Source organism: Haemorhous mexicanus, chromosome 7 (genome assembly GCF_027477595.1).
Source record: "Haemorhous mexicanus isolate bHaeMex1 chromosome 7, bHaeMex1.pri, whole genome shotgun sequence".
Taxonomy (NCBI): Eukaryota; Metazoa; Chordata; class Aves; order Passeriformes; family Fringillidae; genus Haemorhous; species Haemorhous mexicanus.
The window spans coordinates 10,344,015-10,445,690 of NC_082347.1; the positions used below are offsets into that span (position 1 = coordinate 10,344,015).

General features: G+C 45.7%; 2 protein-coding genes across 7 annotated transcripts; one reads left to right on the plus strand and one right to left on the minus strand.

The window, feature by feature from the left end:
• Positions 1 to 6,636: 6,636 nt before the first annotated feature.
• Positions 6,637 to 15,063, minus strand: LOC132329716 (lipase member K-like). Its single transcript, XM_059851062.1, has 10 exons — positions 14,893 to 15,063; positions 13,696 to 13,811; positions 13,039 to 13,156; positions 12,242 to 12,440; positions 11,906 to 12,015; positions 11,627 to 11,763; positions 11,067 to 11,204; positions 10,877 to 10,948; positions 9,912 to 9,980; positions 6,637 to 7,000 (listed from the first exon to the last, which is right to left on the minus strand). Exons 2-10 carry the CDS (start codon positions 13,798 to 13,800, stop codon positions 6,767 to 6,769), a joined length of 1,182 nt encoding a protein of 393 aa, XP_059707045.1. The 5' UTR covers positions 13,801 to 13,811; positions 14,893 to 15,063; the 3' UTR covers positions 6,637 to 6,766.
• Positions 15,064 to 19,630: 4,567 nt separating this feature from the next.
• RNLS (renalase, FAD dependent amine oxidase) lies at positions 19,631 to 73,918 on the plus strand. Of its 6 annotated transcripts, none has more exons than XM_059851063.1 (7): positions 19,631 to 19,780; positions 19,891 to 19,987; positions 20,716 to 20,858; positions 21,410 to 21,568; positions 61,447 to 61,620; positions 66,329 to 66,504; positions 69,873 to 73,918. In XM_059851063.1, exons 1-7 carry the CDS (start codon positions 19,669 to 19,671, stop codon positions 70,068 to 70,070), a joined length of 1,059 nt encoding a protein of 352 aa, XP_059707046.1. In that variant the 5' UTR covers positions 19,631 to 19,668; the 3' UTR covers positions 70,071 to 73,918. The 6 variants fall into 6 exon arrangements, with proteins under 6 accessions (XP_059707046.1, XP_059707047.1, XP_059707050.1 ...); XM_059851064.1 differs by lacking the exon at positions 69,873 to 73,918 and adding an exon at positions 67,163 to 67,287; XM_059851067.1 differs by lacking the exon at positions 66,329 to 66,504.
• The last annotated feature ends 27,758 nt before the right edge of the window (positions 73,919 to 101,676 follow it).

The window sequence follows — 101,676 nt, forward strand, 5'->3', positions numbered from 1 at the left end:
GAGGCCACACCTGGCCCAGGGGGCTCTGAGCTGGGCACAGCTGGCAAAGGGCAGAGGAGCAGGAGGTTCTCCTCACCAGATCCTCCCCACTGCGCAGAGTGAAGTTCCAACCTGGTGATGAAATGGGCGAGGAGAGGCTGAGCCCTTTCTCACCTCACAAAGCCACCCAGCCATCCCTCTCCATCACATGGTTTCTTGCCAAGCTTTTCTTGCTCGTCCTGTTTAGCTCCTTACTGTTGAAATGCAAAAGAAAGTCATGACTAGGGGAGTAGATTTCAGCCACTCTGTTTACCCAGGAGAGGATAACTCGTTACTGACTCTCTGGAATCAAAGCTACAATTTTTTTTTCCCCTACACTTGTGCTGCATTAAACGGGGCAGGAATTGGTGGTGCCATGACTGAGTTTCAGGTTCTGGGGACATCTGGCAAAGCTGAGAGTCTCACTTTCTGGGTTCCACCTTATCAGCTGGGCTACTCAGAGAAAACCCCTGCAACCCCCAAAGCCATTCATCTGCCAGCTTGTAGGAGCAGAGCAGCCTAGCACCTGGATGGATGAGTCCTCTGCAGGTGCCTCTCACCGTGCCAGGGATGGGAATGGCAGAGTATTGCCAGAAGTTGGCACCAGAAATTTCATCTGCACCAACAGGGCATCCTTGGTGTGGCCCAGCAACCAGGACTGAGCTTTTCTACCTTGTCAGCAGCTCCAGGACTCTGGAGAAAAACCTCGGTGTGAAAACCTGACCAGGTGGGTGATGAGAAACAGCAACTCAAGGTTTTCCAAGGAGCAGACACCAGCATCTCCTCACCTCCCTGGGGACTGCCCAGCCAGCAGAGCCACCCATCAGCTGTGGTGGGCGTGTGTAGGAATGTGGGTTTTGTTGGTGGAGTGACAAAACTCTCTTTTGTCTCTTCAAAAAGGAAAAAAGCCCAGAAGTTTCTCTTTTCAATTAGGTGAAAAAGCCACCTCACAAGCTCAGGGGACTTCACCTCAAATTTAAGGATAGCTAATTGGACAGAAGCTAAACAGTCTTGTTTGGGCAATTAACTAGAAAAAGAAGTGAACAAAGAAACTAATTGTTTTTGTGAGGTGTTTTATTAGGAGCAAGAACCTCTGGCACCCGGCTCGGTTTTTCTCTGCTTGTTATCTTGCCTTTTATTAAACCTTTTTGTTTCCAACACTGCAACAGAAGCCATCCTGCTGATTTTTATGCCTCCAAGGGTAGCTGAGCTATCTTAGGTGTGTTATAGACCTCTGAGAGCTTGTGAGACCTGGCTCAAAGAGGCTGCTATAACCAGCATGTTCATTATAGCAGCCCCATCTCTTTATTACATGGGATTCACTTATTCCATTTACTGCATATTATTTATGACAGACCCACCTCTGTGTTGGATGTGCTGGCCAGCAGCTGTGTGTGGAGTTGTGCAGGATTCTGCCTGCAAGTCCCTGCACGTGGCAGAAGACACCCACAGCAGGAGGTTTGAGGACCTCCAATCCAAAGAAAATAAAAACGCTGACGGTCTGGGCGGATTAATTTGGGATTAATTTGCAACCTCTGCATCCCCCGCCTTTTAACAGGGAGATAAATATGTTTAAAGGATAAAGCACTGCTCTCTAACCCAAACTGACGTCAGCTGAGCAGCTTGTTGGGCTGCAAAGCTGGGCTCAGGGCATCCATCCTCCTAAGGAGGCTTCTGGTTGTGCCACATCAGGGTCTCTGCAGGGATATTCCAACCCCTGACCTGCATCTGGAGAGGGAAAGGAGAAGGGTGGGAGCCAATCTGTCCATCGATTGCCTAAGAACAGGTTGGCAGAAGTGAGGGGTTGGCACACGGAGGCTGCTGCCAGCGATTTGCAACACAATGCTGAGGCTGGTGAGGGTGGGTCACACCTGCCTTTGGGGCTGCACCTTCAAACAACACCTCCCAAACAACGCCTCCCAGCACCTGCTCCAGGTGAAAGAAAGCCAGGCTCCTGTTATTCCACCCACAAAACTGTGAGACCTGGAGTCCTGGCCAGGGTTTTCTATTTCTTCCCAACCCTTTCACAAATGAATCAGCCTGCTCACGGGATCAAGAGGAGCTCAGCAGCCAAGGGCCAGCAGGTCACTGGTGTCACTGGTGCCACATCAAACCTGGCTCGCTGTCCCAGGAGCCCACGAGCCTGGTGGCACAAGGCTGTTTGTTTGTTTGTTTGTTTAGCTTTTAATTTGGGGACGTGTTTGCCTGACAGCCAAGGGACAAACGTGCTGGCTCTGCAGGCATGGCACAGCCCCAGTCACCCTTTCCCACCAGGACAGCAGGGAATGACGGGGGACATGGAATGACTGACAAGGGACAATGGAATGACAGGGGTGGTGATGGCCTCAAGGCAGTGCCAATGTCCCACTGTCCCAGGAGCAGTGGTGGGGAGAGGTCCTGGTCCCCTCCAGCTGGGATGGGACCATCGGGGCACTGCTGGAAAACAGCACACAGGAAAACCCTGACTGGAAATTTGGGATTTTAGGTGTGTCCCAGCTGCATGGGTGCCCACTTGGAGCAGGGACAGGGAATGCTGTGTCACCCCTCTGTACCCTCCTGAGCCCAGGGGACAATCTGGGGGTTCTTCACTCATTTATTTCTGCCCCTTCTGGGTCCTGCCATGTGCCACGAGTCTCATCTGCAAATGTCTCCCGCTGCTGGCAGCTGATTTATTTTCATTTCAGGCAGGATTTGGGTCACAGCTTTGTTTCAGGGTTTTGAAAGGGAAAGAAAATATTTAGGCACAGGGAAAAAAAGACAAAGCAATCAGGGAAAAGTCCTTTTGTCCCCACGGCAAAACACCAAGTGAAGATGCATTTAATTTTTTTTTTTTTTTATGGCTTTGGGCAAATTGTTCCTGCAGAACTGGCAAGAGACTTTAAAAAAAAAAAAAAGGAGATGTGTTTAAACAGGATTAACTTAAGCAAGAATTTGTGCTACAGAAAGATGCTTAGAGAATCTCCTAAAGGCAGAAAAGCAAACAATATCCAAATCCAATAATCTGATAAAATTTACGAGCAATTTTCTCAGCAGAGAGAAGAGTATTTACTGGAAATGGATGGACTTGAGCAAACTGAATAAACAGATTAGGTGAAGAGCATTACCTAAAAAGACAATTTTACAGCAAGCTTCTTGGAATGAGGCAGAAGCTACAGACTTTGGGAAAAGAAAGGGGTGAAAAAGCAAATGCAAGCTTCTTTTCATAAATAAATGCCAGTAAACTTTCATTTTGCTTTGCCCTTCAGGGGAGGAAGGGCTCAGGAGAGGATGATGAGGGAAGCAGCAGGGGCACAAACACGTCCTGGCTCAGAGTCAGCCTGGGAAGGCTCCCCCAAAGGGCCCTGCAGGGGCCAGCAAGGCCAGCACGAGGACACCCAGCAGCAGGGAGGAAGAAGCTCTGTCCTTCACTTCTGCCGAGCAAATTATAGCCAGGAATTCTGTTCTGTAGTAATGCACAAACAATAGAAATAATAGAATATAATAATAGATATAACTTCTACTCTATTCTATTCTATTTTATTAATATAATATAATATAATATAATATAATATAATATAATATAATATAATATAATATAATATAACATAACATAACATAATGTAATTTATATATTACAATTTAATGTATCATATAATATATCAAACAATATTAGAATATATAATATATATTAATATAATGTACATAATATAGTATATATAATATTATAATCAATAGTAATAATATTATTATATATTATAATATAATATATAGTATATTATATATACTATATATTATAATATAATATATAGTATATTATATATACTATTTTATTATTGTACATAATATACTATTTGTGTATATTATGAAGGAAAAAAATACTATTTGTGTATATTAAGAAGGAAAAAAAAGAAGGAATAAAAGAAGGAAAAAGAAGGAAAAAGAAGGAAAAAGGAAGAAGGAAAAAACTATATTATATTAAGATAATATCTATTAATAGGTATTATTATATACATTATATAGAATAAGCATAATTACAATTCTATATAATACATATATAATTATATAATATATATGAATATATGTAGTATACATTATATAATATTATGTATTATTATAATACATATTGTCATAAGATATATTATTATATAATATATCTTATCTATAATACAATGCATTATTATATGTATTATATAATATATATCATATTATATTATAATGATGAATATAATGTTATATTATATTATATTATATTATATTATATTATATTATATTATATTATATTATATTACATTACATTATATTATATTAATTTTATATTAATTTTATTAGATATGATATGATATGATATGATATTAATTTTACTATTTATATGACATTATATTATATTATATTATATTATATTATATTATATTATATGACATTATATTATATTATATTATATTATATTATATTATATTATATTATATTATATTATATTATATTATATTATATTATATGACATTATATTATATTATATTATATTATATTATATTATATTATATTATATTATATTATATTATATTATATTATATTATATTATATTATATTATATTATATTATATTATATTATATTATATTATATTATATTATATTATATTATATTATATGACATTATATTATATTATATTATATTATATTATATTATATTATATTATATTACCCACTGCAACAGCTGGAATGGCTGCTCTGCCCCTGGTTTATTTTCTGGCCTCCCCCAAGCTGATCTACTCTGCTTTTCAGGACAATGCAGACCTTCCAGGGAGTTTTAAAGGAAGCCTGACAGACTGAAATTCTGACCATACTCCAGTGCATGATTTTGAGCAGTTTCTCCATGAAATATTGCTTTGCCTCACAGCTGGATTGTCCCTCCCTGAGAGAAGCTGATTCTTCTTTATTGAGAGCCTCTGATGAGCCTCAGGATTTTGGCTGACAGAAACACACAAATTTTTTATTGCTGTAAAATAGCTGCCCTTCCTTCAGGCTAGAGAAAATAACCATCAGCATATCACAGCCCCTCGGAGATCTCTGCTCAGTCTTGTTGCCCAAACCTCTCAGATAAACCCTAAGAGCAGCACTTTGTGCATGCCCCAAGCCCCTTTTTATTTGGGTTTTGCACATTCTGCACCAGAATCACACTCTGAGCTGTCTGACTGGTAATTTCTCCTCACCTCTCAGTCACTGAAAGGAAAAAAAATAATGCCCAAACCCAGGCACATGAAAAATGTGATTAATTACAATTTTTATTGAATTCAAACCCACTAGGACTGGAAAGAAACTATTTACAAGGGATGGAGGGACAGGACTCAGGGAATGGCTTCCCACTGCCAGAGGGCAGGGATGGATGGGATATTGGGCAGGAATTGTTCCCTGGCAGGGTGGGCAGGCCCTGGCACAGGGTGCCCAGAGCAGCTGGGGCTGCCCCTGGATCCCTGGCAGTGCCCAAGGCCAGTTTGGAATTTGGGGCTTGAAGCAGCCTGGGACAGTGGGAGGTGGAAGGGCTTTAAGGTCCTTCCCACCCAAACCATTCTGGGATCCTAATTCTGGTGTTTTTTTTCACCACAGATCTGTTGGATCTCTTTGTGATCCACCTTGATGGTTTTAGGGGCAACAGTGGCAGACCTGATACAGCAGCAATGAGCTTTGTGCCACTGAAGGCACCAAAAAAAACTCCCTGAAAAACAAAAACAACCCCAAACAAAACCAAACCAAACAAAAAAACCCCCAAAAACCAAAAGAAAAGGAAGGAAAAGAAGGAAAAAGAAGGAAAAAGAAGGAAAAAGAAGGAAAAAGAAGGGAAAAAAAAAGAAGGAAGGAAAAAAGAAGGAAGAAAAAGAAAGGAAAGAAAAAGAAGGAAAAAAAAGAAGGAAAAAAAGAAGGGAGAAAAAGAAGGGAAAAAAGAAGGGAAAAAAGAAGGAAGAAAAAGAAGGAAAAAAAGAAGGAAAAAAAAGGAAGAAAAAGAAGGAAGAAAAAGAAGGAAAAAAAAGAAGGAAAAAACAAGGAAAAAAGAAGGGGGAAAAAGAGGGGAAAAAAGGAAGGAAGAAAAAGAAGGAAAAAGAAAGGAGGAAAAAAGAAGGGAAAAAAAAGAAGAAAAAAAGAAGGAGGAAAAAGAAGGGGGGAAAAAAGAAGGGAAAAAAAGGAGGAAAAAGAAGGAAAAAGAAGGAAAAAAGAAGGAAAAAAAGAAGGAAAAAAAAGAAGGGAAAAAGAAGGAAAAAAAGAAGGAAAGAAGGATAAAAATAAGGGAAAAAGAAGGAAGAAAAAGAAGGAAAAAGAAAGAGGGAAAAAAAGAAGGGAAAAAGAAGAAAAAAAGAAGGAGGAAAAAGAAGGGAAAAAAGGAGGGAAAAGAAGGGGAAAAAAGGAAGAAAAAGAAGGAAAAAAAGAAGGGATAAAAGAAAGAAAAAGAAGAAAAAAAAAAGAAGGAAAAATAAATAAGAATATGAAGGAAAAAAGAAAGAAGGGGAAAAAAGTTAGAAAAAAAGGAAGAAATAAAAGAAGGAAAAAAGAAGGAAAAAGAAGGAAAAAGAAGGAAAAAGAAGGAAAGGCAAAGCAGTGCCAGCCAGGAATGGCATGAAGGCTCCTCTCCCCACCCTGTCACTGCTCCAGTTAAAAGCAGAACATTTTAATCAACTACATTCAGGTGGTCCAAACAGGGAGAAATTTCAAAATCCTCTAGGGACAGCACTGAAAAAAAAAAAAAACCAAAAACCAATCATATCCAGCAGAACCAGCATCTTTAGGGATGCTTCTTCATGATGTCCAGGATTTCCCTGTACAGGACCTCGGTGGCATCGAGGCCCAGCACGAAATCCATGTGGTTCCAGTGGGGGATGAGCTTGTGGTGCACCAGGTTCTTGACCTGGGGCAGGAGGAGGGCGGTGTCCCGGGGGTCGGCCAGGCAGTCCCGGCCGGCATTCCAGATGGCCGTGGGCACCTCCATGTGCTGCACGTCGTAGAATGGAGCCCCGGTCTGAGGAGAGGGAAAGGGGATTCACAAGGGGCAGAGGGAAAAGGGGATTCAAAAGGGGCAGAGGGAAAAGGGAATTCACAAAGTGGAGAGGGAAAAGGGAATTCACAAGGAGAGGGAAAGGGGATTCAAAAGGGGCAGAGGGAAAAGGAGATTCAAAAGGGGCAGAGGGAAAAGGGGATTCACAAGGGGCAGAGGGAAAAGGGGATTCACAGGGAGATAAAAGGGGATTCAAAAGGGGCAGAGGGGAAAGGGAATTCACAGAGAGGAGAAGGAAAAGGGGATTCAAAAGGGGCAGAGGGAAAAGGGGTTTCACAGAGAGAGAAAAGGGGATTCACAAGGGGCAGAGGGAAAAGGGATTCACAGAGAGGGAAAAGGGGATTCACAAAGAGCAGGTGGAAAAGGAGATTCAAAAGGGGCAGAGGGAAAAGGGGAGTCACAAGGAGGAGAGGGAAAAGGGGATTCAAAAGGGGCAGAGGGAAAAGGGGATTTAAAAGGGGCAGAGGGAAAAGGGAATTCACAAAGTGGAGAGGGAAAAGGGGATTCACAAGGAGAGGGAAAGGGGATTCAAAAGGAGCAGAGGGAAAAGGGGATTCACAAGGGGCAGAGGGAAAGGGGATTCACAGAGAGGGGAAAGGGGATTCACAAAGTGGAGATGGAAAAGGAGATTCAAAAGGGGCAGAGGGAAAAGGGGATTCAAAAGGGGCAGAGGGAAAAGGGGAGTCACAAAGTGGAGATGGAAAAGGGGCTTCACAAGGGGCAGAGGGAAAAGGAGATTCACAGAGAGGAGAGGGAAAAGGGGATTCACAGAGAGGAGAGGGAAAAGGGGATTCAAAAGGGGCAGAGGGAAAAGGGGATTCACAAGGAGCAGATGGAAAAGGGAATTCACAAGGTGGAGAGGGAAAAGGGGATTCACAAAGTGGAGAGGGAAAAGGGGATTCAAAAGGGGCAGAGGGAAAAGGGGATTGACAAAGTGGAGAGGGAAAAGGGGATTCACAAAGTGGAGAGGGAAAAGGGGTTTCAAAAGTGGCAGAGGGAAAAGGGAATTCACAAAGTGGAGAGGGAAAGGGGGTTTCAAAAAGGGCTGAGGGAAAAGGGAATTCACAAAGAGCAGGTGGAAAAGGGGATTCACAAGGAGGAGAGGAGAGAAAAGGGGCTTCAAAAAGTGGAAATGGAAAGGGGGCTTCTTAAAGAGCAGGTGGAATTCCCAAGGAAAAGATGGAAAAGGGGCTTCCCAAAGTGGAGAGGGAAAAGGGGATTCACACAGAGGAGAGAGAAAAGGGGATTCAAAAGGAGCAGAGGGAAAAGGGGCTTCACAAAGTGGAGATGGAAAAGGGGTTTCAAAAAGGGCAGAGGGAAAAGGGAATTCACAAAGTGGAGAGGGAAAATGGGATTCACAAGGAGGAGAGGAGAGAAAAGGGGCTTCAAAAAGTGTAGATGGAAAGGGGGCTTCTTAAAGAGCAGGTGGAAAAGGGAATTCCCAAGGAAAAGATGGAAAAGGGGCTTCCCAAAGTGGAGAGGGGAAAAAGGGCTTCACAAAAGATGGAAAAGGGGCTTGATAAACAGGAGAGGGAAAAGGGGCTTCACAAAGTGGAGATGGTAAAGGGGCTTAGGAAAGAGCAGACAGAAAAGGGGCTTCACAAGGAGGAGAGGGAAAAGGGGTTGCAAAAGGAGGGGATGGAGAAGGGGCTTCACAAAGATGAGAGGGGGAAAAGGGGCTCCACAAAAAGGAGAGGGAAAAGGGGCTTCAAAAAGTGGAGAGGGAAAAGGGGTTTCACAAGGAGAAGATGGATGGAAGATGAAAGAGTGGCTACACAAGGAGGAGAGGGAAAAGGGGCTTCACAAAGAGCAGATGGAAAAGTGGCTTCACAAGGAAAAGATGGAGAAGGGGCTTCACAAGGAGGAGAGGGATGGAAAGGGGGCTTCAGAAAGAGGAGATGGAAAAGGGGCTTCACCAAGTGGAGATGGAAAAGAGGTTTCATAAAGAGAAAAGGGAGAAGGGGCTTCAGAAAGTGGAGATGGAAAAGGGGCTTCACGAGGAGAAGATAGATGGAGAAATGGCTTCATGAGGAGATGGAAAAGGGGCTTTGCAAAGAGGAGATGTTGCTAGACTGCATCAAACTGTGCACTGTTGCTACTCTTTGGGAATGGGGGGAAATGAAAACTGGAACTCCTTCCTTCTAGAAAGGAGAGAGGAACTTCAGTAGAGATGCAGCATAGTCTTACATGCTACTATTTAGCCAGTTAATTTAATTAATCAACTGATTTAGTTAATTTAATTAAAATTAATTAGAGAATTCGTTCTGCCAGGCTAGAAATTCTAGTTCTGATCCTACAGATGGTTTGGATAAGGAGGCAGAACTTTGGCTGCCCTGATTTAGTGCTGTTGGATCTCCCTGACCTCCACACGTCCCTCCCAGCCAGCCCTGCTGGGCTTTGTGGTGACACTTCACCAGCACTTCCTTCAGTGACAGCAGTGAGGTGTCTGGAAGCAAGTTTCTGAAATGAAAACGTTTCTGGAGAGTTTGTTTCAGCTCCACACCCAGGAGGTGATTTGTCAGCAGCATCTCTCGTTACCTGCAGTGGAATTAATCCAGTTAAGAAGCACGCTGCTTTCTGAATGATTCATTTTGTTTAAGGAAGAAAGAAGCTTTTTTTTTTTTTTTCCCCCTGTATTTCAGAGAAGAAATTTTTCCTAATATTCAGCCTGGTGTAACTTGAGACCATTTCCCCTTATCCTATGGAAAGTGGAGAGAGTTTAAAGTGTTTTACTCCCTCTAAAAGGTATTTGCAAAATAGAGTTGAGAATGGAAAATACTGTTGTTCCAAGCAGAGATCCTGAGTTCCAGTTGGAGAAGGGAGGGATACATTAAGGGAAGAGAACAGGGACAGGGAAGCACTGGAAGCACCTCACCTGTCTGTAGTGAAGGCTGTTGTACATGTGCCCCCCATCAAAAGCTCTCAGTGCCCCACCGTGGACTCCCTGCAGCAAAGTCAGACATGCTGAGTGAAATCACAGCTCTCTGGGGGTGCACTCAACCCTCAAAAGTTAATTTTCACCACTGGACTGGCAGTGTCTCACAGGTCTGGCCCAGCACGAGTGATTATTGCTGTGATTTTGGACAAAAGAGCAAATGGATTATGCTTCTAATGTTTATGGGTAACACCAGGATGGGAAGAAATGAAAACAGTCTGGAAAATGAGTTTAGAATGCTAAATATCCCTCTTGGGCTGGAGAGTTGGCCTGGAATGGCACAATCAAAGATAGAAGGAGCCTCTGGACATCTCTTGTCTAACTGGAACAGGACTGCCAGCACTACAAGGTCAAGGTGGCTCCATCCCTCCACTGGGCAGCAGCACTTCAGAAAATGGGGTGTGTGTTCTTCCTACAAACCCCACAAAGTCCTTCTGGGCTCCCTGAGCAGGAATTCCACACCGGGAAGAAGCTGTGCCCTGAGCACAGCCTGTGGCACGCACCCCAGAGAAGGTAAACAGGCAATCTACCAAAAAATGCAAATTTTTAGCGTGGGGAAGAGAAAAGGAGCTCAGCAGAACACAGCTGCAGCGTCAAAGGGCTCTGGTGGTGACTGCTCTCATGCCCACGAGGGGAAGAAGGAGAAACTTGGGCTGCAGGGCTGGAGCTGGTTTGAAATAAGAGCCCTGGAATGTGCCTGCAGGGCCCTCAGCTCCACGTGTTCCTCCTGACAGATCCACTCCTCCGGGGCTGCTCGGCTCCAAAATCCGGTTTTACCGAGGGGTGGGAACACAACCCACCAAAGAGCTGGCCAAGGTGTGTCCTGCAGCAGGCAGCACAGCAGGCTGCCCACGAGGGACCAGGGACGCTCTGTGGGGCAGGGGAGGGAGGCTGGGGAGGTGTACCTGCAGCCAGTGGATGATGTTCTGGACCGAGGAGCCCGCCGGGGTGTGTCCCATGTACACGTCGAATCGGCTCTGCAGGGACACGAGCACAGCTGGCACTGCACAGCAGCACTCACCTGGCCCTGCAGAGCTGGGCATGGCCAAGGCTTTGGCCTTCAGAAGGACCCCCTGCAGATCCATCCCCACCTACCATGTTTGTGTTCTTCCAGTTGAACCCGAAAATGGTGGCCAGGATGTGCTTGCAGACCTTGGAGCAGATGCAGAACCTGGAGAGGACCACCTCCCCCAGGGCAGTGTGTGGGAGGAACTCCCTGGTGCCAAACAGCTCCTGGAAAATCCCAAATCTGCTCACCCAAGAGGAAGTCTGGTCATGCTTTTCCCCAAAGCACTACTTTACAAGTACAATTTTATCCCCCATTAAGGCTGCCCAGAGTGAAGCCTCCCTGGCACCCTGTTAAATGCTCCTTGTTTCTTATGGGCATGATCTCTTACACTCATTAATACTCTTGTGTTAAATGCTAGGGCTCAATTCACAGCCTCTGCATCAGTCTTATGCACCAGAATAATTCTGCCAGAACATTTTAGGGAGTGAATTCAGGAGAGGACTGAAAGGTTCTGCAGTGAGATGTGTTTTCCTTCACAATAAAACAGAGTGCAGAGCTCCCCTCTCTGTAAATGACTTGAAATACTCCACAGATCATTTCACAAATGAAAAACAGTTTGGCTGTGCAGAACGTAGTGCAGACCAACCTTAAGCCCAGAGTCAGAAAAGACTGAGAGTTTTCTAAATGGGCTCTGAGAAAATATCACCGTGGTCACAGGTGAAAGAGCAAAGAACACCTTGATCTTCCGAGCCAGCTCAGGCATAGTGGAAAAGGCTATAAAACCTGGGGGGGAAAAAAGTAGGAAAAAAAAAAAAGGTTTAGTCTTTTAAGGTGCTCATGCACATAGTTTAATTTCAGTGAGTGATTTTACAAATCTGAGAGGGGATGCAGGCTTCTGGTGCTGCCATCAGCAGGACCCACTCACCTATGGTGGTGCCTTGGGAATGGCCAATGTAATAGAGCTGTTTCTGCCCTGTTTTCTGCTCAATAAAGCTGATCATGGCTGGCAGGTCGTACTTAGCCATCTCATCGAAGCTGCAGAAGGAAGAGGAGCCATCCTGCTGAGAGGGGGCAGCACCTGCACCTGCACAGCCACAAAACCAGCAGGGAGGGCAGGGCCCACAAACTTCTTCATCCCACTGAGTTTTCACTCAAAATAAGTTGGATGAGCTTCACTCCAGCCTGGTTCACTCATCCCCCAGCTGGGGCAGCGTGACCCTGACAGAATCCAGCAGTTTCTGAGACCCTCAAAGCCATTTACCTGAAAGCCCAGAACTCATCCTGTGTGGTGGTCAGGACCTGGTGTCTCCTGGACCAGGTGTTCCCTCTGCTGTTCCCTATCCAGACATCGTAGCCAGCATCTGCCAGGATGAAGCCCAGGCTGCTGTTGGCCAAGTTGGTGAGCCATGTGCTGCCTTCTGCCAGGAGACCATGCTGCAGAAGTGCCACGGGTCTCACACCTGCAAGACAGGCAGCCTGGTGACTCTCCTCATTTTTGATGCTGTTTGAGGCCTTTTGAAACTGTTTGTGAAGTGTTATCCCCATGGCAGCCAAAATCCGTGGAGGTTTGCATTGGTGTTCCTCTAGATTTCATTTAAAAATGCACCATTATCTTGGACTTTATCCCCAGAATCTCTGGGGGTGTTGGCAGAACTTGGGCTGCCCAGGGAGCTCTGTAGGCAAGCGTGGAGGAGCCTGGGGATGTGAGAGGAAAAATGCAATTTTCATGGCTCTAACCCCTCCTCAAGAACAAGAGCACCAAACCAGTCTGGTGATCCATCAGCAGGCAGCAGGAGCACATTTTGGGAGCCAGGCTCTGGAGAGAGCCCAAGGTGTGCCACCAGGGATTGCAGCCTGCCACTGAGTGCTCAGGGCTCCATGAGGGGTGAGGAAACACCCCTGGCAAGGGATCAGCCTTCCTGACAGATTCTGATCCATCAACACTGATGCTACAGATGCCAAGCCACAGGGAGCACTGAAAACCCTCTTGCACAAACCCCTGGCAGCCCAGTGAATGCTCAAGGTGTGTGTGTGTGTCCTGTGTGGCATCAGTTTTACCTTGGCACCCAGAATTTCCTCTGCCATGAGGAATCCTGTTCAGCTGGAGGATGTAGCCATCTTCTGTCACCACGTCATACTCCTCGCTGGGGTACCCCCAGAAGGAGACCATTTCACTCTGCAGCAAGAAGAAAGCAGCAAGGTAGGAAAAAATCATAGAGAAGGGCTCCATGAAATCAAGCCTGGAATCAGTGGCTGGCCTGATCCAAGCCTGCATTTTGCAAGTTCCCCTATAAAAGGAATCCTGGTGTGAGCAGTTCATTAACATGACATGCTAGGAAAAAAACCAAATTGCACCTGTAAAAGCTGTTTTAACACTGTTAGATAGTTTTCATTTTTCTATCTCTCACAAACAACTTTTCCTGCACACACACACTGAGAGTTTGAGTGACCAATCAATGCAGAATAACAACTTGTTAATTACCAATAAAGTAATTGGCAAGAAAGCTCCTGACCAATTGGAAGTCTGTAAAACTGTATAAAAAGGAGTTATATGAATAAAGAAGGGCCTTTTATCCACCACGGAGAAAATGGATTTATTCCCATAAATAATAATGTTTTCAAGGAAACCCCTGAATGTGATATTTCACTGCAATTATTTCATGGTGGCTGTTTCCTGGACACTTCCCACCTCCTCTCCAGTGCCATCATACTTACAATGTTCATCATTGCCTCTGGGTTCTTGGGAAATTGGGAATTCAAGAAGCATTCCCCAGATGCCATCCCGTGGAGCACGGACAGCAGAGCTAGAGCCAGCCACATCCTCGCCGTGCCTGGAACAACACACCCACAGAGCCAGTGCCAGGGAGGGCAGGGCAGGGAGAGGGGAGGGCAGGGAAACACCCCAGCTGGGGCTCAGCCTCTGCCTGGTGGCCTGGATGGCCACTTAAAGGCATTAATGGACGTGGGGTGGCTGAGGGAGCACATCTGGCAGGGATATTTCCAGGGAGGTGGGGCAGACTTTCAGGAATTCCTGTAAGAGGGGAAGCACCAACCCTTGTGGTGCTGTGCAGACCACTGGGAACTGCGAGAGGTTAAAATCACAGAATTATTTGGGCTCATTCCAGCCCCCTGAGGTTGCTCAGGCGTCCCTGAACCATTCCAACACACAGAGGATGTGGGATGTTTTCTGTCCTGTCAGTGACCATGCGGTGTCCCTGCTCCAGTCTCCCTCCCAGGAAAGGGACAGCTCTGTCCCACCACCCTGCTGCTTGCATCACCTGCTGGCACCACTGCCCAAACCTCCCCAGGAGGGAGAGGGAGGGTGGATAAGATCCAGCGCTGCCTTCCCCCCTTAAATAGAAATAAAACCATGAGAAGAAAACCTCTAACTGCTTGCCTTTCTCCTTGAGCATGGTGTAAAAGGCAAGAACTGATTACATTTAATTCAGAGAAGGACATTTTGAAGATATGCAAAATGGGGAGAGATGTATCTTCCAGCAGATCTAGACATCCCCGAGTGCTACTGGGTTGAGCACAGCTTTAAAAACCCCTCTCAGTGTGCTGGAGACTGCAGCTGCCACAGGAGGTGGGGAACAGCAGGCTTTGCACACAGGGATGGGCAGGAGGCACCACAGACAGGCACTGGAAGGTCTGGCCAGGATTGCTCCTTCCAACAACCATAACATTGGACAAAACAAGAAAAACTGGGCTGGAGCAGCCTCTGGAACTGAGCCAGTAAATCAGATTTTGTTGCCCTGTTCTGAGGCAAGCGTGGGCTGGAGAAGTGCCGTGAGTGGTAAGTGCCACTCACAGGCAAGTTTAGGAGGCTTTTCCCTGTCCAGGGGACCTTTCCTGTCCTTTTCCCTGTCCACTCACCTGTCCAGCCTCTAGCCATGCTTTCCCCACACTCACCTGTCCAGAAGTGAAGGCAGCCAGCCCAGCTGAGAGGTGGCCCAGCTCCTGCAGGAGGTGACAGGGACCCTGCAGAGGATGGGCAGTGCAGGAAGAGATGCCCTGGAGGAGATGGAGATGTGGCAGTGCCAGAGGATGGGTTCTCAGCCCTGGCTGGTGCACGGAGCAGTGCTCTGGAGACAGCCCTATTTGAACTGGCTGCAGGGTGGGGTGGCAAGTGTAAACACCCTGGGATACAGGACATATACATCATTAGGTAACAGCCCAGTTTAGAAAGTGCAATTGCCCAGAATTTGTTTGTGGAGGCCAGTTAAATATTGTTTAGGCAGAGTCAAATGACTGTGGATGTCTTGGAGGTGATTTCCATTGATAAAGTGGCTTAATTGGTGTTGCTGAAGAAAGTTTCCAGATTCCCATTTCAGTGGTGGTTTAATTTATTTGTTACAAGAGACATAATTAGGTTATGGCAAGGGAAGATCAAAATCTAAAACAGATTTCTCGTTGCTGTGGTGTAGAAATGACGATGCTTCTTGTTACCCAAAGGTGCCACATGTGAGATGGAGATTAAATCCCAGGCAACAGGCTGAAAACATCTGTACTGGGTCAGGCTGGGATGGAGTTCCCTTTCCTCATAGCACCAGGATGGGACCCAGCCAAGTTGCCATAGCAACACTCCCTACCTTGTCTATCCCTCGACCCAGTTTTTCACTTTTGCTCTTCCAGTTCCCTCCACCTGCCCCACTTTGGGCTGGGGGATGGAGCTGTGCCAGCCCACCACAACATCCCTGCTCTTCACACCCTCTCAGGGAGGTATGAGGAGCACCTGAGTGCCTTGTCCTGCCAACAGGGAGAGTTGTCCCCCTCCATCCCCCGTGCCAGGGCTGAGGCTGCCTCCTGCCCTTCTTTCCTAGATTGTTTTGCTGTGGGAATCACGGTGAAAGGTCAGTAGGGAAAGGTGTCCTCTGTCTGTCAGCCTGGAACGGGCCTGAGAGGTGTCCAACTAGATTTGTCAGTTTGTCCCACTTCTATAAACACACTCTAGAGAAGGGGTTTGTAATTCAGAGGTTTGGAGGGGAAGGGTGACTTTGTTTTTGGGGTGCTGGAGCTGAGTAAGACACCTCTGGCTTTCACCTTCTGAGGAAACACAACATGGAAATCTGCACTCCAGGGAAAGGGCAGAGCAGCTCTGGCCACACTCATCTGGAGGCACTGGAAGGGGCAACACGAAGGCTGCACCCAAAAGAGTCCTGCAGCACTTGGAGAGCAGGACATGGCCACAGGTCTTAGGAGATGCTCCAGCCTCCCGAGGGACATGTGCAGCTCCTGCTGAAGCACCACCACTGCAGAGACTGAATGGGATTGATGCCTCAGGGTTTAGCTTCTGTATTTTTCACATTCTCTGCTGCTTTAAGTGTGCAGGTCTGAGCTTCACATTAGGGGATGGTGAGCTCTCTGCACAGAGCAGGGAGAAAAAACAATTCCTGCTCCAGCTGGGGACCAAGGACAAATGATCCAAATCTCAGGTCCAAGAGCATAAACAAGAGTGGAATAAAGAGAGATAAACAAGCAGGGTGGGACTGCATGACCTAAAGCTGGAATTGGACAATGAACCCCAAGGTGCAAATGGAGCAGAACTGATCAAAGTGAGAGACCCCATGACCAGGTGTCCATTTTGTGCCCATTTTGGTTCACCTTGGGTGCAGCCCTGGCTGGGCTCTTGTGCTGCCCAAGGTGGATCCATGGAGGCCTTTCAATAAATCCCTGCTTTAGTTCTGTCTGGTCTCTATTCCAGGTCAGCCTTCTCAAGGCATCAGGATCAAGGAGAGTCCCTTGAACTTCACTGCATGGCCAGACCCAGCAAACCCAGCTCCATCCACCTCCTGCTGCAGGGTCACTGACAGCTCCTCAGCCCCTTTGCAGGTCACCATCATCACATCTCTCTCACCAGGCATTCCAGAGGGGACATAGCACCCAGATGTCACCTCCCTTGGCAGGGCTGACACCAGCCAGGTGGCCCAGGCCGGGCTTCTCCATCCTTGCAGGGAGAGCACATTGTTGGCTGGTGCCCAGGGTGCTGCCTGCCACCCTTCCCAGGCCCTTTCCAGTAAGGCTGTTGTGCCACAGCTCCTAATCTGTGTCCCCATGCCCTGCCCTCAACCAGGGCCACCTGCCACCAGCACATGCTTGAGGTGGGTGTTTAGCCCAAGAGCAGGAACGTGTCACACATCCAAGGGTTCTCACCCAGCTCCTGCAGCCCTCTCTTGCACCACTCCTGCTTTCCTTGCTGGCAGTCCCCACGTGCTCATCAGGTGAGCACGGAGCTTTTTCCATTGCAGTGGGAACTTCAGCACTGCCCATCATGCTCAAGTAGAATCATCAAGTTTTCTGTGAAGTTACTGCCAGGGATTCTGTCCTGATTCTTGGTGTTGCCCTTTTTTAGTGTAATAATGTCTTAATGCTGTTCTGCATCTAGTAGGTGCCAGAAAGCATTCAAAGGAGATGATGGGGAAGGGTCTGGGGGGGGTCACACAGTCCTCAGCAGAACCTGGAGGGAGGGATCCACAGCAGGCAGGGAACAGGACAAGGTGCCAGCTCTGCAGGAGGTGCTGAGGAGGGGACACAACCTCCTGAGGCTTCTTCTGGGGGCAACACTGCAGAGAAGAGAAAACCTCCCACAAATGGGAATCCACAGCTGTGACCTCTCACTGGCTGGATGCTCAGTTATACAGTCACTTTTATTTCATTTTTCTTCTAAAAAGTGCCAGACTGAGCACATGCCTCCTCTGTGGTCACCTGGGGAGGGGAGACAGGGGCTCCCACCTCTCTCCAGGAAGAGCCTATTAAGCAACACTGTTGCCCTGATTTTTAAAGATTTTTAAAGCCTTCTGATGTTTACATTTTTGTAATGAACTTTCTTACACACTTTATGTAAATAACTTATTGTTTTGAATTCTTTTATGGAAGAGAAAAAATTTAATAAACTGTTGGTTTGTCCAGTGTCATTGGAGAGGTGGCAACTGTCACCCTCCAACCCACTGTCACTTTTAGAAATCTACAAATGTTAGAGTCAGAAGTTAAAAAGTCTCTTTTACCTTTGTGAAAAATGCATATTTTATGGTTGGTTTTTCAAAAATATTAAAATTAATATTGTATGTGTTGTGTTAGAAAGTGATGCTGTATTAATTCTCTTAAGTAGGGTGTTAAATATAGTTTTAGGTTATAACAAAATGTTAAAATAGAAACGATGCTATGGAAGATTCTTTTTTAAAGAAAGGACTTGCAGTGAGATAGCAGCCACAGGACACCCAAATCTTTCAAAGAAAGAGAATTTATTGCTCCATTATCAGAAGAAATGAACTTCTTCCTGCCTTGAAGGTGCTGTCAGGATTCAGAGGAAGAAGCTGGCACTGCCCAGACAGAATCCTGGGTTTGAATGGAATTGATGCATCATGGATGAGGTGTATGAATATGCAACAGGCTGTGGCTTTTAAGGGTTAATCCTCTGTTAACGTGGGGCCTTTTTCGGGCTTATTTTGCCCAGAAAAGGTACCCGGACTGTCCCTAACTCTTTGTTTCTATTGTCTCATATTGTCCTAATTCGAATTGTCCAAATCATTATTACTTTAATGATATTGCTATGTTTATAACCATTTTATTACTATGAAATTTAAAAAATTTTAAACACAACCGATTGGCGTTTTTCACGCCTCGAAAAGAGCAGCGTGTCCGCTGTGTGGTGTTATTCCGTGTCCTGTAGCGACACGGCGCCTGCCCTGAGGTCAGCTCGGAGCTCCCTTGGAGCATCACCAACACCTGCCCGTGCCTCGGGCACAAGCAGCTCTCTGTTGACAAGCACCTGTGCCAAAGTGTCGCCTTCTGGTGTCCCCCATTCCACAACGATCCTATCACAAGTTTTCTGGAACATCTCCTCCCACCCGCGCAGCTGGGGAAGGGGAGCAACACGGATCCTCTGGCAGCTGCCCACTCTCAGGGCTCTGGGGACGGGAGGATGTTTTCCTGGGGCAGGCATTGCACGCAGTGTCACCACGCAGTGTCACCACGCAGTGTCACCACGCAGTGTCACCACCACCCCCCAGCACTGTTGGCTCCGGGCACAGCATCCCGCTTCCCTCAGAGCCAGCAGTGGCTCCGTGCAAAACAGCGGGCAGGTGTTGGGGACGATCCAGCAGCGCCTTCTGGAAGGTGTCACATCCCCCCAGATCCTGCTGGGTGGCACCTCCAGGTGGGCAGGGTTTGTCACACACAGGTGTGTGTGACACGGGGGTGTGTATAGGTGCGTGTGACACACAGGTGTGTGTGACACGGGGGTGTGTGACAGGGGTGTGTGTGACACAGGGGGTGTCTGTGCGTGCATAGGTGTGTGTGACACACATATGTGTGTGACACGGGGCTGTGTGTTTGTGTGTAGGTGTGCACTAGGCAGGCATGAACATGCAAGGGGGGCGTGTGCGTGTACAGGTGTGCACATACAGGTGCGTGCCCAGCACAGCTGTGCCCGTACAGAGGCGTCAGTCCAGATGTGCGCCCAGCTGCAAGCGCGCGCGCGCACACGCACCCATCTGCGGGCTATGGGCGTGGCCTTTCCCCGCCCCGCCCACGGGCGTGGCTCGCTCCCGGGGGCGCGCACGGCGCTGGAGGCCCCGCCCACCGCTGGGCGTGTCCTGGGGCGTGTCTATGTCTGTGTCCGGGGCGTGTCCGTGTCGCTGTCGGTGTCCGGGGCGTGTCGCTGTCGGTGTCCGGTGCCGGTGCCGGGCCATGGCGCGGGTGCTGGTGGTGGGCGCGGGGCTGACGGGCGCGGCGGGCGCGGCGCTGCTGCGCGGGGCCCCGCGGGGACAAGTGGCCGTGTGGGACAAGGCGAGGGGCGCAGGTGGGTCCGGCGGGGCGGCGGGGGTGTCATGTGTGGTGTCATGTGTGGCGTGGTGTGTGTCGCGGCGTGTCGCGGCGTGTCGCGGCCGTCTGTGACCCGCTGTCGCGCAGGGGGCCGCATGAGCACGACCCGCGCCGACCGCGGCAGCGCCGACCTGGGCGCGCAGTTCGTCACCTGCGAGCCGGAGCTGGCGGGGCCGCGGCTCAGGTGAGACCCGCCCTATCCATCCCATCCCGCCCCCATCCCGCCCCATCCATCCCTCCTCATCCCGCCCCCATCCCGCCCCATCCATCCATCCCCATCCCGCTCTATCCCGCCCCCATCCCGCCCCCAACGCTTCATTCCGCCCCCATCCCGCCCATCCCGCGGGGTCGCGGGGCTTGGTGGCCCGTGGGGACACGCAGGGACCTCGCTGCTGGTGTCCAGGTGCTTTAAGCCCTGCCACACCCAGACCCCCGCAGCCGCTTGCTCGCTGCCCTGCCTGCGGAATTTCGGGCGGGAGCGGAGGGGTGGAAGCCGGGAAGCTTTGCGTGGGTTGGGATGAAAGGTGCAGGGGTAGCTCGGTGTACCCTGGGGAAGGGAACAAAAGTGGGAAATGCCAAATTTGGCCTGGAAAGCAGCGAGGAGGCAGGTGCGTTTCAGGCGCCTGGATATATTGCTGCGCTCCGCAGGGGCTGTGGAGTTCTGGTGCTGTTCAGAGCTTTAGGGAACCGCTGTGTATCCCTCTGCCTCCGGGTCGAGCTGCTGGTAGTTCACAGGTAGCCTTACTCCAGGCCCAATACAATTAGCAGGGTGGTTTGTTCTTTTCTTGCTGCCTTGGTGCCTAACCTGCCCTGAAATGCAGCCTGGTAAAATTCGGGCCGCTCTTCACTTGGATTGTGGAGCGAGTTTCCGTGCGTTCATCTGTGTTTGCCGTGGATTTCTTCCTTTTCTAGCTTCTACGAGGAGCTTGTCACTCACGGCATCCTGAAGCCACTGACGGCTCCCGTGGAAGGAATGGTGGTGAGAGAAGGCTCCTGTAATTTCGTGGCACCCCAGGGCATCTCCTCGGTGGTCAAGTACTATTTGGAGCAGTCAGGTAACGCCTTTGTGTGAAGGGAAAGGTTTTAATGGCCGTGTTTTTGGCGGTGCCTTTCGAATTTACATCCCTGATGAGGATGTTTATGTTCCTTGGTGGTTTATGGATGCCTGGAAGTCGCTGGGGTGGATGAACGTGTCTGTGGGCTCGGTGAATTTCCAAGTCCTGCAGGTATAAAAGTCTTTCTACAAACAGAACATCTGCTGTGTAACTGGGGGCAGAGCTACACGCTGTGTTTTGGGGAAGGGATGTGAGCCTGCCGGGTGGGGAGTCCTTTGGAAAATGAGTTTAAACTTAGGTGTCATGTGCCACAACCACATGTGCAGTTCAGTGACTTATTTATGTTCAGAAAAGTTTGAGCCGTGAGATTGGCCAAGCTTTGGCCCTTCAGTGCATTTATTTTAATATATATTTTTTTTAATCAGCTGGTTTTTTATACCCTAATCTTGTAAATGACCCTTGTCCCCCTTGCAATAAGTCTCTCTCTGTGCATTTTCCCTGTGGAATTCCCTGCTGTCAGGTATTTAGCTGCTGCTTTTCCCCCCACCCAGGTGCAGACGTGTCCTATGAGCAGCAGGTCACTGACATTTCCCTGCGGGATGGCAGGTGGGAAGTCTCCAGGAAAGCTGGGCCCCCGGAGCACTTCGATGTGGTAATTCTCACCATGCCTGTCCCACAGATTCTCCAGCTGCAGGGTGACATTGTGAGCAGTAAGTTCAGCCCTCAGGATGGCAGGTGTCGGATTTAAAATAGCATTTGAGCATCTTGTGAAGCAAAAAAAATAACACTCAGCAGTCTGAGCTGCTTCATTATTCCATCAGGACAGGCTGGAGAATAAGAGGTGGTAATTTCGAGGCCATACCTGTAACACTTTGACAGCATAAAATATCTAAATGGGTGAGTCAGTTTTGAATCTGATCTTTAATTTTATTGCTGATTTCCAAAGCAGGGCTTGCCTTTGTGCAGCTTGCAGATAGTTACTGAATTGCACAAGATTTCTTGAGCATTTCTGTGAAGTGTCTTCATTGCAACCTCTGATTTTAGGCTTGGTGCCTGAGTAGGTAAATATTCTGTAAGAACAGGATTTCCCTGCTAGTTGCTTTTTATAAGGCCTCCCATTTACCCTGGAAAATAATGGTGGGTCTGGCCCGGGTGAGGTGGTCTGGTTAATAGTGAAAGAAATAAAAATAAAACAAGAAATAGCATAAAAAAATAGAAATAAAAAGTGCAAGAGAACAAAAGCAGAGGGAGTGTTTTTTTCAGAGCCTCCCTGAGTTTCTGCTGTCTGCCCAGACTGCATCTCAGGGCCTTGCCCAGCTGGCACTGATATCTTTGCAAATCGTTTCTCTCGGGGTAATTAAATAGTTTCTTGTCCAGAAAGCAGGCAGCTCCCCTTCAGAAGGTGTCATTAAGGTGAACAGCTCGTTTCACTTGCTCTTGGGAGAGCTGGAGCTGCCAGATGCTTCCCACAGCATCCTCTCTTCATATTCTCTGTAAGTGCAGGGCTGACTTTGATCTGAGGGAATCCAGCAAGTTTGGTCTTCTCCTCCCCTTCTTCCTGTTTCTCTTGCCCTGTCTGGGTGAGACCAGCTTCCAGATGTCCATCCAGCTGAGTTTTTTTTTCTTCCCCAATGTTTCTTTCATCTTTCAATGTCTAATTTCATTGATCAGCCAACCTAAAGTTCATTAGTAAAAGCAAATCTCTTTTTCCATTCATCAATCAGTGGAACCCTTCCCCATTGCTTCTCTTGTCTCCCAGTGCTGGTTTGATCCACCAGCAGACCCACAGCTGGTTTGGAAAGACAAATCCCTCATTCCTCTCAAAGGGAAGGGGACAGGATTTGAGCCACTTGGGTATAATTGGGCTCCCAGCTGAAATCCAGATGAGTTTTTAAATGGCATTATTGTGGTGGGGCATTGCTGGCACTAATGTGTGGGCAAAGGCTGCAGGAGAGGAGAAGGAGCAAAGGAGCAGCTGGGTGGGGCAGGGGATGCTTAGATCCATCAGTGAGGGTTGGAATTAACCTTGGACATTGGAGCCTGAATTGGAGATTCAAATGACTTGCCAGAGGTGGGAATTTCCCCCTCTGGAATTCACCATGTTTGAGGGAGGAGGTCTTTTACCCCCCACCCCCATGTGGTTTTTTTTTGAAAACAATTTTCACTTATTTACACCATGTTTGGAAAAATCAATATTTGGAAACAACCTCTCAAATTTCACGTTGCTGTTTGAATACTTAAACTCAGCAGACTAAACTAGACTGGATAGTTTTTGTGTCCTTTAACCTCTTAGATGAGCCTGAGCATGATGTGCTTGTGAGGCTGTGTGTGTTTAGGAGGAGACAGAATCAAGTGGCCTTTGGCAACCTAAAATTACCATTTTATGTGGGCTGTGTGAGAAATTAATGCTCCTTGGGAGGGAAAAGCCAAGTCTTAGGTTAATGGAGAAGTTAGTGTGTAATTTATAAAAAATAGATATAAAATAAATATGCAATATTCAGTGTGTGCATATATATATATATAAAATTCACCTTAATTTTCAACCTCTATTCATTCCTCCTACAATTACCACACCCAAACAGATGCTAATTATGCAGTTACATATTTAGTTGCATATTTAGCAGCAGCAGAGCCAGCATGACTTCCAGCATGACTTCCAGCAGCTGCTGGACAAAGGGTTAACTCCTTGCAGCATGTTTGGAACAACAATAGGTGGCAGCAATCAAATGGTGTTTGAGACATTCAGCTTGAATAACCAAATTAAATCCACTGCACTGATTTGGGCTCTATGTGTTCTGGTAGTAAAGAGTGGGGTTGTGCAGCAGAAAAAAGGGAAATGAATAAATGTGTCTGAGGTTTGTAATGCCAGTTCAAGGAAAGGAATAAATTTACTTAAAAGTAGGATCTTGGCAGATGAAAGGACGAGGTTTTGCAAATTGTTCATTGCCCAACAGTATTTCAGAGGTGCTGGAACTGTTGCACTGGCTGCTGATGTTAGAAAAGTCCTGGATTTATAGCCCAGTTTCCAGATGATCACTGAGCAGTGCAGTTCTTTCTGTGCGTTTTCAGATCAGTTGGAGAAGCCTTCTTATCAGTTCTGGTTTTTGGTTTAAGGCATTTGGCAACGTGGCAATTTAGGGTAGCGGCGATTCGCAGTAGATTTTATTTTATTTTTATTTTTATTTTATTTTATTTTATTTTTATTTTATTTTATTTTTATTTTATTTTATTTTTATTTATTTTATTTTATTTTTTTGTTTTTATTTTATTTTATTTTTTATTTTATTGAAATTTTTTATTTTTATTTTATTTTAGTTTTTATTTTATTTTAGTTTTTATTTTATTTTATTTTATTTTTATTTTATTTTTATTTTATTTTATTTATTTTATTTTAATTTAATTTTATTTTATTTTTTTTAATTTTTATTTTATTTTATTTTATTTATTTAATATAATTTAATTTATTTTATTTTATTTTATTTTATTTTTTATTTTATTTTTATTTATTTTTTGTTTTTATTTTATTTTATTTTTTTATTTAAATTTAATTTTCTTTTATTTTTATATTATTTATTTTTATTTTTATTTTATTTTATTTATTTAATTTAATTTATTTTATTTTATTTTATTTTTAATTTTATTTTATTTTTAATTTTAATTTATTTTATTTTAATTTATTTTATTTTTATTTTATTTTATTTTATTTTAATTTTATTTTAATTTAATTTAATTTTAATTTTAATTTTATTTTTATTTTTATGTTATTTGTGTGTTCACAATGTTTTCATTATGTTGCTTCCCTTGGAATTTCAAATTACAGTTCTGCACGTTTAAGCTGCTAATAAAACAGAATGGCTTGGCTTTTGTTTCTGAGCCTGACCTATTTTTTTTTTTCCCCCTTTTCCATCTGTGTGAATGCCCCACATGTTTTAAATAATACAAGCTGATGAGGAGATGCAAGTGAAACAGGGAAGGCTTGCGTGGTGTGAGTTGTTGTTTGCGTGGGAAGGCTTTGTGGTGTGAGTCAGGGAAGCACCAAACCCTGACCATTTTTCACCAGTCCCAAGTCCTCGCCGAGTGAGCGGGTTTATTTCTGGAGAGCACGGCGAGGAATTCGGAATTCTGTGCTTCCAGTTCCAAGCAGCAATCCCAGCAGGGCTTATCCAGCTTGGAGCTCTCATTACCTAACAGATCTGAAATGTCCACTGTAAACATGTACACTCGTTTGTTCGCTGCTTATCAGGGAGCTGAGGCCTCAGTGTGGAAATATTTGGGCTTTTTTGGAAACATACTGGGAGGAGTTCTTGGTTCTGCTCCTGAGAGGAGATCTCACCACTCCAGCAGGGAGATGGAGACTTCTGTCATGCCATCCCTGAATGGTTTTGGTTGGGAGGGACCTTAAATCCCATCCATTCCCACCCCTGCCATGGCAGGGACACCTTCCACTGTCCCAGGCTGCTCCAAGCCCTGTCCAACCTGGCCTTGGGCACTGCCAGGGATCCAGGGGCAGCCCCAGCTGCTCTGGGCACCCACAGGGAACAATTCCTTACTCCCAATATTCCCTCTAACCCTACTTTCTCCCACTTTGAAGCCATTCCCCCTTGTCCAGTCTCCATCCACCCCTCTGCTCATCTCCTTGTTTTCCTCTTTTGGGAGGTGCAGGGTTTGGATTTGCTCTCGGGCTGGTCTGGCAGGTGTGAGGGAGGCAGGAAGGAGAAGGTGGCACTGCACATCTGGGCAGCTGCCACCAGAAGCTCTGTGTCACAGCCTCCCAAGCAGGGCACAGCTCCTCTGTGCTCCCTGCAGCTCGGGTGTAGCCTCTCTGGGGGAGTACTTCTAAAAATACAGGCTGCCAGAGCTGGAACTGCACATCAGGAGGGGAAAAAAAAATCAAAAATCAAAGTAGGCCGTGTGTGTTTGGCTTAGTCTGTTTTTAGGTGGGTTTTTTTTAATCTACTGTGCTTGTAATGGGTTTATTCTGCAGTTCTTGAGCAGATTGGAGACCTGGTCTGCTTCTAGGTGCTTTTTAAAATATACAGTGATTATAATGGGGTTATCCTGCAGTTCTTGAGCACATTGGAGACCTGGTCTGCTTCTAGGTGCTTTTTAAAATATACAGTGATTATAATGGGGTTATCCTGCAGTTCTTGAGCAGATTGGAGACCTGGTCTGCTTCTAGGTGCTTTTTAAAATATACAGTGATTATAATGGGGTTATCCTGCAGTTCTTGAGCAGATTGGAAACCTGTCAGACACGCTGATGCCAGTGACCCTCTCCCTGTGGGGAGTGTGGGGATGAGCCCCCACGTGTGTGAGCAGAGAGGAGGTCTGGAAAGGAGAGTAAGGTGAGTCCTGCTCTGTCCCAGCACCACCTTGCAGTGCCTGGGGACGTGGCAGAAGCATTTCCTCCAGCTGCAGCAGCACAGCTGGCTCTGGCACCTCAGGCACGCTCCCCCCACCCCTCTCTCCCCCCCAAAAAAGTTATTTTCAGCAGCCTCAGTGGTGTGATCCTCAGTTGACCATGTGGCCCACAGACTTGCTGGCACATCCTGCTCTTCCAGCAAGGGCAGGGAGCAGCTCAGGGGCTGGGAGAGTGCTTGAGCCCTCTGGATGCTGGTGATGCTGTGGTTGGAGTCCTGAGCTCAGGTTTTCTGTGCAGTCCCAGGAGGGATTGCAGAGCACCTGCACATTAAACTGGCAGCAGATTGTGCTGATTTAGCTGGGCTGGTTTGGGGAAAAAAGGGTTTCAAGTCTGCCTGATGTGGCTGTTTGTAATTCCTTAAACCTGGACGTGCTTCTCCTGCCACTGCAGCCTGGGCTGGCTTGGCAGGGTCCATCAGCAGCAGGGCACTGGGACACAGACTTTATCTGATGCTTTTTTAGCTCTCCTGTGTCATTTCAGTCCCCAAAATAGAGCATGGGACCACAGGCATGTGGGATCAGCTGGATGTGCACACGGCTGATCCTTGTGCCCAGAGTGGGGTTTTTATTTTCTGGATAATAAAGGTGATGGTATTTGAGCACAGGACATACTTGGAGCAGAACAAATAAATGCTCTGAAGTTTGTTTATCCCAACAATAAACACAGATACCTCTCAGTTTTTCCCCAGTCTTTGGTTCTCTCCAGGGGTTGGGTTCAGAGGGAGAAATCTTTCCAAAGCTGCTTTTTGCCATGAGCATAAAAGGCAAGGGGGGGGAAAAAAAGGTTCCTTGCCAAAAAATGAGACCAAACTGAGCAATTCTGAAACTTCTCTATTTGTGTCTTGTGGGACATGTGTTTAATGAGCTGCTGGTTTCTGTCTTGTAGGAGGCTGGGATGTGCTGTAAGATCTCATTCTTCAGCAAGTCCATTTAGGGCATTTTTACCAGCCTTGAATTTTCAGATCCTGAATCTAAAATGGTTTTGATGGTTGGTTTTGGGATATATGATAATCTTTTGTGTCGCCTCTCCTTTTGAATAAAATCCATTTTTTAAAATTTTTTGTTAAAGTTTTTCACTTGAGTTTTTTTTTTTTTTTTTTGTTTTTTGTTTTTTTGTTTTTTTGTTTTTTTGGAAAAATATATTTGGGAAAGCTCTCCCTCCTTTGCTGGTACCAAACCTTCTGGGCACACTTGAGAGACAGAAACGTGGAAAGGTGACCACAGGCTGATTTGAACTTTACAGCCCTCTTTTTGATGTGAAATCTGCCACTCAGGCTGTGGCTTTTACAGAGCTGAAAACCCTTGAAAACCCTGGTGCAGGTTTGCAAGCAGCCCTTCCATTTAATTGCTTGCTTTGGGATTCATTTATTTTTTAGTGCTGCAATGGAGTAGGCAGACAAAAGCCTTCACTGGACAATGTTTTTTAAATGTATTCTCATAGCTGAGGCAGTGCCTCTGGTGTGGATGGGGTTTTGTGGGTTTCTAGAGGATTTTTTAAGAGTTGGATTTTTTAAACTGGCCACTCCCACCACTGTAATTGAGCCCATTCTTTACAAAGATTATCTTTACCTCCCACGGACCTGTCTGTGAACTTCTCAGTAATTTTTTCAGTCCACATCTGGATTAGAGCAGAGGAAAAATACTGATTTTAAACCTAATGAGGTTTTGGCTGCTTTGAGTCAAACCTAAATTCTGTGTGGAGCCTGCTGTCCAAGCTTTCCCCACTCGGCTTTGTAATTCCCAGGAATGTTGGTGTGCTCTTGGATTAAAGAAGCCTTAGGAGCAACTCACCCTCAGACACCTCAAAAATGATTTCCTGAGCCATCAGGTGAGGTGTGACAGATGGTTTTGGATTTACCTGTGCTGCCTTGGAAGCCTGAGTTCACCACTGATGGCCTTGCTGTTCCTTGGGGGTTTAATTCCCTCCTCCACCCACCTTGCCAGGGATGCTTGGCACAGACAAATTTCCTGAAAAATCCCTTTGCCAGGATTTTTCTCCTGAGAAGCCTCAGAAAAGAAATGCAAACAATAATTATCTGATTGCTTGGAATGTGGTTTGGAGGTTGCTCACCAACAGGTGCATCTTTCTGTTTTTCCATGTGAATTGTTTTTGCTTAATGACCAATCCCAGTCAGTCACAAGATTTTATTATTCATTCTTTTCTAGCCTTCTGATGAAATCCTTCCTTTCTATTCTTTTACCATAGTTTTAACATATAATTTTCTTTTAATATAATATATACCATAAAATGATAAGCCAGCCCTCTGGAACATGGAGTCAGGATGCTCATCTCATCCTGGGCACCCTCAAACACCTCCACAGATGCTCAAAGCACTGTAAGTGTTTAAAAAAGGAGAAACAGGCTGTTCAAGGGCTGGTGTAATTTAGGAAATGGGAGAGGCTGGATGAGGAATGAAGGTGTGAGTGGTCACCTTCATTGACTCAGCTGATGAAGCACCTCCTGTCGTAGCAGTGGACTCTGCTGCCACAGATTATTTCTGTTTTAAAGAACCATGCTGAAATGGGTTACAGCCACCTCTTCACTTGATTTATCCCACAGAGCCAGGGACATGCAGGTCAGGCTTTCCAGAGTCAGCCCTGACACAGCAGGAGCCTCCAGTTCTGTTCCCAAAATATTAACTCTGAAAAAATATTAACTCTGAAATGACCCCTTGGTTTCAAGTGGCTGAACTACAGCTGGGATTTGTGCCCAACTCCATGGAAAAGAGGCAATCTTTTCCCCTAAGACAGAATTTAGCCAAAGCTGACTTTTCTAGATGGAAGGAAACACCACATAATTCTCAGTGAAACAAGGAAATTCACCTCAAAATTGGGGTTTATGTGCAGACAATCATAGGAAGGGTTGGGAGGGACCTTCAGTCTCATCCCATTCCATGGGCAGGGACTCCTTCCTCTGTCCCAGGTTTCTCCCAGCCCATCCAGCCTGGCCTTGGATACCCATTGTGAGAATCAAATAATGGCATTTTTTCTGCCTTGTTACCTTTTTACAAGATGCTGCTCCTTTGCAGACATTTTGTGAGGCATCAGAGAGTAAAGGACACCTTTAGATGTCAGTGTGAGTCTGCTTGCCTCGTGCTGCTGCTGCAGGATCCTGGCCATGTCAGCATCTGCACTCTTGGAAAGAGCTGAAAAATATAATATAATATAATATAATATAATATAATATAATATAATATAATATAATATAATATAATATAATATAATATAATATAATATAATATAATATAATATAATATAATATAATATAATATAATATAATATAATATAATATAATGTAATATAATAATATATAATAATATATATAATATAATATAATATAATATAATATAATATAATATAATATAATATAATATAATATAATATAATATAATATTTTCCCTTATACATTATATATAATTATTAATTATATAATATATACTATAATTATATACAATATAATATATATTGTAATATATTTAATACAATATATAAATATAATAAGTATAATCTATAATAAATATAAAAATATAAATGGAAATAAATAGAAATATAGAAATTGATATAAATTAATTTTATATATATATTATTATGTAATTACATACTATATTATGTAATATACATATAAACTATATATTATTTAATTATATATGATATATTTTATATATTTTAATATATATTATATTATATTTTATGTACATATTATATATTATATCTTATTACATTAATATATTTAATATAGAAATACATACATACATACATACACATACATATATATATAGATATATGTGTGTGTGTGTGTGTGTGTATATATATATATATATATATATATATATATATATATATATATATAAAAAAAACTAATAAATGTCATATCTGTGGTGCTATCAGAATGCTTCCAGCAAGGCATCCCAGTCTCAATTTTTATTCTGCTTAAAATCCTGGGTGAGCCCATGGTTATGGCAGGCTTTTTAAACTTATATAATAATGCACATGGAAATAAATAGAAATATATAAATTCATATAATATATAATTCTTACATAATTATATATTATGTAATATACATATAATAATATATATTATATGATTATTCGTTATATAATATATAGGATGTATCTATTATCTATTATTATTTTAGTATAATTTTAGTATAATTAATGTATTGTATTATATGTAATATATAGTATTATATAGTTATTATATAATATAGTTATAGTATATTATATAGTTATATTATTTTATATGTAATTATTACATAATTATAATTATGTAATATACATATAATAATATTATTATATAATTATATATGATATAATATTTTGTCCAGGATGTATCTATTTCCAGGTGGTTTGCTGGCCTGCTCTGGGGTTTACATCAGTGCTGATTTTAAGGGGTTTGTCTTTGTGTTTTTTAAGCCTGCATCAATCTTCTGCCAGTGGAGCTGTGCTGCTCTGTGTGTGTGTTTACAGGCAATGAGAGACATTCTTACTTGGTGTATTTTAAATTAGAATTTGTTCTTTTCTGTTTCTTTTTCTGTCACGTTTCCTTCAGCCATCAATCCTATCTCCCCACTTTTTTTTTTTTGGTGTGTGTTATCTCTTATATATATCTTATATTTTATTGTAAAGTCAAATATCAAATAACAGTTTGTGGGGGTTTAAGGTTCAGTTTTAACTTTTTTCATCTTAATGGGATTTGCAAGGCAGATAAGTCTAGACAGTGTTTTATGAGAGTATTTCTGCTTTGTTTTGTTGTTTTTTGGTTTTTTTTTTTCCCTTTGTCACATTTATCTGTTAGAGTCAATAGCCACCACCAATAAAGGCATAATCAATTTTCCAAGAAACAGCTCCCTGCAGCAGGAGGAGGGCAGAGTTTGGCTCCAGAATACAACATTTGGTAGGATGCACTAATAGCAGGGATTTTTTATTCCATCTGGTGCCTTTTTTCAGCCTCTGGTAGGTTGCAGCTGATCTGTCAATAACTTTCAAGGAATCACATTTTTATTTTCCCCCCACTCCCCTCCACTGTGTGTCACATTTTGAGCATTGGGATTTGTCAGCCGTGCCTTCCCTTCTCACAGGCTAAAAAAAGGAGAGTGGAGATCCAGGCTTTTGAAGCTGTGCACTTGATTTCTGTGTCTCTGAATTTATGGAAGCTGGCAAAATCCTGGCAGAGGAGGGGCCAGCTGCAGTCAGGTACAGCTTGTTTGATTTATCTGTGCTTGCCCAACATGTGCCTGGCTGCGTGTCTGAATCCTCTGGAGAGTCCTGTCAGGACTCACAGTGAGAGAATGTGTGATAAAACAGGAGAAATAAACCAGACAGGACACCCAGAGCATGTGATCCCCTCGAAGCCACGTGAAGCTGGTGATGGGTGAAGCATTACAAATGCACACAGCTTCAATTTAATTTACTTTTATTATTTTAGCCATCTCTGGTGGTGGCTGTGTCTAAGGTAGGTCTGAAAACCAAGTGAGGGAGCTGCTTGAAAAACAAGCAGAAATTCCTGTTACTGATGGAAATTCAGTAATTTAACAACATTTAGCTGTCAGAGCTCTGCAGTGGGGCTGTGCTTTGCTCAGCAGAGCAGCCTCAGCTTGGGGGGAAGTTTGTCTTCCCTTGGTCAGTGTCTGAGCCTGGGGTTCAGTGCTGATCACACAGCTGAGGGTTTGGGGAGGACTCCTGCATAACCTGGCCCTTCACACTGGCTGGCTTGCTTTCCCAATATTCCTTTTTATTTTTTCTCCCCCATCATTCCACACCTGCAGCATTGGAAGGTGCTGCTTTTGGGTTTGCCCTTTTTCTTCAGAGCAACCTGACCAGCAGCTGAGATGCCAAAGGATGGGAGATAAAAAAAAAAAAAAAAGGTAACACACAGTGGGCTTTAAATGTGTCCAAAATACCCAGGAAAAAGCTGCTCATTGCATAACCCAAAATGGGAAATTAAATATTATACAGAGAAAAAAAAAATAAAGTTCTGGCAGTTCCCCTTTGGTGTGTTGTTGAAAGTCCTGGTAGGAGGGAGGAATGAGGGGGTTCATCTTTGCTCCCCACGTTCCTGGGGCAGCCTCCCTGTGTCCCTAAGGCAGGGGTTTGGATAGAAAATGAGGAATGGAAAAGGAGAACATGGGGTCAGGGATTTCCAGGCACAATTTGCAAAATGTTACAGAGAATTGACAGAATGGCTTGGTAAATTTCATAGCTGAGAGCCACACAGGGCATCACTGAAGTGCTAAATGGGAGGACAAACCACAGAACTTTCTAACCAGCTCTAGAATAAATATGTTATTAAGGTTTTTTTTTTTGCTAGAACAGTGGATTTGTGATTCTTTGATTGTTTGCTTCCTCCCCATCATCACCATGAGATGAAATGGAAAACATCTCAGGTACCAACTCCCAACTGTTTCCAGGGGGAACACAAGAGGAGAAGCCAAATCACAGAACTCTTCTTAAAATGAAGTCTCCTGTGCATTCTCCCTGCAGAATGACTAAAGCAATGAGTGTGTTTTTTATCAGTTTCTCATCAAACCTTTCTGTCCATGCATTTGGCATTCCCCCAGCCCTGCACTGGGGCCGACCTGAGCAGGCAGCAAAAGGGGAGAGAGATGAAATTCTCCCTCTGAGAGCATATGGTTTTATTTAGAATGTGTTTCACAGCTGTGACGTGCAGAGACAGGGTTTACTGGTGCTCCACACTCCCACTCACCCACTCTGCAAGGAAAACTGCACTCAGGATTTTAATAAAAACAGGAAGAGTGCATGGATGGAGGTGGAGATTTATTCCAGCAAAGTGAGGATAAGCGTGGCTTGACTAAACCAAAGAAAATTGACTTTTCTTTTCTTGTTTTCTTTTAAATTTGTATTTTTATTAAAATAACTTGTATTTTTAATTCTAATTTACATTAGCTTTGATGTTTTTACAGCCCCTGAGCATGCTGCTTTGCAGGGTAGCAGGTGATTTCTGGGTGTAGAATAATGCTGTGCTCTCATCAGAAAATCCACTGGGGATAGCATGGGAATGCTTGGAGAGGAAGAGTGACAGAAATTAGTCCCAGCTCAGACATTGCAGTGTGTGCATGGACAGAAAAATCTGCCCTTGAATGAAGCTGTAGCTGTCTTGTTTTTTCTGCCAAAGTGCTGATAAGCTGGGTCTGATCACATCCAAGTGCTGCATCTCTTGGTACTGCTAAAAACATCTTTTTTTTTTTTAAATTGATGGTTTAAAAGCAGTTTGTTCATGTTCCCCTTTCAGCCTCCTTTAACATTCATGCATGTGACAGCACTGGTGTAAAAAGGGAAGTACAAGCATGTCAAATATAGATGTTGATCTTAAACCTGGTGGCTTTTATGTGGTGACAATTTCAGCACTGGGTCGTGGTGCAGGCACAGGGTTTGTCCTGTACCTGTGTCCTCCCAGAGTATTCCAGTTGATAAATCCAGCTCTTTCCAGAGTCATCCCATGCAAAAGTGAATTTTCTCATCTAGTTTTTCTGGAAATTTCTTTTATTTTTCCCCCACTGGGTGCAGGAAGAGCAGAGCCTTACCCTGGTCTGTGCAGCTGATGTGGAGCAGGGTGGTGATCTGCAGCTGAGGAAATCCCCCAGGGAAGCCACTGGAGCTGCAGTCACATTCCAGACAGGGAATTTTTGCCACTTCCTGTGCAGTGTGGACTCTGTTTCTGCATGAGGACAAAAGCCTTGGCTCTGCTGAGTCACACTCCAGAAGGACAGACAGCCACACGAGAGCTTCCACTTCCACTTTTCACTCAGGGCTTCTCCTCCGTGCTCCTTCTGCCTTTTTTTGGTGTGTTTTTTGGGAAAATCTGTACTTGGAGAGGGTTTTTCCCCTCCCCATCAACGTTATTAGTGAGGTTTAATTAGAATTATTGCTCAAAATACTGATGGAAGCTCTCTGAATAAGGGTTAGGTTGGACTGCAATAAAAAAAAGCAAAGTTTTGTTCCTGTGGGAAGGTATTTTGAGCCTCTTTTTTACCTCTCTGTCACTTAGAGCACTTCCTCCACCAGAAGAGTGCACTGCAAAGTTTAGCTGCACTTTGGGTATTTGTTTTACTCAAAAAAATGAATTTTAAATGGAGTGCCCTCAGTTGTTTGAGATGAAATTGGCAGTCAGCAGCTGTGAATTCCTGGGTTTGGGTTCTTATCTTGTGAGAAATTTGGTAAATAGAAGAAGAGGAAATAAAATATGGAATCCCTGAATTCAGGAATAGAAGGAAGAGGTGAGAAGCAGTCAGCAGCAAAAAAGGCTGGGTATTAAAGCTGATGGAAAATTAGAGCAGCTGAAGAAACCCAGAAGGATTTGCCAGTGTGTGCTGGATATTTTCATGAATATGCAGCAATGCCTTCTCAGAGCCCTGATGAAGTGGGGGTGAAAGAATCCTGGAAAAGTGTATTGAAAAAAAAAAAAAATCTAAATTTACTTTTAAAACTGTGCTGCAAAGACCCTGGATCTGGCAGTTTGTGCAGCTCATTCTGCTGACAGTGAATTGCCAAATTTGCACTCACCCTTTTATCATAACTCGAATTTTGCCTCAGTTGTTTCTTCCCCCATGATGAGGTTTGAAGGGTGCAATTGCCTCTTCATCCTAGAAAGCCAAAAGAATGAGGGAAATGAGTTCTGCAGAGCTGCTGGGAATGGTAAGGGCATAAATAAATCCAGCTGAAGGTGGGGACAAGAAAAAAAAAAAAGTTGATTTTTTGTTTTTTTTCCCTGTAGGAAAACAAATAGCTAAATTAAAGTCCAGAGGCTGTGGCCTCCAAAACCTGCATGTCACCTGTGTCACAGCAGGATTTCAGCCAGCTGGGAGGAAAAAGAAGAAAGAAAAAGAAAAAGTGGTGGATGCCTGAGTAGTAAAAGGGTGTTGGAAGATGATGCATATATCAGCTTTGCAGAAGAGAAGGATAAACCATCTCTTTTTCCCTTTTATTTTCCCTTTTATATATTTATTTTTCCCTTTTATTTGCCCCCATAGCTGTTAGTTGATTAACTCAATCAGGTTACAGAGGGAGCTCTCAGTCAGTCCTTGGTTTGCCAATTACAGCTTCACTCCTGATCAGGGCAGGGCAGGTTGGGGAGCCTCAAAATGTTTCTGTTGTCTCAGTGCAGGATCTGCTGAACTAACAGAGGGGATGGCTCTAAAATAAAATGGTGATTTCCCCACCTTAGGAAAACAAATAGCTAAATTGAAATCTAGAGGCTGTGGCCTCCAAAACCTGCATGTCACCTGGATTTCAGCCAGTTGGGAGGAAAAAGAAGAAAGAAAAAGAAAAAGTGGTGGATGCCTGAGTAGTCAAAAGGTTTTAGCAAAGAGGAAGATGATGCCTGTATCAGCTTTGCAGAAGGGAAGGATAATTACTGTTAACCATCTCTTTTCATATTTATTTTTCCCTTTTATTTGCCCCCATAGCTGTTAGTTGATTAACTCAATCAGGTTACAGAGGGAGCTCTCAGTCAGTCCTTGGTTTGCCAATTACAGCTTCACTCCTGATCAGGGCAGGGCAGGTTGGGGAGCCTCAAAATGTTTCTGTTGTCTCAGTGTAGGATCTGCTGAACTAACAGAGGGGATGGCTCCAAAAAAAAATGGTGATTTCCCCACCTTAGGAAAACAAATAGCTAAATTGAAATCTAGAGGCTGTTTCCTCCAAAACCTGCATGTCACCTGGATTTCAGTCAGTTGGGAGGAAAAAGAAGAAAGAAAAAGAAAAAGTGGTGGATGCCTGAGTAGTCAAAAGGTGTTAGCAAAGAGGAAGATGATGCCTGTATCAGCTTTGCAGAAGAGAAGGATAATTACTGTCAACCATCTCTTTTCCCTTTTATATATTTATTTTTCCCTTTTATTTGCCCCCATAGCTGTTAGTTGATTAACACAATCAGGTTGCAGAGGGAGCTCTCAGTCAGTCCTTGGTTTGCCAATTACAGCTTCACTCCTGATCAGGGCAGGGCAGGTTGGGGAGCCTCAAAATGTTTCTGTTGTCTCAGTGCAGGATCTGCTGAACTAACAGAGGGGATGGCTCCAAAAAAAAATGGTGATTTCCCCCCCTTAGGAAAACAAGTAGCTAAATTAAAGTCTAGAGGCTGTGGCCTCCAAAACCTGCATGTCACCTGGATTTCAGCCAGTTGGGAGGAAAAAGAAGAAAGAAAAAGAAAAAGTGGTGGATGCCTGAGTAGTAAAAAGGTGTTAGCAAAGAGGAAGGTGATGCATATATCAGCTTTGCAGAAGAGAAGGATAAACCATCTCTTTTTCCCTTTTATTTTCCCTTTTATATATTTATTTTTCCTTTTTATTCCCCCCCCAACTGTTACTTGATTAACACAATCAGGTTACAGAGGGAGCTCTCAGTCAGTCCTTGGTTTGCCAATTACAGCTTCACTCCTGATCAGGGCAGGGCAGGTTGGGGAGCCTCAAAATGTTTCTGTTGTCTCAGTGCAGGATCTGCTGAACTAACAGAGGGGATGGCTCCTCTCAGCAGCATTGCCAGCCTTCTACCCTGAAATGATCAAAGGCACAGCCACCCAGTTATTTAAGATACCTTCACGTCTGAGAAGATTTGGCACTTTTATTTCTTGGCACAGTTCTGAACCTTCCCTAAAAAGACACTTCAGAGTAAATAAATTAAAAAAAAAAATAAAAAAAGCTGATTTAGTAGGCTTGACAAAGCTGGTACAAAAGATGACACAGCTGTGAACTGATTTGAAAAATCCCTTTAAAAGCAAAGTGTGCTCAGTGTAATTTGGAATATTTACTAGGATGAGCCAGTCCCTTCTGTGGGAAAACTCCTCCAGTGTCAGATTTTTTTTTTAAATTTCTTTTTTTCCATTTCTTAATCAGCCTTGATCAGTGCAGGCAGCTGTTCATCCCTGGTGTTCCAGCACCCTCCTTCCCAGGCTCATCTTGATTTTGGCAAAATCACAGAACCACCAGGAAAGGACCTTCAGGACCATCCAGGGGTGGGGTTCTTTGTCTTTGGTGATGTTTGCCTTCACAGCAGAGACAGAACCTTGGAGGATTTAATCAGAATTTCATTGACTGGGTTAGCACTCTGTACAGAGGGAAAGTTTTTTGTTTTTCCAGCCTGAACTTGGAGTTGGAGAACTTTCAGCCTCAAGTGAAGTTCTCAGAACCTGAGGGACTGAGATTTATTTATTTATCTTTTTTTTTTTTTGCTTTTACAATAGCTACTGTTCAGTGAAATGCCTGTGCCAAGATACTGCCAGGAGCACTTATCTGTCCTCAGCAGCAAACAAAAAGTGGAGGCGGAAGAGTGAAATAAAAAAAAAAATTAAAAATATAAATATATATATTGTTCAGTCAAGATAGATTAATAGTGGTGCACACAAGCCACACTTCCTTGTGGGTTATATCAGTTCTTTGTATTTTTGTACAGTCTAAAAATGGCTTTCCTTGCCTTTTTATTTATTTTATTTTATTTTTTTTTTTTTCCGTTTGGGGAAACTGGATGGAGTGTTCCCTTTCCCAGCTGGTACCAAAAACGCCTCATTTTGCTGTGTAAAAATGTTCATTTCAGGGCAGTGCAAATGCTGGGCTCTGTCTGGCTTGCAGCACTTTGTGAGGGTTTTTTTCAGAGGTGCTGGTGGACAGCAGGGATCTCTAAGGAAGCATTCAGTACCTTTTATTTAGGTAAGAAAAGAAGAGATGTGCACCTCTGGAAAGAGGAGCCCTGGGAATAGAAGGAAATCAGGGAGTAATTTGTGTAAATTCAGTGTTTTTAAGGCTGCAAAGCACAGACAGGGGATGAGGTTCTTGCTGGAGGAGTGGATTTGGATGTGTGCTGACCTCCCAGCTGGGCACAGATCCCCCACAATTCTGAATTTTCTCCTTCTTTTCCAGCAGGGTAGGAAGCAGAGCAGTGCTGCCCAGGTGGGCTGATGTGTCCAATGGCCAGCCCTGAGTTTCAGCCCTAAATTTCAAATTAATTGTTGATTAATTTCAACGATTAATTGAAATGAATTGTTCATTGCCACCCTGGGGTTTGTGCTCCAAAACCTCCCAGTGCAGTTTGCTCTGTGAGATGTGCATTCCTTGCAGGGCACCCAAAGCACCTCCTAAAAGCTAAATTAATGACCTGGAAATCTTTCATGCTGAACAAAACCACAAAACTGCCAGGTAGGAAAATTTCTTTTGTGGGGCCACTCCTTAATTTCCCTTTAAATACTCTGAATATTTTACCAGATGAATTGCAGTGGAATAGAAACCTGCTGAGTTGTCATCAATATAAAAAAAATAAATAAATAAATTAGGAATCCTGGTAATTCAGGCACTTCTGATGAGGGCTCCTATCTCTGGTTCTATTTTTGGGAGGCATTTTGGCAGGCTGAAAGTGAGTGTGCATAATTACCATTATCATGCCATCTTCTGCAGGCTTTGGAGAGGCTCTCTTTTTTAATTTATTATTGTTTGGATTTTTTGGGGCATTTTTTTGTCCTTTTTTTGTTTAGTTTTTTTGGTTTTTCTGTTGTTTTGTTTTTTTCCCAGTTTGTTCAGGACTCCCACAGCCCCAAAACATCTTCTGCAAAGTTCCCTCTGATTTTAATCAGCATTGTGTTATTTTTCATAATTTGGGGGGAATACCATGGGCAAATCCTGTCTGCTCTTGGCTAAATTTCATTCTGCCAATATAAGGAGCCTGCTAGAAATGATATTTTTCAAAACTCTGTGTTTTGATTTGGGAACCAATATAACTTTTTTGTTTGAACAGCAGAAGGATCAGCATCAGATTTATTTGTGCAGCCTTTAAATAAAGGCTTGTTGGGGCAAGTAAGGAGAACTTTGAGCTGCCTCTGTTCCCTCCATCAGGTGTGCACAGCTTGATATTAGATGGAAAGCAGCAGCAATGTTATCTGGGAGGGCAGGCCTTAAACTTCATTTTCAGTTGGATTTGTATCTATAACAAAATTATTATTATTATTATTATTATTATTATTATTATTATTATTATTATTATTATTATTATTATTATTATTATTATTAAATAGAGAAATAAATTAAATAAATACAAAAATAAAGTAGTAATAAATAATATAATGATAATATATGTGAATATTGAATATTTGTAATAATAAATAATATAATATATAATATATATGTATAATAGAATATATAACTATATATTGAATATATAATATGAGATATGAATTATGAATATTTGTAATAATACTGATAAATAATAGTTATCGATAATATTAGTTAATAGTATAATTGATAATTATCACGATTTTAGATTAGAATTTATAATAATTGCAAATAGGTATTTATAATAACAATAAGTTACTATTTATCCATAAAATAATCATAATAATACAATCAAATAATTCTTATTAACAATTCAATTATATTAATTAATTAATTATTCTTTGAATTTTTGAATTAAATAAAGAAAAAAATTAAGAAATAAATATAATAATAATGATAGTAGTTTGTAATAATAATAATCTTCAATAAATATAAAAATATATTTAATATATAAATAAATAAAATAAATAAATAGTATTAAATAAATAATAAATAACATATATTAATATTGAATATCTAATAATATATAATACATATTATATAATATGATATATATAATATATATCATATATATTATATATAGCATATATAATTATATATGTGTAATAGAATATATAACTACATATTGAATATCTAAAAATATATATGAATTATGACTATTTGTAATTATGATAATTAATAGTTATCGATAATATTAATTGTGTAATTGATAATTATCACGATTTAGATTAGAATTTATAATAATTGATAATAGGTATTTATAATAATAAAAAATTGGTATTTATCCTTAAAATAATCATAATAGTACAATCAAATTATTATTATTATGAATTCTATTCAATTAATTAATTAATTAATTTTTCTTTGGATTTTAAATTAAATAAATATAAATAAATGAATTTATAAGTATTATAATAATAACAATAATAATAATCTTCAATAAATATAAATATATTTAATATATAAATAAATTAAATAAATATGAAATAAAATAGATAATATAACATATATGAATATTGAATATTATACAATATATAATATATATTATATATTATTTAATATTATAATGTATAATATATATCATATATATTATATATAGTATATAGTGTATATATAACTATATATGTGTAATAGAATATATAACTATATATTGGGTATATAATAATATATATGAATTATGAGTATTTGTAATAATAATGATAATCGTTATCATTATCTTAATAGTTATCATTATCTTAATAATATAAATTAATAGTATAATTGATAATTATCACGATTTTAGATTAGAATTTATAATAATTGCTAATAGGTATTTATAATAATAATAAATTGGCATTTATCCTTAAAATAATCATAATAGTACAATCAAATGATGATGATGATGATGATGAATTCTATTCTATGAATTAATCAATTAATTAATCTTTGGATTTTAAAATTAAATAAATAAAAATAAATTAAGGAATAAATATAATAATAATAACAACAATAAGAACGATGATGATGATAATGATGATGATGATATAATAGCCGTAGTAATAATAATAATAATAATAATAATAATAATAATAATAATAATATGATGTTGATGATAATATAATAATAATAATAATAATAACATGATGATGGTGATGATATAATAATAATAATAATAATAATAATAATAATAACATGATGATGCTGATGATGATGATAATATAATGATAATGATGATGATGATGATGATGATGATGATAATAATAATAATAATAATAATAATAATAATAATAATAATAGTGAAATACAGCCAAACTTTTTGCCTGGCCTGGCAGCGTGGGGCAGGCAGAAGAGCCACCTGGCCACCTGCACTGTGGCAAATCCCCAAAGAATTCCAGGTGTTGGGGAGCAAACTGGGACCAGTTCAACCATCAAAGAGCTGTTGGGCAGAGCCTGTGGAGCTCTGGGTGCAATCCCATCCCCTTGGACTCTTGGAAAGCTGGGTCCTAAATTCCTCCCCTTGCCATGGAAAGGAATTCTGTGAGCTGCCAAGGTGGGGATCCCAGAGGTTGGGCTCTGTTTTGGAGGCCTCTTCGAGCTGAGATGGTTTTGTGGTTCCCAGCCTTCAAACTGGTGTTGCTGGTGGAGAGGAGAGCATCAGAGGCTGTTCTGCTGCTGCTCTCCCTGGTGGCAATGTGCAGTTTATAGCTCAGGGCCACAGGGACTCTTGGCACTAATTGGAGTGCAAGTTTTTATAGAGAATTAGAGCTCAGGGGTTTGCTGCAGCGCTCAGAAGGGTTTTATAAAATCCATCCGTTGTTTTAAACCCTTGGAGGGTGTAAAAGCTTTGATTTGCAGGCTGGTGACTGCATCAGATGGTGGATCAGTGAGCTGGCTTTGTAACCTCTGTGACCAGCAGGAGGATGGGCTTGGGGTGAGGGGCTTTGCCTCCAAAATATCCCAGAAGGGTGAACTCGGTGGGACAGAGGGACAAAATGAGCCCTGCCCCAGGGACCTGCTGACTGTGCCACTGCCTGGGGGTGGAATCCCCCTCCAGGGCCTTTCCCTACATCCTCCAATTTGACCACAAACAAAACAAAGCAAAGCAAAACAAAACAAAACAAAACAACCAAACCAAACAAAAAAAACCCCAAAACAAACAAAAAACCCCCCCAAAAAACAAACAACCCCCTCCAAAAACCACCAAAAAACCCCCCCAAAAACAAAAAAAAAACCCCATATAAGAATAAAAATATAGAAATAATTTAATATATAATATATAAATTATATAACATATGTGTATATTAGATATAAATATATAAAGATATTTAAATTTATATCTACCCCCCAAAACCAAAAAAAACCCAAAAAACAAACCAAACCAAAAAACCCCAATATAAGAATAATGATATAGAATTAATTTTATATATAATATATAAAATATGTAATATATGTGTATATAGATGTATATATTTATATTATATATAAATATATAAAAATATTTAAATTTATATCTAAGTATATAATATTTAACAACATATATTGATATATATTTTATAGAAAAATATACATTATACAATATTATATAATGTAATATTAATATCTAAAAATATATAACTATAAATGCATATCTATTTATAGATATATAATCTATATTATATTTTATTTATATATATATAATCTACACACACACACACACATATATAAATATATAAAATCTATATTTTTTATATATATATAATATCTATATATTTTATATATTTTATATATTTTATATATTTTATATAAATATAAATATAAATAAATATATAAAAATAAATAAATAAATAAATAAATGAATAAATAAATAAATATATATATATATATATATATATATATATATATATATATATATATATATATATGCTTTTGGAGGTGCCAAAACCCCAAATCCTCTCTCACTTTCACATTTCCCTGCCCCTCCACAAAGCTCCCTGGAGGAAATGTGGTTGGGGTGATGCTGCCATTCCCTTCCCTTCCTCCTCCCTTTCCTCTCTTGCCAAACTGGATTTATTTTAAATGGGCTGCCTTTGCACTTCTGTGTTTTCAGGAGGTTTTTTTGGAAAACTCTGGGATTTGTGATTGGACATGAGCACAGCTCACAGCCTCAAATCCACTGTAGGGGCCATGGAAGTTTGGGAAATGCAACTTTTAAATTTCACTTGAATGCAAGTTTTTTAAATCACAGCTTCACCACAGAGCAATCCATGCAAAGCAAAAAATAATAAAAATTCTGTTTTTCTGGCTGGAGGGAGAGGAAATAAAGATGCAGAATTTGAGTGGCAGTGGGGTTTTAATTTTCATTTTCTCTTTCTGAGGTGCTCCTTGCACTGCCTTCTCTCACTGGAGAAACCCAGATTTTAAACCCCTGTGTGTTTTGGGGGGTGATTTGCCTAAATTTGTGGTGTTTTAGTTTCTCTTGGTTGCAGTGGGGGAAGTTTGCAGCCCCTGGGAGTGTTTCTTTTCTGGAGCCCCTTTGGATAAACACAAATGTTTAGTTTTGTCTGTTTTTACTTTGACCATTTCACCATTCCTGCAGTTTTCCACTGAGCTAACTTTGTAGCAGTCAAATTTCTTTCTAATTACAGAATTCTTCTTAAGGAAACACACACACGAGAGACCTTCTTTTGTCTGTTGATTGTGTGGAAAATTGGAGAGAGAATGGGGCACTCAGGGAAGGAAAAAAAATAAAAGAAAAAAGGGCATTCTTGGGCCAGGTAGATTTATTCTTTGTATTTATCATAAAAATCTAACCAAACCTTTTTGAGTGGCCTGATATTTTTATATATATTATTAGAAGAGCCACTTGGCCACCTGCACTGTGGCAATTCCACAGAAATTCCAAGTGATGGGAAGCAGGCTGGGAGCAGTTCAGTGCTGAGAGCCCATGACAAGGTTATTTTTTCAGACCAGAAATTCATCAGTGGGACGGGGAGATCTGGTGTGTTCTTAAATACATGATGTCACCAACCCTAATGTGAATAAATATGTATTTCACTGCCAGGCTTTGGGGGGAAACTGATGAATGGAAAAGGAAAATCTGGCTGAAGAGCTGGCCCTGCTCAGCCATTCCAAAGAAGTGGAATTGCTGCATTTTCTCAGTCAATCTTAATTGTTTGATCCTTGTTCCGTGCCTCTTGCTGTGTCATCTGATGAATGCCACGAATTAAATATAGCACATTCATTTAAACCACCCACAAATAGTCCTTCCTCCCCATCTCAGCCCAGCCAGCTTTAAAAAGAAGAGCTGTGTGCTTTTATTTACCACATCCTGCACCGCATGACACTTCCAAGGATGGAGCCGAGGGGAGCACACTGCAGTGCTGTTCCATGGCTGGAAATCAGATTGCAGATTAGAAAGCCCAGAGGGACCACTCTGACCAGATAAAACACTGCCCTGGAGGCCACAGGACTGCTTTAGTTGGGGCCAGTCTAGAAAGAAACATCCAGTCTTGGCATAAACACTTCCAGTGATGGATGAGCCAGAGGATGCAGAGTGGGGATCGCTCTGGTTTGGGAATTTTCAGCTTTTTGGGAAGGGCAGGAGGTCTTCCATTCCTGGCCTTGGATAGATTGATCTCTCCCTTTAAATCCTTTAAATTTAGGTGGCCAGCAGGGCTTGCTAGGCTTGCAAGTGAAAAGTGCTCCAGGGAATGTTTGCTTCCCGGATTTCTGCAATCCCCGAGGGATTGAGCTGTTCCTTGGCCTCCTCTGCGTGGGCTGGACAGAGCTCAGAGCTTTTCATCTGCAGCAGGGCTTTCCAAAACTCCTCCTGTGTCCTCACCCCTTGCACTGCCTTCCTCTCCCTGCATAAACCTGGATTTAAATCCCACCGGGTGTAGTTCTGTGTCTGCTTTTCCTCTGCTGTTATCCCTGCTCTCCTGATGGGTTTTGGGGGGCAAACCAAAAAGTTGGTCTTCTTCTTACAAAGAGGGATTGGTAATGTGGTCATTTAAGAGGAGATTGTGCCTGTGTGGTACCCTGGGAATAAAAAGACAAAGAAAATGCAATTTATGGGGAGAACCTTCAGCCTCTTGCTCCCAGCAGGCTCCTGGCACAGCCAGGGCAGAAGCTCCCTTTCCTCCCTCCTCCCCTGCACTTGGCTTGTTTTGTTTTGTTTTGTTTTGTTTTAAATCCAGAGTTAAAAAATCACCTTCAATTCTGAGCTGCTTTGACCACATTTGGAAAGTTAAATATGAAAAAAAAAATTAAAAATATTAAAAATGGAATATTTTCCCTGCTAGTGAGAGGAGTTGGAAGACATGAAGCAGTCAGGAGGGCAAACATGCTCAGTGACACTGAGGATGTGGCTGGGATCCCTGGCTGGCCCTGCAGGATCTTCCCACAGTTTCCCCAGGGACAGGCAAGTTCTTCTGCAATTCACACAACTGACTGGGAAAGAAAGAATCCAGTTTGCCTGGGGGTGAGGAACTGTGGGATTAAACCCAGACACATGGAGGGGAGGCTCTGTGCTGGGGGTAGGTGCCCTCCATGTGTTCTGCACACAGATTCTGAATTTCTGGGGTGCTTTTTACTCTCTCAGTCTCGACCCATTTTACCAGCATATAACAAATTCTTGTCATAAAGCATCATTTTCTTAAAACTTCCTTTTAAAAAAAAATTTTCCTGATGTAGCAGGTGATTCTCTGATTTACTTGGGGTAAAACTTGGGCTCTGAAGCCGTGGGCAAAACTGACTTGGGTGAGGCCAGGATGTTTTAATGGCCAGGATATTTCAAGGAAAATCACGAAATATTGCTGACATGGGATCTTCATTCTTCATGATCTGTTTGAGCCAAAGCTCAATTCAACCTCAGACCTTCAAGTCTGGTTTAAAAATCCCTTTTTAGCTTTGCAGCCAGCAGTGATTCCGTGGCACTGCAGGAGGTGTGGGCACCTTGGAGCTTCCACCAGCTGCTGCTCCAGGGATCCCATCCCAGAAAAAAGGAAGGGTGGGATGGGAGGAGAGCCCCCCATGGCCAGGCCAGGGGGTGCCTGGTGAGCTCTGCAGAGCCCATTTGTTGTGGAAGCAGCTCTGCTGTTGTGGCGCCTACTTTAATTAAGGCTCTGACAGTATTTCCATAATAAACCATCTTTTAAAAGGGTTTATTACTCAACTGTAAAATCTGCTGCAGGCTGGGACTTGGACTAGGAAAGATTCATTCTTTAAGTGTTTTCTGAACTTGGAAAGCTTTTTTTTTTTATTTTTTTTTAAAAAAGTATGACTGCAAAGAAATCTTTCTTTGATCATATAGATGAAATCTTTATTTATGAAAAGAAGAGTTTGCAGTCCTATAAACAATTGAAGTGGCTGGTGTTGACTGCATTGCTTGGGGTGTTTTTAACCATGAAATCTCCATTATGGTCACTCTAATTTGATGTGATTTGAATGCTGATGTATCTTATTGTGTGTGTGATGAAAAGTAAAAAGCCCCACTTAGGGCTGGGCCTTTAGTGCTTGGTGGATTTCAGACAGCAGAGGAGAGAATTCCTGCCTGTTCAAAACCTTCCTGGAAATCACCACAAGTGTAGGAAGGGACAGTGTGCTGATGCCAAGCAAAACTGCAACTTCTCCACGTGTTTGGGATGCACTTGTCCTGCTGTGCTCTGTTTTCAGCCAGAGGCCAGAGTCAGAGAAACATCTTCTGATGAGGGAGGTGCATTCTGTAGGAACTAACAGAGCAGAGCAGGACATGGTTTTTGGAAAGATTTTTTTTTCCCCAGATAACTGGGCAGGTTTTCTTGGTTGTGTTGTTTGTTTGTTTTTTTTTTTTTTTTTTTTTTTTTTGGTCGGTCTGGGTTTTTTCTGGTCGGTCAGGTGAGAAAATCCCTGCAGAAGGGGCTGAGCTGTAATTGATTTTCCCTTCTGAACTGCTTCTCCAGAGATTTCTGCAGGACCAGAACCCGTGCCAGGAGGATTTCAGCAGAATTCTCTGAGACACAACAGGCTTTTCCTGGTGTTTTTATTCCTCCAGAAGAAGGTTCCTCTTTTGGGGTGGCTATTTAAGTTGAAAAGCTCTGCTGTTGCTTCCTATGAATGTGATAACATTGGATATTCTGGATTGTATTTAGACATGCACAACTTGATCCAGGGAAGAGACCTAACACCCTGGGAGCCTGGACCACTCACTTCTTTTCTTCCTGTTGCCTTTGTGACAATCCTGAGTCCCACAGAATGAAGGGATTTCTTGAAAAGAAGTCATTTCCAATCCTAGTTATAGAGAAAGGGGCTGCAAGAGGTTTTTTTTTCCTCTGGCAGTTTTTGTCAGAGAGCTTTGATTGTGTGATGCAGCTATTCAAAACTAGAAATGCAGTTTTTACAGCTATCATGATAGTATTTTTCATGTGGTCACAGTGGTATCAGGTTTATTCTGCAGCATCTGGGGGATTTGGTTTGGGTTTGGTTTGTCTGGGTTTTTTTAATCCAGAGTTAAAGAGTCCCCTTAAATTCTGAGCTGCTTTGACCAGGCCTGGAAAATTAAATGTTGTATTTTCTGTGCTAGTGAGAGAAGTTGAAGGGAAGGAAAAAGTCAGAAGGCAAAGATGCTCAGTGCTCCCAGTGCTCCCAGTGCTCCCAGTGCCTCCAGTGCTCCCAGTGCTCCCAGTGCTCCCAGTGCTCCCTGTGCTCTGAATGTTCCCAGTGCTCCAGTGCTCCCAGTGTTCCCAGTGCCTCCAATACTCCCAGTGCTCCCAGTGCCCCCAGTGCTCCAATGCTTCCAGTGCTCCCAGTGTTCCCAATGCTCCCAGTGCTCCCAGTGCCCCCAGTGCTCCCAGTGTTCCCAGTGTTCCCAGTGCTCCCAGTGCCTCCAGTGCTCCCAGTGCCCCCAGTGCTCCCAGTGCTCCCAGTGTTCCCAGTGCTCCCAGTGCTCCCAGTGCCTCCAGCGCCCCCAGTGTTCCCAGTGCCCCCAGTGTTCCCAGTGCTCCCAGTGTTCCCAGTGCTCCCAGTGCTCCCAGTGCTCCCAGTGCCTCCAGTGCCCCCAGTGTTCCCAGTGCTCCCAGTGCCTCCAATGCTCCCAGTGCTCCCAGTGCTCCCAGGGCCCCCAGTGCTCCAATACTCCCAGTGCTCTCAGTGCTCTCAGTGCTCTCAGTGCTCCCAGTGCTCCCAGTGTTCCCAGTGCTCCCAGTGCTCCCAGTGCTCCCAGTGTTCCCAATGTTCCCAGTGCTCCCGGTGCTCCCAGTGCTCCCAATACTCCCTGTGCTCTGAATGGTCCCAGTGCTCCCAGGGCTCCAATGCTCCCAGTGCTCCCAGTGCCCCCAATGCCCCCAGTGCTCCAATGCCCCCAATGCTCCCAGTGCTCCCAGTGCCCCCAGTGCCCCAGTGCTCCCAGTGCCTCCTGCCCAGGCTGTCCTGCCTCCATCTGTCCATGCCTGGCTCCTGTCCTGGCTCAGCCCCTGGCCCAGCCCATCAGGGCTCTGATGTGTCTGTATTATATTACATGTATTGTACATATACATCACTGTTTGTTATATATCCACGTCAGGGATGGACCTCTGTGTTTCCTGGTCCAGGCTGGGCTGCAGAATTGCTGACAGGGGGTGAGGGAGTCACTGGGCTGCCTTAGACATTGGGAAGTTGTGTTTGGGTCTTGGCTCACATCCCGGCTGGGGAAGGAGAGAGGTTGCTCCCCCCAAGCCTGCAGGGTAAAGAACTCCTTCCTAATATCTAATCTAAACCTAATACCTACTTTTAACCTTCCCTTCTTCACTTGAGGCCATTCCTCCTTGTCCTGTCTCCATTCCCATAGGAAAAGTCCTTTCCCAGCTCTCTTGGAGCCCCTCTGGGCTGCTGATATGACAGGAGAGACTTTGCAGGGGTCTCAAAAATTGTTTAAAGTTGGGAAGATTGTTCAGTCAGTGGCTTTTCCCTGCCCTGCCCTGCCATCCCTTCCTTCCCATTCGGAGTTGAGCCTGCTCCCTCAGGTGACAGTAAATCACAGGTAGGTTCCCCTCTGGCACTTCAGCAGAGAAATTCATGCAGGGCTTGCAGAAACCCTCAAAGATGGAACCCCTGGTAGTTAACCACCTGCTCTTGAAAACTTTCCAGTTGTTGCCTCTTGAAGTATTAATCTGGGGCTGGCTGATCCTCTTAGAGGTGGGAATTCTCTGTCTGGAGAAGTGCTGAGCCTCCTTAACTATCCCATCTCCCAGACATCTTTTTTTTCCCCCCCAGCTCCTTTTTAAGGTCAGAATTTGTCATTTCAGAAATTTAAGCTCTCCTCCTGCTTGCTACTCCAGCTTGCTGCATGGAAGGTGCAGATCCTGCAGGGCTGCCCTCTCAGGCAGACTTTGTGCCATCAGCAACTTTCCACTGCCTTTTCCTTATTTGTTTGTGCACTTTTGAACCTCTTACCCCTTATCTCTGCAGGAACCCACTAAAAACACCCACTGGCAGCTCCTCACCCATTTCATAGCATCAGGGAATCACAGGGTGGTTTGGGTTGGAAGGGACCTTAAAAATCATCCCACCCCAACCCCCTGCCATGGGGCAGGGACACTTTCCACCAGACCTGCTTGCCCCAAGCCCTGTTCGAGCTGGCCTTGAACATTTCTGCATTTTTGGGTTGTCTTTCGAGTGTATTTTAGCATCTCTCAGCTCCTGCTGGGCCTGAATAATTTTTCAGGTCGGGCTGTGTGTTGTCTCAGCCTTTTCTGAACAGGTGGAAGGAGCTCTGAGCTGCCTTGGGGCTGCTGGTGGTGCTGAGCATTCACTTACAGAATACAGCAACTTTTAAAGTTATTACAGGGCCTTTGGGCTATTCTGCTTTTGCTGGGGAGATCTGCTATGGTTGTGCTGTTCAGAAGAGTAAACAAAACCCACAGAGCATCTTTGGGAGGAGGGCAGCAGCTCTCTGGGTGCTTCTTTTCAGCACTGGAAATCTTTCAAGAGACTTCCAGACCTTCAGCACCGGCCGAGGCAAACTGGAATTCTCAAACCAAGTAACCCAAAATAAAACTCCCTGCCAGCTCAGGAAGGGGAGCCATCCCATTGTTTCTTCTGAGTTCAGGGAGACAGAACATCTGGCATGGGAATGCCCAGAAGTAATCTCAGTTGTTATGGGAGCCTTCCTTCTGGGCTGCCTCTCTCTGGAAAGCTCAGCTCTGTGCTTTCCTCCTTTAGTTTGGGTTTGCCTCGATTCATCTTCCACTTGCTCTTTGAAAACTGTTCCCTAAAAGTCTGAAAGTTCTCCTTCTTTTCCTTGGACTCTTTTTGTTTGTAAATCTGTTACCTCTGCTGTATTTTCTGTTGCCTTTCCCTCCTGTCTTGTTGCCTTGTATGTAATGTTATTTTTCCTCTGTACAAACTGCCTTGGTTTTCTCATCTGCCCTTTTGCTTCTTTCCCTGCTCCTTTATCCCAGTTTTTTTCCCTTTTCTCTCCTGCCTATCCCTTTGTATCCACTTCAGATTCTTCATCTGCTGGAACACAGCAGAAATTATGGGTTTTTTTCCCCTCTCCCTTGCCCTTTTAGTTACTGAAATATGCACATAAGAATTCAAATGGGCTTCTAAAAATAGCACAGGAGGATAAAACTGTTTGTTTCAGCTCTTCAGTCTTTGCTTTATTAGAACTTCTGGCAGGAAAGGCCCAGAAAGTCTAGAACTAATTCAGCTGCAGGGAACAAAAAAAAAAAAAAAGAAAAGGAAAAAAAAACCAAACCTAGAAAGAACTATGATCACAACTTATTTGATTAAAAACCACCCAGAATGAAACAAAAGCCCCAAATTTCAGGGGTGCTCTGCCTGGGGACAGTGGCAGTGTGGCGTGTGGAATCCCAGGTGGCATTTTCTGTCCTTGATTTCTGTCTCCTGATTTCTGTGAGGAGGTTTCTTGTGTTTTTCTGGTGGCTGATGTGAAAACCCAGGGTTTGAAAAAGGAAAGGTTTGTCAGGGCCATGTTTAGAGGAGATGAGAGTCATGTAAAGGGTGAAAGATCTGATGGATGGGAATTTCTTCCTGCAGGAAATGTCATTTTCCATTGTCCAAAAGCTTCTTCTTCCCCAGCAAGAGGATTTGCTTTGTGAGACTGCTTAGGTAATTCTCAGATGAAAGTAGATGGATTTGGATTTTTTTTTTATTATTATTATCATCCTGTACACAATATTATGAATGTTAAACTTTAAATTCCATCCAAATTTGGATCTGCAGATGTTTGGGAGGTGATTATAAAGATCCCCAGCCCTGGGATGCTCCAGTGTTTTGTAGCTTTATCTCAAGATAAAGCACAATTCCTGAAATTGTGTGTCCCAGATTCTCCTGGACTAATTATTACAGTGCAGAAACCTCCTAAAAATAAACTTTCTCATTAGCTACTAGGTTTTATAACAACTTTTCCCTTCAGAAAAGTTGTGTTTTCCTCTTGAAAGAATAAACTTTAAGGCTTCATTTCCTTCCCCATAACCCCCTGAAGTACTGGTAAGGCAGCCAGGCACAAAATAAAAAGTGTTTGGGGTGAATTAAAGGCTGAGCCAGGGAGATTTTGGATGTGATTAGGCAAAAGATGATCATGAAAAAGCTTCTGGTGCCAGGTAGTGGAGTTCTGGGTGTGCACAGGCAGAGTTTTGGTGGATTGTGTGAAGCAAATATTTGTTTTCTCTGGTGATGAGGAGGGAAATGAGTGTCTTGTGCCTTATCCCCTGCTTTCTTCCCTCTAAACCTCCTGCACCTCCCCCTTGTTGTCTTGCAGCTGTTGACAAACCAAGCTCAGTTCTCTTGGCTGTGTCTTAGCAGGGTGGGAATTTACCCTCTGAAATCATTTCTGTGCCTTTGGAAGCTTGAGAGCCTCCTTGGGAGTTTAAATGACATTTAAATGGATTCAGTGTTTCAGCTCCTGATGAGATTTCTCCCAACAGCAGAAAATCACAGACTTCCTCCTAATATAATTTAGGTGTTTTTTTTTTTTTTTAATATTGCAAATATTTGTGTGTGATTAGTCAGGAATTTTCTAGCACCTCTGGCATGTCCCTGTGCCAGTGCCTTCCCTCCTTTCTCCCTGGTGACTTGGTCATCCTGATCCTTGTGCCTGTTGCCCATCCCACAGCAGCTGGAATGAGTGAGCAGTGGGATTTGACTCTTAGTGAGGTTTCTGCTCACCCCTCCAAGGGAGAGCACAGAACTTTAGCAGGTGGGGAAAAACATTCCTGCTGCAGCTCTGCCCTCCTGGGAGGCTTCAGGATTGTCACAGAATCATGAGTTGGAAGGGACCTTAAAGCTCAGCTCATCCCATGCCATGGCAGGGACACCTCCCACTGCCCCAGCCCTGTCCAGCCTGGCCTTGGGCACTGCCAGGGATCCAGGGGCAGCCCCAGCTGCTCTGGGCACCCTGTGCCAGGGCCTGCCCACCCTGCCAGGACCAATTCCTCCTTCCCAATATCCCACCCAACCCTACTTTCTCCCACTTTGAAGCCATTCCCCCTTGTCCTGGCCCTTGTAAGGAGTCTCCATCCTTTTTGCTGGCTGCTCCAAGCCCTGCAAGGCCACAGTTTGGTCACCCCAGAGCTTCTCCTCTCCATGTGAACAATCCCAGCTCTCCCAGCCTTTTATACCAAGATTGCCTTCAAACCCCTTTTCTCTCTGGGATTTGTTCTCTGCTGCATTTTTCCCCCCTTCTTTGCTTTCCTACTGCTCTGTGCTTTCCTGTGCTGGAAGCAGGATAGATTGGGCAGCTGATAAGGTATTTCCTGTCAGGAATCACCTCCACAAGGGGCTCATTCTTTGCAGATTTAATCAAAGACAACCACACTAAATTCTGGTTTTGTTTGTACCCTCATGGCTTGCATCTCTTGGAGAAGTCAGGTGTCCAGCTCACTTCAAGGTGTTGCAAATTTATTCATCAGGTTTTTCTTCAAGCACAGCACGTTGTAAACCATCAAGCACCTTTCTGATGCACCTATGAAGAGACCATAAATGTCTTACTGTTCTCTGGCATGACCAAAAAACCATTCAAGACTTGTCTTACTCCTGATTTGTTAATTTTTTTTTGTCTGAACCAGATCCAAAGGGAGCTGGCTAAATAATGGGAATCTGAACAGGAAGAGGATGGTTTAAGATTTGCCCCTGTACTTCAAGGTACTGCAAAATCCCCATCAGCCTGCACTGAGGTTCTGCTCAGGAGAGGGTGGAAATGAGCAGAGCTGGTAGAGGACCCATCTGAGGATGGTAAAACACAGAGGCAACTTCAGGCCAAACCCCTGGAAGGAGGAGGAGGAGCAGCCTGGAAGCATTTAAGCTAAATTGTGTGACAGACAGAAACTCACAGTCATTAATAATATCAAAAAAAAAAAAAAAAAAGGGGAGGCTGTTTATGATGAATTGAGAAAACAAAGCTCAATGCTGAGAATGAGCAGTGGAATAGGCATCCAGAAATTCCCTACAGATGTGCAAGGTCATTTAGGCTGCCCAGCAAGCATTTTTCTTAAATCACTGAGGCAGCAGACAGACAGACAGACAGACCCTTCAGTATTTACCACAGTCTTTCCTTACCAGTAAAAAGCCCATGGGAGCCCCAGCTGCACTGCCAGGGAGGAGGGCATGGCAGCAAAGCACTTCTTGCCTGTGCCTTCCACTTCAGCTCTGCCTTTTTGGGAGGGGGGGGATTGGTAATTGCCACAACATCAGGAGGAAGAGCATCGTGGTTCAGATTTAACAGGAGAAAAGCTGTGCCTTGGGGAGGTGGCCATGGTGCAGGTTCCTGCAGTCTGTGCATCCCCTGGAGTGCCTGCAGCTCTGCATTCCAGAGGCTCCAGAGGTGCCATCCACAGGGGAGGGGGTGGCTCAGTGGCCTGGGGCTCCTCAGCCTGCTCTGTGGTAGGAGTGTGGAGCTCTCTCCCAGCACTGCAAAGCCCAGGGAGGCTGCTTGGAGTGACTCAGAGCATTTCCAAAAGCAGGAGGTAATACTGAATGGGGGGAATGAGATGGCCTGAATGGGGGGGAAAAAATTCTGGCCTGAATGGGGGGGAAAAAAATCCCCTAAGAGTCACACTAAGGGAGTTTTTTTCAAAGTTGAATGCAGTTTCTTTGACTTTTTAGGTGCACAGCTTTACCCTGTACTCCTTCCCTCTGCATCCTCCTGGTAATGAACCAGATGCACTTTAAAAAAAAAAGAAAATATGTTAATATCTCCTCTTAAGTGGAAATTTCCAGAGGCCAGCTGAATCCTTCCTCAATAATTAATGCCTGGAAGCCTTTTCCTCCAGTTCTTATTTAAATGGAAATAGCTTTGGTGTCTGATATTGTGGAGCTGCATTGCACTGCCTGGTATTGCTTTTTACATGTGAGCTGGGGAGCAGGGAAGGGTTTCCAGGAGTCCTGCCTTTACTGGGAGCTTGTGGGAGAATCCCAGTTGCTGTGTCCCAGCCCTACAGGCCATCAGGGTCTTGCTGCAGCCCAGAAACCACAAACATCAGGCAGATCTAATTCCATTTATTTCTGTGTTTCTTCTGCCCGAGTCGCAGCACGGAGCAATAATCCAACCTTGCCTTGAAAAGCTTTTAATGCTATTTCAGCAACTGGTGGGAATATTTAAAGAAAATAAATCCTCCTGGCTTTATTATTGAGCTCAGTGCTGTGTGTACAGTAGGTGAAGAAGTTATTTGCTCAGTGTTTTATGATGGTGATTATGTAAGTAATGAGCTTTTACGTTTTTGGCACCAGAGAGTACCAGAGCTGTGTGTAGTACTTTGTAACTTGATGTAGGAAGGAAGCTTAATTTGCAAATTAATCCAGTTTCATCTTCCTGCTGTGCCCTGTCATTACAGAGGACTTAGAGGAGCTTCCTTCCTACATCAAGTTACAGAGTAACTTCTGCAAATTAATTTGCAGATTAATCCGGGGGAAATGTGACAATGAGCTTTATTTTTTATAGCCAGGCTTTTCCAAGTCTCTTACCTCGAAGGTGAGGCCTTACACCTATGTAGAGATCCCTGAATAAATCAGATTTTCTCAAGGATGTCTTTGTTTTCTGTCAGCATCAGTGCCAGCCACAGGAACTAGTGGGCTCTGTGAGAATAACAAAAGTCAAAATGTGGTTTTGTATGGAAACTGGATTTGCAGTCCTGCTAATCTGCCATGTGTATCATCCACACCTCCCTCCAAATGCTTACCAAGCAGGAACTGGAGTGTACACATGCATTTTTTTTTTTTTTTTTTTTGGGCTCTATTGACTGATTTCTCAGGGTTCTTTCCGAGTGACTCTAATTTCCAGGCATGCCCAAAATCTCCTGGAAAATTCTGGGGTTCTTAATTCCTTGCTGGAAGGAGTTACTCTGTCCTGGAGGCTGCACAGCCAAACAGCACTGGAAGGAATTTCCCAGCTGAAATGTGGGCATTTTGAGCCATGGCAGGAGTGGCTTCCTTTCCCCAGGCAGGTTGTGCTGGAACCACAGGAAGGGTTTGGGGGGTGAGAAACACTCAGTTATTGTCTTCTCCTTTAGAAATGTCAAATCCTGTTCTTCCCGGGGTGGAAGCTTAGCAGAGGGTCACATTTTCAACTGGCATTAATTTTGGATCTAAACCATGGATGCAATAACCCACAGGGAGCTGAATTTCCATGCTGTGGTGTGTGGGCATGGCACGAGCAGATTTTGGGTTGAGAGTCAGCCTCTGCCCTCACAGCTCAGCCCTCCCAGTAACCAGGCTGAAAAGTTGTTTTGTTTTCATGAATACAAGCACCAGGAAATGTGAATGTGATGTCAGCATGGGCATTAAACCCACCTGAGAGTGAGCAGGCTGGCTGAGGAGCAGTGTGGAGCTGTGTGGAATGCAGGGTAAAAATATTGGAGTTGGGGATGGAGGATAGTGGTTTGCCAAATTTAAAAATTGAATTGTCTATTCAAAGTAAGAAAAAAATATTATTGCTTTGGAGATCAGAGCTGGTTTGTTTGGTTGGTTTGTTTTTTTTTTTTGAAAAAAAGTATGAGTTGAGCATTGAAGTGTTTGGCAAAAATGCCACAGAGCTTCTCCCCTGGTTCCTCATCCCTCCTCTTTTCTTTTTTATTTTTTTAAATTTTTTTTGCCATTCCTGCAGGAGACAGGAGTGGGTGGCTCAGCCCCTGTGCCAGCTTTGGCCCCTGTTCTAGGAAAGGTGCAGTTCCATTTCTCTGTTGGTTCAAACCTTGAACTGGTGTGGTTGTGCAGGAGATGAATGGAAATGCAAGGGTTTGGTTTAATACTGAGTGAGATTCTGAGGACAAGGAGCAATGGCCATACACTTAAACACAGCAAGTTCCACCTCAACAGGAGGCAGAACTTTTTTCCATGAGCCCTGGAACAGCTGCCTGGGCAGGATGTGGAGTCTCCCTCTCTGGATTCATCCCAAGCTCACCTGGAAGTGCTCCTGTGTCACCTGCTCCAGGTGACCCTGTCTGCACTGGGTCATCTCCAGAGGTCCCTTCCAGCCCAGTTCTCCTGTGCTTCTGTGAATTCCCAATCATCTCATCAGGAGCAGCTGATGGACAGTTGTTATCCAAGCTTAGTTCTCAAAATCAGGAACTTCATAAAAAACTTTGCTGTGCTGCCTTGTTCTCCCCCAGCATCTCCTTTCCTCTTCATCATCTACATTTCTAAGTGTGCCTTTCCTTCATGTGCCACAGACTTGAGATAATGAAGCTTTGTGCCAAGGGCTGCTGTGATTTGAAGTAATTATTCAGGTCCTTTTTGTTGCACACACACACACACTGAGGTGAGCAGGATTATTCCAGCAGTGGGAAGACTGTCACAGCAATAACTGTGTTTAGTGACCATTTCAGTGCAGGATGGCTGGCTTGAACTGTTACTCTGCCTTTTTAAAAATAGAAAAAACCAACCCAACAAACTTCTGAGCTGTTTGATAAGGAGGCTGGATTAAAACTGGAGCCTTTCTCATAACCTCTGCTCCCTCCCACGCAGAGCCGCAGCGGGAACGGGCTGCGGCCAGCGCGGTGGCACAGGGCCAGTGGCACAGCCACTGCTGACCTGCAGGGCCTGTCCTTTGTCCCCACGCAGCTGGAGAGCTCGGGGCAGCAGCTCCTGCCTCTGGAGAGCAGTGGGAGAGCTCCCTGCTGGGGAAGGAGAGGTGCCCATCCCAGGAGGCTTTGGTGTGCCGAGGTCGCGATAACGCGCCAGCCTAAGTCGCCTCCTGAGCAGGGCTGTGACAATAAACTGTCCCTGCAGATGTCATCTGAGCTGCTGGGTGAATCTCTGGAGATCCCTCAGCTCGATACCTGAGCTGAAAATATCTTTGTAGCCGTTGAACCACAGTTTCCCTTGCAGCTTTCAGAGCAGAGGTGGTCACTGGGCACTCGCGATGCCCTGTCACCAGCAGAGTCTGGCTGGTGCAAGGGGGTTTGCTGCAAGTAAAACCTTCAGCAAAGCAGGCTGAGGAAGCCACAGAACCTTTTGGGGCATGGGGTCAGTGGTGGGGTTATGGAGGGCATGGCTGTGAGAGGGGCAGGTGGTCACTGAAATCAAGGGGGAGAAGAAATGAAGAAGGTGGAGGAAGCTGCAGGGTGGCTGGGCAGTGACAAAGTCACAGAGCTCAAGCCAGGGATTCTATTCCCTGGCTATTCCCATCAAAATGGAATTATTAGAAACAGAAGTTTAGGGTGAAAGAAGTTCAGATGAAAAAGAGCCATCTTCTCCTGAAGTGAAAAGTCCAGCATCCTCATCTTTTGCAGTTTTAATAGCACTTTCATTCCTTCAAAGGACTGCCAAAGGGGTTTTTCTTTCCTTACTGCTTTGGTGGCTGGTCATGTCTGTTAGCTCTAGATTCAGTCACCTTGGCAATACCTTAATGAGTGATGTTGAGCATTCTAGGCAGTAGCTGTTGTGCACTAAAGCAGAAGATAGTTCTGGCTGCTTGTTACCCTTTTTTTGGAGCTGCTGATTGTCAGGATGCAAAATCCCCTCTGCCACTCAGCAAGGCTGGCTGGTGAAACAAAGTGAGGGTTTTCCCTCTCATCCCTGGAAACCTTTAAAGCAGGATCTTGGTTTCTTTGCCCAAGTTTGCCCTCACACCCTTGGGGTTGTTCAAGAGCTGGCTCCAGGTGTGCCAGCTGAGCTCTGATGTCATGTGGTGACTCCATGGGGACACGAGTCCCCACGAGCTCTGAGCAGCACTGAATTAGCAAGAGTGAAACTTTGCCATTGCCACCAGCTGGTGGTGAGGCATGCAGCTGTGCACTCCTGCAGTGCCTCTCTGCAGAGAGAGGGCAGGGATGGATGGGATTTTGGGGATTAGGAATTGTTCCTGGCAGGGTGGGCAGGCCCTGGCACAGCTGGGGCTGCCCCTGGATCCCTGGCAGTGCCCAAGGCCAGGCTGGATGGAGCTTGGAGCAGCCTGGGATGGTGGAAGGTGTCCCTGCCCGTGGCAGAGATGATTTTTAAGGTCCCTTCCAACCCAAACCAGTCTGTGATTCCATGATGTTGCAACCTCCTCCTGCACTTTCTGGCAGACAGAGTGAAAAGCCCAGGGTGAAACCTTGATCACCCCAGTCAGCTGCAGGCTGTTGGAGCAGCTGGGTTTATTTTTGCCTCCCTGGCTCTGTGTGGGAGGCTGGGCTCCCTCCTGCATGGCATGGTGCCCGTGCTCCCAGCCTGCCAGCTCCAGCCTTGGCTCTCCTCTGTCCTGCTGGCCCTGATGGCATCTCTGGGTCCTCTCCTTCCCACAACACCAGTGAGGCAGAGAGGTGACATTAAAGCCCTGGAACGGCAGATGAAAGGCCCTGGCTGTATTTATTGAGTGTTACAGATAAGTAATCCACTCTGCTGTCAGTGTCTGCAGAAACAGCAAATAAAGTATACATGGCCCTTGCTTTGATGTGATGAAATCTCCAGAGGACACTCACTTCAGTGGTGCTCACAGTGCAGCTGGAGCTGAGTCTTGCAGTGGAAAATACAAGATTTTCATGTCTTCATGCATTGCTTTAAAAATATCACTATGGCTGTATGCTGGGCAATTCTGTGTTCTGAAAGCTTGGCTTGTTTTGTTGTTGTTTTTTTTTTTTTCCAAAATGTTATTAAAATCATCTTAACCGTTTTTGTTGGAAGGGGAAAAATTAATAGTTATTTTGTGGTTTCATACCCAGCCTTAAAACAACAGTCTGGTTTTCATTTGAACCAATGAAAGTATGGAAATTCAAAATGAAGGTTCTCTCCATGTCCTTAGATCAACTTGTTGGCCTTGCTGAAATGCATAATGGATGGAGCAGGGGAAAAAACCTCAATCCTACAACTCTTAGCTTTGTTTTTGCACATAGCTCAGCTTTTTTTTGTTGCTGGATTTCAAATTTGACGTCACTTTCTTGCCTGTCTTCTCAAGCTATAAAAACTTCCTCCATGTGCAGCTGCTTAGAACCCAGTGAACCACAGACTTTTTTTTTTTTGAAGGACCTAAGCAGTAGTGAAGGAAATTAGTTGGCAAACACACATCAGCAATTGAATTAATTGCACTTTCGAATTTTGGGCTGTAAATCTGACTGTTGGGGATGATGGGTTTTAGTCAGTTCTGGTTTATGGGCTGCTCAGAAAGAGACCAGAGGTGCAGCTGGGGCACAGAAAACCCCTGCCAGCCCCAGGGGAGCAGCCCTGGGATGGGGTGCTGGGGGATCCCCGTCCCCAGGGATGCCCTGACGTGGCCCCAGTGACCTGGGACAGCTGCCCTGAGCCTGGCCAGGGCTCCAGGGCCCTCCTGCTTCCAGCCTGCACGTGCCCTCCCAGCTCTGGCTTAGCCTGGGACAGGGCAGGGCTGGGTCTGGAGGAACCTTTTTGCACAGAAAGGGATGCTCAGGCCTTGGCAGGGGCTGCCCAGGGAGCTTTGGAGGTGTCCCAGGAAGGGCTGGAGGTGGCACTCAGTGGCCTGGGCTGGGGACAAGGTGGTCACTGGGCACTGCTGGGACTCCATGGGCTGATTCCCACCCTGAGGAGCAGGGAAGCTCAGCTCCATCGTGGGGAATTTGGATTAGGTCTTGTTTATGTTCCTTTCCCCAAGGGAAAAGGAGTAGCCAGAGCAACCTGGACAAAGGGGAGTGCTCTAGATGGGATGTTACAACTTCACATTTGCTTGTTTATGGGACTTTCCTGCTCTTTTGGAGCACAGCAAGGATGTGCAATGCAGTGTGGTTGTTGGTGGTGGCACTAAGAAGGTGCTGATGGACATCTGGGAGCACAGCTGGGCACAGCTCCTACCTGAGAGGGGACAGGGGGATCTGTCCCCTGGGCTGGGCTTCATGTGTTCAGCAGCAGCTCTGTGCCCTGGCTGGGCTCCTGTGGTCTGCCAGGAGCTGGGACAAGCCCCAGGGAAATCTCTGCTGCTGCTTGGAGGAGAGCCCTGGGATGCTCCTGGGTGCTGGCACCACGTTAAGCTCACGGGAACTCAGGCCAGGGAACACTTCCAGCAGGGAGGGATGTGTGAGGTCCTCTCCTGCTGGCATCCTTCCCTCCAGGGCAGCCCTCCAGCCTGCCCCACAGCCCTGCTCAATCCCTGCCTTCCCCTCCAAGCCATGAAATCCATCCCCCTGAATGTGGATCCCACATCCCTGTCCTGAGGGCTGCAAGAGCTGCAGGGAAGCTGTGGCAGAGGATGGAGGTGACAGCCTGCAGGAGACAGTCCTGCCAGAGCCTGGGTCAGCCTTTGAAGAGCACAGAAATTTGGGATGGAATCCAGAGCCCTGCCAGGGGCGTGCCAGGCTGCTCTGGGCCTTTGGCACCCAGGCTGTTCCTTTCTCCATGCAACACCAGCTGAGCTGTTGTCTCTGCCTGTGCTGCTCCAGCTCACAGAAGCCTTGGACATCCCTCCAGTCACAGGAAGGGAGACATGGGACTGAACTCCACAATTAGCCAAGCTGGTGGATTTCCCTGTGGCATGAAATTAAACAGTATTTGAATGCTCACCGTGGGGCTAATGCTACTTTGTGCAGCTTTTTATGAAGATCACGAAACTGCAGCCAAAAAGCAGATCTTGCTGTAATTAGAAGATAGAAGAGTTAATCATAGGGAGGAATTAGGATTCATACTTGCTCTGAAATTTTCTAAACCGCTTTAAAATTCCTTCAGCTGAAGGAGCTGAACTCCACTATGATCCTTTTGTAGGCTGAAGCGTGGTTTTCTTCATTCATTTGAATTGCAGCACAGAAGTCACAGGGCTCTTCTCCCCAGAGGTTCAAGAGGCTCTGGGTTCATTTTGTTGATATGTGAACTCATTTTGGTGCTTGTCGAGCCTCATGACCATTTACTCGATGTCCTTGAGGCAACCCAAGCATTTTATTGCTATTTATTCACCCTTTGAGACGGGATTTGAAACAAAAAGTCACCAAAATCATTGAGGTTTCAAGTTAGGAGGGAGAGCTGGGAGAGGAACCCCCAGCAGCTGGGGGCGGGTGGTGTGTGAAGGACACACTCCACATAATACACCATTGAAACTTCATGAAGAGGTGTCCCAGATTAAAAAAAAAAAAAAAAATACTACAAAGCACTAGGCTTAATATTAAATTCTTAGTTTTAGCAGTCTGGTCATTTTCAGGAAGGAATAATCAGCTTAACCACAGCATTCCCATATTTAATGTTCTGAGCGGAGAGGGATTGTCCGATTTCCTTTTCCCTTTATTTATTTTTTTTTTTTCCCCCCCCCTCTTTTCACAGTAATTAATGAAAGTCAAAAGCAGCAACTGGAATCTGTGAGCTACTCATCCCGCTACGCCCTGGGACTGTTTTATGAGGCTGGCACAGGGATTGGTGTCCCCTGGGCTGCTCGCTACGTCGCCGACAATCCCTGCGTGCGCTTCATCTCCATCGATAACAAGAAGCGCAATATAGGTCAGTGCTCCCATTATTCCCCTCAAACACAGCCACAGAGGAGGGTGCAGAGCATGAGAAATGCTCTTTAATTGAGTGTTGCTGTTGTGAACAGAGCGAGGGTTTCTCTCCAGTGTTGAACTCCCGGCCGCGGCGGATGGCGTTTCGTGTCGCGTTCGGTCTGTAATGAAGCACACAAAAAAAATGAGAGCAGGCCAGCCCTCAGAAAATCAGCCCCCAGCACATGGTTTATGTTACTGCCTTCATCAGACCAGTGTCAGGGGATTGGAGCCATCAAAATGTTGCTGTTCCAAGAAAGAGCTGGGGCTCCTTTGTTTAAACACTGATCCCTGCACTCGCCGGTTTGTCTCCCGTCACCCTTTACTCTGCAGCTCCTGCTCTTTCCTTAAGGCTTGGAAGCAAGAATGACTTGGGGAATTGGAGCTGCTCAGCCCACTTCAGAGTCAGCCAGGCTGCTTCTTGTCATCAGGAAGAGCCCCTGAAATGGCTGCACGTGCTTTGTAGGGCTTGGAGAATATCCCCCAAGACAGACCCTTCTCCTGTCTTTCTGGAGGATGGCAGCTGAGGAAGCATGTCTTTTATTTATTAAATGTGTTCCACCTGCCAGGAGTGGGGTGGCATAGAATAGCTCAAGAAGGAACACTTGCAGACCAGTTAGAGTCACAGAATCCAGCGTGGTTTGGCTTGTGAGGGACCTTAAGGACCCAAAGTTCCACCCCCTGCCGTTGGCAGGGACACCTTCCACCTGTCCAGCCTGGTCTTGGACACTGCCAGGGATCCAGGGGCAGCCCCAGCTGCTCTGGGCACCCTGTGCCAGGGCCTGCCCACTCTCACAGGGAGCAATTCCTGCCCAATATCCCATCCATCCCTGCCCTCTGGCAGTGGGAGGCCATTCCCTGTGTCCTGTCCCTCCATCCCTTGTCCCAAGTCCCTCTCCAGCTCTCCTGGAGCCCCTTTTAGGCACTGGAAGGGGCTCTAAGATCTCTCCAGAGCTTTCCCTTCTCCAGGTGAACACTCCCAGCTCTCCTTCCTTGTAGGAGAGATTCTCCATCCCTCTGTGCCAGCACAAGTCTGTTGTTTGCCCTAAGAATTTAGCCTGTTGATCTGACAAAAGAGAAGAATGGCTGGACTGGCCAAAATAAGGATGCAGCCTCCCTGATGTGCTTTCTCCAGCAGGGGCTTAGGTGAATATGTGAAAAAAGAGCCTAAGGAAAGCCAAATAGAGGGTGATCTTTTTTCCTGGCATTGTCTCCTTGTTACTGACAGCGTTCAGCTGGAGATTTTCTTGCATCTGAGATTCTGTTGCCTTTGTTGTGTTCAATGAAAAACACTGATAGTTAATAGGACCTACTGATATTATCCTTACCAGTGTCAAGGAGGAATTCACCCATGCTTTCCCCACCTCTCTGCACATGTGGTCTCAAAGCCCCAGCACCAAGAACAGCAAATATGGAACTGTGATGGAATTATCAAACAGCTTTGCTGTCTCCAGATGCAGCTGAACCAAGAACAAAGCACATTATTTGGGGCATATTGTTAACAAATACGTAGAAAGTACCAGAACATCAGTGTGGACACATACCTTTCTCACTGAGAATTTCCCTTGAATTGTGGGAGTTCTGTTTACATGAGCAAATTTTTCCCAGAAGAACAAATTGTGTGTGTGTCTCTTCCTAGGAGACAGGCTTTAGACAGCACAGGCAAGGGAGGTTGAGTGTGAAATTTATTTACATGTGAAGTCCTGCCACCAAAACACATGAATAAAAAGTTCCTTTATGCTTGTTTTAGCACATATGCAAGTATTTTGCATCTGCATTTTTCTTCCTGTGCTTCCTCTGCCCTGCAGAAGATTTCAGTGGGAGGCACTGGAGCACCTCGCTGTCCCTTTTAACTCCACTCCACTCATCATCTTCCCACTCTTGTTCTTCAGCCTTGATTATTTGGACTCATCTGAAGAAGAGGATGGTGACAACCAAAAAGTAAACATTCAGAGAAAGCAGAACTGCTGGGTGAGGCAGCTGAGATCTTCCAGGGCAGTCATTATTCCCAAAAAGCCATCACTTTCTCCAGTTGTTTCTTCAGCTGATGTATCCACAATAAATGGAGGCTTACCCCACCCTCACTGCCACCTCAGATAGCAGCTTTTTCATGAACAGCCTTGAACAGTGGAGATCCAGAGAAAAGACCTATAGCTGGTAGTTGTCCCCTGCAGGAGGCTTGGAGCTGGATGATCCTCAATCCATTTTATGATTCTGTGGTCCCGTGAGCTTTCTGCTGAGGGACTCGTATAACATCTCCCTGAAGCAGGTAGTCCAGCCCTCAAAGGCCAGCAGGCAAAGGCTGTTGGAAGCCCAGACTGTCCTTGTCACTTGTCTGAGATGTGGCAGTCCCTGCCTCGACTCAGTAAAGCAGAGACATCCAACTCGTGGGCGTTGCACCAGTGAAACCCAAACCGGCCTCGTTGTTGTCATCACACAGCAGGGTGGGTTTGAGACAGCAATTTCCCTGATGCCACCAGTTCCTGGTGTAATCAGGAGCCTCCAGGAGGGAAGGCTTTTTCCAGCAGCTGAGGATCCAGCTGCTGTGGGCAGAATCCCATCCCTGCCTGCAGAGGTGATGTTACGTAAGGGAGAGCCCACCAGAAGCGTGTGCTGAATTCCCCGTGTGGGGAATGAATATTAAACACTTTGTGGGATTGGCTGCCTCAAACACCCCATCCATATTTATACCAGGTCGGGGGGGACAGTGGGAATTCTCCAGCATCAATTATTTCTGGAATACTGCAGTCTTTGCATCTCTCTGCATTCCAGGAGGACTAAAGATAGATGACACATCAAAGGGGAAAGTGGTTCCTTTCTTTTGCTCCAGGATTGTGGGGTTATGTAATTTAAAGGGAAGATCTGCCTTGCAGGTTTTTAAGCATTGTGTAATTCCTGAGTATCCTCTTCAGTTTTGGAACCGAGGTTCCTTTCCTTCCTGAAATAAGAATTTTTAGGAAGATGAAAGAGTTAAAGAGCTATTTAAGTTTTTGCTCATTACGCAGCCAGTTGTGTTGTAACCCTCTGCCAGCCCTTCCTGCCTTTTAGAAAAATAATCAGAAACTGTTGGTAAGGCTAATGAAATGCTGGGTTTCTGAACATGAAAAAGTTAGTGCCATTCTTTCCATGACTCCTCCCAAATGTGCCTTCTCAGATTTTATTCCAGGGAGAATATGGGACCTTAGGAACCATGGGGATTTCTGAGGATAACCGGGGAAGCTCGCTGGCCATCCTCCCAAACAGCAGCGTGGCATTTTGAAAGTGACCCTCCACCTCTCTTTCTTTCTAGGTGTAATAAAGTAGATCACTGCTCTTTTTAAATTTTTAGGTAGGGTTTATGAGGCCTGCACATTGACTTCTCTTTTGGCACCCAGGGAGCAGGGATGCAGTTCCAGCCTGTCCGGAGGTGTCCAGCTTCTCTGCTGCCCTCCACGCTGCCCCAGCAGCATTCCCTTCTTCCAGGGTTTGTTTGGTGTGGCAAAAACCCTTCCCCTCCTGCTACCCAGGACCAGAATGGGGTTCAGATGGCAAAACACATCTCCCCAGGAAGCTTACAAACCCCTGAGGGCCAGAAATCATCTTGGTTTTTATTGGGATCCATTATGGCTCCAGGTTTTGGGCAGCAATGTGAGAAAAATACTCGATGCTGTTCCCCTGAAATGAGGAGATCACTCATTTGTAGGATATGTGTGCCTATCACATCCATGGACAGTTTTCTGCTGGAGACCAGGTTGGGACCCTTGGATGACCCCTGAGCACTCCAGCAATGGTTTTGGAAAGCTGGAATGTGTCACCTTGCCAGAGGGGATCTCTGGCTTGAGGAGCTGGAGGTTTCTTCAGTGGCAGAGCAGAGATAAGGAGTTTATCAAGCTTGGTGCCTAACAGCCAGAATGGGTCAGCAAGTGTTCAACCACCTCTTTCTTTGTGGATTCCTGGGTCAGAAAACACTCATTTGCTCATTTGCTGAAACTAAAATCTTCTTTTAAGAATGTGCTAGTCCAAACAAAGATCTACCCAGGAGAGGGATTGCTGGGTGAGGGAGTGAGAGGGAATCACTTGATTGAACAGCCAGCTCAGCTGAAATGCAGCATGACCCACGTTGTGTCCTTGCTCCATCCTGCTCATTGGGGCACCCAAAAGTCCCCTAATCCAGGCAAATTCTCTGCCTGCTGGCTGTCAGGCCACGTCTGTAAGGTGGCAAGCCAGCATGCCAAGGGGACAGGAGTCACCTGCAGCCAGCCCCAAATGTTGCAAAGCCTGGCCCTTTCCAAGTCTGCTGGGATCAACGTCAGCACCTGAGCTATGATTTCATAAGATGAGAACAAATTTTTCTGATGGGACCAAGGGTGATGGTTTTAAACTGAGGGGGTGTCAATTTAGATCAAATAAAACCCCCAATTTTTTTACAGTGAGTCCCTGGCACAGGTTGCCCAGAGAAGCTGTGGATCCCTGGAAGTGTCCAAGACCAGGCTGTTGCAGAGATTGTCCTCCCTGACTTGTGTTGTTATTCCTTGTGCTTTTATCCCACCTGGAAGAACAAGAGTGGTACCACAGATATTTTTGTTCTTGCTGACTCCCAGGCCAGAGGCACAATTGTCAGCGTGTGGGGAAGGCAGGTATGAATGAGCCATGCTTCAAAAGCACCTCTCCTCTTCCTTTCTTGCTTCCAGAGTCTCCTGAAGTTGGGCCCTCAGTCGTGGTGCACACCACTGTGACCTTTGGCAGCGAGCACCTGGACTCAGACCCTGCAGAGGTGCAGCAGATCATTCTCAGCCACCTGCAGAGGATCATGCCCTCCCTGCCTCAACCAAGCAGCATCAAGTGCCAGAGATGGAGATACTCCCAGGTACTCGGCTGGGAGGACCTGCTGGGGCTGCATTCTCCATCCTCGGGGAGCAAGAGGAGAGGGGATGGTTGCTCAATATCCATAACAAATTCCTCCAGGCAGCCATGAGCAGCATCCAGGGCTGGCCAGCAAAGCCAGGTCATTTTTAGCCATTTTTTAACATCGTGGGCCTGGCTCAGCAGTGAGTTATGCAGCTCTCCTGGTAGGCAGGGGTAGGAGCAGGGTACAGGAAAGAAGTAAATCCCACGTAATTCGGTGGGATTTTCACTGGCATTTAAAAATCATGACTCAATTCATCTCTCTGCATCCAAAAGTATGTGGTATCATTAGCAAAATTCCCACCCTGCCACAGAAGAGCAGAAGTACAGACGTACTGATTGTTATTATTTGATTTGGCCCAGCTCAATTTAACAGAATGTTATGTGAAAAGTATTTTAAAGTAAACTACCTAAGGGTAATAATAGCAAAATGTGTATATTTTGCAGTCTTCTTTTAAAAATCCAAGGAAATTGTTGGTGATTTCCTAAAGTATTGGAGTGTATCTCCATGTTTATCCAAAGCCTCTCAAGTTAATTTACATTGGTGAATTTGAACGTGGAGGTTGATGCAAAATATTTACTTTTAAAGCAGTCCCCTAAAAATTTTTCCTTTTTTGAAGTTGCTGTGGATGGCTGTTGTGGAGTCTGCTCATACCCCTTGATCTGCATCCAATTTGGGAACCTGGTCTCGTTAGCACAAAGTTTATTTTTCTGCAAGTAAAGTATTGGTGGATTGCAAAAACAACCTCAGCACGGGTATTAATACTTAAATAAAACCTATCAAAATCGGGGTGTGTTCTCTAAGTTCCCCTTTATCAGTTCAGGGATTTTTTTTTGGACAAACAGGTGTCACTGCTAAGGTTCCCTGGTTGTGACATCTGACTTTTCTCCTGCCTTACCTGCTGAGAGCTGCTGGTGCTCATGAGAGCTGTGGGTGGGAGTGGGGGAAGAGCTGGATCCATGTGGCATTCACATTTTCTGGAAAAATCCCTTTGCCCAGGATTTTTCTCCTGGGAAGCTAAGAAGCCTCGAAGAAAATGAAAACAAGTCTTATCTCATTTTCTTCTCCTGTGTTTTGCTCATGTAGAATGTATTTAAAAATTGTTTACCCAAAAGTAATTACCCAATTAAATTCTAGTGTGAGTTGTTTTAACTCATTAGCCAATTACAGCCAACCTGTGTCTGGACTCTGGAAAGAGTCACAAGACACAGGTTGGCTGTAATTGGCTAATGAGTTAAAACAACTCACACTAGAATTGGAAAGAGTTTTCATTATTATCTTTTTTAACATTCAGTAAATATCTTTTCTGTATTCTTTAGTATAGTATAATATAATATTCTTTAGTATAATATAATATTCTTAAATATAATCTAGTATAATAAAGTAATAAATTAACCTTCTAACAACCTAAAATCAAATGCATCATTCCTGCCTTCCTCAGGGCAGTCCCTGCAAATACAACAGATCCAGCTCTGGAAAGGGTTCCCAAACCCCATCCAGCTCCTGCTTCTGTTGCTGCTGCCAGCCAGAGCTCTGAGTGCAGCAGCTGCTGGTGCCACAGGAGGAATTATCACCAGCCTGTAATTTGGTGGATGAATGTCAATATGTCTTAGGTTGCAGATAAGTCCGTGTAGGTCAGACCCATTATCTCAATAAAGAGATCTCTAAAGCCACCCTATAAAATAATCACTGCCTAAATGAAATATCTGGGGCAGAGCTCCCTCTTTCTCCTAAAGCTCTCTTTACTTTCAATTATAATAAGCTGTTGCCACAGAGGCCAAGGGAGCTGATAAGATGGGTGCCTGTTTCCCCTGCCTCTTTTAGTTGGGATTTATCCTACTCGTTAATTAAATCCGGCTGTAACATCCTTCACATGGCCAAACACAATCCTGGGATTAAAATGCAGACATTACAATTATCCATGGCAGATGAGGGATTAGGACTTCCAAAATTCTACTGACACTACTTAGCAGCACAGCTGCAGCTCTGGATCCCCCTTGCTCTAATTATGGTGAAGGCACCATTAGCATTCAGACCCAGCAGCTTCCCAACCCACCCTGTGTCTTTGGCACAGTCACTCTGTATGGAATTACTGAGGCTGGAAAACACCTCCAAGATCTTTGACCAAATACCAGGAGGGGTAGGAGCTGTTTGGTACAACCAGCATCAAATAAACACTGGGTAGCCAAGAAGAAAGGACACTCAAAAAAGAATTTTTCTGCCAAGTCTTTCTGTGTTGTTTGTACTCAGCTCGATCTGTGAGAAAAATTCAGGAATAAATTAAGTACTGACTGAAAACTGCTCTGAGGGAGAAGCTCTGTCTGGATTTGCCATACCTGGATAGACTCCTCTGTTAAGCTGGATAAAGAGTGGGGGGTTACAATTGGTTATTTCAGCTAGTTTCCTCCTTTGAAAAGATGGTAACACCCAGTAGCAGAAAATGCAGCCAGCAGCTTAAATGTGGGTGCTTTGCATCTCATCCACACATGGCAGTGGCAGAGAATGTCTCAGCAGTGGCCAGCTGAGGGTACATCTGAACCAGTGGAAAAATCCCCTGGGTTTAGCAAGATTCCTTGGAAGCTGACAGGCCCACGAGGGGATACAGCAATGGTTTACTGGGTGGAAATCCATGGAATGATCAAAAGAAAATTGTAGGAGTATCAACTTTAGTAGGTTGGACAGCAGCAGGAATTTCTGCATGGAAAGGGTGCTCAGGCCTTGGCAGGGGCTGCCCAGGGAGCTTTGCAGTGCCCATCCCTGGAGGTGTCCCAGGAAGGGCTGGAGGTGGCACTCAGTGCTCTGGGCTGGGGACAAGGTGGCCACTGGGCACAGCTGGCAGGCATTTTCCAGCCTCAGGGACCCTGGAATTTTGTGATCCAGGGACAGGAGGTTCCCTTCCCTGTGCTGGGATTTTGCAAACCCCACTTTGCTGATGTGAGATCACCCTCACACCTTTTTAGATCTCTACACCAGGGTCAGACATGCCACATCTGCTGAGAATAAAACAGAACAGGCTGTAAAGTTTCTAAATTTCCTCACACAATCACGTTTTACTCTTCCCAGAAGTAAGTATTTTACTGTGGTACTTTGATAGTCAATGTTTGGATTTACCTTTTGGAGTGGGAGGTCTGGATGGACAGGGCTTGGAGCAGCCTGGGATGGTGGAAGGTGTCCCTGCCCATGGCAGAGATGATTTTTAAGGTCCCTCTCAACCCAAACCACCCTGGGCTTCTGTGATGTGCTTCTCAGGAACTCAGATCTTTCTGGTGTGAAATTCAGGTAAATGAAATACCTTCTCTTCCCATTGCCTTTATGTTTGTCATTCTCAGGTTACCAGAGCTGTGCCCAATTGTCCAGGACAGATGATTCTTCACACTCAGCCTCTCCTGATCTGTGGGGGTGATGGATTCACTCGTTCCAACTTTGATGGCTGCATAGAGTCTGCCATGAGCCTTGCAGAGGCTGTGAAGCCTCATCTACAGCAATTTCAAACTCAGGCTGCTCAACTTCCTCTAGATTTGTTATGAATTTTGCTGTGATGGATCAAATTTGAGTTTAACATGAACATCGTCTTGCAAAAAAAAAAAAAACCAAACAAATAAAGGAAGATGTATCAGAGCCCTGGAATAATTATTGGGATGGAATTAAATTGAGTTTTCCAGGATCTGTGCTCAGAGTGGTTACTTTGATTAAAATAAGACTTTCCCTGGCTGTAGGCAGAGGCACAGAGCTCCAGCACTCTTGCCAGGTCTCCTGATACTTTTACAGCCCATGAAAATTATGTCAAGGAGAGGAGCCTGACTTGAAGCAGCACAAAAATCCATGAAGCTGCAGAGTTTATTCCTTGGAAGCTCCTTATTTTCTCCTTGTCCTAGTGCCTGGGAATGGCTTCCCACTGCCAGAGGGCAGGGAGGGATGGGATATTGGGAAGGAATTGTTCCCTGGCAGGGTGGGCAGGCCCTGGCACAGGGTGCCCAGAGCAGCTGTGGCTGCCCCTGGATCCCTGGCAGTGCCCAAGGCCAGGTTGGACAAGGCTTGGAGCAGCCTGGGACAGTGGGAAGTGTCCCTGCCATGGCAGGGGATGGGTTCAGAAATTCCTCAGAAATTAAGCAAGAAATAATTTATTTATTCTAAATTGCATTTTAACTTGCCCTTCCTCTTCAACCACGTGTCACAAGTCTAGTACCCCTCTACCATAGCACTGAAAATAACAAAATAGAGCAGACAGGATTTAAACCATTAGAGGAGTACAATTCAGCCTCTGGTTTTCTTATTTTACCCCTGTATTTCACCCAAATCTGACGTCCTGTATCACACCAGCTGACCACTGTGATTTACTGCTGCCTTTGGCCAGTTCTTGTGGAGTATTTTAAGTGACACTAAGAATTTAAGACTGATTAATTTTAAAAGTAGGCAGAAAACTGGATGTGAGGCGTTCTTTGGCTCAATGATTGTTCTCTCAAGAGCTGTGATGCTCTTTCAGGGGCTTTGTATCAGCAGCAGCCTCTGACACCAGCAGTGAGAGACCAGTGCAGATGTCTCTGACTCCTCCTTTCAGCAATCTCTCAGCTTTGATCACCCTGACGCCTCCAAGTACCCAAATCAAGGATTCAGAGATGGTTTTTGAGTCAGGAGATTTTCAGTTTGGAGCTTTTTCAAATCCTGCTGAGTCTCAAATTGGTCCTTCCTCAGATCCCAGGGTCCCTGAGGCTGGAAAATCCCTGCCAGCCCACGGAGTCCCAGCTGTGCCCAGTGCCCACCTTGTCCCCAGCCCAGAGCACTGAGTGCCACCTCCAGCCCTTCCTGGGACACCTCCAGGGATGGGCACTGCAAAGCTCCCTGGGCAGCCCCTGCCAAGGCCTGAGCACCCTTTCCATGAAGAAATTCCTGCTGAAAATATCATGCCAGGTCACCAGTTCTGCAGCATCCCTCCAGGTTAAGATGATTTAGGTAAAACCTGCCTGGGTTTTTTTTTAAGGTGGAGAGGAAAAGTTGTTGGATGTGTTCCTCTGGGCAGCAGGAATGCTGGGAGTAGGGAGATGTGGAATTCTCTCACAGGGTGATGTTTCAAAGAGCCCACTGTGTCCAGAAGGGTGGCAACAGAAGAGACTTGTCTGCTTGATTTCCTGGGGTTTTCCCTGATTTTTGATTAACTGGCAGATCCCTCCATCCCAGCAGCTCTCTCCTTGCTCCCAGACAATGGGGATGGCTGTGTCTGCTCTCATCTGTGCCACAAGCACAGCCTGAAGTGGGACTGGAGCCTCCCAGCTCCCAGACCACGGTGTTCTTGTCTTCCTCATCACAAGGAAAGCCAGGCCCATGGGTTCTCAAAGCCCTCCAGCTCCCAGCTGTGGTGACTTCCACCCAGGGAACATCCCATGGCAGGGCTGGCCCGTGGCACCCTGTGCAGCCACTGCTCTTTCTCTGGAATCAGGGAATATGGGAACAGAGCTGCAATGCATGGATCTGCCATCAAAAGTCACATCCATGCAGGGAAAATCCCAGGAAATCAACCAGACAAGTCTCTTCTGTCTCCAGAGACCTGGGCTGTGGTTTTACACAAGCATATGAAAATAATTTAAGAGATTAATTTAGTTTTGGAGACTTGGGGGTTTTTGCATTGAGGTTTTTTTTTTTTTTTAATTATTTTTAAAAGTCAGCTGCAGGTGGGAGGTGCTGCCCAGCTGAAAGCACCCCTGTGACCACATTTCCTCTTGGTGGAGGGGCAGCCTTGTGCTGGTGCAGCCCCAGACTCAAAGCAGAGGTCTCTGCTGCTGCAGTGTCACCAGCCTGGGGTGTGACACTGCCAGAGGAGTTTCCTCCTTGAGACGGTGCAAGGAAGAGGAACTTGACCCTGTGCCACCCTGACTGTGTCTGGGTCACCATCCCCAGCCTGGCACCTGTGGCTGCCTGGGCCAGGGCAGCGTTTGCTGGGCTGCAGATTCCAGAGTGACCAGCTCCAGGGGGACGGTGACAGGGCACAGGGGGGCTGTGACATGCCATTAGGAGGCTGTGCTGGACCCAGCAGCCCAGCTGCTCCCTGGGGAGGACCAGGGCTCTCTCTGAGCACCCTGAGCCCCTGTGCAGAGATTTTCCTGGAGCCAGAGCCGGTTTTGCCTCTAATCCATCCCCTGGCTCAGCTGTGCTGTCCCTAAGCCGCTTTGTGTGGCAGAGCTGGAGCCCTGAAATCCCAGAGCCTTCTGCTGCTGCTGTGCCCTGATCACTGCAGCTCCTCCCTGTCACCCTCCTTGGGATTTGGGATTCATTCCCACTCTCAGGGGGCACCTCCATGGGACACAGGGCAGTCCCTTTGCTGAGGAGGAGGAGGGAGAGTGACTGGCTTCATTTTCAAGAAGATCCAAGCAAAATTTCTCCCCTGGAGGTAAATAAACTGAAGCAGGGGGAGAGTTATGGCTTGCTGGAGTCCCAAATGCAAGGAGCTCTCAGAGCTTTGGGCATGTAAGGCCAGGCTTGGAATTAAACCCAGGATTTGATCTGAGACCTCAGAAAAGGCTTCCAAACTTAGGTGCTAGAAGGGAGAATGTGGATTTATAGCTTAAAGCAGAGACACATTAAGGTAAAAAGAAGAAAGTTTAGAGTTTTAAAGATATAAAAATGGAAGTAGTTACAAGGGTAAGCAAGAAGTTTAGAATGCAGTGCTGTAAATTTATGTGTCACACCATGATTGGCTAAGAAAACTTACACAGTAACATGAGTCTATAAGACAAAATATTTAAAGATTAAGTAAAAAACAAAGATATCCTTGTTTTCTTAGTCAATAAGTCCTTAAAAAGTCTTGTAACTAGGGGTCTTGTGATCTTCTAAACCATACAATAAAGATGTGAACCAAACTCACCCTTCCTACCTATGTAAAAGATTAAAAAAAAAAATAAACTACATCATCAAAACCAATTCAGGAGTCCCATCTCTAACTCATTCAAAAATCCCCAAAATGGCTCAACCTCAGGGGAGAAATTTCATGTTGGGTAAATGAGGTGCAGAGCACGTGGCTGTCATCTTAGAGGTTGTGGTGATGGAGCCCCTGGAGACCCTTGGAAAGGCTTCTGGTCCTTTCCTAGTTTTCATCCCACAGAAAAACCCAGCCAGGTGTGTGTGGCTGTCACCTGTCACCCTGATTTTTTAAGATTTTCTAAGCCTTCTTATTCTTACACTCTTGTAATGAACTTTCTCACACACTTTCTGTAAATAACTTATTGTTTTGCATTCTTTCATGGAGGAGGAGAAATTTGATGGACTCTTGGTTTGTCCATTGTCATTGGAGAGGAGACACTTTCACCCTCCAATCCACTGTCACTTTTGGAAATCTATAAATGTTGGAGTCAGAAAAATAAAGGTTCCCTTTTTACCTTGGAAAGAGCAGTGAGTCCCTGTCATGTTGTTTTGTGTCCTAGAGTGACAGTCACCCTCATCCCTGAACATCTGGGGAAGGGTTTTTAGTGCCCAGGGCTCAACCCCAGTGGAGAAATTTCATGTTGGGTAAAGGGGGTGCAGAACACGTGACTTTCATCTTGGAGGTTGTGGTGATGAAACCCCTGGAGACCCTTGGGAAGGCTTCTGGTCCTTTCCCAATTTTCATCCCATGGAAAAACCCAGCCAGGCGTGTGTGGCTGTCACAATGTCCTAGGTTGACTGTTTGATGCTTTTATCCCCAATCATCTTCTTCTGTTTCTGCTCTCCAAAATTTGCCCTGAACCAGGACACGCTCTCACCCCTGAACACCTGGGGAAAGGTTTTTAGTGCCCAGAGCTTGCATGGGTTGAGCCAGTGCTAGTGGAGAAATTTCATGTTGGGTAAAGGGGGTGCAGGGCAAGTTGCTGTCATCTCGGAGGCTGTGATATGAAACCCCTGGAGACCCTTGGAAAGGCTTCTGGTCCTTTCCCAATTTTCACCCCACGGGTGCGTGTGTCTGTCACCCTCATCCCCGAGCACCTGGGGAAGGTTTTTTAGCACCGAGGGCTCTCACCCAGCCCCACACCAGCCGTGCTGTGGGAAAACGAGCCCGTTCCGCTGTGCCCCTGCCCGACCGCCGGGCCGGTCACGGGGCCGCTGCGGTCAACCGCAGCTCAGCGTGACATTATCTGCCGTGCACAGGGCTGCAGCCCAGCCCACGGCACCTCCTCCCTCACCTGTGCCGGGCCCGACATCCTTCCTTTCCCAGCGCTATCAGCCGCTCGCATCTCCCCCGTGCCGCGGGCTGCGCAGCGAGGCGCGCACCGAGGGCTCCCTGCGGGCGCTGCAGGGATGCGAGCGCCCCGGGCAAGGGTTTGTCCTTTTTCAGACTAGATTTGGGAAAAAATGGTTTTAAAAAAAAAAATGTGGTGGGCAGTCAGAGCTGAATATAGGTCAGCCTCTGTCCCGGCAGCTGGTTCCCGAGCCGGAGCGCAGGGAAAGGGGATGAGCTGGTGGGAGAGGAGGGGATCGGCCACTCTCCTTTGCTGTGGGATTATGTTCTTTTCTGACCCAGAGATGGGGTAACTGAGAGGCGTTTATTCTTTTATTCTTTATTCTATTATTCTATTAAACTTTTATTCTACTTTTAGTCTTATAACATCTGATGAGATGCTATAATTCACACTATTCCAATCCACTATAGGTGTTTCTTAGCCTATCAGCTTCAGCTACACTGTGCTGTAAATACCTTAAAACGAATCACTTAAAATTACCCCTCGTAAGTCTTACCACAATGTATCTTTCATAATTCTGTTTCTCTAAGGTATCTACTCTTATTTAGAAAACTGCCTTTTAAAACTTGTTTCTAGTTCTATTCCTCTCTTAACAATATCTGTCTAATTCTATAGCATTTCTAAGTCAGCATTTCTTATCTCAAAGTTTACATACAAATACACACTATATGAGCCTTCTGTTAAGTTTTTAAAATTTCCTGTAAATCCATTTCCCACACTTTGCCTCCTTCTCCGGCGCAGAAAATCCCGGCTCAGCACCTCGAATTTAGCCAGGCACGGCCACCGTTCCCGTTTGCAGCAAACCATTTACACATTCCCCGGCGCGGGAGGGATGGAGCCTCGGGAACACGCCGGGACAAAGGGATTTTTGTTCTCGAGCTGCTCCCAGATGTGATGCTGCAATAGCCACGGGCTGTGCGCGGGTGTTGCTCTGGACAGGGAGAGCTGGAGCGAGTCTGGTCCAAATCAGATCATCAGCACCCCTCATCCCGGTCATTTGGGGTTTGCTGCCTCCCTCAGCGCACCTGGGTAGTGCAAATCCCACTTTCCTTTGATTTAAAAGGCAGTCCTGGAGGCCAGCTTGGGAATGCAAGCTGCGGGCACAGCAGGACGGGAGCAAGTGTAAATAATCCCTGTTACACATCACAGCCCCAGCCGGTCCCTGGCCCTCGCCAAGGGACTCGCCAAAGGATTTTTGAGCAGCTCTGGTTTGGGGAGAAACCTGGGTTTCTGCCCCAGACGTGGCTGGAGGTGGTTCCTGGCTGTTTCTCCAGAGCTCCTCTCAATTCCACCCCCTGCTCTGTGTGCTGGAAGTGGGAAGTGAAGCAGCAAATGAAAGGGACCCATCTGCACATGGTCCTTGACTGACCCTTTATCAACCTCCTGCTCTGGGTGGATTTCCTTTAGGGGTTCTGGGCTTTTCCCTTAGAACTTTACTCACAGGTAGGATTGATGCTGAGTGAGCAGCTCAGCTCCAGGGAGAGAAATTTGGTCAGGCAGGGAGAATTTCAGGAAGAGTTCATGCCCCAGCCACACGGTCAAGCAATCCTGGGCCAAGAAGGGGACATAATTTGAAGGAGTGTATTTTTCTTTGCTCAAATCTGCCTGAAAATAGGTGAATTTTTTTTTTGTGGAACTTGTCTTTTTCTCTCCTTCTTGTCTGCAAGTATTATCTTTTAATTTGGCCAGTAAGAGAATGATCTTTTTTTGTATGGATATTTAAATATATATATATATTTTTTGCTTCTGATTTTCCCTGGAGGTCATAAGTGGAGATGAAAATCCCAGGCCATATTTGCTGATGCAGTGTACACTCAGAGAGCTTCATGTGGGGGTGCTCAGCCTGGCCTGGGTCCAGGTAGTCATTTTGAGAGGAATAAGACATCCAACTCCTAAACTAGTGAGAAAAACAGAGCTGGGACACTGTGAGGCAGATTTTTTGCCTGCCTCTGCAAGCACAGGGTGCTAAAGAAATCCCTGCTTCCAGGGAGCAGCCAGAGGGTTAATTTTGGCTCCCTCTGCCTCACTTTATTCTTTGAATAATGAAATTAGTTGTTCCAGAGTCTTTTGAAGGGCTGAGCTGAGCCTTCTTGCAGAACAATACACGCTGTGCTCTCGATGTGAGTGCCCTTATGGTGAACTTTGAGCTACACATCTGCTATAAAGAAGTAACTCTTATTCCCAGTTGGCCACGGCTAGGGAAGGATTCCGAGCTCCATCCACGCCTCGGCACAGCTCTGTTTGCTCCATGCAGGCCTGGCCTGGGAGCAGAGGGCTAGGAACCATTTGGAAAGCTCGTCAGAACGCCCCGGCACGTTCGGCGCTTTCCCCAGGCGAGGAGAGCTGGAGATGAGCCCTGCAGGAGCTGAGCACGCGACTGAGCTCCAGCCCATGGCCAGCAAAGGCCCTGAAATCCAGCATCAACTTGCCAGCTGGGCTGGGAGGCTGCGCCAGCAATTCCCTCGGGGTGCTTTTGGTTGGTGTTTAGAGAATGCCAGAATCTCTGAGCTTGGAAAAGCCCTCCCAGCTCCTGGAGTCTCAGTGCCCACATTGTGCCCAGCCCAGAGCACTGAGTGCCACCTCTAGCCCTTCCTGGGACACCTCCAAAGCTCCCTGGGCAGCCCCTGCCAAGGCCTGAGCACCCTTTCCATGCAGAAATTCCTGCTGCTGTCCAAGCTGAGCCTCCCCTGGCCCAGCCTGGGGCCCTTTCCCCTTGTCCTGTCCCTGTTCCCTGGCAGCACAGCCCGACCCCCCCGGCTGTCCCCTCCTGGCAGGGAGTTGTGCAGAGCCACAAGGTCCCCCCTGAGGCTCCTTTGCTCCAGGCTGAGCCCCTTTCCCAGCTCCCTCACTCTATGGCAAAGCTGGTCCTGCAGGCTTCACTTTTCCTGTTCCCTTTGTTATCCCTGCTGCTGGGGCTGAGAGATGCCCAGGATGGGCAGCGAGGGTGGGCAGACCCTGGCACAGGGTGCCCAGAGAAGCTGTGGCTGCCCCTGGATCCCTGGAAGTTTCCAAGGACAGGACTTGGAGCAGCCTGGGATAGTGGAAGGCGTCCCTGCTCATGGCATGGGCTGGAGTGAGACAGGCCCCTTATCTTGGTAAACCCGAAAAAGCAGGACAAGGGTGTAGGAAGGAGACTGAAATGGTGAGAGCACAAGGTGTGGTGGCATCTCCCTGGAGACCCTGGTTCTCAAAAGGACATGCCATTTGTTAGTTATTGCAGGCAGCACTGATGGCATCAGTGAAAACCACCAGTGGCAAAATAAGTGGCAAGCTGTGGGTGTCACAATGTCACCTTTAGCATCACCAGGTGTCTGTGTGGGATGATTCATGCAGTCACAGTGATTTGGTCACACGAGGTGTTAGATCAGATGGTTTCTCACACCATCTCATGAAAAAAGACAAATTCTGTTGCTTTTTCCTCTTTTGCATTTAGGGTTGCTGTTGGCTGTGGGTCAGGATTGTCTCATTTGAAATGATTTTCCCCTTACATGCCTTACTTTTGACCCTCATCCTCTCAGCTCCTCTTCTTCATGCTGGTGGCACCTCCATCACATATCAACATCCCTCTACCCCTGCAGTGGGAGGTGCTGTGCCCAAAAACGAGGTCTTCTCTCCAAAACCAGCCACTGACCACAGGCTTTTTATCCAAGCCCCTAAATTCGAACTTGTTGAGTGGAAGTCACGGTGAAGAGCACAGAAACACAGATTTGGGGCAGTTCAGTCCTCCGGAATCGGAGACTGTTTTATTTCCCTCACATGTTGCAAGAGGGGCAGCTTGGGTTCATCCCAGGATGCTGAGGAATGGTAAAGCCAGGATTTCGTGCAGGGCTTGATTAGTTCCTGTGTCTTTCTCCTAACGGGACAGACTACAGCTTGAAGCAGCAGGACTTGACAGGCCTTTTGTTCCTGCCCCGAGGAGCTCACGGAACTCAGTAATTCCCTCTTCACCATACAACCAGGAAACTGCTTCCTAATCTTCCTTTCCAAAGCAATGTAGGCCAAGCATCCTGATCCTTTCCTTTTCAGCCTGGATCGTGGTGGAGATGCTGGACATGGCTGCAGGATCCTGTAATCCCCAGGAGCGTGCACCCTGTGCTCTGCAAGGATCAGACCCATGCCTGTGGCATTCACATTTTCTGGAAAAATCCCTTCACCCAGGATTTTCTCCTGGGAAGCTGAGAAGCCTCAGAGAAAAGGAAAACAAATTCCTACCTCATTTGCTTCTCCTGTGTTGTGCTCACACGTGGAATGTGTTTGGAGATTGCTTACCCACAGGTGATTGTTTCAATGGTTTCTGGTGAGTTGTTTTGACTTTTTGGCCAACTGGGGCCAAGATGTGTCGGGATTCTGGAGAGAGAGTCACGAGTTTTCATTGTTATCTTTTTAGCCTTCTGTCTGTATCCTTCCTGTATTCTTTAGTATAGTTTAGTATAGCATTCTTTAATATAATACAGTATCATAAAATAATAAATGATCCTTCTGAGAACGTGGAGTCAGATTCATCATTCCTGCCTGCCACGGGGCACCCCACAAATACAACACCTGCCCAAATCAGAGCCCTCTGCTGCAGCACCTGCCCAGAGACCTGCCTTTGAAGGGCAGGACCTGAAGGGGCTCCAGGAGCTCAGCTGCTCCAGTTTGAGCAAAGCAACCAAGTGGGATCATTTTCCCTGGTGGGAAAACCACTGGAGACGATGGCTGCTGTGGAAAAGCGGAGTTACTGCCAAACACGGAAACGCTTCCTGATCTGTTTACTAACATTTGGTGCTCCTTTCTGGATGGCGTTCAAACCCAAATCCAACCACCCGCGTCAGCAACTTCCTGCCCTCCTCCCCACCCTCAGCCCCTGCACCCGGGGGAGCAGCAGGGATGGGAAGAGCTGGTGAGAGGCCAGGAGGGAATTGGGCTGTTGTTTTCATCTGGCAGGAGCTGTCCCAGGGATGCTGGCGCCAGGAGGGGCTCAGGGAGAGCCCAGAGGCTTTTGTGGCACGCCATGGCTGCCGGCCGGGCCGTGGCAGGAGGGCCGGGACAGGCCCTGCCCGCCCAGCCCCTCGGGCAACCCAGGGCCGTGCCAGGCCGGGCCCGAATGGTAAATACATGGGATCTCACAATCGTGTCTTTATGATGGGGATGTTTACAGCTGTCCCGGGCTGTGGGGGAGGGATGGGAGCTCCTGAAAGGTCAGCGCGGCTCGTGAGGCGGCCATAACCCTGCGGCTACAGCAGGCCTTGGGCTGCCTGCTGGGCCTGCCATCCCCACACAGCCTCAGCAGCGTTCCACCTGCCTCTTGCTCTTCGCCGAGGGCAGGAGCTATGCTAAAAACAGGGCTTTGTGCCTTTTACTTTCTCTGCAGGTTCGTCTGTGTTTGAGGTTTCAGTGTTTTCCTATTTGGCAGTGGGATCTGGGGTTTTTACTTCCCTGCTCTGCTTGGATCACAAAATTACAGATGAAGAGAATGGTTTGGGTTGGAAGGGAGCTTAAAGACCATCCAGTGTCACCCCTGCCATGGGCAGGGACACCTCCCACTGTCCCAGGCTGCTCCCAGCCCCAAATTCCAAACTGGCCTTGGGCACTGCCAGGGATCCAGAGGCAGCAACAGCTGCTCTGGGCACCCTGTGCCAGGGCCTGCCCACCCTGCCAGGGAACAATTCCTAATTCCCAATATCCCATCCAGCCCTGCCCTCTGGCAGTGGGAAGCCATTCCCTGTGTCCTGGCACTTCAGTTCCTGCTGCAGGGTCCCTCTCCAGGTTCCCTGTGTCCCTTCAGACCCTGGAAGGAGCTGTGAGGTCTCCCCACACCCTTCTCACAGCCCCAGCTCTCCCAGCCTGGCTCCACAGGGAAGGTGCTCCAGTCCCCTCAGCATCTTGGTGCCTTCTCTGGACCTGCTCCAACAGTTCCACATCCTCCTTTTCTTGGAACACCAGAACTGTGCACAGGAACTTCCCTGCCCATTCACGCTCCTCAATGGAGCTGCTGGCTCTGAAAACCCACCCTGAGTGCTGGTCAGGAGGGCAGACACCTCCTCAAGCCCACTTCAGCTCAAAGTCACACCACTGGGCAGATCCATCCTAATCCAACCTGTTCCTGCCTGCAAGAAGAGCAAACAGCAGCATTTTGCCAGGGATACACATTGCTCCATAGGTACCAATTCTTCCAGGGCAGCTCCCAGTTTCGATGGCTTCAGGTCTCTGTTTAATAACTTAAAGCTCACTGTGTTCATCTCATGGTCTTACTTATTTGTGGCAGAAATCAGCACTGAGTCCCCACAGAAATTGTTTACTTTGCTGTTGTCAGTAGAAACTAAAGGTCAAACAATCAGAGCTGAGCCTGTGGTTCTAACTCAGTATCTGTTTATATTTTTGCTGATGAGCATTAATAAAAATATTCGTTTGGCCAGGGAGGCTTCACGGCTAAAACAAAGGTGGCCATGTAGTTGAGAAGTGGGGGAAAATAAGCCAAGCCTCCACTCAGCAGAAAGCACAGACTGAGGGAGAATTCACAATTGCAGTCACCTCCTAAATCCACCTACACTGATCAAGGTGGGTATTTTCCCCTACAGCTGCACCCCAGCCAGGCTGAGGCACCACAGCCCTCACAACAACATCTCCTGATCCCTCCATCTTCTTGGGCAGCTCTTTACACCTTTAAAAACACATCTGTGCAGCTTTTTGATGAGAGAAGGGCAAAGGAATACACTTCAGGACTTTGAAATTAACCCTATCTGGCACAACAAACAATTTTCTCTGGCTTCCAAACTTTCCATTTACAAGAGTTTTGGATACATGGCTTAAGCAAGGCTTTGGGGTTTTTCTCTTTTGTTCTTCTGTGTCAGATTTTAGTTTCCTTGAGGAAGAAATTGAGGGAGGGGAGGAAAAAGCATCTATGGAGTCAAAAGAGGGTTGTACTTTTTAGGTGTTTGAGCCCTCTCACTCCACCTTGTTCCATCTCTGCCAGACCATGCCCAGGACCAAAGGCAGTCTGCACCAAAGCCTCATCCTTCCTTGTGTGAGTTGGATTAGAAAAGACAGGCTCTGGGATTTTGGAAATGAATTTGTGATGCCTGGGTAATGGTTAAGAGCTCAGTGTCATCCATAATTAAAGCCCACTTGTCCCTTCCCAGTGAAGAACTAAGATTGTTTTGCTGAGTCTCAGTCGATACCAGCCACCCAGTCTGAAACAAGGACTCACTGGAATGAAACCTGCCTCAAACTGGGGGGGGGGGGGGGGGGGGAAAGAGCGTGGAGGTCTTGTTTTGAAGTCACCTGCTCAGAACCTCTTTGGGTTCAAAGAGTGCAAAACTTGAGTAGCATCACACGATCTGCTCCGGTAGCACGGGACTGTGAGTAATTTCGAAACCCTCACCTCTGAGGTGGAGCCAAGTGACACAAAGTGAATCACCCACAAGCCCAGGACCCTTTTCTGCTGGCAAAAGAAGCTGAGAACACGTTGCAAGTGGCACAGGTTTCTTTGCTTATTCAGCATTTTGGCTGACTTGGCTTTTATCCTGCCAATATTGCTCTGTGGTTGGATCCTGAGGCAGCCTGTAAGTAGTTCTTTTACTCAGAAACCTGGTGGCACAGGTGTTGTGAAAGAGAATGGTTTGGGGGAGTTGAATTTTTCCATCCCTCAGTCTCTGAACTCTGGGCTTCATCATCAGGTGCTCAGCTTGAATGAGGATGTAAAGCAGAAATCACTTGCTCATCACATCCGTCCTCACAAGGGAAGGTCTCTTTGATTTCCTGTGCCAGGAGAGCGTGACAATGTCTGCATTGTTGCAAATCCCCTGAGGCAAGTACCCCGCCTTGAACTCTGCCCAAAAACCCGGGGAGAGCTGTAGGAACAAGGAAAACATGAAAACTGAGAGATTTCACCTGGGGGCTCTTGCAGGCTCTTTTGCTGCTCAGGGGTTTTATGAAGCGGGTCACTTTGGAAGCCACCAGCACCCGGTCATTGATTAACTCATTCAACACCCTTTTAGACTCACAGAAACTCCTTACATCCCCAAAACCAGGGGACTCTGCAGGGGAAGTGTGTGTCCTGAGAGCAACACCCTTCCCCTGCCCAACCTGAGCCCATCTCCAGCTGAGGTTGGTGCCATCTGCTACACTCCAATTTCTTACAGCAGGACCTGTCATAGGCAACCTGGCTTAAATAGCTCCTCCTACAGAAGCCATTCCAGTTCTTCCATCCTTCCCCAAGCTTTCCCAGCTCTTTTACCTGCCTTCTGAGCTGGGGAGACTAAAACTGCTCCCAGGGTGTGGTGGATTTGTGCTGCAGCATCGTGGTGCTCTCTCTTCCTTTGCTGGTGATTCCTCACAGCATTTTGGCTTTTTTTGGATGCTCCTGAGCAGTGGACTAGTTCTTTCCAGAGACCATCTGTCTTGGTTTGAAAGACAGGTGTCTATGAGGAAGGCAGGAGCCTCCCTTGAAATGGAAAATGTAAACCCCCTCCCTCTGAATTATTATAATTTTGTAATTAAAGGGCTCTTAGGCAAAGATGTGAGGATAGGAATAACAGTTCTTTACTAGGAAAATAAAAATACAAATGCAATAGTACAAACAAAAAACCCCCAACCCTGCCAGAGTCAGACAGGCCCTGTCCCCCTGTGTGTCAGGGTGGTGGCACAGTCCCATCCCAGGGGGGCTCAGGATGGTGGCACAGTCCCATCCCAGGGTGGCTCAGGGTGGTGGCACAGTCCCATCCCAGGGGGGCTCAGGGTGGTGGCACAGTCCCATCCCAGGGGGGCTCAGGGTGGTGGCACAGTCCCATCCCAGGGGGGCTCAGGGTGGTGGCACAGTCCCATCCCAAGGGGGCTCAGGGTGGTGGCACAGTCCCATCCCAGGGGGGCTCAGCCCTCCTGCAGTGCCAGCTGTGATTCTGCTGGAGCAGGGATCCTGCACAAGGGGGGAGTTTTCCTCTGGAGCTCCAGGGCTGCTGGAGATGGGCCTGCTCTCCCTCTGGGAATGCAGGGCAGGAGAAAGCTGCTCCTCTGGGAATGCAGTGGGCAAAGGCTGCTGTGCTGTTCCAAACCTCAGATTGTATCCAGGTGGGAATGCTTGGCTCCTCCCCTGGGCGGGGCATCTCCCCCTGGGATGGTGGAATTTGATCAGCCATGCAGGGACACTCACTGGCCATGGACAGAAGATAATTAATAATTAAAGGCCATTAACAGAAGAGATCTCCTGGAGGGAGGGTTGGTTGTGGAAAAGATAAAGAAAACTGCCCAATGAACAGAAGAGAACTGCTCCACCTCTGACAGATGGCAATAAAATACACATCCCCAGGCACATCTTGCAAGCTAAGACACCATCCATCAGAATGTGGGGATGTCACTCTGGAGTGCTGATAGCAGTCAGAGCCAATCACCTCACTGGTGGCATTTGGGTTATTTTCACTTTTTGTGAAACACTTTGCACCCAGTTAAGGAATGGATTCTTTCACGTGTCCCTCAGCATAACCATCCTGCGCATCCCTTTTTTCCCAGGTCACCAAGGAATGGGCTGAAAAGCCTGGATTTCAGTAATGTGGGGGTTCCCCTGCTGCAGCTCGTGCTGGTGAATCTGAAGCTCTGGCTGTGTCCTTCTCAGCAGAGTCCAGACCCCAAATCCCTCTAGAATTACCTACAACCCCACTGAGCTCCATCCACACTGGGACCAGGGGCTCCTGGTGTCCCCAGGGCATGGCAGGGACACTCCTGGAAATGGGGATGGTGGCACCTGCAGCTGTGTTTTGAACATGAAGTCCCGAGGAATGAGACCATAAACACCACCTGTAATTTTTGCTTGTTGTAGCTGTGACCAGATGCTGGCACTCTGTGTGTCCCTGGAAATCAGAAAATCAGGCACTATCCTCTTCCCAGCCTCTCTGAGAACCTCAGCACCCTGATTCACCCTGAAGGGCAGGAGGGGGAAAAAAGGAATGGGAAGAACACAAAGCACTCCTTGTAGCATTTTATTTCTCCTGGATCCAGTGAAAGGGAAAGAGAACTTTGAGACTGGAGACAATAGATCTAATAGTGATGCTGAAGGGTTATTTCTCCTTGGATTTTTCTGTTCCTCCTTTCCAGCAAGCAGGAGTCTGGTTTTGGTGGTTTTGGTTCAAGCCACTGTTGGGAGGAGCTCTGAAAGCCAAACAACTGAAGGTAGAAAAACCAGAGGTGAAGGTTTCTTTGGAAACTAAAGAAATCTCTCTAGATTTCAGCTCTCAAAAATTTGCCAGAGCTCAAAGCACAAGAGGCAGGTTGTTTTCTGCAAGGCTGTGTCCACCAATAGCCCAAACACACACCTCCTTGAAAGTAAAGAAGATCAGTGAAAGACCATCTCACTCTAAACTCCTGATGTGAACAGAAACCCCTTCCAATCAACTGTCCAACCTGGCCTTGGACACTGCCAGGGATCCAGGGGAAGCCACAGCTTCTCTGGGAAACCCTTGCCAGGGCCTCAGCACCCCCACAGGGAAGGATTTTTTCCCTAATTTCAACTCTAAACCTCCCCTCTTTCAGTGTGAGGCTGCTCCCCCTTGTCCTATTGATACCCATTCTTGTAAATAGTTGTGTGGTCTCTACTCCAGACACCCCAAACCATGAGCTGCTGATCCTTCAGGTGTGACTTGGGTTGGCACAAGCCCCTGGTGCAGGCAGACTACTCTGCCATCAGCCCCAAGAAAACTCCCAAGCATCACCACTCTGCTGCTAGGGAATTTAGGATCAAGGAGTCCAAATCTAGAAAGCAAATGAAAGTTGGAGCTCAAATCCTTCTCTGAGTTAGAGCTGATATCACCATAATTGTGGTTTCCCATGCAGGGGGCTGCAAGAGAAGGAAGCAGTGAGAGACATGAAGGGGGACAGGCAGACCTGGAGAATCACTGATGCCCTGTGAAGGCTGAGCTAGAACAGAGGCCAAACAGAGTTAAAGAATAAAGCAGGGATTTATTAAAAGGATCTCCTGCATGGATCCACCTTGGGCAGCACAAGAGCCCAGCCAGGGCTGCACCCAAGGTGAACCAAAATGGGCACAAAATGCACAACCAGTCACGGGGTCTGTCACTTTGATCAGTTCTGCTCCATTTGCATCTTGGAATTAATTGTGCAGTTGTAGGTCCAGCTTATGAAGTCCCATCCTGCTTGTTTTTCTCTCCTCAGCCCACATTGTTTATGCTCTTGGGCCTGAGATTTGGATCATTTGTCCTTGGTCCCCAGCTGGAGCAGGAATTGTTTTGTCTCCCTGCTCTGTGCAGAGATCTCACCATCCCATAAGGTGAAGCCCAGACCCACACACTAAAGCAGCACAGAATCTGAAAATTTAAAAGCTAAAACCTGAGGCATCACCACCAGGGTTTGTAACAAGGGTGGGGGGTCCTGCTGGGCACTCCCTCCCCATCAGCAGCACCATCCCCAGCAAAGCCCCCAGCTCTGTGCCAGCAGGCAAAACAGGCACCACCACACTCCCCCATCCCATGGACCTGCATCATCCTTCCCTGAGCACTCCAAGGGGAGATGCTGTGGTGCCAGCCCTTGGATCTGGGGAATCCAGGTGGCACAGCCAGATCCAGGGGAGTGGTGCCAGCTGCAGGACTGTCAGCACCACCTCCAGACACGGAGAGCTCCAGGAAAGCTCCTGAGCAGGATCCAAGCAGGATGGGCTCCAAGCTCATCATCCATAACCCTCCAACGCTGGGAAAGGTAGCTCACCCTCCCTGAGCCAAAATTGGAAAGGATTAGCACATTTCTCATCTCCCAGAGGGATCAGGAGACTGTTTTACTTCTGGAGAACGGGTTGTAGTCACTGACTGCTTCCTAGGGGATCACATTGCCCAGAAGCCCTTGCAAGTGGTTTTTGGGAGGGATCCCCATCCGAGCACTCCATGAATAATTCCCCAAATGCAGACAGCCAGCACAGCAATCCTACCCTACCTGGTCAAAGTTCAGTGACAAAATGACCTTTGCAATTCCAGCAGCACACCCAGGAATGGGGCAGGCAGTGAATATTTTTGATTTTTTGTTTTTTTAACTATCAGCTCTTTCAAAGCCTGACACTGAAGAATTCCCCCCCCCCCACCCCAGTTTAAAAGCAACCCCTGAGTTCAGAAAGCTGAAATTTGGATAAATTGGGATAAATTCCTTGAAACAGCTTCCTTTGAAAGATTTGGGAGTTCAAAGTTCCACATCAAGGTCTCACAGCACATTTTGCACCTATTTTATTTCAAGAGCCCCATAAACGACCTGCCCATGGAGATTTCTCAGCACATTACCCGTGCTTCACCTTCTTGGGCAGGTTAAGCAAGGTTTGCCCAATTTCCCTGGAAAACACTGTGGCCATACACCAGGACCTGCACCAAGGAGGTTTCCAGTGACATTTTAAACCTCATGTCCACAGCAACACCAACAGGAGTGGGTACAAGCTCCTAAATTCCCATGAATGGGAAAATCCTCAAAAAAGGAGCTCTAACCAATATTTAGAGCAAAGAAGAGAAGGTCTGGGGTCTTTTCTGCCTTGGCTTGGGGTTGGTTTTATGCTGGGTTTTAGACTTGCCTGTAGGCCTTGAGTAATCAAAAATAGAACTGTAAATTCATCATCTGCTTTGTTCTGTGCAAGTAATTCTCTATTCACAGCTCACCCTCATCCTGCAGAGCAACTCACATGCTCTGGTTTGTTACGCCAGCATAGTCTAATTCCAGAGATCACAAAAATAATATTCCAAGTCTAATCCCAAAGAAAGGATTACCAGGGATCAAATCCATTATTTCACAATAAATCCCTTTTATGTCTTTTTTTTTTTTCCCATCAGCAATCAAAGCAAGTGGATTTCAGCTCTGAAATGCTGCTGCTGTACAGCAGAAGAGATCCTTGCTCAAGGCACAAGGCTTAACATTTACTTGCCTTTTTTTTTTCTTCCTCCTCCTTTTTTTTCCTTTTTTTTTTTTTTTTTTTTTTTGCACAGTATCAAAGGAGATTTATTTTTTCCCCCTTGCCAAAAATAAAGTCTGGTCTAGATTCTCAGCTGCAGCTGAGAGCACTGGGAAAGAAAGTAGCTACAGCCCATTTTTGCAGCTTCCTAATCTTGTAGGACAGTTTCTAATCTTCTCAAATTGTCAGCAGCCCATCAGAGCTGTTTCTTCCTTTGAGAGTCCAAGCTGAAGAGAGTAGCTCTGGCTGTAGTGAGGGGAGATTTAGAGACCACCAAAGAGTTTTTTTCCCCCTCTAAACACAAGAGCAGGCTTAGCTCACCAGTTGCAGAGCTCTTGGCATGGCTTTTGCCCCAGTTTGCTGTGTGAAGCTCCAAAGTGACACAGGAGACTTCAGCATCCCACTGCCCAGGGGTGGGACACTGCAGCACCCTCATCCTCCTGTTTTCCATAAAACACAGCCAGAGCCACCAGCCCCAGCACTGCAGACCTGCTGGCCTGGCTGCTGTGGGCAGAGGCAGCCACCTGCTCCCCCTGAACCACATCCCATGGAAGACAAAAGCAATTCCAGCCTGTGTCAGCCTCCACCACTAATAGCAACTGGTTGTGCCTCCTTCTTGGAGCCCTGGCTGCTGAGAATTCCAGACTTTCTGTGCTGCCAGGCACTGACCCCCAGGAGAGAACTGCATTTGACCTGAGGCTGTGGAGATGGCTTCCAAAATTGTAGAATATAATTCAATTCCATCTGAATGAATGGTAGAATTCAATTCTTGCCATAATCTGGGATTGTGGGTGTGGAGTTTGAATAGAAGGGTGTAATATCACAGGGTGGGAAACTCAGGAGTTTAAGGGTTTAGAATACAGTAAAATATATAAACAAGATGGAGGTTTTGGGGCAGAGGCTGCTCCTTCTTCTTCATCTTCTTCTTCACCTTCTTCTTCACCTCCTTCTCCATGGGTTTGGGTGGTTTTGTGTAATTGGATAAAAAAGTCCACACTGCTGGCCATGGGTGGTTGGTTATTGGGTTAAAAGTAAAAATAATTTAGGTGTCATTTCTTAATTGGACAGTTTATCCTTAAAAGGCCTTGCAGAGAGAGATGGGGCTCCATTTTTAGTTTGTTAGAGTGGGGTGCTGTAGAACTCAGGGTTTGTGAGACTGTGACAAAGATAAGGACTAATAAACATCTGAGTCCCAGCAAGAAACACCATCTCACACATTTAATCCTGGCCCTGGCAGAAAAAAGAAGCAAAGAATCTGCCCCTCCTCATGGCAGGGAAGGCCTGGCTGCTCCACTAACTGGGCCCTATTTTCAGTCCTAATCTCAGCCTGTTGGAATTAGCTCTGCTAAAGCCAACAGGATGATACAGGTCAGATCAATTATGATGAAAAATTCAATTCTGGTTGTGCCATATGTGGCACTATAAAAAGGACTGAGCTGTACATATGGCTGGAGAAGCAAACAGTACAAATGCCCCCACACTGTGATGCCCTTTAGTCTTTCAGCACTTTCTACATGGGCCACGATGAGAGGAGGGAAAGTGCCATCACTTGTCCTTGTAAAAAAATCAGCAGCCTTCAAATGTCCCTCTCCACCACCCTCCTAAGGACCAGGAATCATCTCCTCGTGGAGGCTGCTCGGAACACCAAGAGCCTTTGAGGAGGTGGAGCTGGTTGGGCTTGTGGCATGAAAATTTCCACCAAAAATTATAGAAACAGAAAGGTTGGAAAAGAGCTTTATGATTATCCAGGCCAATCATCAATCCAGAACCAGCAGCATTACAAAAAACCAGATTTCCCCAACATTTCCGAAAAAAAAAAAATATATATATATATATAAAATCTTCCTTGTTTCCCTAGGGATGCATAAAGTCCAGGGCTGGGCCTTGAACACCTGAGGACACAACCTAAGAAGAAGCATGCTGCCTGTGCTGGAGATTCATCCCTTTTCCCAGGAATGTGGGCAAATTTCTGCCCATCTCTGGGGGGAGAAATGAAGCAAAGCCTGCTGATTAATGCATCAGTCCTGCAAAGTCCAGCAGAATGGAAAACTTCCCACTCCATGCCTTGAAGTCACAGGAACAAAGACAAAAAAAAAAAAAAAAAAAGGGAGGAGGAGGAAGGTCTCAATAAAGAGGAGATGGGGTGAAGGTTGTGCCATCACCATCATCCCTTGGAGCAGTGATTCCAAAGTGGGATGCACGAGATGATCCAAAGTGCAGCAGGAGGAAATACCTGGATGGCAGTAGCACGTTATGTAATTTATAAACACACACACACAACTGAGGTGCATGCTTGAAAATGGTTTTTGCACAGAGGGGAGCATAATAAAACAAAGTTTGAAGGCCACTGACCTGGAGGAATAGCCAGTCCCAGCTGGAATTTCAGCCCAAAACTCAGCTGGGGGAGGTTTTAGTGCCAGTCATAGGCTGCTTCCAGGGAGAAACAGCATGTCCCAAAATTCCCTTTCAGCCTCTCGTGGAATAACCACCAGCACTGCAACATGCAGCAAAAGCCTCTGAGAAGTTGCCATCAACTCATCACAAAAAAACAATGATAAAAAAAGCCCTCAGTGGATTGACCAGCGTTCAAAAATACATCCAAAGGATGCTCTTGCACGTCAGCCTGCTCTGGCACGCTCCTTCTGCACAGGCTTCCAGATGGTCCATCTTTTTAGCCCTTCCTTTATTTTAAGAGGACAGCCTGAGGCACAGCAGGACCATCTCGCTGCTTTATTTGAGAGCAGGGAAAAATGAAAGTTCTCCCAGCAAAAAAGAGAAATTATTTTTTCTAAAAATAATTACAAGACAAATAATTCTCAGATTTCCTTTTGTTCTTGTTATTCTTCCTCACGCAAGGCCATGGTTTTCAGAGAGGCCAGCTCAGCAGAGATTTCAAGGAGCCTCTTGGTGGTTGATAGTCCCTGTATTGCAGTCACTGATTCACAGATTAATTAATTTTTTTTGTCTAAGTCATGCACTCCATTCTGGACATCTTCAAGTGCAACTAAAGAATTCCTATACACTATAGATCTATTTATTGGACAGTTTTCAAGGTTTTCCAAAAGGAACCTGTTAAAATGATCTCTCACCCTCTTTCAGTTAAAAAAAGGAATTAATTTCTCAGGGTCTGCTGTGGAACCAATCAAGTTCAGGAGGCAAACCTTAAATCTTGATAATTATCTGTGTAAGTGGGATACTCTAGCAGGAGGGGGAAAAGCCAGCCTTGCATCTCTGGGAGCTTCAGGGCTGTGAATTGGACAAGTGGCTTTTCCTGCCACCATGTCCTGAAAAAAAGGGGAAAATCATCAAGAACAGCAAGCACATTCAGTAGGAATCCAACTGCTTCTTACCATTTCCCTCTTTCCTCTTTCCAAAGCCTTCTTGATGGGAAATTAGCAGAGGGGAGGGAAGGACCCCCCACCCCCGATGATGCCACCAGGCCCTGGCTGTCACCACGATGTGCCTCTCTCATGTGCTATGGCTCCCTCCAAAGATGTGCAGCTTCAGCACACACCCAACAAGTCCTACACCCCCCAAATTAAAGAATCTGTTGGTCTGGGGACCCAGAGTGAGGCCTGACCCTCCCTTGTGCCTCCTGGCTCTCCATTGAGAGCTCATCCTTGGGAGATGCCAGGGGGAGCGACCCGAGTCAATCAGAAACACAAAGCCACTCAGCCTCCAAAAGAACCCCTGGATGGGAGTCAAACAATACAAGTTTTGAGGATTATTTTAGACTAAATTCTTCCTCAGGACATGATCTCTGAGGGTGAAATCTCGGCCCCACCGAGGCCAAGAGCAAAACTCCTGCAGACCTCAGCAGGACCTGGCTCCCACCCAAAGCAAACTTTTCAAGTCTCAGTCAAGCTCCTCAGCTGCAGACGTTCATTTCTATTATTTCTGCAGCCTTTTTGTCTCACCAGAAGGATCCTTCCGCAGTGGCCATCCAAAAGCCGTTGACAAGACAGAAGAAATCTAATTTGCAGCTGAAAAAGAAGCCTATAAATTTCTTTTTTTGTTTTCCCCAATTAAAATCAGCGTGTCTCTGACACGGTCTCCAAGCGTGGTGGTGTCAGTCTGGCTGGTGGAGGAGCCTGACAGCCCTCAAACCCTTGGGGGACTGGGATGATGCTCTGTTCTATTCCTGCACAGCCCCTCACCCCACAGGACCCTGAGCCTTCCAGGGAGCACGGTAAAAGCAATTATAAACACAAGCATTTTGATTTCAGCCCTGTTGCCTCTCCCTGTGCCAGCATTGTTTGTCATTCCCAGCAGACCCAGGGCATCTTCTCCTCCCAGGGAAGAGCACTGTGACAATGATGCTGGAAGTGCTCGCTGCTTTGACGTTTGGAGCCACGGTAACGAGTAAAACATGAAGCCTCCACTTTACAACAAGTTCTGCCACTCCTGATGATTTGTTTTAAAGCTCCTTTAAAGGAAACCAGAAGTTGCAGCCGTCTCCATTCTTGCTGTCAGAAGGAAACATCCATGTGGCCACTGGGGATGGCTCAAAAACACGGCTCTGAGTGTGCCAAGAAGCTGGAAAACAAAGATCAGCCCATGCTGGATTAGTTTTGTCCTTGGAGATCACCCTGTGGCTGGCAGGGATGAGGACCCATCTCACGCCAGCTCTGTGACCTCATGAGCAGAGGTGACCACCTCCTTCAACCAAGAAGTCAAAGCCAACCACCACCACCAACCTCTCTTCCCTCTGCTCCCAGTGTTAAAATGCCAAGAAGTTTTGCCACAAGAGGAATTCCCCACCCTCAACGCCACAGGTTCAGACCCCAACCCTTTACCAGACCCCAAAATTTTCCCCCTGTGCTGGCACTTATGGAATTCTTCTCAGCAACCAGGAACACACACACAAAACAGGCTTTGGGAGGAAAGAAAATAAACCAGGTTTTGCTTCCACCTTCATCTGCTCTCCGCAGCCCCTGATGTTTTTTGTGCAACGGGAGCGGGGCCGCGCCCTCCTCGTTCCTCTAGATGCCAAGTTGGTGACTTGCCACCTTCTTGGAGCCCACAAACCTCAGGCTTGGTCCAGGGAAGGAAGTCAGGCTCCGGGAGAGGCAACGGCATTGAACTTGCTCAGGCACGCCGATTTCCAGGGCTCTCTGCTCCCACAGCCCAAAGGACATTGCAACACCACCCTGAGAGCCTGGTGTGCCAAACTGTGAGCTGGTGGCCAGGTTAGATCCAGGCCACTGCAGGAAAATGGGAATTTTAGACCCTGGGAAATGCAGAGAACAGGTAGAATTTCCTAAGATTGTCCCACAGGACATGGGGGAATCTTGAGCTTTCGTGTGGTTTTATTCACTCACATTTTTCAAGGAGAAGCTGAGAGAGCTGGGATTGTTCACCTGGAGAGGAGAAGCTTTGGGATGACCAAATTGTGGCCTTCCAGTGCCTGAAGGAGCTACAGGAAACACGGAGAGAGACTCTGTACAAGGGATGGAGTGCCAGGCCAAGGGGGGAATGGCTTCCCACTGCCAGAGGGCAGGGCTGGATGGGATATTGGGCAGGAATTGTTCCCTGGCAGGGTGGGCAGGCCCTGGCACAGGGTGCCCAGAGCAGCTGAGGCTGCCCCTGGATCCCTGGCAGTGCCCAAGGCCAGGCTGGATGGGGCTGGGAGCAGCCTGGGACAGTGGAAGGTGTCCCTGTCTGTGGCAGGGGGTGGCATTGGATGAGCTTTGAGGTCCCTTCTCATTCAAACCATTCAGGGATTCTTTGATTCTAAAAACTACAGGGGCCACTGTTCCAAATCCCTCCTGGTCCTTCAAATCAGGTGTGAGCAGGAGACAACAGGGCAAGCTTGAAGACAGAGCTCCCATAGACCTAAATAAGTTCCTGCAAGATGGCCTGGATGCACAAGCTTAATTCCTGTTTTGGGGTGGTTCTCACAGCAGTTTGGCTCATTCAGAAAAATCTTTGCATTCAAACACACATCAGGAAAGGTTCTGTTTGCTGGATGTGTTGGTCATCTTGGCTTTCCCAGCCTTAGAACCACAGAATATCCTGAGCTGGAAGGGATTCACAGGGAACCCTGACCCCACTCCTGATCCCAGGATTCTCCTGATCCCATTGTTTCACTCCTGATCCTGATCCCACCCTGGGCATCCCTGGAGTGTCCAAACCCTCCTGGAGCTCTGGCAGCCTCGGGGCTATGCCCATTCCCTGGGGAGCCTGGGCAGTGCCAGCATCCTCTGGGGAAGAACCTTTTCCTGAAATCCAACCTAAACCCTCCTTGCACACCTCCAGCCCTTCCCTGGGTCCTGTCTGTTGTTGCTGAGAACTGAAGAACCTCTGGGAGTGATCTGCTGCAAGCTGCTTTGCCAGAGAGAGAATTTCACAGGCAAGTGACTTCTCCAGCAGCCTCGAAGAACCAGCTGAGAGAGTCGTGCAAGATTTCTCCTTCCTCCCTCTCTCCTCACCTCAGATCAACCCCAGGCAAGGAGGCTGCAGCTCTGCAGTCATCTGTGAGTCACTGGTGGCACCTACACACGTGTAGCCACCTGAAGCAGGCTGCAGCAGAGGCAGGCTCTGTGCTGCAGGGAGGACACCGTGTTCCCTGGGCTGCACATCTCATCTCCCTGCCTTGGCAGCTGCTGCTGCAGGGGCTGCTCCTCCTGCCACGGACACCAGAGAGCACAGAGAAAAGAACCAGCCCCAAACTTCCACCAACAAAAGGAAAAGGAGGGAGGGGGGAAGGGAAAAGTTAACAAGTGTATCAAGTAAATATAAATCATGGAATCACTGAGGCTGGAAAATCCCTGCCAGCCCATGGAGTGCCAGCTGTGCCCAGTGCCCACCTTGTCCCCAGCCCAGAGCACTGAGTGCCACCTCCAGCCCTTCCTGGGACACCTCCAGGGATGGGCACTGCAAAGCTCCCTGGGCAGCCCCTGCCAAGGCCTGAGCACCCTTTCCATGCAGAAATTCCTGCTGCTGTCCAAGCTGAGCCTCCCCTGGCCCAGCCTGAGGCCCTTTCCCCTTGTCCTGTCCCTGTTCCCTGGCAGCACAGCCCGACCCCCCCTGGCTGTCCCCTCCTGGCAGGGAGTTGTGCAGAGCCACAGGGTCCCCTCTGAGCCTCCTTTGCTCCAGGCTGAGCCCCTGTCCAGCTCCCTCAGCTGCTCCTCATCACACCTGTGCTCCAATCCCTCCAGCTTCAGCAGGGATGGATGGGATATTGGGAATGAGGAATTGGCAGGGTGGGCAGGCTCTGGCACAGGGTGCCCCTGGATCCCTGGCAGTGCCCAAGGCCAGGCTGGACAGGGCTTGGAGCAGCCTGGGACAGTGGAAGGTGTCCCTGCCATGGCAGAGGTGGCACTGGATGGGATTTAAGGTCCCTTCCATCCCAAATTGTCCTGGGATTCATGGTTCCATGTTAGCTCTGCTCAGAAGCAGGGGATGCATGTGCTTTACCAAACTCCAGATGCCCTGACAGGACCACAAAATGAGTTTGAGAAACTACAACAAGGGGGAAATGCAAGATAACATCAGCCAGAGTTGTGACTTCTCTGGAGGGAACAGATATTTTCTCTACTCACCATAAAACCAAACCAACCAACCAACCAACCAAACACCCCCCCCCAAAACAAAAAACCCAACAACAACAACAACAACAAAGGTTATTTGTGGGACACTCCTGATGTGGAGGATAAGAGCAGCTCAGAAATCTCCAGAGAAGACAGCAGACCAACCCACCTACAAAATAAGTGCCCAGGAGACCTGTGAGGACTGAGAATGGCCCCAGACTAACAAGCTCTCACACCAAAACAGCCCACTGAATTCTAGTAAGAAGCCCCTCCCTTCTGGAAATAACCTTAACAAATTTATGATTTCAGATATCTTGGAGGATTTTTTTCACACCAAAAAGTTGTTCCTGAAAAAATTTATATGTATTAAAACTGAAGCTTTTCACAGAAGCCTATAGAAACCAGCCTGATGCTTGGAAGCCTTCTGGGATGACACTTGAATTCCCCCTATTATTCAGCCCCTGGATCTGAACCCAGATTTTTCCACCTTCAGTTTAGTACCTGATCTGGGATATCTTCTCTTCTTCCCAGACTGAGATCCCCCCTCTTAAGGGCTGTGGTTGCATTTAAATTATTTGGCTTGGCAAGGTGAAATGATTTGGTGGTAGAGACATTTCCCTTTGCAGGATTTTCACATTGTGAGGCCTCTGATCACCACAGGGAAAGCTCCCAAAACCTTTTGGCTGGTGATCCTACTTCCAGTTTCACTTCCAAGCTTGTGGCCCCACTTCACAACCCCTTAGGCTCTGCTGTCATCTGCAGAGAGCCATCAATCCCACCAGGCTCTGGACCTTCTCCTTGGAAAACCACTTAACACTGAATTATTTTGCCACTGCTCACCTGGATGGCTTGGAGCACACTTTTCCTTGACCTGCCGATGCCTTAAGTTTTAGCTTTTATATTTTTCACATTCTGTGCTGCTTTGGTGTGCAGGTCTGAGCTTCACATTAAGGGATGGTGAGCTCTCTGCACAGAGCAGGGAGACAAAACAATTCCTGCTCTAGCTGGGCACCAAGGACAAATGATCCAAATCTGAGGTCCAAGAGCACAAACCCCATGGGCTGGAGAGAGAAAAACAAGGATGGGACTGCCTGGGCTAAAGCTGGAATGGGACAATGAACTCCAGAACTGATCAAAGTGACAGACCCCATGACTGGTTGTGCATTTTGTGCCCATTTTGGTTCACCTTGGGTGCAGCCCTGGCTGGGCTCTTGTGCTGCCCAAGGTGGATCCATGCAGGAGATCCTTTCAATAAATCCCTGCTTTATTCTGTAACTCTGCCCAGCCTCTGTTCTAGGGCAGCCTTCCCAGTGCATCACCAGTACCAGTAATGAATTCCTTTTCACCCAGCCCAGGTTATAAATGGTGTTTCTCATGCCAGCCCTGCACCTCTGTGGTTTTTCTCGCTGTGCCATTTGCCCATCGTGCGTCAAACGCGGCAGTGCTGCACCCTGAGCATCTGAGCAAGGTTTCACCAGCTCTCATTTCCACATTCTTCTGGCCAGGGCACAAATTCTGCTTTGTGGTTTCAGATTAGGTCTCAGCATGTGATGTGAGCAGGCAGCACCCACACTGCTCTCCAAGCAAAGTCCTGGTGCTGAACCGTGGAAATCCCAGGACGGTTTGGGTTGGGAGGGAACTTAAACTCAGCCAGTGCCACCCCCTGCCATGGCAGGGACACCTCCCACTGTCCCAGGCTGCTCCCAGCCCTGTCCAACCTGGCCTTGGGCACTGCCAGGGATCCAGGGGCAGCCCCAGCTGCTCTGGGCACCCTGTGCCAGGGCCTGCCCACCCTCCACATCTGAGATAAATTACAGCAAATTTAAATACAGAAGGCAGTGCAGTCCATGCAACTCTCTCATCAGTGCCCACACTCCAACACCCTGCTAGATCACAATCTCACCCTGTATCTTTGTGGCCATCTCTCCTTGTGAGATTGCAACCAAGCAAAGAGAAAGAATTGCGTGCTCTGACACTAACTCATGTTTAATCGGGAAATCATTTTGCTCTTACAGCCTGCAAGAGCTGTAGCTGTCCCAAAAATGAGCTAGGTCCACAGTGGAGCATCTGCTCTGCTCTCTGGGTTAGGGAGGGCTCAGCAGAAGACCACAGTGTCACCCCTGGAGCAGCTGGTGACAGCATCTTTCTGTCTCCACGTGCTGCCCAAGGCAAGGCAACATCAGGACTGCATTAGAAGATTCTCCCCAAGCTCAGCCTGGAGCTGAAGTTGTCCTGCCTGGTGGCTCTCTGGAGCTCCCACAGTGTGCTCATCCTTCCTTCTTTCCCTAAATCCACAGGCAAGCAACACCTTCCCCTACAACTCCTTGTTAAAAACATTGAACTAATCTTTTTGTTTTGTTTTGTTTTGTTTTGTTTTTTGGGTTTTTTTTTTTTCTCAGCAAGTGATCTTGAAAGGAGCACTTGCCTGCCACAGGTACTTCCCCGTGGTTTTTAGACAAATGAAACAAGCGAGTGCAAGAAACAAACCTGCATCAGAAACATTGCTTCATGTTTTTGATTAAAAGGCTTTGTTTGCCTTGCCCCCCCCTCCAAAAAAAAAAAAAAAACAAAAAAAACCTGAAATAACCACCAGGAAGTTCCTGTGCCACACAGAGCTGTTTTTCAGAGCCAGCTGGAGGAAGAGAGTGGGTCTGTTTTACTCAGCCTAGGAGTTAACAGCACACTGTTACTACAGGTTTGCACACAGGGCTGAGGCTGCAAAACACACCTTTTTTGAAAAAAAAAAAGAAAAATTTTAAAAAAATGACAACCAGAAGCTTAAGCTGAACATTGAGGTTGCAACAGTTTCAGTTATGCAAGCACACATTTCCTGGGTGTGAACATCTGACAGGCAGTAAATGAGGTGGAGAAGGAAGTTAATAAATGAGCACAACCAGCACACTTGGAAAGTAAGTGGATTTGAAACTTTCTCAATAAAATCAGTCATTCAAGGCTCCCTGCCTGCAGCCAGCCCACCAGGCATCTCCACTCCACAGCTGTGCACAAATCCTTGCAAGCACCTCTGCAAGGCATGGCAAAGGGGAAAAAAAGGCATTTACAGGTTCCTTGGATTTGGTGGAGGAGAAATTGGTGTTGCAGGGAGGATTTCCCTATGTCCCTTTCAAAACACCGTGCCTGTTACCTGGAAATTTAAACCCCAAACATTTATTCTTTCCTTATAACAAAACCCTGGGCTGCTCTCCCTCCTCCCCATTCCCACAGGACCCCACCCTGGACTGGCTCCAGCTTGAGGGCACTAAAATGTTCCCAGGATCCAGATGTGGATCCCCATGATGAGCAGGGAGAGTTATTTCAGCAACCTGCCCTAGGAGATGGGATGAAATGGTCTTTAAGGTCTAAACCAGTCTGGGATTCCAGGGCTCTGAGATTCCCCCCTGGGACCCCAGACCCCCTCCAGCATCACCCTCCTCCCCCCACCTCCCCATCCCCTTTTTTTCCTGCCAGCACTTCCCATGTGGGTCCCACGGCTGTCATGGGAGCACATTCCATCCCTGCCACCTTTCCCTGGGTGCCCATCACCCCAGCCTGTCTGTAGGAGATGGTCTCAGCTCTCCCTCTAAAGACAGACTCCTTTTGGGAGCATCCCAGTGGATTTCAGACTGGAAGTCCAGTCTGCACCCTCAGTGCCAAAACCAAACCAGAGGGACAAGCCCTTTTAGATTTTAGCAAACATTTTTAGCAGAAATTTTTCCTGGCTGCAAAAATTCTGCAGCCAGCTCGTGATTTACTATAAATTTCCCAAATATTTCATGATTTTTCTGTGTGCCTGTAGCTCTCCATGATTTTCCATCCCCTATCACCCCTGTGTTTGAAAGGCAAACCCTTACTTTGCCCCAAATTCCCTCTGGGAGAAAATATTTCAGTGTGTTGGTCCAACACTGAAGCTCTGAGTGCCTCCCTGCCCAATCTTTTTTTCTTTTGAATGGAAAAAACCATTTTTGATGGATTTGTTTATTGATTGTTGTGTGTAGTGAAGTTTATAAGGGATTGTTATTAATATAATTATTATAATAATTAATGCATATTAATTTATTTTGTGAAGTTTTTTTTGGTATGGTGCAAAATTTTATTGTTTAAATTATGATCTGTTGCCTGCTTTATTTTGATTTGCTACATTTTTTTGGTTTTTGGAGTTGTTTGTGGATGGATTCTGAATGGTTAGATTAGATATAATATAATATATAATATATAATGTATAATGTATAATATATAATTATAATATATAGTATATAATATAATGTAATAAATAATATATAATGTATAAAATATATAATATAATAAATATAATATAATATAATATAATATAATATAATATAATATAATATAATATAATATAATATAATATAATATAATATAAATAAAATACTTTAATATCTAATATATAAATATATATTATACATATTTTATATAATTATAAACTGGTATAATTATATTTATGTAATTATATAAATATTATCATGTTAATATAATTATGTTTATATATTATATAAATATACCGTATAATAACTATAGTATATTTTTATATTTATATAATTATATATTACATTATATTATATTATATTATATTATATGTACTATAATGTTATACATTATATATAATTTTAAAGTAATATAATTTTTTAAAGTTTTTATAGTTATCTGTTAGTAAAAGAAAATTGATGGTGGTTTTGTTTTGATAGTTGATATCAAAACAAATAGTTTTGATAGTTTTTGTTTGTTAGTTCAGTTTGATAGTTTGGTTTTCTGACAGTTTTGTTTGAATGTTTGATAATATTAACATTTGGTATTATGTTATTAATTGTAATGGAGGTAGTATTGATTTTTAAAATATTTTAATTAGTTTAATTATTTTAATGTTATGTTTCAGGTAAGTTGATGTAGAAATAAATTAGATGTAACTTGTTTTGTAGAGCTGTAGGGTTTGAAAATGTTATTATAGTTTTGTTTATAATGATGGGTAATTTTTTTTAAAATATATTTTTAATGTTTTGGGTGTAGCTCCACATTGGCCAACCCAAAAAGGCCCATTCAGAGTCCATTTAAAGCTGCTGTGAGGGTGGGAAGGGGCTTAAACCAAGCCCAGGTGGAAGTTCAGCTGAGGGCACCCATCCCACCACAGGGGCTCTTCCCTTTTCCCTGCTTAATTAATTAAATATTAAATAAATTATCATTAATGTGCATTCTTATAAATTTAGTATGATGTATATTATATAATATAAAAATATACTGTGCTATTACTGATAATAACATAAATATTTTATAGATAGAAATATTTTAACTATAATATAAATTAATATTAAATAAATTCTGAGCACTTAATTTAAAAAATCTTCATTTTATCGGGCAACCTCTTATTTACACGACCACTTCCATCAAACTTTTGGGGTTTTTATTTTCCCTCTGGATTTCCAGAGGACTTTTTGCCACGCTGAGGTAGAACAGGAGCAACACCAACCACCACCAGCTGTACCACAGGATGGCCAAGGACCTGCCAGGGCTGGCCCAAAACCCAGCACTTCTGAGACCAGGAAACTCCCAGGGACTGGGAAAAATTCAGCAGCACTAAAAAATTCCATGGAAACCTGACAGCCATGGTTGGTTAAAAAGCAAATCCGACGAATCTCCACTTGTTCTTGGTCGCAGGGCTGAGAAAAAAAGATTTTCTAACACCCCAGAATTCATCTCAGCCCCAGAAACCTGAGAGCCTTGGGCACTGCCAGGGATCCAGGGGCAGCCCCAGCTGCTCTGGGCACCCTGGGCCAGGGCCTGCCCAATTCCTCATTCCCAAAATCCCATCCATCCCTGCCCTCTGGCGCTGGGAAGCCATTCCCCCTTGTCACTCCATCACTTCCAAAGGATGTCTCTCCATGTTTCCTGCAGCTCCTTCAGGCCACAGTTTGGTCACCCCAGAGCTTCTCCTCTCCATGTGAACAATCCCAGCTCTCCCAGCAGAGCTGCTCCATCCCTCCGCCCATCCTGGAGCTCACTCCTGGATCCCAGGCCCACCCAGCCCCAGCAGGGAACAGTTCCTGATTCCCAGTATCCCAAAGCACTTTCTGTCTCTCCTGAGGTCTGCCCCCACTGCCACCCAGCGCTCCCTGTTTCCATTTCCCTCTCCTGCAGGCTGTGGTTTCCACTCTGAAGGAAAGTCCAACCCTCTTGTCCTCCCCTCCACTCCAGCCCAGCCTCTTCTGCCAGCACAGCCTTCCTGCCCAGGCCTTGGAGCTTCCACTGGAACCTCCTTGAGCAGTTCCCCCCGAGCTGGGACCAAGCTCATTCCTACAGCAGTGCCCAGACTCTCTTGGTGCCGAGCCCTCCTTTAATGGATTTCATTTGCACCGGGAGACTTTCCGAGGCGGAATTACCGGCTGTAACGTTCAGCAATTCCAAGAATATTTTATAATTCTGACAGCCTGCATCACTCTGCAGCCTGCCATGGTAAACATGCTCTCCCCTGTCCCTCTCCTGC

Bases quoted from the DNA above. Each gene is read 5' to 3' on its own strand.
- LOC132329716 (XM_059851062.1), bottom strand. From the start codon at position 13,800: ATGTGGCTGGCTCTAGCTCTGCTGTCCGTGCTCCACGGGATGGCATCT. The intron at 13,157-13,695 runs GTAAGTATGATG...TTCTTGCTGCAG, and splicing joins CAGAGGCAATGATGAACATT to AGTGAAATGGTCTCCTTCTG. The intron at 12,016-12,241 runs GTAAATGGCTTT...TTCCTTCTGCAG, and splicing joins GATGAGTTCTGGGCTTTCAG to CTTCGATGAGATGGCTAAGT.
- RNLS (XM_059851063.1), top strand. From the start codon at position 19,669: ATGGCGCGGGTGCTGGTGGTGGGCGCGGGGCTGACGGGCGCGGCGGGC. The intron at 19,781-19,890 runs GTGGGTCCGGCG...GCTGTCGCGCAG, and splicing joins GGACAAGGCGAGGGGCGCAG to GGGGCCGCATGAGCACGACC. The intron at 66,505-69,872 runs GTACTCGGCTGG...TGTCATTCTCAG, and splicing joins AGAGATGGAGATACTCCCAG to GTTACCAGAGCTGTGCCCAA.